Source organism: Mytilus edulis, chromosome 10 (assembly GCF_963676685.1).
Source record: "Mytilus edulis chromosome 10, xbMytEdul2.2, whole genome shotgun sequence".
In the NCBI taxonomy this organism is placed as follows: Eukaryota; Metazoa; Mollusca; class Bivalvia; order Mytilida; family Mytilidae; genus Mytilus; species Mytilus edulis.
In genome coordinates this window covers 70,327,537-70,471,715 of record NC_092353.1, presented here as the reverse complement: position 1 = coordinate 70,471,715, position 144,179 = coordinate 70,327,537, and the positions used below count along the sequence as shown (strand labels likewise).

General features: G+C 32.6%; 4 protein-coding genes and 1 long non-coding RNA gene across 8 annotated transcripts; 4 read left to right on the top strand and 1 right to left on the bottom strand.

Moving 5' to 3' along the window:
* Nucleotides 1-14,189: 14,189 nt before the first annotated feature.
* Nucleotides 14,190-26,217, top strand: LOC139491786 (uncharacterized). The gene is made up of 3 exons (XM_071279648.1): nt 14,190-14,803; nt 18,426-18,650; nt 20,903-26,217. The coding sequence occupies exons 1-3, from the start codon at nt 14,350-14,352 to the stop codon at nt 21,574-21,576; spliced, it is 1,353 nt and encodes a 450-aa protein (XP_071135749.1). The 5' UTR covers nt 14,190-14,349; the 3' UTR covers nt 21,577-26,217.
* A 4,306-nt stretch (nt 26,218-30,523) lies between these two features.
* On the top strand, nt 30,524-42,938 carry LOC139491784 (uncharacterized). Its single transcript, XM_071279644.1, has 5 exons — nt 30,524-33,336; nt 34,044-34,196; nt 38,557-38,683; nt 39,227-39,430; nt 42,587-42,938. Exons 1-5 carry the CDS (start codon nt 32,951-32,953, stop codon nt 42,767-42,769), a joined length of 1,053 nt encoding a protein of 350 aa, XP_071135745.1. The 5' UTR covers nt 30,524-32,950; the 3' UTR covers nt 42,770-42,938.
* Nucleotides 42,939-45,671: 2,733 nt separating this feature from the next.
* On the bottom strand, nt 45,672-53,332 carry LOC139491785 (proteasome assembly chaperone 1-like). 2 transcript variants are annotated; one of them, XM_071279645.1, is made up of 6 exons: nt 53,142-53,332; nt 49,719-49,828; nt 48,742-48,953; nt 47,003-47,201; nt 46,630-46,766; nt 45,672-45,749 (listed from the first exon to the last, which is right to left on the bottom strand). In XM_071279645.1, exons 1-6 carry the CDS (start codon nt 53,330-53,332, stop codon nt 45,675-45,677), a joined length of 924 nt encoding a protein of 307 aa, XP_071135746.1. In that variant the 3' UTR covers nt 45,672-45,674. The 2 variants fall into 2 exon arrangements, with proteins under 2 accessions (XP_071135746.1, XP_071135747.1); XM_071279646.1 differs by having other exon boundaries at nt 49,719-49,825.
* Nucleotides 53,333-53,380: 48 nt separating this feature from the next.
* On the top strand, nt 53,381-90,834 carry LOC139491783 (synapse-associated protein 1-like). 3 transcript variants are annotated; one of them, XM_071279643.1, is made up of 8 exons: nt 53,381-53,924; nt 56,504-56,586; nt 59,550-59,696; nt 61,126-61,265; nt 64,958-65,049; nt 82,319-82,384; nt 85,809-85,979; nt 87,236-90,834. In XM_071279643.1, the coding sequence occupies exons 1-8, from the start codon at nt 53,651-53,653 to the stop codon at nt 87,370-87,372; spliced, it is 1,110 nt and encodes a 369-aa protein (XP_071135744.1). In that variant the 5' UTR covers nt 53,381-53,650; the 3' UTR covers nt 87,373-90,834. The 3 variants fall into 3 exon arrangements, with proteins under 3 accessions (XP_071135744.1, XP_071135743.1, XP_071135742.1); XM_071279642.1 differs by lacking the exon at nt 82,319-82,384 and adding an exon at nt 69,668-69,733; XM_071279641.1 differs by lacking the exons at nt 82,319-82,384; nt 85,809-85,979; nt 87,236-90,834 and adding exons at nt 69,668-69,733; nt 70,650-70,820; nt 72,191-75,609.
* Nucleotides 90,835-131,326: 40,492 nt separating this feature from the next.
* On the top strand, nt 131,327-134,256 carry LOC139492538 (uncharacterized). The gene is made up of 4 exons (XR_011656885.1): nt 131,327-131,421; nt 132,623-132,690; nt 133,239-133,364; nt 134,168-134,256. It is a non-coding gene; the product is annotated as an uncharacterized lncRNA (long non-coding RNA).
* Nucleotides 134,257-144,179: the final 9,923 nt, after the last annotated feature.

The following is a 144,179-nucleotide window of genomic DNA, read 5'->3' as shown; positions in this document are numbered from 1 at the left end:
TTTAGACAGGCACATACAGAATATGGCTGGATTAAACATGTTAGCGGTCACCTAACCCACCCCTAACCGTAGATTGACTGTCGTTTGGTAAACATTTTCTAAAATGCTATCAAATTAGATATTCAGACGTGTGTATCTGTATGCTTAAGTCATATTTGCATCTGTCGAGTTAATGTATTTCTACCAATTCAACTTTCGTATACATAAGGATTTTTTTTTACATGTACAAAATACCTCCAAGACTGTTTCTACAATACAACGGATATTATGGGTTGCTGTCTGCATGTTATGGTGGTAAATTATTTATTTTTTAAACATGCATATTGGTTATAATCATATCAAAGCATTAATTCATACACGCAAAATTCATTGACAAACGCAATATTGTGTCAACGAAGCGTACAGTATAAAAGGGTGTAATGACAACGAAGCGTATACAACATGAAAATAAAGACACTTTTAAACGTGTATTTTGTTGTTTCTAGACACAACACAAACATACGACCTTTATAAGTTTGTTAATTTTAACTATGAAATTTTCAAAAATGTATGTCATAAAAACTATGAGGTACAAGAAACATTAAGTTTTGAATATTTAAAAATACCAAGCACGTTTTATCATTGATATTGTCGTGCGTTATTTGATGTTTGTATATAAAAATTCCACATATTTGAAAAACCTTTTAGTAACTAATGAGCATTATGGCAAAGAATATATTGGAGCAAAATATCCGAAGACTAGATATTGGATTTTCTTTAAAAGTATTACTTTCTTACTGTCTGAACTCAGTGTTACACGATGTGTTCGATTCGAACGCGTCAACGTCCGGTTTCATCTGTATCGGGGTTATACAGGGTGTACTTATATCTGAAGATTTAACCACGTGTGTATTTTCATCATAGACTAAGGAGAGAATCTTCTGGTTTGCATGTACGTGTACATATTAGATCGGGAAAAAAATATTATTATCAAAAGTATTCAATTTAATTTACTCAATAGAAATTAAAAGAAAATCTATAATTATACAAAATATATACTGTATTTATGTTTCTGTAGAAACTAAATATTAAATTGAAGTCAGAATATTTTTGAGTTTTGAGTTGATATTTAGAGTTGTAATTTAGAAATAACCATTTGTATGACAAGATTTTGCTTTGATATTTTCAAATATTCATTTGTAAATGAAACATGCATAATATCTAAATCTGAATAAACCATTGCATCATACAAAAAATTAATAAACAATAATAATTATATTTCTATGTTAATTATTTCCAACCGTTATAGTTAGGTATTAAAAGTAATTGTTTTTTTTTTGTATTGTAATATATCCATAAAATGGAAAGTTTTACATTGATTAAATATTCTAATTTTAAATAAATCGTGAATAAAAGTACTTTTGTGTTTTCAATTCACAGAGATTTTAAATTCTTGCAGCTCTTAAAAAACGTAATAATTAATAATTTACAATATTCATACCAAAATTGAATTAAGTACTATCATAATGCTTTTTTTTCTGGTACTGTTTTAGGGACTAATTAGTCTTTGCTTATATTTTGTGTATAGTAATCTATTCATATAACGGAATGGTAGAATTTGAAATAGATTATATGATAAATAATGTCCGTCCGTAAATACTTGACGTTTGTGTTTATTGATACTACATGCATATATATTCAAAATCACCAACAGATACGTATATGAATTATAAAATTTGAATTCTATTTTTGTTTGTTTGTTTGAATAGTTTGACCTCATGACATCTACGTATTTGTACTGGAGTACGATTTTGAAAAGTGTATTCACTGAGTTGCCCAACTATCCTACACGTCTTGATTCATTCACATTATAGATCACATTTCAAGTGCATAGAATCGGTTTGTATCTCAAAAATTCCAATAAAACTAATTTCAATCGTGAATGCTCATTTTCTTTTTCTTAACTTTGTAATTTATTTTGCCTTTTAACTTTTTTAGTTTGAGTGTCACTGATGCTTCCATGTAGGCTGGCGTCAGGCGAACATCATTTTAATTCTGGTATCTTTTTATATCTACATACATATATAAATTTGTTATTTTGGGGGTATATATACAGGCATTCATAAATTTCGGAATTAAGATATTCTTCGACAAAACCAAGTTTCCATGTTAAATATTTGTATTGATTTAAGTGAATTCAGGAAATCCTTAAAATGTTAGATGTTTTATAAGACCAAAAAGAGTCTCTTTATAAGATGCCCCAATCAGTTCCATGCCACAGGTATTATTGCAGATGGAGTATGGACTTTAGATTTATCTATACAATTAATATCTACCATGAGTACAGACAGCTTCAATACCGAGTTGCGAACATGAAGGTCCAAGCAGGAAACAAAATATAAAGATTTGATATAAGTTTGTGTTGCGATTGATTTGTGCAATTTGCATGTGTCATCCGGTTTGTAGAAAGGAGGATTAACAAGAGGGTTATCACCAGGAAAATTATGTACATTCCTAAGTACTAAATAAAATAGTCTATCTTTAAAATGTATATTCAAATAATAGATCTAAATATAAACTTTCAACTGACTTCTTCTTATCACATTGAATTATTTCAATTCAAATTCAAATATAAATTCAGCAACAATCTTTTAGTGACTCGGCAGTCAGCGATTTTAAGTTCACGTATTGCTTTTCTTTTTTTTTAAAGAAAGCAGCTTGTTTTTATTTGCGCGGCAACGTAATTTCAACGTCAAATGCTTTCTTTTGAATTACATTATGATATGTTTCTTAGACAAATAAAATATTATAATTTATTTTTCTTGTTTGCCATATAAAAAGGCACTTTCTGATCTACACTGAGTCGGAAATATAACAAGATTGATAGATCTATATTTGGTTATTTTGTAGTAGTAAATTGTATTCTAAAGAAAATCCCCAATTTATGATAGAATGGTTTAATTTTGCATGTAACGCGTCTTCTGATTGGCTGACGTTATTTTTGTTAACAGCCCATAGACATAATTTAGTGATGTGATCGTGACATCATCAACGTCTTTTCATGGTTTTCTATTTTTTAAAATTGAATTTAGAATTAAATTATAAGAATTGACTCTAATATTTTTTTCTGTCTATTCGAAATAACATTAAAAATGTGGAGCACACTGTTAAATGACCCGTTACGCGCGTTTTTCAGTTTGCATCAGATTTTTTATGTTATTTCTTCATAGACAGGAAAAATATTATAGTCATTCCTTAATTAAAAAACAGAAACCAATTACTTTTATTAAATATTTTGCTGTTTTACGAGATTTTAACGTCAGTAAATGGCTTTCTCCTAACCTTACCTTGACCTACAATGGTTTACTGAAATAGATTGTTACTTGAATGAAGAGTTGTCTCATTTGCACTCATACCACATCTTCCTATATCTATTGATTATAAATTTCAAACATAGTGAACTGCCATCAAATGCATTCAACCTTGTTTATGTTGATTAACTCAGTTGTTTTCCATATTATTGGAAATATTGACAAATGGTGTACCTTTTACATGTAGTGGGGCACGTGTCTTCAGTCTTCTAAACAACTCTTAGGGAGCTACCATTTGATTTTCATGGGGGTGGGGGCTAGGATGAAAAATTGTGTCCTGCCTTTTTTTCAGCTGTAATCTCTGTCCTGCCTTTTTATTTTTCACTCTGTTTGGTCCTGCTTTTTTTTTTAGTTTATCCTGACTTTTTTTTTACCTAAATTGTCGTCCTGACTTTCTTTTTAGCAATTGTCTCATCCTGCCGTTTTTTTTTACTCAAAACTCCTGTCCTGCCTATTTTTTCAAATTTCATCCTAGCCGCCAGCCCCCCCCCCCCCCCCCCCCCCCCCCCCCTCCCACCCGCCATAAAAATCAAATGGTAGCTCCATTACATAATTGGACTCTCATTGATATTGGGGATCTTTGGCTCGATTTATTATCCCTTTACACATCTAACGGTTAATATGTACAATTTGTAGTGTTATATGGGTTTAAAATTTTGAAATTTAAAGTAATATTACTCAATTAAGAACACGATTGTCTTTTTATGTTAAGTTCAACTTGCGAAAGGTTTGAGTGATTGTTGCTTGTGTATTAAACGCCCATTGGTTGTTGCTTCATGTACAACTCTATTCAAAATTTTCAGTTGATGGCTCTGTTATATCTACACCGAATCATCAAACACGTCAGAAGTGTAGCGTATATAACAATGATATCATCGTCAGTAAATAGTACATTTTTATAAAAACCAATAATAGTAACAAGTGTACATATTACTTTCAAATTGGTATTTTCCCATATGTAAACCTTTCTGCACTCAAGAAAAGAAAGTAATGCATGCGCGATTTGAATGAATTCGTATCAAATTGACATCTCCTTCTGGAAAAATAGATCAAAGGTTCTAAAGAGCACGTGTCGCTCACCTTGGTAAAGATGCATATAAAACATAAGAAAGTCTCAAACATTGTCATGATCATTTTTGACAAGAAAAAAAATTCATGATTAAATTCTCTGCTTTGTTGATCTTGTTTGATGATCATTTAGTCTGTTTAGTTTCTCTGGGTTTTTTTTAGTTTTTGCTCAAACCACAAAAGACGGTAATCACAATCCTCATTTAAAGCCAAACCTTCAATAAAGAGTCATGATAAATGCTACTTTGAAAATAATCACTCTGATTCAAACAAAGAATTCTCTGAAACTGACATTATCAAGATGCTTGATTTCTTAATTGACAACTTATTTGTTACGTTTGGAGGACGTGTTTTCAACAGACTGTCGGGATTCCAATGGGAACCAGTTGTGACCCTCTTCTTACCGACTTGTTTCTTTATTATTATGAGGCTGACTTCATACATGAACATATTAGGAAGAAAGATAAGTAGTTAGCAATATCATTTAACTTGACGTTTTGCTATATAGATGATGTTATCTCACTAAATAATACAAAATTTGGTGATTATGTTGAACGCATCTATTCCATCGATCTAGAGATAAAGGATATTACAAATACAGTAAGTCTGCCTCATATCTTGACTTACATCTAGAAATTGACTATGAGGGTCGGTTGAAATCACAACTTTACGACAAAAGAGATGAATTTTAATAACATTCCATTTCTATGTACCAACATTCCAGCAGCGCCTGCATACGGAGTATATTTCTCCCAATTGATACGATATTCTCGGGCTTGTTTTTCCTATCATGATTTCCTTGATACAGGATTGTTGATCACAAGGAATCTACTAAACCAAGAGTTTCAAATGGTGAAGTTGAAATCATCCACTCGTAAATTTGACGGACGCCTTCACGAGTTGGTTGACCGTTATGAAATAACTGTTTCACAGATGATATCGGATATGTCCCTAATGTCGTAACTACAATGCCCTTCTCTTTTCAAGAATATGACCTACCGAATTAGACTGTAGTTTTCTACGTTGTGTCTTCTGTACTATTATTTGTATGTTTATAAAAAAAGAAGATGTGGTATGATTGCCAATGAGACAACTCTTCACAAGAGACCAAAAGTACACCGTTATTAACAATTGTAGGTCACCGTACGGTCTTTAACAATGAGCAAAGCCTATACCGCACAGTCAGCTATAAATCGAAATGACAATGTATAACAATTCAAACGAGAAAACTAATGACCTTATTCATGTACAAAAATGAAGGAAAAACAACTATGTACCAAATAGACAAACAACAAACACTTAATTACAGGTTCCTGACTTGGGACAGGCGCATACATACAGAGAGTGGCGGGGTTAAACATGTTAGCGGAATACCAACCCTCCCCTAACCTATGACAGTGGTATAACAGTACTCCCTAAGAACGAACCATACAAATCAGTTGAAAAAAGCTTAACTCATCAGATGGAAAAAACACAAGTTGACGTGACCGGGTACATGTACATCCCAACAACAAAAAGACACTAGATACAGATCTGAGAATAGACTTGCTACATGTCCCTTCCTAATTATTTTTTTTTTTCAATTTTGCCCCTTTAATAATTTTACTGCTATAACTAGGAGATTACAATTATACTGACATCTGCAGGAGGAACCAAGGTCAATCAGTAGACTGGCACTTATCAGTAAACATATAAATTAGTAAGAGAGAAATAATAGAAAGGGAATTGTGGCAAGTCTAATCTGAGAGTACTCGCAGTTAACTGACATCTAGTTCAAAGCCACTAATAACTAATACAAAAAATCATGCATCTTAGACCAAATCATTAAGTACACATCCAACATCCAATGGATTTAGTGTAAAAACGTCACAAACAGTCAGAGAAATACATGACCTTGTTTGTCTTTTTATTTTTAGCCATGGCATTGTCATTTTATTTTAAATCTCTGCGTTTGACTGTCCCTCTTGTATCTTTCGCCCCTCATTTATGCAATTTGAATTGTCTATTCATCTATCATAATTTTCCTCATTGAAGGTAAAACGCAAACAAATAAAGGGCTTCACTCCAATTAAGAGTCGTTGACAATTTCCTCTACATTGTCATGTTTGTAGATAATGTCTTGCTGTACGCTTTTGCTAATTGCAGTTTCTTTCTATGTATTTTATTTTTTAAGATTAATGTGAAAATCGTCATCAAATTAAGGGCATGAACTCTTATTTGGAGTTAACTGACGATTTCGACCATCAGACTAATTTGTAGCACTCTTCTTGCTGATTATTTTTGATTTGATTGGTCTTCTTGCATCAGTTTGTGGTCTTTTTCTGTTTTGATGGTTCTATACAGTAGGCAGTCATCGGCGAACAGCCGTACTGATGACTTGACAGTGTCCGGGAGGTCATTTATGTGACATAAGAAGAGTAACGGTCCAAGTACTGTTCCCTGTGGAACTCCAGAGTCCACTTTTACATCAGATTTTCCCGTAAGAAACATATTTAGCCAGTTGTTAAGTGGTTCTCGGATTCCATATTCTTCCGTTTTTGATAATAACTTGTTATGTGGACAGTGTCAAAAGCTTTGGAAAAATCCAGGATTGCAATGTCAGTTTGTAGTCCGGTGTCAAATGCTTTCATGAAGTCTTGCAAGGTGACTAGCAGTTGTGTTTCGCATGAATAGCCAGATCTAAATCCATGTTTAAGTAATGTTAAGACTCTGTGTTTATCAAGGTGTTTTACGAATGTGCTTGCATATGATGTGTTCTAGTAGTTTGCAAGGTACAGATGTCAATGAGACTGGTCTATAGTTTTCTGCGGCGTGTTTGTCTCCCTTTTTGAAGACGCACGCTATGTTTGCGTTGAGCCAGTCTTTAAGTAGTAATCCAGTGTCTATTGATGTTTGTAAGATTGCAGTTAGTCCTGGTGCTATTTCTGATGCGCATTCTTTTAGTATTCTGTTTGTATACCATCTGGTCCAGATGCTTTTGGTGGGTTTACATCTTTAAGTAGTTTTTCGAGACCTTTAGTTGTTATAATAAGTTGTGGTATTGTCTCTTTGGTGTATTTTGTTGTTTTAGATATTGATGTTGATTTTTCAATTGTGAATACTGATCCAAATTGTTGAATTAGTATTTCAGCCTTCCCATTGCTGTCACTGACCAGCTTCCCTTTGTTTTTAACGGTGATACTCCGATGCTATCTGTTTTTTCTGGATTTGATAATTATTACTTCCAGAATGTCTTTGAGTTGTTTGTTTCTAGGCCTTTGATGATGGTATCGTTTATGTATGAGTATTCTGCTTTTCTGATTTGCCGTTTTGCTTCTTTTTGAAAATGTCTGTATTTTGTCCACTTGGTGGTATACATGGTATAGCCGTTGTTTCTTTTTGAACAGTTTCCTAATTTTGTGGTTTATCTAGGGAAAGTTATTTTTGGAGATGATTTCTTTGGATGGGATATGTTTGTCCATGCTTTTAAACAGCTCTTTCTTGAATGCGTCGCTCATCTCTTGTGCGTTTATTTCGCGGCCCTGCATCTGTCGGATTTGTGTTGATGTTATTGTTATTTCCTCTGTAATGCTGCTCCAGTTTGCCTTAGAGTAAATATAGCACTTCCTGGGTTTGCGACGCTGATAGTACGGTTTGCAATTGGTGACACAGTCTGTAACTATGATTTCGTGGTCTGATATACCAGGTGTTTTTTTTTATGTTTTGACAAGTGATGGGTTTGTAGTTTGTACTATCAAGGAGGTTGTCTTCTCTTCTTCATGGATTTGAGTAAGGTGGAAAGATGCTGTTATTTTCGTGAGTCTAGTTTGTATCTCCCTGTCACTCGAGTTGTTCGGGACTGACATTCATTCCCAGTTTATATCTGGACAGTTATAACCTCCAGTTAGCATGATGTTGGTGTTTGTATTTGACATCATTTGTAAAGATTTCTCTAGTTCGTCTAGGCATTTCATGTTTCTATGTGGCATGTATAATGACCCAATTTAGCAGTTCTTTTTTGGCTTTAACGTGTATTTTTACCCATTCTATCTCACAGTTGGTGACTAGACTGGACTGTTCAACTGATATGATGTCCTTGTGGACCAAGATGAAGACTCCCCCACCAAGTGTTCCCCTGTCGTTTCTGTATGCGTTGTAGTCATCTGGGAATACTTCGCTTGATTTGATCGCGTCTTTAGTGCTGGTTTTCCTTGGTTTTTCTCCTTTTAGCCAGGATTCTGTTCCACAGATGATGTCAGGTTTGATGTAATTTATGGCTGCTTTAAATTCTGAGGTCTTGTCTTTTATACTTCGACAATTGACAGTTAATACTCTCAAGTTCATTTTGCTGTTCAAGTTAAATACATTATTGCTTTGTGTTCTACTTTTGTTGCTATACTTTTTGGAATTATTTGTTGTTGAGGATTGTGTTTTTAGGGTTTAGTTCTATATCGCCTCCTAGTATAAACAATAATAGTGTGAGGTGTTGTTTCACATTTGATGTTGTTGTTAATGTGATTGGTTTCCTGCCTGCTGTTGAGATGTTTTTATTTAATTGTTGATTTTTCCATGTTTACTAGTTGTTAGCTTTGTTCCAATGTTGTATAATAAGCTAATTAGAAATATGATGTTTATTATATTCATGGTGTTGGTTTACTCTTCTGGTGTTGGTGATAGTAATGATGTTTGTGTTTTCCTTCTTGGTATAGCGCGGAAGAGCCCGTGCTGGCCAGAGATTTAGAACACTATCTATATATCAACAGTTTTGTCTATAGATGAAGAGTTCTAGTGTTAAGTGTTTTGGTTGGTCTTGCTTGTGGTGTTCAAGTTGCTTTGTGTTTTCCGTCTTGGTATAGCGCGGAAGAGCCCGTGCTGACCAGAGATTTAGAACACTATCTATATATCAACAGTTTTGTCTATAGATGAAGAGTTCTAGTATTAAATGTTTTGGTTGGTATTGCTTGTGGTGTTCAAGTTGCTTCGTGTATTCAGTCCAGGTATTGCACGGAAGAGCCCGTGCTGACCTGGATGGGAAAGACAACAGTCTGTCTGTGCTTGGATTGCTATTTTTTCAGCCAGGTTTGTGCTAAATTATAGATTTGTTAGGTGTATTCGGCATATAGTTGAAAGTTGTAGTAGCTTCTGTTTGTTTCTGTTCGATGTGCTCATTTTTTAGCTCACCTGGTCCGAAGGGCCAAGTGAGCTTTTCTCATCACTTGGCGTCCGTCGTAGTCAGTCGTTAACTTTTACAAAAATCTTCTCCTCTGAAACTACACGGCCAAATTTATCCAAACTTAAATAAAAAGTACTTTTAAAGTTGAAGTTGGTGCACCAAATAGCATTAAGGTTACAAGGTTATCTATAAAAAATACGGATTAATGAAAATGTCTTGCAAGTTTGTCATAATTTGACGTCGCCACAAGCGTAATATGCTAGGGACGGCATGAACTGCATTCGCATGTTCCGTTCTCCCCTTAATATAAATGTCCTGCTTTCAACAAAACAAATGGATACACACATTACAAAAATACATATCTATAAGACGACCAAAAAGTAAGAAAACGTCAGTATCATAATTACAAGCTATTGTATGTCACTGCTTGAATAGAATCATACTCGGGTTGATTATATAATGCAGCAATATTCCTCCAAAAACACATAATTACTAGCAGTTCAATTGAATATTCTATGTTAATTATAAAATCATATTGGATTGGATTCTCATGGCATTTACACTTGTTTGTTATACTTTGCATTTACCCAAAAAGGAAAGCAGGAAGAATAAGATAGTGCGCGTTTCCAATTTAACGTCATTTTTCTGTTACACTAAATGGTAGCAAAATCTGACGTTGCATAGGGGTAAAATGCAGTTTTTGGATTATAACCCAAAAACCAAATCATTTTCAGCAAATCTAACGGGGGTAAAATTGATTATCAGGTCAAGATCTTTCTGCCCTGAAATTTTCAGAAGAATCGGACAATCCGTTGTTAGGTTGCTGCCCCTGAATTGGTAATTTTAAGGAAATTTTGCTGTTTTTTTGTTATTATCTTGAATATTATTATAGATAGAGATAAACTGTAAACAGCAATTATGTTCAGCAAAGTAAGATTTACAAATAAGTTAACATGACCAAAATGGTCAGTTAACATCTATAGGAGTTATTGCTTTTATAGTCAATTTTTAACCATTTTTCGTAAATCTTAGTAATCTTTTACAAAAATCTTCTCCTCTGAAACTACATTGTACTGGGCCAATTTAAACCCAAACTTAACCGCAACATCATTGGGGTATCTAGTTTTAAAAATGTGTCCAGTGACCCGGCCAACCAACCAAGATGGCCGTCAAAGCATGGCTAAAAATAGAACATAGAGGTAAAATGCAGTTTTTGGCTTATAACTCAAAAACCAAAGCATTTAGAGCAAATCTGACAGGATGTCAAATTGTTGATCAGGTCAACATCGATTTATCCTGGAATTTTCAGTTGAATTGGGTAATCGGTTGTTAGGTTGCTGCCCCTGAATTGGTAATTTTAAGGAAATTTTGCCGTTTTTTGTTTGTTATTATCTTGAATATAATTATAGATAGAGAGAAACTGTAAACAGCAATAATGTACAGCAAATTAAGATCGAAAAATAAGTCAACATAACCAAAATGATCAATTGACCCCCTAAGGAGTAATTACCCTTCATAGTCAATTTTTAACAATTTTCATAAAATGTAAATTTTCACTAACATTCAAGGCCGTAGCTAGGCATCTTATTTTAGTGAGGTAAAATAATTTAGCCGAGCGAAGCGAGGCGAAAATTTGTTTTGGAGGGTTCAGTCAAATTGTTTCAGATTCATGATTTGGTCTGCTGATATCCTTATCGCGATGAACATGGAGCATGACAATTAAGACCGCACAATCTCTCGCCACTCATGCATGCTCTTTTCCAAGTTTTCAGTTTGTGTCAGGACAGTCTGTGTTTCTAAAGGTAGCACATCATCAACACAATGATCAATGTCTTCTTCCAATTCCTTCTCCGTCAGCAATTCGGTAGTAACAGTTTTGTTTGCAAAAGGGAATTAAGCTTTCCTGTAAGCACCATCATACAGTCGCAGTTACAAAATATTAAACTCGCTTTTATGCTGACAAAGAGTAGACAAACAAGGGATAGAATGAGATAAGATACATGTATATGATTCTATCAATAGAGTAAGTATATATGGGTACAGGGGAATTGGAATGGTGTTTTTGACGTTTGTACATGTAGTTCCGTAATTTCAAATTATTTCTGGAAATAGTTGGTGGTATTTTAGTTCCAGGATCTATAAATTTAGGGGTTAGGGTTTAGGGGTGTCCGATTCCGAAAACCCGAATATAAAGAAACGAAATTCCGTAATCCCGAATAAGTAAAGACAAAATCCTGTGTTAAAGGTTCTACCATTCCTCAATAATATCAAATTGGAATATGGGATATTCTTTCAATTTTTAAGGTTAAAGAAACATGGATAAAAACTAATCCATGCAGTCATGTTTAATATTATTTATATTTCATTAATCTGTAAAGAGAAAGTTTAAAGTTCGTGAAATGAATACGCAGACACGACTGCTCCCTTGCGATGGCATCATGCCCAGTACTTGATTTGTCAAAAGTTGGTGAAACGGAGAAATGAATACGCAGACAAGAATGCCCCCTTCCGAAGACTAGTACTGTATTTGTCAGTCTATGTATCGTTTTTTGATTGTTCTAATGAAGTTATATGCAATACTCAGATTCGGTTCACAAAAAAACTAGTTTACTAGAATTATTCCTTCTTTACCTACAGTGTCGCTTTTCCTTTTTGCTACAAGAGCCTGTTTTAACTAAAGATCCATGATGATTATCGTTACTAGATTAATGAAATCGAGAAACATCACCCGTTGAGATGCTGAGTTATATCCATAAAGAATGGTTAAAAGGCACTGGCTACGGTTACATGGAAATGTAACAATAATACAAATATTATTGTTACATTGGAGACTAATTGCCGGAATGCAAAGTTGGGTGAGGAACCGATTAATTACAAATGTAACAATAATTACTGAGGCTACGGTTACATTACGTTATTGTTACATGAAAAACAGCAATGTACGCTAGATTAATTAAACTTAAATCTTCTATAGTTGTTTTGCTTCATTCTTTCATATGTACTAAACAATACTTGTAGTTTAATACTGATAAATAATAAAATTATTATTATTCAACAAATCAGGGTGTACAACTTGAATAGTTTTACTACGAATTAATGGTTTTGATGTTTTTAAAGATACTACTCAAGATTAGGAGTGTGACTGTCAAAGGCGAAACATATAGTTCAATGGTTTCACTTTTTAAAGTATTTAACTGCACACCTACTCTTATTACTGTCATTATACTTTGGACCAATTTTGTTTAAGGTGAAAAAAAATAAAACTTGGGATGCGTTTTAAACGTAACTGAAACAATATCAAGACATACATTTCATACAGCTTTATAACTTGACGCAAATTGATAATCAAAAGCAAAGTTTGCTAACTGTAACTTAAATACTGAGAATTTCTGTATGTACACGTATCCATGGAGGACGTAATTTCGTTCATCAAAAATGTGTCGGACTTTAAAAACAACTTACTGGATTTGTAGAAATTGTAATTGTAAATAAAAAATTACAGTAAATAAATTGTATGTTATAAATGTATGTAATAAATGTCCTCAACTTTTATTATTTAGTACATATTACTAGTCCCATCGTACATTGCTGTTTTTCATGTAACAATAACGCAATGTAACCGTAGCCTCAATAATTAGTGTTACATTCGTAATTAAACAGGTCCTTACCCAACCATGCATTCCGGCATTTAGTCTCCAATGTAACAATAATATTTTTATTATTGTTACATTTCCATGTAACCGTAGCCAGTGCCTAGTTAAAAAGGAAGGATGACAAGTTAAAGAAATTAAGGTTGAGAAAGAACAACAAATGACTTTTATATTTATATATATGTATAAAAAAAAAATCAGTGTCGAAATTTTAGTGAGGCAATTGCCTCACTTGCCTCAAGGGTAGCTACGGCCTTGAGTCATTTTCCAGTGAAACTACTGGGTCCTATTATAGATAGAGATAATTGTAAGCAGCAAGAATGTTTAGTAAAGTAATATCTACAAACACATCACCTGATCACCAAAACACAATTTTGTCATGAATCCATCTGAAGTGTGTCCTTTGTTTAATATTCACATAGACCAAGGTGAGCGACACAGGCTCTTTAGAGCCTCTAGCAGTGGCGGATCCAGGGGGGGGGGGGGGGGGGTTCCGGGGGTGCGCACCCCCCCCCCCCTTTATTTTTGCCGATCAATGCATTTGTATCGGGACATATGTTTTGCACCCCCCCCCCCCCCCTTTGCCCTGGGTGCCCTGGGTTAGCACCCCCCTTTCGAAAATTCCTGCATCCGCCCCTGCCTAGTTGTATTTTGATCTTACTTTAGTCATTTGAGAACTTTGGAGTATGGCTGTTAAATGTACTATGTATTTCCTTGACTTTGTTGTTTAATAGGACAACTTGTTCTGCTAGTTCTTTGTCTTGTCTTGGATTTATGTATTTTGCTTAACATATTTTAGCTTTTTGTACATTATCTATATCTATCATATTTTCTGAAAATAAAAATGTGTAAAATCGTCTTTCAATAGTATAAATATACAGTTTATCTCTATTTACTACAGATTGTTAGAGGTGTTCCTTTGATATGAGGCTTATACATAAGAAAGAAAAAAGAAACCATATTAACATAGCTTTCCATCCCCTTACTTATATTGCCCTGATGCATAGTGTCTACTATCGCGAGACCCTACTATCGCCAAACATATTGTAATATTACAGTGTGAAAATACATTGACATCCATTTTCTTCGTATAATAAGTAAGATATTACCTCGCTAAATTGTTCTTAATATGGCTGCGCGGCAGCTTCTATACACTATTCAGAAAACAAAAGTATTTTTTTATGGCTTAAATGAAATTTCTATGCTCCGTTCGATGAAGCATCATGATCATGTTTCTACAAGATATTTTTCATCCAAACGTAGATCACAGACGGAAATTTTGAAGTCGGCTTTGGATAATTATGAGGATTTACAACTGGCACCTCTTAAGATCAAAAACTGTAACATTGGTGTAAGCTTTTCAGAGGCTTGCCTCGAACATGAAGTGTATAGCTGTACAGGAAATGATATTATTTTATGTGAGAGTTTTTCTAATGTATTCAAAGAAGGCTTCAATGCATTACATCAATCCATTGATAAAGTCGGTGTTGGATTCTTCGATACTCCCAATATAGACAATGGGACTGAAGACGACATGTATTACTATGCACTCTCAGCACTACGACAGTTTTTGACTGAGATTGGTAAGATCTGGAATATTTATTTGCCACCTATATATTTAGCTAACTCTTTACTGTATGATGGGTCTGTAGAAAAAAGAATCAGAATATTAAGATTTAAGAATTATAGTTTCACCAGCAGTACAAAAATAACTTTTAAATGTTTTATAATCGCATTAAAAAAATTGCTTTGTTGATGGGTTACACTTACATGTGTGTCCTCAGGGACGGATCCAGGATTTTGGACATGTTGGAAAGGGGGGGGCGAAGTTAGAAAAAAAATTTTAGGACCTTTTTTAGCATGTTTAGGCTTTAAAAAACATAAAATATGTTTAAAATGCCCACTTTAACGGTTCGTGACGTGGAACATGTATATTTTACAGTTGCTGTAATCATAAAATGATAGTATGGAGCAAAAGCTATGTACTGATATTTGATGTTGGAGTTGACAGTAAAACATAGACATGGCAAATTCTCGTGTGTTGTATGTTAAATTAGCAGTCAGGGGTGCTACTTAAACAAGTGATTTCATTATCACCTATTTCAGTGATTTGATAAACTCAGTAATCACCTATTTAAGTGATTTTGGTGTTTCCTTTGATCTTCAAATGCGAATTTCATTGATTTTCCATATTTTCACAAACTTTTCTATAATTTTCCTACATAGATCAATTATCCCTTTTTATGCCCCACCTACGATAGTAGAGGGGCATTATGTTTTCTGGTCTGTGCGTCCGTCCGTCTGTCCGTTCGTTCGTCCGTCCGTCTGTCCCGCTTCAGGTTAAAGTTTTTGGTCAAGGTAGTTTTTGATGAAGTTTAAGTCCAATCGACTTCAAACTTAGTACACATGTCCCCTATGATATGATCTTTCTAATTTTAATGCCAAATTAGAGTTTTTACCCCAATTTCACGGTCCACTGAACATGGAAAATGATAGTGCGAGTGGGGCATTCGTGTTCTGAGGACACATTCTTGTTCTATGGATATTAACTTCACCAGTGCGCTTGGGCAGTAAGTTAGTGGCTAAAGCTTTTAAAAGTACCCTTGGGAATTGTTCTGTAATCAAATATTCATTAACTACTCTGACTATCAGACAAAGGTCAACAATATTAGGTAACCTGATTGGTTTTCTACAGAGTTAGAATGATACTCTTCAAGGTTATGTCCTGATCTACAAATTATTTCAGAAAATGCATATTTTAAATAAATTGTAAAAACTGACAGGCTTATCAAGCAAAAGACAATTTCTTAATGTACATAGTTGTTTTTTCAATGGAATTCTTGTCTTTTTACCAATAAACATGATAAAATAATCAAGCTCACTAGTGAGAAAAATATCAAGAAAAAGGTTATAAACACTTATTGAAGTGATCTTCTCAAAATTACTTGTTTCAGTGATTATAAAAAGTCTGTGACTATTTATAGAATTTTTAAAAATATTTCACAGCCAAAATCACTTGAAAAAGTGATTCTGAAATCACTTGTTTAAGTAGTACCCCTGACTGATTAGGATAAACTAAAGATTTCTTTTTGTAAGCAAAATATACGCCAGGCTATTCAATGGAATTTACAAAACGACCGACACGAGTTAAATTACAAACAAGCAATGTTTAGCTAAATGTTTCGTTGAAAAATTTAACCTAAACAAGAGAAGTAAGGGGTTCCAAATCAACCAAAAGGTTACGAATGAGTCTGAAATGACAACGAATTTATGAATGCAGGTCATACATATGGACACATAAAGGCCACACCCTATATGCAGGTTGCAGTCTGGTTTGAAAAAAGTATTCAATATATCAGTTCGGCAAAACAGACATTCTGGTCAGACATGGAAACCCGGCCACAAAAAAAATATGCCCGTCTTTTTTCATCATGTTCATTTAATGCTAAATAATTCTGTTGGAAATTGTCGTTTCTAATAGTAAAAAAATGTGGACAAGATTATTGTTTTCAATCCAGATATGGCCAGAATTTTTGTTTAAGGCAAACATCAGAGTTAGATTTTTTTCTCAAATATCTGAGACTGCCTCCTCAAATCTAAGTACCTGAAGACTTTAAATCTATCTAGAGCTTTAAATACTGACTGAAGATCATTGTTCAGTTAAATTATTTTGAAATAGGCTGGACGTTTGGGGTTAAACAAGTTTTCGTATGTAAATATATTGTTGTGGAACTTTTTTTTTCATGAGAGTGTAATAGAGTTTTACTTTCTGTTTGGTGGAATTGTGAAATAAAAGTCAATACGGTCTTGCTTTAAAGGTATCATGATTGTCATCCTCAGCCTAAGCAATGTGTTACTGTAATTTGAATTTCAAAATGACCACCAAGTGATGTTTTTCGATGCACTGGTCAACTCTACCAAAGCGAATCACATGACTTTGCCATAGTCGGTAAATACCAGCGAAAAATATCTTTATAAGTAAAGAATTGTTGCATATAAATTAAATACACAGGAAATGGCAAAGTTCATGAAGTCTAGTCTGATTAATCATTTTACAAAAAAAAAAAAAAAAAAAAGTCCCAGCAAAGGGGGTGTACGCCCTCTACGCCCCCTCTGGATCCGCCACTGGTCCTGCCATTGTCCTGTTGATTTGTCCTGATTAATTTATTACATACAATAATTTGTCACTAAATAATTTTGGTCATATTTGTTACATTTATTTTGTCAAATTGCTTGATTGCTTGACTAAATCATGGAGGTCCTGATATTTGGAATGTAACATCACAAAATTAGAATTATATTATTTCAGAATATTATTTCAGAAACTGAAACTGAAAGAGTCTTAATCTCTCCACGCTAACATAAATATATAGTAATATAACAGTAGTGAAAGTTTATTGAAATCAAGATAGTCAATGACATTTTTGTACACCGCTAATTGTCCATATGGTTCCTTATCAATCAAAGAACAGGAAAAAATAGATAGTTTACAAAATGCTTTAGCTAATTTGAAAGTACCAAACACATGATAAAAATTTTTCATAGAATTTAATTTCACGATTTCCCCTTGCCTGCCAAAATATGTGAAAATAACCATGATAACCCACTGTATTTCTTCATCTATAAAAGAGGGATGAAACATACCAGAGGGACAGTGAAACTCATAGATCATAAAAAATAAACTGGCAATGTCATTTCTAAAAATGAAAAAGACAAACAGACAAACAATCATGACAATAGTACACATGACACAACATAGACAACTAAAGAATAAGCAACACGAACCCAACCAAAAACTAGGGGTGATCTCAGTTGCTCGATCTTGAAGGGTAAGCAGATCCTCCACATGTGGCACCCGTCATGTTGCTCATGTTATAACAAATCCAGTCAATAGTCTAATGCAGTAGGTCACATTCATGAAAGGGAAGGGGATTGTAGTTTTGTACATGGAGTTACGATTGAACACAAGGAGAGTTTATTGAGATTTTTAGAATTTAATAGGATTATTGCATTACTTATACTTTCTAGGTTAAAATAATACCTATACATCTGTCATGTTTGTATTACTTATTTGCATGATATGTTTAATGATGAAATATGTTTCTAAAAGAAGAAAAAAATAAGTTTGGAAGATTTCCATAATCATGATACATGTAATTTGTTAATTATCTTAAATTTAATACTGCTTTATATATTTTAATTCAGATTATCATGAAAAGTGTTTGAAGCAAAAGGAGCCATTTGGAGATGCATTTGACAAACAGAATGAAGCTTATGTGGCAACCCTCCTGACAAACCACTTGCTGTCTCGACTAGTGTATGGCAACAGATACCTTATAAGCAATTCTTACTTAGTACAACCTCTAAAATGTCCGTGTTTAAAGCCGTTGGAATGTTCTTCCCTGATAGACTGTGGACAAACAGGCTTAGGTATGACCATCAAACTTTTTGTGTCAGGCAATGGTCCTTGGCACTGAGTCAGTTTGGGATAATGACATGAAAATAACTTTTTTGAGTATCATGCATGTACATCATGTACATCATTTGTACATGTACTGCTATTTTCTTTCCAAAAATCATTTCTTTTAATTAAATATTATTATATTAGTTGCCCCCACTAATTTTCATAGGTTCATTTTTCATTTTACTACATTTGTCATGTTTGTAATCATGGGAATCATGGTAATAATGAATTATAATCTGATAATCATTGATTATCTACAGGTAAGCAAGATTGTTTAAACTTTTCGTAAAACTAAAAATTTTGGCTTATAAAAACTTTCTGAAATTTCAAGTGCAAATGATTAATAACTTGGTTTAAATACTATTTATTGTGAGGCCCAAATACTTTGTCTCCTCGTATGTTATTGATTTTGTAAGGAAATGATTCAGTAAAAGTGGTTGGTTACCCCAACCACCATCAAAGATGGCTGTCAACATTCATCTTATCGGGGCCTATTATAGCTGACTATGTGGTATGGGCTTTGCTCATTGTTGAAGGCCGTACAGTGACCTATAGTTGTTAATGTCTGTGTCATTTGGTCTTTTGTGGATAGTTGTCTCATTGGCAATCATACCACATCTTCTTTTTTATATGACATTACTTAAAATAGAAATTAAGTAATGCAAAAATTCTTAAAAATCTTTATAAACTCTCCTTATATGCGTATGTTTCAATCAATCTGAAAATATAGCAGATGAATTACATTGTTACTACATTGAACATGTTGAATTTTAGATTAAATGAGTATCAGTTGATTGAAGTAATGATATAAGTATGCACGATTATCTTACAGACAATTTAAGAAAGAGTTTAAGAAATAAATGACAAAGTTATAAATGAAGAAATACAATAGAGGGGGTTATTTTTGTGGGGTGTATTTTTCACTTGTATTGGTGGGTAAACATGGTAGAGCGAAATCGCGAAATTGAATTCCGTAAATATTTAGTTATGCGTTTTGTACATTCTAATAGCTTAAGCATTTTGTAAACTATCAATTTTTTCCTGTTTGTTGAATTAATAATAGTTTGTTAATTTAAACAACATAAATACAAAAGGCTTTTGTTTCCTGGCTATCAAGTCAAAATTCAGGTGTTAAAATTAGTTTATTGGTTACATAATAAAATAATTGATATTATTGTATAGCAATACAATATTTCCCACAGAAAGTAACCAAAAGTTAGTATGCAATAAATTCCAATATTGCACTAGTGCAATAAATCTTCAAAATTCATGACGTCATCAACGTCAAAATCTTTTTTTTATACTTTCAAGTATAATATTGCTATACAATAAAAGGGTTATTGCATGAATATTGGGGAATATTGTCCCTTGTAGAACATACATTGGGCTCGCAAGCTCATGCAATATAAAATTATACTCGGGACAATATTCCCCAATATTCGTGCAATAACCCTTTAATATAGGAATAACAGGTACTCTGTCAGGTATTTTATTCTTATTAATTAGTGTCAAATTATATAATATCTAATTTGCGGGTTGCGTTCAATATCTTAGTAGCTACATAGGGCTACCTAGATTTTTGAATACTGAACCTGTAGCTAGCCTAGCTGCTAAATAGATCTAGATATAGCAGCTAGGCTAGCTACACATTCAGTATTCAAAAATCTCGGTAGCCCTATGTAGCCTCAATGATACTGAATGCCAATCTGATATCATATTATCAGCTGTATCAAAATATAAGCTAAAGATAAGACATCATGCTGGTAAAACAATCATAAAATCATAATGGTCAATAGACTTTTGTCTATTTTTACAACTTTTTAACTTCAACCATATCAGTATCCACCAAAATGATTAATTGGTAAATAAAAACTACCAAAATTTTTCTTATACATGTACTTTGGTTGCCCCATAATCGCGAAATTTTATACTCATGAAAATAACCCACTTTACAGTACGTTGATACTATACTACATTGTAAATCACTTTTGTCATGAATTTATTTTGAAATCTCTTAATTTTTTCTACTGATTTATTAACACTGTTATGTCTGTTGTTTAGAAAGTTTACAATTCAAGTTGTGCTTTGTGAGAGCCATTTCAGAAAAGGTTGTATTTCAGGTTCCTAGGCATCAAATTCTTACTTGAGGTATGAAAAAGGGTTTATGAGCCAGTGTTTCTGATAGTTCCATTCTGTAATGCTGTCTATTATTTTTCAGGCTGTGAAGACATTTGGTATGGACATCCTGACATTGTTTTGGTACCACCAAATTTTTCAAATATACCGCTCTGTATTTTTGATGATGATATTGAAGCTAAGATGCAAGAAGATGATGATTTGTTAACGAAAGACCTTATGCATGTTATGCAGGAGAATAACGGATTAATAGATATTAGTGAATTAAAACTCAAGATGGTACTTGAAAAACGTGCCGAGCAAATATTAAGCCAAGCTATTACATTTTCATTTTGTGAATCAAACAGAGATTCATCAGGAGGGAGAGAACGCCATACTTTAATTCCCTCCATAGTGTTAACACCTCATCATTACCTGGTGGTTATGTATGATTATGAAAATGATATTTTATTAAGCAATGGCCATCAGATATCTCCATTATGGGACGAAACTGGTGTAAAATTTAACTTTTCAGCTGTTTTACAAATTTGGATGGTTCTGAATCATAGGTATTTGAAGCCAAAGCTCAGTACTGAGTTTCAAAAAGATTTTGCCTTTACATGTGAGATTCACAAAATTTTTAAGGAGTTACAAGTGTTTGATAAGACAAAGCAAATTACTTACAGGCCGTCGTTTCGACAAGAAAATAAACACCTAAAAGACAAAAAGCCTTTTATGCTTTACTCTGACTATAAAAAAACAAATGTCATGCTTTAAAGTAGTGTGGAGAAATTTGAAGTAATGCAGTTGTTTAATTTTCTTTCATATGTACATAAAATTACAGTTGTTGAAAAAAGTTTTAAAAAGGCTAAAAAATGTACATAACCATGATAACATATTTTTTTAAACACAGTAGTAAAAACAAATGATTTGTAAAAAATTGTGTCCTTCTTTAATAAGTCTTGTTCATTTTACATTATCAAATGTCAACCATATCTATATTTAATTTGAAAAAATGTTTAAAAGATTGTTTTGATATCTAATTAATGTTTTGACAAAATTTTATTTTTTCAGACAATTTCATTATTTTTTTAATGATAATGCAGATCTTTTAAAAAAAAAAATATTGCATTGACTGCGGTCTTTTGATTTGTCAAAATGTTTGTGGAATTTCACAAGACACAGGGTTCCAAGGGACTCCTTATGATTTTATATCATTGACAATATTTGTTAGCAAATTACCCCATGACACATGTACAGAAAACACATTTCTGATTGTTCTTTAATTTACAAATGTGAAATGAGTAGCAATAATGTTACAAATGTGAAATAAGTAGCAATAATCTAAAACTGGCTATTAAGATCAGGGATGGGGTAATCGTAATCTGTAATTGTAATTGTTTAAATTTTTTCCAGTAATGAAAGACATTTTCGATAACATGATAACATGTAATCGTAATTTGATGGATAATAGCCAAAAATTATGATGTAATCATTGATTACTTAAGACAATCACATTTCGATTACTTTAGTAAAATAGTATGATGAAATATATTAACCTATTTGTGTTGAGCAGTCTGTGAAAAATTTAAATTGATTGTCAATTTGTGTGACAGATAGTGAAATTAGTTAGGCCAATGATTGATTGTAATTGAAAAAGAAAAAAAAGGATAATTTTTTTACGACCGCAAAAAAGTTTGTGTCCGTATATTGGCAGCATGTCGTCTTTTTTTTTGAAAGAAGGGGGGGGGGGGACAATTTTTTCTCATTTTCTCATTTCAGATTTCAGATTTTTTTTTTCTTAGGTGGGGGGGGGTGTCAATTCACAACAGCATAGTGTATTGTACAATAGCAAAAAATTGAATATAAATTCAAATCTTATATAAACTAAATCTAAGTTCTTTGATAACAGTTATTCTAAGTCAGAAACCTATTATGTGTCATATATTTAATTACAATCCAAATTCAGACCTGTATCAAGCACCAATAATTTTTATATTGTCCATTTTTCCCCGAACTGTTCAGGGTTTGACCTGAGTCAGAGTGGTCGTATCAAGCTGTGCTTAGCGAAGCATTTTATTTGTCTTACAATTCAGTATAGCTTAGCACACATCTTAATGAGACTTATTATTCACTTGTTATAATAACATTTCAATTTAATTGTGTTAACTTTCTATTTTTACTATAAGCATAGCTTATAAATTGATTAATGGAAATTTATTTTTGTTTATAATCAATCATAGGCCCAACACAATGTGTCATTATAAATACACATATTGATTTCTCCAAATAAATTTTGCATGTTAGATGAATTTTAAAATCATGTTAATGTCAACACTCAGATGGTTGTATTGTGTCACCTGTGTTGTGTGTGGGTCATCATGTCACAATTTCTGTTTATCTACAATTTCTCTTCAACTTCTAGAAGGAAAATTAATGCTCAGATACATTATTATGATTAATATTAATTATACTAATGTTATAATGAACTGTTGATGTGTACCAACTTTTATTCCTGTGAAAGATTAACAAACAAAAAGAAGACATTTTTGTCGAGCCTGCAACTTTTGTTGCAGAAAGCTCGACATAGGGATAGTGATCCGGCGGCGGCAGCTATGGCAGCGGCGTTAGCTCACTTCTTAAAAGCTTTATATTTTAGAAGGTGGAAGACCTGGATGCTTCATACTTTGTATATAGATGCTTCATGTTACAAAGTTTCCGTCAGTCACATGTCCAATGTCCTTGACCTCATTTTCATGGTTCAGTGACCACTTGAAAAAAAAGTTAAAATTTTTTGTAATGTTGAATTCTCTCTTATTATAAGTAATAGGATAACTATATTTGATATGTTCATACCTTGCAAGGTCCTCGTGTCTGTCAGACAGTTTTCACTTGACCTCAACCTCATTTCATGGATCAGTGAACAAGGTTAAGTTTTGGTGGTCAAGTCCATATCTCAGATACTATAAGCAATAGGGCTAGTATATTCGGTGTATGGAAGGACTGTAAGGTGTACATGTCCAACTGGCAGGTGTCATCTGACCTTGACCTCATTTTCATGGTTCAGTGGTTAAAGTTAAATTTTTGTGTTTTGGTCTGTTTTTCTCATACCATATGCAATAGGTCTACTATATTTGTTGTATGGAATGATTGTTAAGTGTACATGTCTAGCGGGCAGATGACATGTGACCTTGACCTCATTTTCATGGTTCAGGGGTCAAAGTTAAGTTTTTGAGTTTTGGTCTTTTTATCTAATGCTATATGCCATAGGTCAACTATATTTGGTGTTTGGAAATATTTTATGATCTTTATGTCAGTCGAGCAGGTTTTATTTAACCGTGACCTCATTTTCACGGTTCATTGCACAGTGTTAAGTTTTTGTGTTTTGGTCTATTTTTCTTAAACTATAAGTAATGTGTCAACTATATATGTTGTATAGAAGCACTGTTAGCTGTACCTGTCTGCCTGGCATGGTTCATCTGACCTGGACCTCTTTTTAAAGGTTCATTGGTCTTTGTTTAGTTATCTTGGTTAATGTTAAGTTTATGTGACAGTTGTAATAAAGCTTAGCTTTATACTTTAAAAAGGACTATCAACATAATATCAATGATTAGTATAGAAGGCGAGACATTTCAGCGTGTGCACTCTTGTTGAGTTTTGGTCTTTTTATCTAATGCTATATGCCATAGGTCAACTATATTTGGTGTATGGAAATATTTTATGATCTTTATGTCAGTCGAGCAGGTTTTATTTAACCATGACCTCATTTTCACGGTTCATTGCACAGTGTTAAGTTTTTGTGTTTTGGTCTATTTTTCTTAAACTATAAGTAATGTGTCAACTATATATGTTGTATAGAAGCATTGTTAGCTGTACCTGTCTGCCTGGCATGGTTCATCTGACCTGGACCTCTTTTTTCAAGGTTCATTGGTCTTTGTTTAGTTATCATGGATAATGTTAAGTTTATGTGACAGTTGTAATAAAGCTTAGCTTTATACTTAGGACTATCAACATAATATCAATGATTAGTATAGAAGGCGAGACATTTCAGCGTGTGCACTCTTGTTACTTTATAATATTGAAATGAAAAGGGGGTGACACTATTTGTCTGCAACTCCTCTCAACCTATTCAAAGGAATCACAAACATTATTATGAGCTGTTGATATGCACCAGATATTTTAATTTTTTGCTGTGAAATGATTTTTTTCTTGCAAAAAAGAATGTTTCCACTTTGTGCTAGTGAATTTTATAGCAGGAAATATCGGGTGCTCTGGAAGTGTAAGCAGATCCTGCTGCATATGAGGTACCATTGTGATGCTCATGTTATTACAAACCCGTCAAATAGTATAAATTTTGGAAAGGGAACAGGATTTTAGTTCCGACTTTTATAGCAGGGAATATCGGGTGCTCCGGAAGGGTAAGCAGATCCTGCTGCATATGAGGTACCGTCGTGATGCTCATGTTATTACAAACCCGTCAAATAGTATAATTTTTGGAAAGGGAACAGGATTTTAGTTCCGACATAAGGAACATCATCTGTGAAACTGATATTCCGTAACAGTCAACCAACTTGTGATGGTGTCCGCCAATAATATAAAGGTATGATTCCAACTTTACCATTTGGAACTGTTAATTTAATAGTTTCCTTGTCAAGGAAATCATGATAAGAAATACAAGCCCAGGAATGTCGTTTCAATCAGGAGAAACACAGGCGCTGCAGTAATGTTGCTTCATAGAAATGGAAAGTTCACAATTGGGAAGCTGAAATCATCTGTTGTCGTAAAGTTTTGTTTTCAACCGACCTTTCCACTGGCGGATCTAGAAATTTTCATAAGTGGGGGCCCACTGACTGCGCTAAGAGGGGGCCCACTCCAGTCACGCTTCAGTGGTTCCCTATATAAGCAACCAATGTTTTTCCCAAAAAGGGGGGGGGGGGGGCCCAGGCCCTCTGGGCCCCCCTCTAAATCCGCCTCTGCTTTCATTGTAAATTTCGATATGGGGTAGACTTAACTGTATCTGTTGTATCCTTTATCTCTAGTTCGATGGGATAAATTTTGAATTATTTAGTGAGAGAACATTATCTATATAGCGGAAAGTAAAAGTTAAAGGATATTGCTTAATTTCTTTTCTTTCTTCCTAAGAAGATCTTGTATAAAGTCAGCCTCGTGGGAATAAAGGAATAAGTCGGCAAGAAAAAGGCACACTTGGTTACCATGGGAATGCCAATTGTTTATTGAAAAACACGTCCTCCAAACGTATCAAATATGTTGTCAATCAAGAATGTCAGTTTCAGAGTATTTTTTGTTTAAATCAGTGTGATTTTTTACAAAGTAGTGTGTATCCCTCCCTAAGACAAGATATTTTTATCCACGTTGGCCATTCTTTTTTATGAAATAAAGCAATACCAACTCTTTCAATTTGTCTTTTAGTTTTGGAATGGGGAATACTTCATCTGTAAAATGTAGAAAAGTCAAATCTTATAAAACTATTGCAAGATGAAAGAGTCTTAGATTAAATTAACTCTAAAAGATCTGTACATTTTTCAGCTCACCTGGCCCGAAGTGCCAAGTGAGCTTTTCTCATCACTTGGCGTCCGTCGTCCGTAGTCCGTCGTCGTCGTTAACTTTTTACATTTTGAACTTCTTCTAGAGAACCACTGAATGGAATGAAACGAAACATGGCATGAATGTTCCTTATGAGGTGCTGACCAAGTGTTGTTACTTTGTAGCCGATCCATCATCCAAGATGGCCGCCAGCGGGGGACTTAGTTTAACATAGGACCCTATGGGAAATGCATACAAATGACTTCTTTTAGAGAATCACTGAATGGTATGAAACCAAACATAGCATTCATGTTCCTTATAAAGGGCTGACCGAGTGTTGTTACTTTGTAGCCAATCCATCATCCAAGATAGCCGCCAATGGAGGACTTAGTTTAACATAGGACACGACGGGAAGGGTACAAGTTAAATCGGCACCTGGTCAAATCGGCACCTAAAGAAAAAGTCAAATCGGCACCTAATTATAGTCAAATCGGCACCCATTCAAAGTAAAATCGGCATCTGATAATAATATTGAAATAATATAAATAATTCGACGGGAAATGCATACAAATGACTTCTTCTGGAGAACCACTGAATAAAATGAAACCAAACATAGCATGAATGTTCCTTATGACGTGCTGACCAAGTGTTGTTACTTTGTAGCCGATACATCTTCCAAGATGGCCATCAGCTGGGGACAAAATAGTTTAACATATGACCCTTTTGGAAATGTATACAAATGACTTCTTTTAGAGAACCACTGAATGGAATGAAACCAAACATAGCATGAATGTTCCTTATGAGGTGCTGACCAAGTGTTGTTATTTGTAGCCGATCCGTCATCCAAGATGGCCACCAGCGGGGAACTTAGTTTAACATAGGACACGACGGGAAATGCATACAAATGACTTCTTCTGGAGAACCACTGAATAAAATGAAACCAAACATAGCATGACTGTTCCTTATGACGTGCTTACCAAGTGTTGTTACTTTGTAGCCGATACATCTTTCAAGATGGCCATTAGCTGGGGACAAAATAGTTTAACATATGACCCTTTGGGAAATGTATACAAATGACTTCTTTTAGAGAACCACTGAATGGAATGAAACCAAACATAGCATGAATGTTCCTTATGAGGTGCTGACCAAGTGTTGTTATTTTGTAGCCGATCCATCATCCAAGATGGCCGCCAGCGGGGGACTTAGTTTAACATAGGACCCTATGGGAAATGCACACAAATGACTTCTTTTAGAGAACCACTAAATAGAATGATTCCAAACATGGCATGAATGTTCCTTATGAGGTGCTGACCAAGTGTTGTTACTTTGTAGCCGATCCATTATCCAAGATGGCCGCCAGCGGGGGACTTAGTTTAACATAGGACCCTATGGGAAATGCATACAAATGACTTCTTTTATAGAACCACTAAATGGAATGAAACCAAACATGGCATGCATGTTCCTTATGAGGTGCTGACCAAGTGTTGTTACTTTGTAACCGATCCGTCATCCAAGATGGCTGCAACGGGGGACTTAATTTAACATAGGACCCTATGGGAAATGCATACAATCGACTTTTTTTTAGAGAACCACTAAATGGAATGAAACCAAACATGGCATGAATGTTCCTTATGAGGTGCTGACCAAGTGTTGTTACTTTGTAGCCGATCCATCGTCCAAGATGGCCACCAGCGGGGGACTTAGTTTAACAAAGGACCCTATGGGAAATGCATACAAATGACTTCTCTTAGAGAACCACTAAATGGAATGAAACCAAACATGGCATGAATGTTCCTTATGAGGTGCTGACCAGGTGTTGTTACTTTGTAACCGATCCGTCATCCAAGATGGCTGCAACGGGGGACTTAATTTAACATAGGACCCTATGGGAAATGCATACAATCGACTTTTTTTAGCGAACCACTGAATGGAATGAAACCAGACATGGCATGAATGTTCCTTATGAGGTGATGACCAAGTGTTGTTACTTTGTAGCCGATCCATCATCCAAGATGGCCACCAGCGGGGGACTTAGTTTAACATAGGACCCTATGGGAAATGCATACACATGACTTCTCTTAGAGAACCTCTGAATGGAATGAAACCAAATATGGGATGAATGTTCCTTATGAGGTGCTGACCAAGTGTCATTTGTAGCCGATCCATCATCCAAGATGGCCGCCAGCGGGGGACTTAGTTTAACATAGGACCCTATGGGAAATGCATACAAATGACTTCTTTTAGAGAACCACTTAATGAAATGAATCCAAACATGGCATGGATGTTCCTTATGAGGTCCTGACCAAGTGTTGTTAATTTGTAGCCGATCCATCATCCAAGATGGCCGCCAGCGGGGGACTTAGTTTAACATAGGACCCTGTGGGAAATATATACAAATGTCTTCTTTTAGAGAACCACTAAATGGAATGAAACCAAACATGGCATGAATGTTCCTTATGAAGTGCTGACCAAGTGTTGTTACTTTGTAGCCGATCCAACATCCAAGATGGCCGCCAGCAGGGGGACTTAGTTTAACATAGGACCCTACGGGAAATGCATACAAATGACTTCTTTTAGAGAACCACTGAATGGAATAAAACAAAACATAGCATGAATGTCTCTTATGAAGTGCTGACCAAGTGTTGTTACTTTGTAGCCGATCCATCATCCAAGATGGCCGCCAGCGGGGGACTTAGTTTAACATAGGACCCTATGGGAAATGCATACAAATGTCTTCTTTTAGAGAACCACTGAATGGAATGAAACCAAACATAGAATGAATGTTCCTAATGAGATACTGAGCAAGTGTTGTTACTTTGTCGCCATTCCAACGTCCAAGATGGCCGCCAGTGGGGGACTGAGTTTAACATAGGACCCTATAGGAAATACATACAAGTTTCTTCTTATAGAGAACTACTGAATGGAATGAAACCAAACATAGCATAAATGTTCCTTATGAGATGCTGACCAAGTGTTGTTACTTTGTAGCCGATCCATCATCCAAGATGGCCGCCAGTGGGGGACTTAGTTTAACATAGGCCCCTGTGGGAAATACATACAAATGTCGTCTTTTAGTGAACCACTGAATGGAATGAAACCAAACATAGCATGAATGTTCCTTATGAGATGCTGACCAAGTGTTGTTACTTTGTTGTCATTGCAACATCCAAGATGGCCGCCAGTGAGGGGACTTAGTTTAACATAGGACACTATGGGAAATGCATACAAAAGTCTTCTTCTAAAGAACCACTGAATTGAATGAAATCAAACATAGCATGAAGGTTCCTTTCCTTATGAGGTGCTGGCCAAGTGTTGTTACTTTTAGCCAAATTTTATATTTTTAATATGATTTCAAAAACCCAAGTAGAATCAGGTGAGCGATACAGGCTCTTGAGAGCCTCTAGTTAGGATTCTTATAGCTATCCAATTCAATTTTTAAACATTTACAAACTTTTCGGAGAGATTTTTTCAACCCAAAATAGGTTAACAGATGTAATGATATGCATTTGAATAAGGTCGATTTGCCTCGGTTCAAATCATATGCCAAATATGGGAAACTGAGCACAACTTCAAACATAAGGAAGCTGCATTTAAAGCTGGGGTCACACATTCACGATTTTTACTGCCGTGTTTGACAGGACATTCCCGATTAAAATTTGTCTAAAGTCTGATCAAGATCCTGTGAATCATGGATGGAAATTCAAACTTTAATTGAAATTTGTAAAACAAATAATTTAATCACGACAACAATCAGATATTGTTCAGGAAGCGTCGATATTCAACCGTTTTCCAAGCGAATTTATCCCGATAATCCAGTTCTCAGTCCGCTTCTAATCCAATTTGTATATTTCGCCTGCTAAAATTCGACCGAGTCTGACACGACTTCGTCCCGAATCTACCGAATGTAATCCGACAGATATCAGACAGTGACCAGACAGTTAACCGACGCTGACGGAAGTCATCCGTTCGAAAACTGTCGGCAAACTCGGGATGATCAGGTACTGTCGGAACGTAATCCTATGACGGTCCGCTCTATCGCATTGCAAACGGCTTTGTCTGGTCTAAGTCGTATTGTATTCTGTAATTGTCGGGACTCTGACGTGAGTATCATTGACGAATTTCGTATTAATAACGGGACTGTTCCGGAACGGTTTCGGCAAAAACGGTTCACATTCGACAAGATCTGGATGCAATCTGGACTCAATCGGCAGAAAAACAGCAATGAACAATTTCTCCAGATCATTCCCGTTCCACAGGACACCGTCAAGAATACACAGAACATTGTTAGGATTTTGTTCCGATACAGCAGAATCTGTCACGATATAGGTACGATTGTAATCCGACTAGATAAAATCGGATGAGTATCCCCGAATGTTACGGGACGCACCTAACTGTCGGGGTGCTTCGCCGAACTATTCGGACCCTTCCCGACCCGTAGGAATATGTTACGAACTTAAACGACTGCGTTCAGAAAATGATAGGACATTTTAGATAAATGAGGATAGTAATCCGACTTTTTCACTTTTCGTGTCGTATCGCTGTCTGCATGATCTCAAACGGGAGCAAAAATCGGCAATGTGTGAACCCCGCATTAGACGGGAAGGGATTGAGAAATAGCTTAAACTCCTAGACCCAACAAACGCAAACTGTCCAGATGAACTACTAAGAAGCACACTGCGAAATAACACCGTTCTTCACAAAAACATATAAACAGTCTTCTTCGTTTTGTACATAAATTATGCCGTTAGTTTCACCGTTTGATTCGTTCATTTTTGTACATAATTAGGCCGTTAATTTTCGTGTTTGAATTGTTTTACATTTGTCTTTTCATAGCCTTTCATAGCTTACTATGCGTTATGGGTTTTGCTCTTTACTGATGGCCGTACGGTGACCTATAGTTGTAAATTTCTGTGTCGATTGGTTTCTTGTATCGCATTGGCAATCGGACCACATTTTCTTTTTCATATTATGACAGTTGAGAAATTCCTGAAGATTTGCGACAAGCAAAATCACAGCCAACCTTATCGCAAGGTTGCAGCAAACTTCCTCTTTTACTTTTCATAAGTGTTTTTATATTAAAGACCAAAAACTACCTGAAAATAGTTAACACAGCAAACAGATTATAACTTGTAATTGATTTCAGGAGCCAGTTGAATATACTATAGAAAGCTGATAAACGGTAAAAATAATATTAGGTGTCAGTTGAATGCAAGTAACAGCAACATTATCAGAGACCAAAATATTTGCAGACGCGACAGCCTCTTCTATAGAACCATAAGCAACCAAATACAAATTGACCTACTGCAGAAAGACATAACGTCATTAGAGGACTGGGAAAATAATTGACAACTAATGGTCTTCAATGCGAAAAAAATGATACCAACTAATTACAAGCTACGAGGACACACACTAGACATCATTTAAGCCAGCAAATACCTAGGAGTAACAATAAGCGATAACCATGATAACCTAACCTGGGACAGACATTGGGTAAAGGCAACAAAACACTAGGATTCATAAGAAGGAACCTAAATGACTGTACTAAAACGGTAAAAGATGCAGCATATTCAACAATAGAAAGACCTTCAGTTGAGTATGCATGCACAGAAAACAAAACAGACTAAAATAAAGGTTATTGAACAAGTGCAGAAAAAAGCAGCCCGATTTGTTAACAAGAACTTTACAGACAGTACACCTGGCTCAGTCACGGTGTAAAAAACATGGTAAAATCATTAAAATGGGAAAGCCTTGCAGACCGCAGGAAGCAAAATATGTCAGTAACTATGCATGCCTTTAAAATACAACACGATCTATTAATAAATATAGATCGGCACTAACATCTGACGCCAAACGATAGTCGGATCAAGAAAGGTCACAACACGCGCCTTCGGCCAATCCTTTTGAACATTTAGTGTGACCCGCCATGAACATGATGAATAACCTTTAATAGTAGACTCTTCCGTAAAAACATCAAGCAATTGCTTGCAACAGCAAAAAATATCACATATTTACATATTTACATCAAGGCAATTTTTAAACAACAATCATAATTTTCTAACTAGTCAACTGGAACTTGATTTTAAATTGGGTGTGAACGTGCGAGGTGCAAACATGTAGGGTGCGAAAGTGTATTGGGCGCGAACGCACCTGATACCCTTACATCTTCGTTCCAAGGACCAATTGCCAACATCAGCAAGATCAGCAGACACAGTTGAGGGATTCAGAGCTGCCATAAAGGCACGCTCTTCTAAAATCAAGACAGTAACATCCTGTACATAGTTTTAACTGCATATATAGAGAATGTTTAAAATGTAAATAGTGGCAAGAGAAAACTGTCTGTGTTGTCCGACACTGTGCAAAGTTTTCGCGGGACCTTATAAATACATTCAGTTATTGTATCCGTTTCCTTACCTGGAAGAAGAAGAAGTAACTAAATTACAATTTTCTTGCATATACTTGACTAAGTGCCGATTTTACCAGGTGCCGATTTGACCCGATTTGTGCTCCGTATTTATGGAGGTGTTCCTTGATTGGGAGAAACTCGTATACTGATTTCATGTTTCATTCCCCTTTACTTAATTTCCCCTTTTGAATTTGCCACACACACATGTATACAAGAAAACGGCGTTACAATGAATCTGACGAAGACTCTTACTGTGAACTCAATTCGAGTGGATCAAGCAGTAAATCCCAGGAGATGACAACAATCCCTCGTGACACAAATGAATGGAAACCGTATATACTGGACAGGCTTCACCTAAGTTGGGATGGTGCGCCAAAAAATCATAAAGAGTTGCTGAACATTTGTGCAGATGTTCCACCTCTTAATGTAGCATCAAAACAAGCAGCTGATTATATATCTGAAAAAATAAACATTGACTTCCCTTTTGAACATTTAAAAGTAATGTCACATGCAGATCTTGATTCAATTGGACAGGAACTAGGTGATATTAAAAGTCATCTTCAAGAACTTGCAACAGCAGGGACTTATTCGTAAGTGTATTTCTAAGTGGCTAAGTATACAACAAACAATGACATGTGCACTGCAATGTATTGAAAATAAGAATGACAGTGTCCATGGTGTCATTGGTTTGTTTTCTTATTTTGTCTTGATGCTTGAAATAAATGTGAAATGAGTTTAAATTGTATACATATAAAAAAGAAGATGTGGTATGAATGCCAATGAGACAACTCTCCACAAGAGACCAAATGACACAGAAATTAACAACTATATGTTACTGTATGGCCTGAGAGTACTAACTAGTTACTGACAGCTAGTTCAAAGCCACTAACAACTACTAAAAAAACTAAGTCATGCATCTAAGACTACATTATCAATTAGTAAACATCCAACATCCAATGGATTTAGTTTAAAGACTAAATAAACAGTCAAAAGCATGATCTTGTGCAATGCCAAGGTACAGGTATCAGAAGATTGCATGTACAATGTAGATCAATGAATTAGTGTATATATGTATATATATATATATATATATGCATGTTGCAAAACATGAGCCAAATATCAAATACATTAATTATCTGTGGCAGATTACATGACATTTTTAAGTTAAGTGTATTTCTGGGATACAAAAATTGTGACTGATCATGTATTTTTTCTTTATATTCCAAATATGTTACCATGGTTACTAACATGAATCGATGATTAAGAAATATTGAAATAAAATTAATTTTATTTTCAGGCAGTTAAAAATGAATGTTCATATTCATGGACAAGGTTTTGTGGAAGCTGTAAAGAAACTAATCTATTTTGTAAGTGTGGAAGAAGCTTCATATGAATCACTGTTTGTTCCAGTGTTGAGAGAATTTTGCAAAGCTTGCAGTTTCTTAGGATGGTATGTTTTATGTTAAGTTCGATATATAATATATATATATATATACTCGTTTATATTTTTTCGTTTGGGCTTGTATCATATTTTCCCTCTGGTTTATATGATCCGTTCATCCTATATTGACTCTTAAAATTCAAGAGTCTATCTAAATATGAGGGTACATTTTATAGGGCCTTCCATAGACCGTTTCGATCCCTAACATCACTGAAGAGACATTTATTGTTGAAATCCGGATCTGGTGTACAAAAAAAATATTGACACCTTATGTTTGTGGCATAACATCGTGACCACAAGTTAATTATTTTCTGTTTAGTATTAAATTTATATTAAGATCCATTGTGTTACATCTTGTGATCTATTTTTTTTGGCAATCGCCAATAGCAGTCAGTAGGGTTAAAGAACATCAGTTGTTCGACCTGTTAGTCAAATGCGTTTTGTTTAAATATATGTTGTTTTTTATTTGGTCGGGTTGTTGTCTCTTTGACACATTCCCCATGTCCATTCTCAATTTTATTTTCCACTTTTTTGGTCTTTTGGAAAATGTTGTTTGTGCTGTATTTAGACCCTTCTACAACGAAATTTGTTTTACATGCACACGTATACAAATTACGTTTATCCAACTCAATCATAGGTTTGAACGTAGTTTTCAATACATACAATGTATATACATAAATACTAAAATAGCATCATTCAAAACATTCTTTAAAAAAATTGGTGTACTCTAAGGATTTGACATTTGCTAATTACATGTATCATAATCATTTAAACAGTCAGGGGACTTACTTAAATGAGTGATTTTCTAAATCACTGATTCAAGTAACATTATTTCCATAAAGGTTGAAAGTAAGAGTTGTCTTTCTTTAATAATCACCTGTTTAAGTAGTACAAAATAATCACTAGAAGAAGTAATTTAATTTTACTGTAGCTTTAAATATAGAATACTAATGATCCAGGGACTAATTATGTTTCTAAACTTATCAGAACCAACATCTGTGTTGTCTAGGATGACCAGGTCATTTCAGGTGATGACCTTGTACTAAATCTAGGATAATGACATAAAAATCACTTGTTTAAGTATCATACCTCAATTTCCTTCCCAAAAATCACTTCTTTAAGTATCATTATTTTAATAACCCCCACTAATTTCAACACCCCCGAACAGTGAAATTTTTATCACGAACAGTAGAATCTTATTACATAATCTGAAAGATGAAACCTTGAACTTTACAGGAAAATACTCCCACTGCTGGGAAAAATCTGTTAAGAAAGTATCAGTTCATTGTGTGAAGCCATTATTATAGCATTTTTTCAACTAAAATAGAATTTGCAGCTAAATGATAGCATCAAAGGCATAAACCTTGATACTTAAAAGAAGCAAAAAAATCATTTTTTTCAATTTTACTAATGAAAAAATATTTTATAAACCTATGTGCTTAAAATTTTGGTAAAACTACAAAATCACAATTTGTGACCAAACTTAGAATTTACTACTCAAATAAAATCACTTATTTCAGTATTAGTCCCCTGACTGTTAAAGATTATTAATAACTTTCACTGAAAATTTATTTCTTATCAATCAATTGAGAATTTTAGGTGTTCATTTTGATTATGATAAAGATAATTATGATGTACATTTTTTTTGTCAACTTAAACTGTATAGCATACATTGTACATTATATATATACATAGTAACAAACGTCACCATGGTCACCATAGTGACTTTTTGGGTAACAGATTTTCACATGACATTAATTAGCATGTTCAGTTATTTATCTCCATTTGATATTTTCAGTGATGTTTAAAAAAAAAAACCCAGCTTAATGGTAAAGTTTGTGTTATTAATTATGTTTGCTGATTTTTTTTTTGTCAGATTCAACAGGTTTTCCAGCTGTCATTCAGTACATTAAAAAAATTGATGGGGAAAGAATAATATAACTTTGGTTAAGGCAGGGGTGTCAAGTCTCATGCATGTTCATGCTTTTTTAGTGGCATTTTCCTTTTATCTATTTGTTTTCTTTTTCATCTTTTCAATTTTGGCCAAATCTCACACATTTGCTTCATGAAAAGTTGGCAGAACTCAGTTCAGCATTGAGATGGAATCATGAAATATCTGGTATGGGATGATGAAAGCAAATAAATACAATTTAACTTCAAAATCTTTTAAAATATCTTGTACATGGTAATAAAAATCAGAAAAAAAGATACTTGTACAGTAAGTTTTTTGTTGGTCAAAATGGTTCAACTAATACTTAATGGTACTGTGCACCAAGATTAACAGAAATTACAGTACTTTTAAAAAAACTCAAAAGGTGACACACAAGCTAAGTAATGGGAATCAACTAAGAACTTAAAGAAGAAATCTGCCTTTTGTAGTTTTGTGAAAACAGCAATTTACTGATTTTTATACGACCGCAAAATTTGAAAAATTTTTCGTCGTATATTGCTATCACGTTGTCGTCGTCGGCGTTGTCGTCGTCCGAATACTTTTAGTTTTCGCACTCTAACTTTAGTAAAAGTGAATAGAAATCTATGAAATTTTAACACAAGGTTTATGACCACAAAAGGAAGGTTGGGATTGATTTTTGGAGTTTTAGTCCCAACATTTTAGGAATTAGGGGCCAAAAAGGGCCCAAATAAGCATTTTTTTGGTTTTCGCACTATAACTTTAGTTTAAGTAAATAGAAATCAATGAAATTTAAACACTATGTTTATGACCACAAAAGGAAGGTTGGTATTGATTTTGGGAGTTGAGGTCCCAACAGTTTAGGAATTAGGGGCCAAAAAGGGACCCAAATAAGCATTTTTCTTGGTTTAGCACCATAACTTTAGTATAAGAAAATAGAAATCTATGAAATTTAAACACAAGGTTTATGACCATAAAAGGAAGGTTGGTATTGATTTTGGGAGTTTTGGTCCCAACAGTTTAGGAATAAAGGGCCCAAAGGGTCCAGATTTAAACTTTGTTTGATTTTATCAAAAATTGAATAATTGGGGGTTCTTTGATATGCAGAATCTAACTGTGTATGTAGATTCTTAATTTTTGGTCCCGTTTTCAAATTGGTCTACATTAAGGTCCAAAGGGTCCAAAATTAAACTTAGTTTGATTTTAACAAAAATTGAATCCTTGGGGTTCTTTGATATGCTGAATCTAAAAATGTACTTAGATTTTTTATTATTGGCCCAGTTTTCAAGTTGGTCCAAATCAGGGTCCAAAATTAAACATTGTTTGATTTCATCAAAAATTGAATAATTGGGGTTCTTTGATATGCCAAATCTAACTGTGTATGAAGATTCTTAATTTTTCTTAAAATGGTTTACATTAACGTCCAGAGGGTCCAAAATTAAACTAAGTTTGATTTTAACAAAAATTGAATTCTTGGGCCTCTTTGATATGCTGAATCTAAACATGTACTTAGATTTTTGATTATGGGCCCAGTTTTCAAGTTGGTCCAAATCGGGATCCAAAATTATTATATTAAGTATTGTGCAATAGCAATAAATTTTCAATTGCACAGTATTCAGCAATAGCAAGAAATCTTCAATTGCACAGTATTGTGCAATAGCAAGAAATCTTCAATTGCACAGTATTGTGCAATAGCAAATATTTTCAATTGCACAGTATTCCACAATAGCAAGAAATATCTAATTGCACAATATTGTGCAATAGCAAGAAATTCCAATTGAATTTCAATTGGAGTTATCTTTCTTTGTCCAGAATAGTAGTTGAATCAACTTAAATCATTGTTTTATACAATATACAATGTATATTCACTTTTACTACCAACTGATAGATTAAAACAATCTTTACCATTCAGTGATAACAAGCACTTTTTTTACATTTTAATATTTTATGATGTATTTAAATGAGTAGTTATTGTTGCAAACTTCATTAGAAATTTGAATTGAGATCAGTTTTGAAATAAGGGAAAGGATGTGAAAAAAAAATTGGAGGGTCAATTTTTTTCATTTCAGATTTCATAAATAAAAAGAAAATTTCTTCAAACATTTTTTTGAGAGGATTAATATTCAACAGCATAGTGAATTGCTCAAAGGCAAACATTTTTTTTTAAGTTCATTAGACCACATTCATTCTGTGTCAGAAACCTATGCTGTGTCAACTATTTAATCACAATCCAAATTTAGAGCTGAATCCAGCTTGAATGTTGTGTCCATACTTGCCCCAACCGTTCAGGGTTCAACCTCTGCGGTCGTATAAAGCTGCGCCCTGCGGAGCATCTGGTTCTAAGATACTGATCATAATATTGAACCATATTGACAGACAATTTTACTTTTTCAATATTTGTCCTTAAAATTTAATAAATTAGATTATCTATTGACCTCACATATTTTGTATAAATTTCAGTGATGGTATTAAAAAAGATCTAATAATAGAGGGATGTCCTGTTGCTGCATTTCCCGATTTAGAATTCCAAGCAATAAAAATACCATTTGGTTCTTTACAGGGCTATGCTACTGTTTCTACTGCAGAGGTAGGTTTCATATCTCATATTTTGAACATTGGTGTTCCTGTAAATACTTGAATTTCGGACTTTTATTATTGGGGTCACATTTAATTTTCTTTGCTTGATCACCATTCTATCTGTATATATGTCCATAATCTATCCCAGGGAGAGAGGGAGAAGTACTATGTAATATTTGGTAGGGATGAGTCGCTTTAATTGGTCACTATTTTCAACTACATGATATATGGTAATAGAAATCTTAAGCAAGGATATAGGGTATACATCCATGACACAAAATCAATACATGCACAGCAAAAAAAACAACATGAAAAGCAAAGAAACAGTGCTTTTATTTCTGTTCATCATCTCAGAGTCAATGTTAGGCCTTCAATACCGAGCAAAAAACTCTTGCCTCACTGCAAGTTTACAATTTCCCTAGCATTTGTAAAAAAAAAATATTGAAATTAACACAAGCTCTTTGATTTTTTGACAGAGAAAGTGAAAAATATAAAGAATGAAATCTAAATATAATATGATCATGATGATATATACTACATGTATTTTGGATAGTTGGAAGAATGTGATGATTCAAGGGATGATGTACACACAAGACCAAACACAAGACTTAGCCCAGAACAAGTAGAGTCTGTTGGTTCGAAGTTTCTTCCTTGGGATATAAAAGGAGCAGCTAAGCATGCAGGTCAGCTGTTGCTGGAAGTTAAAAGATCGGCTTTCAAGCCATGCAGTTTTGGAATGATATTAATTGGATCAAAGGTATGAACGCATGTATTGATCTTGTACACTTATACATGTACTTACTTGAAATTAATGGGTCATTTAACACATCAAGGAGTTGATTCTTAAAAAATCAGCTAAATGTTGTTATCACATACTATTAGTGTTCTTAATGATCAAAATAAATGTTTTTCAAACTGCTATGTATTTAAGGTGATACCAGACACCTTTACTAAACTAAATTTGACTCATTTAATTTCAATAAAATTTGGACAAAATATTTACAATGACCCTTTGACAAAATTATAAAAAATACAACCAGATGCTCCACAGGGCACAGCTTTATACGACCGCAGAGGTTGAACCCGGAACGGTTGGGGCAAGTATGGACACAACATTCAAGCTGGATTCAGCTCTAAATTTGGATTGTGATTAAATAGTTGACACAGCATAGGTTTCTGACACAGAATGAATGTGGTCTAATAAACTTAAAATTTGTTTTTTGCCTTTGAGCAATTCACTATGCTGTTGAATATTAATCCTCTCAAAAAAATGTTTGAGAAATTTTCTTTTTATTTATGAAATCTGAAATGAGAAAAATTGAACCCCCCCCCCCAATTTTTTTTTCACATCCCCCTTTCCCTTATTCCAAAACTGATCTCAATTCAAATTTCTAATGGAGTTTGCAACAATAACTACTCATTTAAATACATCATAAAATATTAAATGTAAAAAAAGTGCTTGTTATCACTGAATGGTAAAAATTGTTTTAATATATCAGTTGGCAGTAAAAGTGAATATACATTGTATATTGTATAAAACAATGATTTAAGTTGATTCAACTACTATTCAAAGAAAGATAACTCCAATTGAAAATTTCTTGCTATTGTGCAATTAGATATTTCTTGCTATTGCGCAATACTGTGCAATTGAAAATACTTGCTATTGCACAATACTGTGCAATTGAAGATTTCTTGCTATTGTGCAATACTGTGCAATTGAAAATTTCTTGCTATTGCACAATACTGTGCAATTGAAGATTTCTTGCTATTGCTGAATACTGTGCAATTGAAAATTTCTTGCTATTGCACAATACTTAATAAAGTATAATAATTTTGGATCCTGATTTGGACCAACTTGAAAACTGGGCCCATAATCAAAAATTTAAGTACATGTTTAGATTTAGCATATCAAAGAACCCTAAGGATTCAATTTTTGTTAAAATCAAATCTAGTTAATATTGGACCCTTTGGACTTTAATGAAGACCAATTTGAAAACGGGACCAAAAATTAAGAATCTACATACACAGTTAGATTTGGCATATCAAAGAACCCCAATTATTCCATTTTTGATGAAATCAAACAAAGTTTAATTTTGGACCCCGATTTGGACCAACTTGAAAACTAGGCCAATAATCAAAAATCTAAGTACATTTTAAGATTCAGCATATCAAAGAACCCTAAGGATTCAATTTTTGTTAAAATCAAATCTAGTTAATTTTGGACCCTTTGGACTTTAATGAAGACCAATTTGAAAACGGGACCAAAAATTAAGAATCTACATACACAGTTAGATTTGGCATATCAAAGAACCCCAATTATTCAATTTTTGATGAAATCAAACAAAGTTTAATTTTGGACCCCGATTTGGACCAACTTGAAAACTAGGCCAATAATCAAAAATCTAAGTACATTTTAAGATTCAGCATATCAAAGAACCCCAAGGATTCAATTTTTGTTAAAATAAAACTAAGTTTAATTTTGGACCCTTTGGACCTTAATGTAGACCAATTTGAAAACGGGACCAAAATTAAGAATCTACATACACAGTTAGAATCGGCATATAAAAGAACCCCAATTATTCAATTTTTGATGAAATCAAACAAAGTTTAATTTTGGACCCTTTGGGCCCCTTATTCCTAAACTGTTGGGACCAAAACTTCCAAAATCAATCCCAACCTTCCTTTTGTGGTCATAAACCTTGTGTTTAAATTTCATAGATTTCTATTTACTTAAACTAAAGTTATAGTGCGAAAACCAAAAGTCTTCGGACTACGACAATGACGATGCCAAAGTGATACCAATATACGACCAAAAAATTTTCAATTTTTGCGGTCGTATAAAGACTTGAACCACACACTCTAGTATTGGAAAAATTTCAACGGATATATAACAGATTGAAAAACACTGATTTTGTTCATTGAGAAGCTTAATATTTCCTTAACAATATTAGAACCATGAGAACATAATTTAATGTTCAGCTGATTTTTACAGAGACTAATGAGAGTTATCTCCCTGTAGTGTTGTGTGTCACCTTAAATGAATTATTCCTGTGAAAAGTGGCAAACACAATAGCCATAAAATTAAAAAGACAAAAATCAGTACACAAAACACAACATAGAAACACTAAACACTATGGAACATCAATACATCCAAAAACAAAGGGTGATATCGGGGTGATCTTGGGTATAAATTATACAATGCAGATTTAGGGATTGTTTTAAATTTTTATAAAACTAAGTAAATATTTAGCCACGGTTGACAATGTTTTCTCTGGGTAACAATCTGCTCTATCTCCCTCTTAGCTATGTGCTATTTATATATTGGTGTATGGAATGATCGTAAGGTGTAAATGTCTGTCCTGCAGGTTTTATCCAACCTTGACCTCATTTTCTCGGTTCTTTGGTCAATGTTAAGATTCTGTGTTTATAACAGGTTGTCTCTTTCAAATACTCAAAGCAGTAGGTATAATATATTTGGTGTATGGAATGATTGTAAGCCTTGTATGTCTGTGTGCAGTGTGTGGCAGGTATACTCTGACCTTAAACTCAATGTCATGGCTCAATGGTCAATGTTAAATTTTTGTGTTTTGGTTTGTTTTTCAATTACCGTAATTATAAGCAATATGTATACTTGGTGTATTGAACAATCATTAACTGACAGGACTTATTTGACCTTGATTTCATTGCTTGGCATTGATAATTAACAATGTTATGATTATGTGATACTTGTAGTAGAACTTTATCTTACATATATATGCTTGTGGATAATTAATTTCATGGTTTTGCTGAAATATGCATACAAGCCTATAGAAAATGTGCTATTCGTTGAACATTGAAATCCACGAAAATTTATATCCAACGAATAATAATGAATCCACAGTATCTTATAAAATGTTTTTATTCTGTTTTACAGATCATAATGACATGTCTTGAAGTCAGTCCATATTATTTAAATCATATAGGAGAGAGATTGAGAGAAGAGGACAAAGGAAAACTGTACTACTCAAACATGTTTGATATTTTTAAGGCTGATGATCGAAAGATTTTGGTCAACTCATTCCTCAGATTAGCACAAGCTCAGTCAGTAATGACTTAAATGATATTGATAATGAGTTTTATTGATATAAAGAAGGACATCTATTGTGTTGGCATTCTGAATAACAGAAATGGAGAATGTTGATCATAGAAATCTGTTTTTAGTTGAGAAAAAATATTATCCTTCCATGTGGTTATATGATATGAACACACATATAAGTTTTGACAAATGTTGAATTTATTTATTTGCAAAACACTCAAATAGCCTATATTGGAAACTGTTAAAACTAAATATATAACAATGAATTGGATACACTAAATATCATTGCAAAAAAAAAAAATCCAAGGGAAATTCAAAACAGAAAGTTCCTTAACGAATGGCAAATCAAAAGATCATACACATCATGCACATCATGAAAACAATATATCTTAGGGAGCTACCATTTGATTTTTATGAGGGGGCTAGGATGAAATTTGAAAAAAATAGGCAGGACAGGAGTTTTGAGTAAAAAAAAAAGCAGGATGTGACACTTGCACAAAAAAAATCAGGACGACAATTTAGGTAAAAAAAAGTCGGGATAAACTAAAAAAAAAATAGGCAGGACCGATAAGAGTGAAAAATAAAAAGGCAGGACAGCTGAGATTACAGCTAAAAAAAAAGGCAGGACAAAATTTTTCATCCTAGCCCCCCCATAAAAATCAAATGGTAGCTCCCTTACTGGTACATGCATTTCCTTATGTAGAAAATGATGGATTAAACCTGGTTTTATAGCTCTCTAAACCTCACACTTGTATGACAGTTGCATTAAATCCATTATATTGACTTCAATGTGTGAGCATTAATACAAATAAGAATAATGTTAAAATTGGGGTACAGCAGTCAATACAGTGCTGTAATCCTAATCACTTTGAAAACAAATAACTATCAACAAAGAAAATCAAAATTGATTGTCAAAAAACTATAGACAAAGCACGTACACAAACAAGAAATACAAGAATACAAATTTGACCATAGCACATTCTCATGCTTCTAAGCTTCATACAAAATGTACTTCTGTCAACACTTTTACACCCCAAATGAATTTACAAAAAAAATCTTAAAAAAAAAGAACACTATAACAAGTAATTAAGATGATAAACAAAGTCTGTACCTAGAATCTATACTTCAAATAGACAAAACAATTAGCTTGACATAATTGGCCCATTTGGGTAGGATTGCTACGGATGATTTCAACAACAAAAGTAGGCGTGTTATACACCATTGTGAAATAAATAAATTTAGGTTTACGACATAACAAGTTTAAGTGGGGTTGACAGCCAAGAAATCGCCATATAGTCCAGCCAAACTAAGTTTGAACCTCAAACTAATTGCAACAGAAAACGTTTTAGTTCTAATCTATAGCATTAAGCTCCAAATATACACAGAAAAAAGTCCCATAAAATCTAACTTGAAGAAAACTCAAATTTTGCATTTCCAATTTCTAATGGAAATAAACATTGGAAAGGGAGATAACACAGCAAAAATTTGTATTTTTTTTCTGTTTTAGGGTTGATATTCATAAAATTCATGTATAATTATTAATATGATAATTTGATGGGGTTTTAAGTTTGTATTTGACTATATTATATAATCTTCTGCTCATGAAATGTACAAAACCGAAATGTTGAGGGTATTTTTTTTTTTTTGCACATTTTTCAATAAGAAATTGCAAATTTATGGCTTTGTGACCATTTTGGAAAAACGTGAATATTGGGTAATGTTTATGTCTGTAAATTATATTTGTTTAGCATATACCTTGTTTAAAGAAACTTTAAACCACAAAAAGAAGAATATATGCCTAATTAGTTTTATTCAATTTGAGATTCTTTACCTTGACATGCTGAAAAATCTAATAAATGGTATGAAATCCAGGTTGTAGCTTGATAAAAAATATGAAAACACCTTTAGAGTTGTTTGTTATACTCTTAAGACTGCTAAAATATCAAGAATCAGTCAGGAATCTGCTGACCAGTAGTTGTCGTTTGTTGATGTGGTTCATTCTAGCTTTCTATATAGATAAGACCCATGGTTTTCCCATTTGAATGGTTTTATACTAGTCATTTTTGGGGCCCTTTATAGCTTGCTGTTTGGTGTGAGCAAAGGCTCCGTTTGAAGACCGTTCTTTGACCTATAGTGGTTTACATTTATAAATTGTGACTTGGATGGAGAGTTGTCTCATTGGCACTCATACCACATCTTCTTATATCTTTATACCAAGATTATCAGGTACTCAATCCGACTTATTAAGTAAAATCTGTCCATCTGCTACTGAGCACAAAATATGGTCTTTTCAGACTCTAAGCAGTTTGTAGGGAAATCTTCTTGTTGGTTCAATTTACAAATGAACACTTCTTTTTGTCTTTTCTAAGCCAATTGAGATTAAGGAATAGTAATGAAACTTCTATGTAATGTAATTGTGGGTAGAAAAATGGATACTTTATGGATTCGAGCGTCACTGATGAGTCTTTTGTAGACGAAACGCACGTCTGGCGTATATACTTAATTTAGTCCTGGTATCTATGATAAGTTTATTTATATTATGCCAAAAGATGCTTCTGTAGAAATTGGTAAAATATGAGCAATATGTTGCAAATCAGATAACAATAGACCCAAGTCATGGCAATAACTCAACTAGACCAATGATGTATCTTGTATAAACTATTAGTCTGATTAATAGAACACATAGAGAGGCAAAAGATATTAAATTAGACATTGAAACTCGTAAATCAAAAAACAAACTGACAACACCATGACAAAAAAAGGACAAACCTACCAAATGACAAACAACAGTATACATAAACAACAACTGAGCAACACAAACCCCACCAAAAACCAGGGGTAATATCAGGTGACCTGGAATGGTACGCAGACTCTGTTCCACATGTGGCACCTGTCAAATTCCTCATGTAAATACAAACACAACTGTTTATAAATATAATGTATTATGTTTGGTATGTAAATCTACAATTGTCCTCAACATTTCATCTGCCTTTGGATTCTTCTGGAAAAAAAAGAAAGTAAAACTTGTCTGTAATAATGTTTGTATGGTTTTATCAGTATAATACAAAACTATATAAAAAAAACTTTCAATGAAGCATAAAACAATTGGAAAGATTACATATTTTTAAATCCATAATGACTTTAAATCACTTTTTGGAGAGATCTCAACTTATCAAAGCCAATAAAGCATAAGAGAACTTTTTTAACAGAGACTCGTATTATCATATTATCGGAAATGAACCTTACAAAGTAATACTTAAATGCAAAACTTAATAAAATTCAAAAACATTTTGAAGGCTCTGAATTAATTATGATGTATTGGTCATGTGATTGACATTTTGTACATTATATTATCGGGTCAAGTGTTGTAGATTTCCATTTATAATAAGATCTATAGTCTCCCTCATCTCCAAAATTTGTATTTTCATTAAAAGATATTCTATACAATTAAGGAATGACTGTAATATTTTTTCTGTCTATGAAGAAATAACATAAAAAATTTGGTGCACACTGAATAACGCGCGTAGCAGGCTATTTAACAGTGTGCACCACATTTTTTATGTTATTTCAAATAGACAGAAAAAATATTACAGTCATTTCTTATAATTTAATTCTAAATTCCATTTTAAATCGTAGAAAACCATGAAAAAACGTTGATGACGTCACGGTCACATGTCTAAATTATGTCTATGGGCTCATAACAAAATAACGTCAGCCAATCAGAAGACGCGTTACATCCAAAATTAAATTATTGAATGATAGATAGTTAATTTAATTTTTGGTAAATAATCATGAACACTAGAAGTAGTATGTGAATCCAGACATAGAACAACTCATATTAATATTTATTCAATACTTATATTACATAATTATATAACTACCTCAACTATATCTTTGATTGGTGTGGACTGTATCAGTGGTAGAAAACATCTCATGGTAGCAGAATCTACCTGTATACTATCTGTGTAACATGCATATAGTACTGCTATTACTTTGTTTACTTGACAATAAGATAAACCTAAAAAAATAAATATTAAAGTATATAAAACATGTACAAGGTGGTCTTGTTTATGAGTTTTCATGCTAAAAGTAAAATTACCTTTTCAAAAGTGTCAATTGTGCAATAGATATTGTATATGGAAAGAGAGAACAAAAGTAAGTAAGAGAGAGAGAGATAGCTACTTTGTCCATTTTCCATATCTTCAACATTAAAATTGAAAAGGGGGACCTAACTCAAATTCAAAATAAACTTACACTGAGCAGGTAGTCCTGTTACTATATTTGGTTGATCAACATAAGGTGCTAATGGAGTTCCTAGATACTTTGTGGACCTGAGAGATCGTAAGAATGGTACCTCCATGTCAGATATTGGTATATCGGCTTTATATTCACTTGTATGAGCTGAACACAATATGGATACATAAGCATCTTCTAACTTGATGGAAGGAAATATCTACCAAAAAAAAACAGAAATAAAACATAATGGGTATTGAGCACAATCCAATACACCAATCTATAGCTTTTTAATGAATGAATTAAACTGGTTAACCTGTGGTCAATCGGTGTAAATGACCTCATTAAACAATCTGTTCTTACAGTGATTTTATAACATGAGCATTGTACGTGACATAAGAAATGTACAGGTCAGGAAAATACACAAATTAGAAAGTTTCCTATCTAAATTTTCATGTTTATCTTGCTTTTTGAATCAATATTTAACATTACAGGTAAATGTAGTTGCTTATGAACTTTTAACATTCTCATGTTGACCATACATTATTATTTCAACATTTAAGTGATGCACACAAACTTTATAAATCGAATATAATTATGTTATGAAAAACTGTCATTAATATTTTTACACGTAAAATGTTAATTATGGAGCCTGTAATTCAGTGAATGTGCTTTGTGACTGTTTATCATATTTATTTTACATTCATTGTTTTTGACATACATCAGGCTGTTAGTTTTCTTGTTTGAATTGTTTTACATTTGTCATTTCAGGGCCTTTCAAATCTGATTATGATGCATGGGTTTGTCTCAATTTTTAAAGGCTAAACAATAAATTTATTCTTTCTATAAATGAGAAGGTTTGTTCTGGTGTAACTGTTATGATATATTGACACACTAGTAGAATGATTTACATGTTCTGGTCTAACTGTTATGTTACATTGACACACTAGTGGAATGACTTACTTGTTCTGGTGTAACTGTTATGTTACATTGACACACTAGTGGAATGACTTACTTGTTCTGGTGTAACTGTTATGTTACATTGACACACTAGTAGAATGATTTACATGTTCTGGTCTAACTGTTATGTTACATTGACACACTAGTGGAATGACTTACTTCTTCTGGTGTAACTGTTATGTTACATTGACACACTAGTGGAATGACTTACTTGTTCTTATGTTACTGTTATGTTACATTGACACACTAGTGGAATGACTGACTTCTTCTGGTGTAACTGTTATGTTACATTGACACACTAATGGAATGACTTACTTGTTCTGGTGTAACTGTTATGTTATATTGACACACAAGTGGAATGACTTACTTGTTCTGGTGTAACTGTTATGTTACATTGACACACAAGGGGAATGACTTACTTGTTCTGGTGTAACTGTTATGTTACATTGACACACAAGGGGAATGACTTACTTGTTCTGGTGTAACTGTTATGTTACATTGACACATCAAAGAAATGACTTACTTTTTTTCTGGTGTAACTGTTATGTTACATTGACACACTAGTGGAGTGACTCAATAGTTCTGGTGTAACGCAGTCATGTTACATTGACACACTAGTGGAATGACTCACTTGTTCTGGTGTAACTGTTATGTTATATTGACACACTAGTGGAATGAATCACTTGTTCTGGTGTTACTGTTATGTTACATTGACACACTAGTCACTAGTGGAATGACTCATTTGTTCTGGTGTAACTAATATGTTACATTGACACAGGCACACTAGTGGAATGACTTACTTGTTCTGTAAATGAAAAGGCTTGTTCTGGTGTAACTGTTATGTTGCATTGACACACCAATATTTTTGGACAGTCTTTCTTTCTGTATAGGAAGCAGGATTTATCTGTAGGTGTTTTCTGACTGAGTGTATTAATATCATCTTCATGTAGTCCACTAAATAATCCAGCGATTATTTCATAGTTTTTATGAATAACATATGTCTGTATAAAACCTTTAAAATTAAGGGGGGGAAAATCAAATTAAGATCATATGACATGTGATACCTTATCCCTGGGTATGTTTTATCAACCGATTACACATTTTTCCTGTTGAAGGTTTTGGTTTTCTCTATGAACTGTGTCTGCAAGGTTTTTTTTCTGAGAATTGTGTATGAGTTTCATAAACTTTGGATGAGTATCATACTTAAGTTAAGAAGGAAGATGGTAGGAGTGGGAGGACAGCCTGTCAAAGGTAACACTTAATGCCCTGCTTGTCTACGACTGGGAAATAATAAACATGCACAGAGCACAGAGCAGCTACTACTTTTACTTAGAGTTGGCTAAAATCAAAAATAGTGTTGGTGTTAGATATTCTATCATGTGTAAATCATTCACAATTTGTTTTAATTCAGATCTAGACCTAGAGCTTAAGCATTTTTTTGGCAACTTGTAAACATGGTAAAGTTGTGCAAATTATTTAGGAAAAAAACTTTTCACATTTGTCATGTTTGTTAGACATGTTAGAGGAAACTTGAATGGTATATTAAAATACTACAGTGTTCAGTCAGAGCTCATTTTGTTTTTGCCTCTGACTTTGATTTTAGAAGTCAAAATATGTATAATGATTAAATATTTTTACAATTTTGTACTTGTATCAATTTTTTGTTTATAATCATGATAATTTATGTTTCATAAAACAGCTGGTACTTTATATTCCGCAAAATAAAATTTATTTTGCCGAAAACACAACCAAATAGGGATTTATATCTATAGCTGACCTGTAGCTGCTGGTCCCACTGCTATAATTAGTATTTCACATGGTAATTTCCCTTCTCCTGATTCTGACATACTATGCTTAGCTGCTCGGGTCCATAAGGCTGTTACTCTACTGAGAAATATAAGATAAACAATTAATTACTAAAAGATAAATATATATACTATATGTTGCTAGTAAGGTTTTCCTCCCCCTTAGTTTCACATATAATGTTGAATCGCAGAGCCACATTTTTTTTATGGTAGAGTTATCTTTCATGTACATTATTTACTTGTTGGTTTCTTTTTATAAAACAAGCAGTTACATTATATTATAGACAGAAGGAAAATATATTTGTTTTTAAGATTTGATTTGATTTCTGGTGTTTTAACAGCACTAATAGCTCCGCATTTAGGCTATTTCGTGGCGGCCAGTTTTTATTGGTGGAGGAAGCCAGAGTGACCAGAGAAAACCACTGACCTTTGATAGGAAAACTGACAATCCTAGTCAAATAAGATTGGGAGTCAAGTGCACCAGCACATTCGGGGTTCGAATTCACAACCACAGTGTTCACTGGCTAATGATTACAGTAGTAACTACTTAGACCACTCAGCCACGGAAGCCCCTTTGTTTTTAAGAACATATGTGTTAAGAAACAAATGGTAAAATACCTTTATATCATACATTTATTTTTACTTGGAATTTTTTTTTATATAGATCAGTTGATGACTGTTAAGAAAATATTGAAATTGATAAAAAAAAAAGTAAGTTATACCAAAAACATTAATCATGTTAATTATGATAGTTTATAAGAAATATTTTAAAGTGAAGAAGATTGTTGCTTTGACCAGCCTAATATTTAAATAAATGAATAACATGAATAATGTGTCCATGGGTCACATATAATTTTAAATAGGGATATAACACAATAACTGCTAAAGTGACCATAATTGGGACTTGATCAGGGTTTTGTGGTAATAAACATTGTATGTACCTTTCATACCATTTAGTTGAGGAAAACTTAAGTTAGAGAATGTTTATGAAAAATTTGGCAATATTTCCATTACTAAAGGGGCATAACTCTAGAATACTCAAAGTGATGCTACCAAACTTCAAATTTGATCTGTGTTTTGCAGTAATAAGCATTGTGTATAACATGTATAAGTTTCATAACATTTGGTTGAGGTACATTAAAGAAAGAGAACGGAAACAAAAAAATCAGCAATTTTTCTATTTGTAAAGGGGCATAACTCTAGAATGGTAAAAGTGACACCACTAAAATTCAAACTCGATCTGTATTTTGTGGTATCATGCATTGCATTGTGTAAGTGTCAAAACATTTGGTTGAGATAAACCAACTTTGGGACGTACCGTAAGTGTGGACGTACATCATGTACAAGGGTATAACTCAATGCCTCTCTGCTACGACAGGGCCATAAAACATGTTTCTATTCTAGTCATATCGTCGTGTAATGTGTTTTCGTACTAATAACAATTTTTACTGCTTACGGTTTTCACTGTGAGTTTTTATTCAGGTGTTTACTTAAATTTAAAAAGCATGTCCTGTAGATTGATTTTAGGTACTTAGTTTTTTTGTCAAGGCTTACTACGATTTTTTTAATGTTTCCAATAACTTTGAAATTTTTGTATGTCAAAAAAACGGCGTCATATGTTTTCGTATGAAATAAAAATTGGATAAGTACACGGACAGGAAATGACTATAAAATCCGAAAATTAATATTTTCTAAAGTCGTGGTTCTGGTGATCGCTTGAATCATAAAAAAAGTTATTTAATACTTTTCAGTACTAAAAATTACTAGTAAATAGTTTTAGGTTGGTGTTTCATGTGCTGAAATTATTAGATTTTTATTAATTTCAGATTGGCACATAGTTTGTACAAAATACATTATTTTTTCTAAAATAAAATGCAGTTTTCAAAATCTAGGATTAAATATAAACTGATAAAAAGTTAAGACTGTATTCATTTTCATGTATCAAGGATGTATAAAAAGAATCGTCAATAAAATATTGAATAATTAGGTTTTGAACAACCATTTTATCTAAGAACCCTGTTAATTTTAACTCGCTGATTTGTAATTAAAACGACAAAAAAAAAAAACACATGACCAGTCAGGGGACTTACTGAAATAGGTGATTTTTAAATCACTTATTTGAGTAGCAAAATCGTGGTTTTGTCACAAATTGGAATTTTGTATTTTTTTCCAAATTTTAAACTCATAGGTTTAAATAATATCTTTTAATTAGTAAAATTAAAAAAAAAAAAAACTTTTTGCTTCTTTTAAGTAGAAAGGTTTCTGCCTTTGATGCTATCATTTAGCTGAAAATTCTATTTTAGTTGAAAAAATGCTATAATAATGGCTTTACATAATGAACTGATACTTTCTTAAAAGATTTTTCCCAGCAGTGAGAGTATTTTTCCTGTGAAGTTCAAGGTTTCATCTTTCAGATTATGTAATAAAATTCTACTGTTCGCGATAAAAATCTCACTGTTCGGGGGTGTTGAAATTAGTAGGGATTATTAAAAGAATGATACTTAAAGAAGTGATTTTTGGGAAGGAAATTGAGGTCTGATACTTAAACAAGTGATTTTTATGTCATTATCCTAGATTCAGTACAAGGTCATCACCTGAAATGACCTGGTCATCCTAGACAACACAGATGTTGGTTCTGATAAGTTTAGAAACATAATTAGTCCCTGGATCATTAGTATTCTATATTTAAAGCTACAGTAAAATTAAATCACTTCTTCTAGTTATTAATTTGTACTACTTAATTAGGTGATTATTAAAGAAAGACAACTCTAACTTCCAACCTTTATGGAAATAATGTTACTTAAATCAGTGATTTAGAAAATCACTTATTTAAGTAAGTCCCCTGACTGATGACAGTCACATGTCTTGAAGATCAGATGTCTGAAAGGCAAAAAACCTATCTGGCCTTTATTCTAATCTTTCAGATATTTTTTCCACAACTATTCTAGTGATGCATATTTTTGACATTAAATAAAAATGGCTAAATAGGTCAGTTTTATTAAATTTGTTCTAACGTCTTTAAAAAGCGACGTTGAATGTTTTAAAATTGTCAAGTTGTAGTGGTGTTAGTGTTCTAAATAAAGAAACAGAAAAACACGCCACAATGTACGTGTATGCAGTCGAAACCAACGAAATGTGGTTGATACGAAAACATATGACACGACGATAATCATGATCCCCTGATCATTTGTTAATTGTTAATCATCATTTCTATGATATATAAAGAATTAATTATGCTTTTGTCATGTAATTGTTTAGAAAATACAAAAAAAAAATGAGTTGGAAATGTTTGAGAAAAAGTGGGGCGATTTTGTGAGGGCGGTTTTCAACGGGGCGAGTTGGTCCGCTTCCGATAGTTAGTAACAGACAAGAATTTCCAACTATCTGAATAAAACCTTTCAAAACATTCGGATTCGCTGTCGTTGTCATCGTCTTCCTCGACTGCTCTAGAAACTACTGGGAGCACTTCTCCAAAAAATGTTGCCATGCTTTGTAATGTTTTTATATGGTGATTTGTTTTCTTGTCAATATACACAGAAACTTGCTTCTGAAAAACAAATGAATGATTCAGACTTGTTATTTTCATTGAAGTGTCAAGGTCGTTGAAAGCTAAGTTAAATACTTTGATCTGACCTTCTTGCTACTATCTCCATAACTTTTATGTTGAAGTCAAAACTTTACTTCGGTCAATATATTAAGTTGTTATAACAAACACATTTATCATTATCACATCTTCATCTAGATCACGAAATTTAGGAGAGAAATGCGTTGTAAATGACATCGATTTGGACTCGAAAATTAACAGTACTTATTTTTTTGTATACGGATGACATCATTTCCGCCTTGTTGTAAACATTGAAAATCGATAATTCCGTCAGCTGTGAATGAAATAACAAAAACAAAAATGTTTAGTTCTATGACAAATTGGTTGGGAATGAGCCAAGAGAGGGAAGCTGAATCTGACGAAGAAAACAAAGAAAACAAAGGCAAAAATGAAAACAATGAAAAGAACCCTGATTCTGAGAGTGAGAAAGAAAAGTTGACATCAGACCCAGATAAAAAAGAACCAGAAAACAAAGAAGAAGGAGATGGCGATATCGACATTTCTTTGGATGCAGCTAAACATAAACTAGAGGATGTATCTTCTAAAGCATTGAATGCTGCTAAAGAATGGGGAAGTATGACAATTTATTATACTTGTTTTATTATGATTTGAAACCTTAGGACTTACTTGCCTTAGCCTAGGGAAAATTATATAACAAGAATACAAAAATAATCTCTACATAAACACCAATTTTAAGCTTTTTTAGTATGAGGCAGGCATTCTCTGTGAAAGGGGACGAAGTCTATATATTTTTTTTATTTTTATTCAAACATACATGTATTTTTACTTAAACAAAGAATCTGAAATACCTTAACGATTCCGATTTAGGTTCTTTTGTTAGGGATTTTAGTTGTGAGTCTTGTGACATTATTTGGTATCCGGTCGTTCCGGCCCCAAACCGATCCGGCCCCAAGTCAATCCGGCCCAAAGTCGATCCGGCCCAAGTCGATCCGGCCCACGTCGATCCGGCCCCAAGTCGATCCGGCCCCATAATAAAATAAGAAATAACTATATATATATATTCTTGGAGGAATTTGTGACACAGTATAAATGGAATTTGCAAAAAGTGTCCGATAATGGATGACAACAGGCAAGTGAAGTATTGGAGTACCAGTTAAAGAACTATTTTAAATCGATACGAAAATGATTGTTATTGTGTCGTTGGTTGTATAGCAGCTTCAACATATTTTAAAATATGAAGTTATTTTCCATGATAACTTTAACTTTTAACTCATGGCGATTTCATTTTCTTTTTGTTCATACACAGAATATCTAAATAAATATTTACAGTCCACTGGAACCTATTAAATTTAACTCATCATAATGACTTGATTAATCAAATCATTAGTCTATAATTGGTTTGTTTATTCAACAATTGTCTGATGATTGTGAACTAAGGTAATGCCACTTGTAATCACTTAATTAAATCAAATCCTGATTAATTGATCTTCTGGTTTAGGTTGGTGTATATAATAATTATAAATTGTATTTTTTTCAGGTAGCATCACAGGATTCTATAAACTGTTATTTGGATGGAGAGTTTTCTCATTGGCAATCACACCACATCTTCCTATATCGATCTATTTTTCATAAATTTATGTCTTCTCTTTTATAGATAGGATTCGGCAAATCAAACAACATTTCTCAATTTAAGAAATTTTAAGAACTTAAAAGAAAAACAAAGTTTGTATGTATCAGCTTGGGGATCGGCTTGTACCGTTGTGTATGTAACTATTTGTTATTACACAAGATGAAAGACTTGTTAGGATCACAGTCAATTGAAAGAAAACGCTAATTACTGCTGATTAATGTTGATGTCTGAATTGTTGTAATATAATTATACCCAATAATCTTGAAAACTTGTAATAAAAACATAATCAACCTAGTTGTTTTATACTCATCTGAAGAAAATATTTTTTAATTTTTTTTTACCGTACACCTTTAACATTATAATAAAAATCATAAACATTTATGAATTACTTTAATATATATCTTTATTTTTATTCCTTATAAATATATTTTTTTATTGGGGCCGGATCGACTTTACATTTGGGCCGGATCGACGTGGGGCCGGATCGACGTGGGACGGATCGACTTGGGCCGGATCGACGTGGGGCCGGATCGACGCGAAAGCCATTATTTAAGTAATGACGTCATATTCAATGTAAACAAAGAAACGCTGACATCAGGTTACTTTTTTTTCATATCAACATCATGAACATGATCAAAGAATAATTAAAAATGAAATTGTTATTGTGTTCCTTCCTATATTTTACTGGACTGACTCTAAATATATACAATTTATTTCACTCCAAGTCTCGTGACAAACAAGACCGGAAGAAGGAAGTAGATTTCTGCGCAAATGCAGGAATTAAAAAAAAGTTAACGATTTGGAGTTCATTAATACAATGAAAAATTTCAAGTAATTTTCCAATTTAAAAAAAAAAAAAAAAATTTTCTACTGTTATAGGGGACTTCGTCCCCTTATGAATAGTATTATCACTATTTTGGACACTTGACCTGATAATGAGCGACATTTAAACTATTGACTCCTGCAATAATCACTTTTTCTTTGTGGCCATCCACATTTTCTACTCACATTGTTGCTATTTATTCCAAAACAGATATGTTCTGAAATTTCACAACTTTTTAAGACATTGAACCTTTGGTAAAACTTTTCAAAGTGGCATTTTTAACCATTGTCATGATTGTAACCATGTAACAATAATACTTCAAGTCTTCAAATACATGTATATCATATGATTTCAATTTGTGTTTAAAAAAAGTTTATCATAAAATTAAAATATAAAAAATTAGTATGATTCCATGACAAATCGCCCCACAGGCACACAAGTGAAGCGATTTGCCTGTGGGGCAATTTGTCCTACTTCCAGGAGTGTGTCAAAGATACAACAACCTGACCAAAGAGCAGAAAACAATCTATCTGCCAGATATTTTTATTGTCTGTTACTTTTACACTGTACTTACATTTGTATTTATAATAGATGTGTATACATTTTAACTGTGCATGTCTCCTTTATATCCATGACTACACCACATTACACTACATTGCAATTGGTAATTCTTCAAAATTTTAGTGACACATGCACAATGTACATGTATCCAAATTTTTATCTTGATGTTTTGTTGTAGGTTACCTGTACAGTTTCAGTAAAGAAGCAGGCAAAACTGTGGCAGATAAAGCCAAACTTATTGGCAAGTCAGTGGAAGATAAGGTATATATCATACAAAATTGTGACAGATAAAGCCAAGCTTATTAGCAAGTCAGTGGAAGATAAGGTTTGTATCATACAAAACTGTGGCAGATAAGGCCAAACTTATTGGCAAGTCAGTGAAAGATAAGGTTTGTATCATACAAAACTGTGGCAGATAAAGCCAAACTTATTGGCAAGTCAGTGGAAGATAAGGTTTGTATCATACACAACTGTGGCAGATAAAGCCAAACTTATTGGCAAGTCAGTGGAAGATAAGGTTTGTATCATACAAAACTGTGGCAGATAAAGCCAAACTTATTGGCAAGTCAGTGGAAGATAAGGTTTGTATCATACACAACTGTGGCAGATAAAGCACAAACTTATTGGCAAAGTCAGTGGAAGATAAGGTTTGTATCATACAAAACTGTGGCAGATAAAGCCAAACTTATTGGCAAGTCAGTGGAAGATAAGGTTTGTATCATACAAAACTGTGGCAGATAAAGCCAAACTTACTGGCAAGTCAGTGGAAGATAACCCTTTCCTAGATCTTCCATCAATTTCTTCATTTTCCATCAACAATTGATGGAAATTGGATGGTACTTGATGGAATTCCATCCCAAACCAAAAAAATCCATCAAAGGATGATGGAAATTAGGAATATTTTTTCCATCAGCATTCTTTACCCTCTGATGGAAAATATGATGGCACTTATTCCATCTGATGGTAAATAGGATGGAAATGAAAGAATTTTGATGGAAATTGGACTTAAACATTTTTTTGATGGAAATAGGGATGGAATTTAGACTGTCATTTTTCTTGATGGAAAAAAACTTAGAAAATTTTTCCATCACAGGTGTCAGGTGCCAATCTGTTTTCCTTTAACCTTTGTGTACAGGATGTGACATCATAAGGCAGCAACCATTTGATTTTCTGGGGGGGGGCTATGGTTTTTTTTGGAAAAAAAAGTTTGTTTCCAGTTTTTGGAGAAAAAAATAATTTGCTTTTGATTCATAGAAAAAAAAATGTTTGTTTCACCCTCAGCTGCCACTATATGTAATGCTAAAATTGAAAGAAAAAAATTGTTTTCGACTTGTCGCGAAAAAAATAGATTGTTTTTCGCCACAGGCGAAAAAAAAAGTTTGCACAGAAAAAAAAAACCATAGCCCCCCCCCAGAAAATCAAATGGTTGCTGCCTAAATGAACACAGAGTTTGAGGCCCAATGAGGAGAGCACATGTTTTTATGTATTCTTCTGCAATATCTCTAACTTATGACATAAAAATAAACTACAAACAAACAATAAATATTTTTTATATAATTTATAGCAATTATTCAAGATTTAGATAATTAAAAGTATTTATTAGGGGCACATTTCAAAGGAATCAAATTGTCACAAGACCCTACACAACCTCAACAAATCAACAAATTCAAATTTGAACTTTCATGAACATGCAGACAAGAAGCAAAGATGTCTTCTGACATTAACAAATTATGAATTTTACAATGGATTTAGATCAAAAAGTTCTTATTAATTCTATTGACTTGGATTGAACAGTGCAGATGTATTCTTCTGATGACATAATTGAAGATAAGGTTTGTATCATACAAAACTGGCAGATAAAGCCAAACTTATTGGCAAGTCAGTGGAAGATAAGGTTTGTATCATACAATTCAGGAGCCTGTAAATCAGTGCTCTTGGCTGTTGTTGACTGCTGTTTATTAAGATGGCCACTTTAGCTACACCATAAAATGAGCATGATGAGGGGTAAGGATGGAATAAATCACCATTTCAAGCTATATGGTATTTGATAAGTTTTATAAATCGAGGTGAAATATACTGTAAAAACAGAAATTTTGCGAGGAGGATTTAATTTGTTTATTTCATGGAAAGAATATATCCATGAAATTAAAAACCCCACGAAAATTAATGTTTCTACAGTGTGACATTCAGATATTGCTCAATTTGCTGATTTGAAATTATAAAATGTAAAAGTTTTTGCAGATACATTTATATTTAAAACCACAGTCCTTTTATTTCAATGCATTTAAAATGCATCAGATATTTTACTTGTCAAAGTTATTTATCCCTTTTCTCTATGAAATAGTATTAATTTGACAGCTTACATACCTGAATACTGTGTGTCGGTGTTGCAAACCTTACTTTGACCTACATATATAATTGTTTCCTTTTACAAATTGTGACTTGGATGCAGAGTTGTCTCATTGGCACTCATACCACATCTCCTTATATCTATTGGCAGACAAGAAGCAAATTAAATACATGAATAATGTACCACTTTGAAATCTTAGGTGTGAATAATGTGAAATGTCATCATGTATAAATGAACAGATGTCAGTTTTACAACCATTAGACCTCAAAAGATGTGAATTTGATTTTTGTATACGCATGTTAAAATTTTGACGGGACGTATTATTGCATACAAATGTCTGGCATCCATCCTTCTGTCTGTCTGTCCGTCTGTCCGGCGTAAACATGTCGCACCGTAACTTTAAAACCGCTTATCCAAATTTCATTAAACTTAACAAAGTTGTTTCTTATGATGGTCAAACGATCTGTATACTTTTTGGTGTAAATAGGATTTAAATTTTTGAGTTAGGGGACTTTATATCTAAAACAGGGGGGTGTATTTTTCACATGTCGCGCTGTACCTCAAAAACGATTACTGATTATTGCTTTAAACTTCACACACTTCTTAATTATATTAATCCAAAGATCTGTATACTTTTTGGTGATGATTCACAATTTTATTTTAGAGTTATTGAGTTTTTTGTAAAAAAAAAGGGGGGGGTTCACATGTCGCGCCATATCTCATAAACGATTAACGACTTTTGCTTTATTCATGTACATCTAGTAGACCCAAAACTAACTTTTAAAGAAAAATGTTATTTTTACAAACATGACAGAAGACTGCACTAAATAAAACATATAATTCCTTTAATATACATGTAGATAACTTTTTTCAGACTATAATGGGAGATTTTGCAAAGGAGCAAAACAAATTTGTAACAGAAAAGAAAGAGAAAGCCAAGAGATCAGAAGCAGCAGTACCACCATGGGTTGGTTATAATGAAGAAGAGACAATGAAATCACAGATCATGGCCTTGTCAACAGTATGTTTTCTCCTTTTTGTACATACTTCTTTCCTTTTTTGGCATATGTCTTAGTTTCTATAGTCTGGCGACATAGGGACTCAATTAGCTAAAAGAGGGTTTGGTATGAATTTTAACAGCAGAATTTTAAATTCACACCATGAGACAGAGTGCACCTCTGGACCTGTTTAGTTGCATACATGTACAAAAAATGTAGATGTCATCTAAAAGAGATATATATATCTGAAGTACATTGTCATTCCAGCATTTTAATAGTACTGTAAATTCTGAAACTAATGCATGCATTTGTTATTGCAAATCACTGAGTACTGGTAAAAATACAAGACATAATGTGATTGGAAAAGTTTTGTGAAAGAAATTTGTTTTTATTATTGCAAACCTCATTCTGTTACATTTTCGCTTTTACTAGACTATGGCAATAATATCTGAATTTACTGACAATAAATATGTATATTGACCTTTATGAATAAAGTGTAGAAGATACCAAGGGAGAAATCAGCAGAAAAACGTCAAGGAAAATCAGACGAAATCACCATGCATATGGCCAAAAGAAGAAAAACGTCAAGGAAAATCAGATGAAATCACCATGCATATGGCCAAAAGAAGAAAAACGTCAAGGAAAATCAGATGAAATCACCATGCATATGGCCAAAAGAAGAAAAACGTCAAGGAAAATCAGATGAAATCACCATGCATATGGCCAAAAGAAGAAAAACGTCAAGGAAAATCATGAAATCACCATGCATATGGCCAAAAGAAGAAAAACGTCAAGGAAAATCAGATGAAATCACCATGCATATGGCCAAAAGAAGAAAAACGTCATGGAAAATCAGATGAAATCACCATGCATATGGCCAAAAGAAGAAAAACGTCAAGGAAAATCAGATGATATCACCATGCATATGGCCAAAAGAAGAAAAACGTCAAGGAAAATCAGATGAAATCACCATGCATATGGCCAAAGAAGAAAAACGTCAAGGAAAATCAGATGAAATCACCATGCATATGACCAAAAGAAGAAAAACATCAAGGAAAATCAGATGAAATCACCATGCATATGGCCAAAAGAAGAAAAACGTCAAGGAAAATCAGATGAAATCACCATACATATGGCCAAAAGAAGAAAAAAAATCAGTCCATGCCGGCCATAAAACACTAAAAAAAAGCATTGATTAAGAAATACAAATTGAACCCTAACAAAAAAGAGGGCAATAGTGTCAACTTGTTACTGTTAAAATTGGTTAATGAATCTTTTCAAATATGAAGACACACGAAATAGCAAATTTGCAAATATCTCTTCAGTCTTTATTCATGTTATTAAGGATAAGACTTCTGTCCAAACTATTGGTACACATTAATTCCACTTACTCTATAAAAGTCCTGACAAATAATGTTTACAGAGAACAGAGGATTTCTTTTAATTTTTCAGGACAAGAGAAATTTTGTCAGAAATCCTCCTGCTGGTGTTCAGTTCCAGTTTGAATTTGAAGCATCATACCCTGTTGCCATGGCAACCCTTCAAGAAGATTCTAATTTACAGAAAATGAGATTTGATCTTGTACCAAAACAGTAAGTTCTGTAATTTTATTACTTTCAAATATATAAAAAAGAAGATGTGGTATGACTGCCAATTAGACAACTCTCCACAAGAAGCCAAAATGACACAGAAATTAACAACAATAGGTCACTGAACGGCCATCAACAATGAGCAAAGCCCATACTGCATAGTCAGCTATAAAAGGCCCCTAAATGACAATGTAAAACAATTCAAACGAGAAAACTAACGGCCTTATTTATTTTAGGAAAATGAACGAAAAAACAAATATATTAAAAAAACATTTTCTGGAACTTTGTTCTTTTGAAGCCTGATTTGCATCCTTCCTTAGCTTTTAAACAACCTTCTCAGGGTTAAAACTCCATAGAAAAGTTGAGAATGCTGAACCTTTTTGTTTTCATCTTGTATTGAGATTGATTACATGTATCTAAAAGTAATCAACCTGACCTTGGCTGTTTTTATGCTTCAGTGATTAATGTAAGGTTTTCTTCCTACTTTATTTTAGATCTTTATTTCTAAGACTTTTAACTCTTTTTAGCTCACCTGTCCGGAAGGGACAAGGGAGCTTATGCCATCACTTGGCGTCCGTCGTCGTCCGTCGTCTGTCGTCGTAAACTATTTCAAGAATCTTCTCCTCTGAAACTACTGGGCCAAATACTTTCAAACTTTAACTGAATGTTCCTTAGGGTATCTAATTTATAAATTGTATCCGAAGTTTTGATCTATCAACAAACATGGTCGCCATTGCTAAAAATAGAACATAGGGGTCAAATGCAGTTTTTGGCTTATAACTCAAAAACCAAAGCATTTAGAGCAAATCTGACAGGGGTAATATTGTTTATCAGGTCAAGATCTATCTGCCCTGAAATTTAGATGAATCAGACAACCCGTTGTTGGGTTGCTGCCCCTGAATTGGTAATTTTAAGGAAATTTTGCTGTTTTTGGTTATTATCTTGAATATTATTATAGATAGAGATAAACTGTAAACAGGAATAATGTTCAGCAAAGTAAGATTTACAAATAAGTCAACATGACGGAAATGGTCAGTTGACCCCTTTAGGAGTTATTGCCCTTTATAGTCAATTTTTAACCATTTTTCGTAAATCTTAGTAATCTTTTAAAAAAATCTTCTCCTCTGAAACTACTGGGCCAAATACTTCCAAACTTTAACTGAATGTTCCTTATGGTAACTAGTTTATAAATTGTATCCAAAGTTATGATCTATCAACAAACATGGTCGCCATTGCTAAAAATAGAACATAGGGGTCAAATGCAGTTTTTGGCTTATAACTAAAAAACCAAAGCATTTAGAGCAAATCTGACATGGGGGAAATATTGTTTATCAGGTCAAGATCTATCTGCCCTGAAATTTTCAGATGAATCAGACAACCTGTTGTTGGGTTGCTGCCCCTGCATTGGTAATTTTAAGGAAATTTTGCTGTTTTTGGTTATTATCTTGAATATTATTATAGATAGAGATAAACTGTAAACAGGAATAATGTTCAGCAAAGTAAGATTTACAAATAAGTCAACATGACGGAAATGGTCAGTTGACCCCTTTAGGAGTTATTGCCCTTTATAGTCAATTTTTAACCATTTTTCGTAAATCTTAGTAATCTTTTAAAAAAATCTTCTCCTCTGAAACTACTGGGCCAAATACTTCCAAACTTTAACTGAATGTTCCTTATGGTAACTAGTTTATAAATTGTATCCAAAGTTATGATCTATCAACAAACATGGTCGCCATTGCTAAAAATAGAACATAGGGGTCAAATGCAGTTTTTGGCTTATAACTCAAAAACCAAAGCATTTAGAGCAAATCTGACATTGGGTAATATTGTTTATCAGGTCAAGATCTATCTGCCCTGAAATTTTCAGATGAATCAGACAACCTGTTGTTGGGTTGCTGCCCCTGCATTGGTAATTTTAAGGAAATTTTGCTGTTTTTGGTTATTATCTTGAATATTATTATAGATAGAGATAAACTGTAAACAGGAATAATGTTCAGCAAAGTAAGATTTACAAATAAGTCAACATGACGGAAATGGTCAGGTGATCCCTTTAGGAGTTATTGCCCTTTATAGTCAATTTTTAACCATTTTTCGTAAATCTTAGTAATCTTTTACAAAAATCTTCTCCTCTGAAACTACTGGGCCAAATACTTCCAAACTTTAACTGAATGTTCCTTAGGGTATCTAGTTTGAAAATTGTATCCGAAGTTGTGATCTATCAACAAACATGGTCGCCATTGTTAAAAAGGGTCAAATGCAGTTTTTGGCTTATAACTCAAAAACCAAAGCATTTAGAGCAAATCTGACATGGGATAATATTGTTTATCAGGTCAAGATCTATCTGCCCTGAAATTTTCAGGTGAATCAGACAACCTGTTGTTGGGTTACTGCCCCTGAATTGGTAATTTTAAAGAAATTTTGCTGTTTTTGGTTATTATCTTGAATATTATTATAGATAGAGATAAACTGTAAACAGCAATAATGTTCAGCAAAGTAAGATTTACAAATAAGTCAACATGATGGAAATGGTCAGTTGACCCCTTTAGGAGTTATTGCCCTTTATAGTCAATTTTTAACCATTTTTCGTAAATCTTAGTAATCTTTTACAAAAATCTTCTCCTCTGAAACTACTGGGCCAATACTTCCAAACTTTAACTGAATGTTCCTTAGGGTATTTAGTTTGTAAATTGTATCTGAAGTTATGATCTATCAACAAACATGGTCGCCATTGCTAAAAATAGAACATAGGGGTCAAATGCAGTTTTTGGCTTATAACTCAAAAACCAAAGCATCTAGAGCAAATCTGACGTTGGGTAATATTGTTTATCAGGTCAAGATCTATCTGCCCTGAAATTTTCAGATGAATGAGACAACCTGTTGTTGGGTTGCTGCCCCTGAATTGATAATTTTAAGGAAATTTTGCTGTTTTTGTTTATAATCTTGAATATAATTATAGATAGAAATAAACTGTAAACAGCAATAATGTTCAGCAAAGTAAGATCTTCAATTAAGTCAATTTGACCAAAATTGTCAATTGACCCCTTAAGGAGTTATTGCCCTTTAAAGACTTTTTTCACAATTTGTTCATCATGTTGACTTACTTTAAAAAATCTTCTCCTTTGAAACTGCTGTATCAATTTCAGCCAAACTTAGGCTAAATGAGTTTCAGAGTATCTAGTATAAATTTTATATTTTATTTCCTTGTATGTCAAGAAACATAGCTCCTATGGCTAAAATAGAACATAGGAGAAAATGATTATTTTTTTTTGGCTTTTGAAGAAAATAGGACGATCCAAAAAACATTTAAATAAATTGAAAAGCCAAAATAATCATTGATGAGAGATTTAACCAAAAGAATTAAGGTGAGCGATTCAGGCTCTTGAGAGCCTCTTGTTTTCAGTTGTATTCAATTAAGAACACATTTATTTCACCTTGTTCACTTTCTAAAGACAATTTGTCACTCCAATATTTGGACAAGTGATGGCGCCGACTTTAATATTCCTAGATTTTCTTTTGTTAATTTTCAAACATAATTGTGGGTGACAGGTAATTAATGTATTGACCTTGTAGATAAGGCAAATTTTACAACTAACATGACTATCTGTAATCAATTGCTTCAAAGTATGTTTAAAGGATTGATTGATTGTTGGTTGCTTTACGCCGTTAGCACAAAGGTAAATTTTACTTTATTTCAGAGTGAAAGAAGACATTTTCTGGAGGAATTACTTTTACAGAGTTTCACTTATCAAACAATCTACACAACTGACATCACTTGCACAAGAAACAGGTATTTATTGAAAGAAGATGCTGACTGTACTAGAGGGATTTATTTTCAATAAGGATTAAGTTGTGGAAAATATCACCATCTATTAAAAGTATAAATTTCATATTATTAATATTAGCCCTTATTATAGATATTAACTGACAGTGCTTTGTGAGCCTTTGAAGGCTGACTGATTGACTTTATACATTTTATATCAGGTTGCACTATAAATAGTCCGGCCGATCGGTGAAAAAATTGCTCAAATAATGAGGAAAGCAACAATTTTTGCATGATGGTACATTTTTGTGTACTGAGCAATATTAGCTATGGACCCACCCTCAAAATTCAATATGGCGGCTTATTTCAAGATGGCTGCCGTACGTTCTAAAATATTTTCCAGTATTGCACAAACCACAGTGGATTTGAAGCTGGGTGCACAAAAATCAACAAATTGAATGACTTGGTGTACTTAGCAAGATTTTGTTTTGATCTAATTTTGAAATACAAAATGGCTGCTATTTTCAAAATGGCCGCCTTGAAAAATAAGCAAATATTTATTATTGAGAATTGACCTGAATATAAGCATTTTATTGATGTATAGTGTCATTTGGTATCTGTCCCAGTTCTGTCCTTTCTGATTTTGCCTTGCTTGTCATTTCATACACAAAGTAGTAGCTTTCATGAAAAGCTTCAGTAGTAGCTTTCATTAAAAGCTGCACTATTTGTTGTCTTGGGTCACACATAAAAGCTGTGATTTGGGAGTTATCTGCCTTAAGATATTATTCAGTGCCTATCTTATCTCTTGGATCGCAATATTTTGCAATTTGAGACATTAAACTGTGAATTGAGAATCAGTTAAACACATATCAGTGAAATGGCAGGAATTGAGGACAACAAGGACAAGAACATTGAAATGGCAGAAACTGGACACTTGGGGATATGAAGAAACCCACAACCGAAGACGCTTTAACAGAGGACAGCTCAGAAATGACTATTAAACAATTGTACCAAGATATTTAGCAGATAGAAAATCAAATGCTCAAAGACCAGCTGAGATTTACCGCAATATAAAACAGAGCGAAGCGCGAATATATAAAATATGTGTTGGTCTCATTACGTTTCAAGTTGAACAGAAAGAGGCTATGAATATTAATAACAAACAGATGAAAGCAATATATCAGCAACTTCAGCAGTCTGAAGACAGGATAGACCACAAGGCTAGTAAAAATTGCTTGGCGGAATTGATGGTCAGACCAATAAGATATTCAATGTTGTGGTGAGACGAATGGACTAGCTGACAACAACTGAGGAAGGAGACACAGTTCTATTTAAAAGTGCACTAGGGTACCTTCCAACAACTGGCATCTGTTGTAAATGAATCAGTGGACAATCGAAATAAAGAAGTTAATATTTCTGCAATGGACACATCATCTAAGCCAAAATTTGACCTTAGCCAGTACAACGCAAGTTTACCAAAAGTACACATCAAAATCCATGCTGTGGGTCTTTCCTCAATTGTAGTTTGCATGTACCATAAACCGCACCAACTCTGTTGAAGGTGTCTTCACCTTAAGTCAAAATTCCTATGTCAGGGCCCTTGGCCCTGCATGAGACAGTTCAAATTATTTAACAACAATCTCCATTTAAGAACATACTATAAACCTCTAGTACTAATCAAGGATACTAGTAAAAGGCTTATGTGTCTTCTTCAGCACAACAACCATCTACTATGAGTCAATAATATTTGGTTCAGATCAGCACACAATTACAGAAACAATTGGCTGCAGGTGGATTCTATCAAGTTTCTCCAATGCTGAATGCAGTGCCTACGTACTTACGGTATCACCCCTGTCGATTCAATGGCAAATCCCGCATTTATCACTCCAATTATGACAACCTCGTCCTCTTCTGGAGCTCTAATATGATTCCCATAACAGCAAGTTGACTTCATTGACCGATCCAGGAAAGGGCAGAGGAAACAAAAAGAGAGAGGAGTATATACCCGATGGCAAGAAAATCTTTATGCAAGGGACCGGAGCCGAAGCCCACAGCTGCCAAAAATGCAAAAACTCAATTGAAGAGGATCCATCACTTGGGAGGGGTTCATTTACCAATTTGAACGAACTGCTGGTAGATGACAATGGGAAATCAGGAAAAATGTGTGTAGGCCCCAGATTGCCAGGCCGATGTTGGCTTTGAGTACGCTCGCATTGTAAACACAGATGATGATTCCAAGGCCTTAAAAAAGTATTCATTTGGAGCAGCGCTTCAGCAAGAAAGACGATCAAACCAAATTGGAACCAACACATTCCGTCGAGGATGTAAAGACAAAGATTCGTCAAGGCATTTTATAGAGAGGAACCCAAAAACATTCAACAAGGCGTTAAAACAATTGAAAACCTCAAAAGCAAACCAGATGGCGATATATGGATAAAAAAGTGCCAATTATGACCATCCACAAGTCTACTTTGCTGATGGCGCAGTATCACCGACCGATAAAGAAAATATGAGCAGTCCTTTGGATTAGGAATTGCATAACCTCACACAAATTGTCACAAAACTAGCTGATGTTATGCTTTCAACTAATCAGCATAACTTTGGATTGGCCGATCAATATAATCTCGGTTCTTCTGATAAAAAAATCATGGAAGATCACCAGTTCAATGGAAGATCACCTGTTCAATATAAACGTGGAAGATCTCTTGAGCAATACAATCGCGGTAAATCGGCAGATAGAAGTACACCCAAGATTAATGCCTATCAATCAGCAACACCCCCATTAAGCTAGAGATCATATAGTCCCTAAAGACAACGGTTAGCATCTCCACGGACAAACTCCAGAAATCCCGAATATTTCAGACAACGGTCACCTTCAACAGGATACGGAGCAAATCAAAGTGTAACCCCAACAATGGAGCAAAGGGTCGGGCCAGTAGGACAATTCAGATTCCAAAGTCTATGAGGCCATGAAACATCACCTTATCAAAAAATCGAACAGAGGCCCACTGCCTCGTCCAATATTGTCATCAGACGAACCATTTGAAAGAGCTTAGTAGTACGAGGTACTATACATGACCAGAATGTGATCATGATTGTGAACACTGCTACAATGATAACATTAGTAAATGAGAAATTAATTCCGGCAGAAAATGGAAGTTTGGAGAACGTAACGCTACGTGGTTTGGTTTAACAGCTTGTTATTGGGAAGATTATAAGGATCGACTCTCGACATTAATAGAGTAAACATACAATGGAATGTGTGCAAAGAGCCATTAACAGACGATGTTATACTTAGGCTAGTTATTTTGGACACACTGATCGCAGTGATAAACCTGAGTACTCCCACAATTACCATCAACAACAAAAAATAAAGTGATAAATGCGCCATTTGTTAATGGTGGAAACGAGATTTTAACTCAGCTAGTTTGCATAAAACGAACCATCACAGTTCCGCCAAATTCAAACATGACTGTTACCATTAAAACTAATAAAAGTGCTGACCAGGAGTGCATTTTAGGACCATGCTCGCTAATATGTTGCAAATTGGATACGCACGTAGTTGGAAAAGGAACTGGTTGCCCCTTAACCATTTTAAATGATGGCAATCGTCTAATCCGCCTGAAGAAAGGTACACCTATTGATTACATAGAATAATTTGACGATGTAGTGGGTACATACTATTCCACCACATTTAACCGACCTATATTAACGTCAATCGACTGTTTCAACTTATTTCATTCCAACCATTAAAACTGAAAGCGTTTAAAGAACAATTACAATAACATGCAAGATATTGATTAACATTTTGAATTTCACTATTTGTTTTTGTATATGCAGCCATATTTGCAACTTATGTGTTATAGAAATACCTAAATTATTTGTTTTATACTTAAGAATTAATTGATAACATATTCAAGAACATGAAGTTCATTTTTAAAGAATCATTACTTTAATTTCCGAAATTATATAGAATACCTTAAGGACAATCTTGACTTTTATACCGTTTTTCCGCCATCTTGAAAATGGCAGCCATATTGGATTTTTCAGAGTGGGTCCATAGCTGAAATCAAAGGGTATATAACCAAGAACTACTATGCAAAGTTTCATGCTTTCCTCATCAAGTGAGCAATTCTGCTCTATATCTGCACCAATCGGCCGGACTAAAACATGATAAATAAAATTATATATATTATCCTGGGTTAGATGATGATGTTCACAAAGGTGTAGAATTGGCCCTAAGATTTTGATGTTTTTTTTTAATCTGACTATACCTTTTACATAGATAAACTTGTGAATACTATTTAGACAAAACATACATTTGTTTGGCACCTTCTCTTCATCTTCAAATTTATAGAGCTATGACCCAAAAAATAAACATTATTTGTATTTAACGTCAATTTTAGTAAGTATTTTCATAATTTTGATTGTTTTTTGGCATAATATCTATTCCATCCATGATCCAAAAAGTTTTTATAAATGTCAGATGAATTCTATATAAAAATTGGAATCTGTTGGTTACAAACATTTTGGATTGTAGGTGGCGGGTCAAGGCTTTCTAAAACTTTTAGGTTTGTAAATTGCTGAAGATGCAACTATTCAGGGGTAGTAAAACAAAAACAAGAATATCATGTTTATTTTACAGGTTCTATGGGAAGTAGGTCTAACAGTACAGGGTCATTTAAGTCTTCAGACGAAAACCAAGAAAAAGGTATGACTAACTGTACTCCAACAATTTATATCATTTGATTGTAATTTATATCACAGTTTCCTTTGCTTTAAAATCCATGATCCCATGTTTTAGTTTGCTTTTTATTCCAGTTTAGCTACATGTACTGACAGAAGCAATAGATATATATTTACACGTGTATTACATTACATTAATTCATACAAGTTTCTGTAATTACATAACAATTTAAAAAAATTGACATCACAATTAAAAAGTGATTGTGTTTGACGTCAAAAGGTTATTAGGAGTAGATCTTCGATTAATCAGAGACAAAATTCAGGTAAATATCAAACATGTAAACACGTTTTGATATTGGACTGAAATATTATCATCAAAATTGTACTTGCAACTTATAGATGTTACATAGTGATGACATATATGTCAAGTTTGTGTGGCATTCCAGAGGATCTTCTTTTACAAGTTAAAAGCCATTACAATTTGAAAGTTTGTATAATAGGTGTACAGTGAACTTCACTTTTTGCTTTGCTGTAACACTAGATCATGAATATAGAAAACCAACTCATTTTCATGTATATTTTATTTAGCACTAAATTTTTGGTAGTCATTTTCATTGCAATTTATATTCATGATCTTTTTAATTTCTTAATATGTATGGAAAGATACAAATTTCAAGTATTTATACGATTTAAAATCATGTTATGTTGTCTTCTTGCAAAATTAGTAGGTTTACAGTATATTGATTTTTTTTGTATATGTTGTTTTGTAGTAGTGAGTCAATGATTGCTAATGTATTGATAAAGGAAAATATGACTCATGGTCATCTTCTTTGATGTTGACATAAGTGCCAATTAACATTGTATTGTATGGTCTGGTTGTTGTCTCTTTGACACATTCCCCATTTCAATTCTTAATTTTATCTCTTCTTTTTTTGTAACAGAATCAACACCTCCACAGGCAATCCAACAGAAATCTAAAGTAGAAGATGACATTCCTTGTAGTCCCGCAGAGAATGAGTTTGTTAGTGATACATTCCAAGCTGATGCTCTCAATGATGAAGATTTGAAAAAAGAAATGCAACAACTCCATGTAGAAGATGACAAAAAGGGAGGTAATACACATCTGCCTTAAAATTAAGAAAATGAGGTTTATTTACCAGTCTGCACCATTTGCCATTTGTCCGATGCCCTAGACTTGTTAAATTATATTCCAACGATTTGCAAAACTATGTTTAGACTTAAGAAAAATGTTTGAATATTGGTCCTCGAACTAGTAGTAAGAAAAGATTTACACTTGACAAAAAAAAACAATTTAAAATTTTATGACCTGGTCTGTGAAACATGCAAAAAGAGACTGCATTCCTTATATCTATGAAAATAAGAAGATGTAGTATAATTGTCAATGAGACAACTCTCTCCAGAGACCAAATGACTTAGAAGTTTACTTTCATTTTATTTAGACTATTCTCTTTCAAAGTGTAGGCATTTGGTCCAAAATTAAAAAGTTCATATAATCATTACATTTAATCAAATATTTTTTGGAAAAAGATGACATACTAAAAATAGATTACCAGATTATGGCTAGGAGTCTAATGTTAACATGGTTAAAGTAATTTTGTCTGATTCAAATGTTGTGAAGAGAAATTTAAGACGAGAAGAAAGTATATCTTTCTTACCTCTATAAGTAAAACAATCAGAATGACAAAGGTAGACAACTCTACATAAAGAAATTGTTTACCTGAACCAGTAAATAAAAGTAACTTATATTAGTATTTACCTCTGACTGTATCATATGTATTATCTAATATGTGTAAACATATTAAGATTGAGTACCAATAGTTACTGTGAAAGCCACTTCAAAATTAATTAGTTTGCCTTCTTTGTAAAAGTTTAATTGAAAATGTGCCCATGATTTACAATTATTCACCAGAGGTTAATGAAGTTAATGTCAGCAATTATAGGACATTGTATGGTCTTCAACAATGAGAAAGTGCAATAATGTATGGTCAGCTATTAAGAGTCCAAACATGAAAAAATGAAACAATTGAAAAAAAAATGATGGCTTTATTCATAAGAAAACAAATTTTGAAAACAAATATTAAAGATTTGAACCAACATCTACCCACTGAGCTACAATCCCCTGACATTATTACTTGTAAAACTGATAAAGAGTATATGACTGCAAAAAAATTGTGAAATCAATAATGAAATTTTGAAGGTAATTTTTTATTAACAACCTGATGCTGTTGCAATTTTAGAACTTTTTTGTCCTAAATGCTATTTATTGTTATCAACATCGTACTTTATTTGGTCTTTTTGAATTTTAATTCAAGTGTCACTGACGAGTCTTTTGTAGACAAAATGCGCGTCTGGCGTAAATATAAAATTTCAATCCTGGTATCTATGATAAGTTTATTTCACTTAAATGCAATAACTTCTGTGTTTACAGTAATACATTGTGTGATAAATTTATTTTGTTTAGATGACAATGAATGGGAAAATGAACTACAGGCTGAATTGAAAGAATATGAAATGGTGGGCCAAGAAGGAGAAATATTAGATGATGAACTAGAAAATGAAATCCTGCAAGAAATTGAAAATGAAACCAATAACATGTAAAACATAGACTAAATCTTGATATCATATCGGGGAGCTTATTTTCATCACATGGAAATTTGTATCTTCATAATGGGGCAATTCATGCTGAACTTCATGCTCATTCATATGTTGTGATAAAGGAACTTGTGATATGTTTAAAACAAAGACCTGAAAATGAATAGGCAAATTGCACTGAAAAATTATTTTCCCCTAAATCCAACATCTAATTCCAACTGATTGGTCATATAGGTTTGGGCAAGAAATTTATTAGATTATATATTTTCTGATTTCCAACATTTGGTTAGTTCCAATCTTAAGAAATACCAAAAAAAATAATTTGTGAATGGTCATCAGGTTAATTTAGTGTCTTATAATTTTGTATATCGCTGTAATATTGAAAATGTATACTTAATTTCATATGATTTCATCTCATGGTGGAGAAATTTAACTACTATATATGTATGTTAATGTATATGCTGTATATGTAAATCAGTAATGCTAGTAATTCATTTGGCTAAAGGAAATGATCTTTAACATATCATATATTAATGTTTATGATTTGACAAAAAAAAACCATTATAAGACAGTGGGGTTTTTGTAAAGATTCATGCATTTTAATCTATCAACTTAAAAGTGATGAGATTTGTACAAAAGTTCATATTTTCAACTTATCTGTTAGCGATATGGGATATGTAAACCGTGGTATAGAATTTTGTTTCTTGTTTTTTCTATGTTTTTGTATTTTGTATAAACGAGTTAAACAATTGGGCTGGATATTTGTTGTAAAATGAAAACAACTAATAACTGAAACCTATAGGAGCTGTTGCATTGAAAGACATCTTTATGCCAATTTATTCTTTTTATTTTTAAAAGAAAATTTAATTAAAAAAACAGAATAAATCTTATTAATGTATGGTAGGTGCTATCTGATGAGTTAGTCAGTCAGTCTCAATGTGACATTGACATTTTCACATGCACAGTAAGGGCTATTCCATTTAAATGTATATGTGGGAGGGTAGGTAGGGAAGTTTAATTTTTAATTGTGGGTCATGGGTCTTTTTTTCAGTATGCATCTATTACCATTATGCCAAATTATTAAAAAATGGTTCTTAGTTGTAGGGATATTTAGAAGTCCTTTCCTAACCTCTCACACACTTGTTAACGGTACAGCCCTAATGTCATGAATGTGATCTATGTCTCCTATCCTCTCACACCCTTGTTAACGGTACAGCCCTAATGTCATGAATGTGATCTATGTCTCCTATCCTCTCACACACTTGTTAACGGTACAGCCCTAATGTCATGAATGTGATCTATGTCTCCTATCCTCTCACACACTTGTTAATGGTACAGCCCTAATGTCATGAATGTGATCTATGTCAATCCAATTTCTATGTTTCTTTATATTATTGAGATTTTAATGTATAATTTTTTTTTCCTTTACAACTTGAAACCTTATAAAGTTAAAAAATTATCTGCTAAACATATGTAGATGCATTTGATAAGTAAGAAGTAAGTAAAGCATTTTGCATTGGATTGCCTAGTACACTCATCTATTTTTCTGTTTCGGTATTTAGTAGGTTCCTATAAATTCATCTAATTAACGATTTCAAAATTTGTTAAGGCTGTGGGTAATTTGATTCTTAGAACAGGAAAATGAAAATAACTTTCATATATATTGGTTGGACATCTACTATTTAGGACAATGTAAACCAATTACAATGGTTCAGTCTATGCATTTGAAAAAATTACCCAGAATGCATTACATTTTGATTTGATGTTGTCTTCCTATTAATCTGATTTTATTTGTGTTTTTACTGATTTTTGCTGTTCATAGTTGTCTCTGGGGCTTTTTACAGAATGACTTTCTGTAAGGTCCTTGCTCAACATTGATATAGTTGTTTCTTTTCTTGCTTGTTTGACTGTGTGGGGAATATTCTCATTATTGGCAGTCAAACCACTACTTCTTATTTTATATTCTGTAATTTATGGATAACTGCTAACAAGCATTTATTCTTATTTTATTTAGTTGTCATTGATGTCCAAAAATGTAACTGACTCCAAGTCTAGTAATTTTGTTTGTCTATAAAGTCAACTTGTTATAAAACGTCAAGAAATTACTGACACAACAGGTTTAATTTTTTTAACCATTACCTGTGTGATATTTTTTTATTTTAGTGATCATAGAAAAATCATTATATTGTACTGCCATTATTTACTCTTCTGTTTTAGATAGTGCTGTTCTGTTTGGTATTTTGGTAGATGTGATACGAAACATGTACTAGTTATGTATAAAATTATGTTATGCAATTGTTTGTTGAATTTGATGTAGATTTAGTTATTGCTATTATATCTTGTTAAATTTTGTATAATTCGGTTTGATTTATTATTATTTTTATACACCTAATGTGCATATTGATGTGTGTGTATTTATAGATATATTGTTGTCTTAATATTTTTTGGGAGGGGAAACTCAAGAAAGACCCTTTTAGCCAAACAATTTTGTGTTTGTAGTGCATTTTTCCTGATTTTTGATTGCTGATCCCTCTTTATATTTTCAGAGTGACTCGAGTCCCATCTCCTTTTTGAAAGTCTTGGGTCCGCAAATGCTATTTGCCTCTTGATTCATTGTAAGCATGTTGTGTCTTAACTTAAAAAGGCACGTTGTAATACCTGATAACTTTTTATTATGTTGTAGCATGTTTCTACTGAAACAAAACAGCTTATTCTTTTGTATAAAGAAGAACAGTTCCACTTCTTATGCAATTGCTATGACAGTTGTCTGTTTATTTAAAAAATGTGATGAAATGTAAATTTCTACTCAAAATTAGATGCATTTCTTTAGTATTGGTTAGAAATTGTACCTTCATTAAGTAATCAACTCTTTCTTTTTGAGGGGCTTACAGGTTAGCTTAAGGGATAATGAAAGATATTGTGTATGTACTGTTTTGTCAATTTCACTATTAACTGTTTGTGGTATTGTTAATGAAATTTTTCAGAAAGTTTTGTACTAACAATAAACAGAAACATGTTAAATGGGACTTTAACTCACTCCGAATCATATATATTGATCCCTATAATGGCTGAATATAGCTTATTAATAGTGGTTACATATATGATGTCTCATTATGAAATAATTTCCAGGCTTATATATAAGAGTAGGTTAATACTATATACAATATGTATATTGATATTATTTAAATATGAAATGTTAAAACTCTGTAGTATTCACAAATCACCTTATGATGTAGTGAAATGAATTTAATTATGTGTAAATATATAAATAAAGAATACAACAAAGTATATGACTTGAGTTTTACATCCCCTGCTATTAGAAAGAATTGGAGAATCCTGCATCAACATCATTGAAAAAATGGCTAAAATGGCCGTATTTTCACCTCAAAATTTACTATGAGTACAGGCAAACCTGTGCATCTGAAAACGTTTTAAGGCATAGCATGCCCTAGATAAATAAAATTCAAATGCATTGTATGATTTAGAAAATTCATAACTTAACTGGATTTTGCCGTACACTTTTTTTTCGTCCCTGCAGAAGATGATAAAATTAACAAACAGTTGAGTTTACCTTGATATGGTCCACTCAGGTACACAGTTTAAATAACCAATTATTGGCATGTATCTATTGTCCATCTAATGTCAATGTCAATCAATACTGCTCACTTCAATTATTACCTGTGGCGAAGTTCTCAAACCTGTTTCCCAACTTAGTTTATTTTGGCACCTTCTGGAGGAATGAAAAAAGTGCACGGCAAAATCCTGGTAAGTTTTTATTTTTCTAAAACATAAAACATATTTGAAATTATTTTATCTAGGGCATGCTATGCCTGAAATTTTTTACAGATGCGCAGGTTTGTCTGTACTCAGAGTAAATTTTGAGGTGAAAATACGGCCATTTTAGCCATAGGGTCCACATGAACCTTAAATTTGATATTGATTAAAGTTGACATTCTAATAACTTGCCAAAGGTTTGATTGATTTAATGTTTGTATAGATTAAATTGTTGCCAAGTTTTATTTATTGCCAAAATGTTTAAGGTAACTCCCAACAAAGAAGAAAAAACGAAACTGTTAAAAGCATAAGTATCAGCCCGATTTAAAGAAAATAACATTCAACTATTTTTTATTTAATTTTAGTCTTAATATTTGTCGTGCTGTTGAAACAGTTAATTTCCCGAAAGGGCTTTAAACATATCACAAAAATAAGCTTTTTCTAAGGATTAGCAATTCGTTAATATTGCAATATACAATGTAATCGTAAGTTATCTAAAGTAATCATGATTACATTAAAGAAAAGTAATCTAATGTAATCGATTACATTTGAAATAAGGTGTTATTGTAATGTAATCGATTACATTTTATTAGCAAAGTAATTGTAATTTAATCGATTACATTTGAAATAAGGTGTAATTGCAATGTAATCGATTACATTTTATTAGCAAAGTAATTGTAATTTAATCGATTACATTTGAAATAAGGTGTAATTGTAATGTAATCGATTAAATTTTCTTAGCAAAGTAATTGTAATTTGATCGATTACATTTTAAATTAATCGACCCCATCCCTGTGTCGGGCTTTATTTGTGTCTTTTGGAAAGTGTTTTCTTTGTTTCGCCAGCAAACCTGCAGAAGATGACTGGATAATATCGTGTCAAAGTTGTTGAGGCTGGGTCAACGTAGTTGACGTCATAACTCCGTGATATGCATTTTTTATTTAGAGCTGAGCAGAGTGATATAGACAATGGGACGACCGTTAATGCTTTATGTTATACCACTGTGTTTTAATCATTGTATATTGTATTCGTGGTAATGAACATCACGTCTGTGTTTGTCTTGCCTGTGACGAACGTCGCAGAATGCTAGACGTATAAAGGCTTATCCGGCATCGGCGACTGTGTAAACTTGTAATACCTATATGAAGATTTATATTTCAGAAGAAGAAGGACCTGAATACTATATACATGGCTTCAATTATATTTTGAAGTTTCTCTCTGTTATGTGTCAATTATTGTTATATGGCCTCATTGTCATGGTTCGGCGATTTCTTAAAAGCTGTATAGATTATTTTTTACACAAATTTCCTCTGTACTATGAGTAATGTAAATCTCATTTGGTATTTGGAATTCTTGAAAGGTCGACATCATTCAGGTATCATCTTTCCTCAACCTCACTTAATGGATGAGTGACTTATGTTAAATGGTTGAAGTTTCATGGTCAAGTCTGTTTCCCATATATTTGTAGCAAGATGTTTACTATATATGATGTATGCAATGATTGAAAAGAGTACATGTTGGACTGCATGGCAGGTTTCATTTTCATGGCTCGTTAGTAAACCTAATGTTTTTTTGAGGGATTGGTCGGTTTCTCTGATTCTATCAAACCATTTAAGCAAATAATACATTATTTTTGGTTTATGGAATGCTGTCCGTCTGACAGATTTCATTTTATCTTGATGTCATGTTCATAGTTTATTGATCAACATTTAGTTTTAACTTTATTCGATACTATACGCAACCGCTAATTATAATTGATGTATATCATTATAATCAGTCTTACAGCATTCATCTAAACTTGACCTCATGTGCAAGGATTATTGATAGTGTAAATACATGCCAAAATAATAGAATAACCTTTATCTTAAAGACATTCAACCATTGAAGTAAACAGGGAGACATATTCATGCGTACACTCTAATATAGTTTGAAACTATACTTTAAAATGTTTATGTTATTTTTCTGCATTGACATCTTGTACAAATAATCCCCCCTTTTCCCCATCTAGACCCATCTGTTTTGATATTCATATCATTACAGTTCCATTAGTGTACACAGTGATGTCTGCGGTTCGAACATTATTATCAATTTAGATAGACGATCGAGTTATCAATGATTAATATATTTTGACAATTTTATCATGTTTATAGCATTTATAGTTTTGTGTTTTGCAATTTTGTATCAAAACACGATCAACTTAAACAGATATTCCTGAATTACGTTCAGTGTTATCGATATATTTATATTACACTGTTGATAAATGTTTGAATATATGAAATAGACTATGATATTCAAACTGTTTAGGATGTAGCCATTTTTTGTCTCGTCTTGAAGGAGTCACAAAGTGAGGCATATGTGAAATAGTTATTTGCACGTCAATTTTTTTGTGTGTAAAATTGTACTATTTGTTAAGCCAATAATGCTTTTATGACTGATTAGATTTTTCTATGATAAGATTCACAGAATGAATTCACGTGTAAACAAATGATTAGGGGTCATTTGTGTTGTTTTAATTAGTTACCATGTAGTATATTAAGAAATAAAAGACCTGCAGACGATAATTCAAGAATTCTAACGGAAGCATATTTGTGAAATAATTACATTTTTATTTTTTGCATTTGTATATTTAGAGAAAGTTTTTAATGCAAACGTAGATTTTTGTAATTGGTTAAATTAAAAAATGAATTTTTATATTAAATTATATTAATCATTTTAATTATTTTTCCGGGTTTTAAACATGTGGGTTAAGTGAAATTTTGGAGTTGAAACTTTGCGGCAAACGCACACAGGTATAAACACGTATATTTTGTCAGCAGAAAAGATTCACATGTAAAAGTAGAGCGAATTATATTACATAACAGAAGTGGTTGCATTTTTGAACCTGAACAATTGTACCATATTACGCTAAGGGACTTACTCGCTATTACGATTTGAATAAAACCATGTCAACGTAAATAGTTATTATCTGCCACGAAAGATCCCACATTTGGCGTCGTCGACAGGATGGCAGAAGACTCTCAGCAGAAACATCAACATGTATGGTACAAGAAGATCGAAGAGGTAGTGTAGTGAAGTGTAAGCATACCAAGAATAAGACTTTAAAACGTATATGAACATTGACAATAAGTTTTAATAACATGAGAAATGATGAGCATTTAATATTTTTTTTAAATTTGTTTGAATTGGTTAAGAGAAAGCTGTTGTTGTTTGATTGGTAATGTTATAAAACAATATTTAAATACGGTTGAAAGGTTCAAAAAGGAAAAATATTTTTATTTTCTTAAAACTTTTAATTAAGATTTTTTAAAGTAAAGTAGAATAATAATTTAATTTCAGTATAAATGAGGATAATGCTGTACCCCAATTGCGCGAAGAAGTTGAGAGATTAGCTGTCTTGTGAAAGAACACAAAGTAAAGACTAAGAAGCAAGATAATGCTTGGAAAAGTCGAATCAACAAATAAAGACCCGGAATAAATTATTAAGATATTACTGAAAGTGCTCCAACAAAGATTTTACGCATACAAACAACAGGAGGAAGACCTAATATTGGCTCGTTGAATATGGTCGAGTTGTACGATATAATTATTTAACACGACGCTACGTTTGCGGCTTGTAGAGACGCTGCTCTGAAGGGTAGATTTGCAGAGTCAGTGAAGGACGATGGTTTAAGTAGAGAACTCCGCCGTTTAAATTGAGTCTCCCGCGCTTAAATTCTTTAAATTGAGAGACAGAGAATACATTGGCTAGGATGATTAGTAGCAGACTAGAAATCCACTATAAACCTGGAAGTCCAGTCGGCAAGTCTTGAAGCAGGTGCAGTTTATTAGATACACGAGCACAGGTGTCAACCATGACAAAATCCTTCTATAGGAACCACATGGCAGATTTTGGAGACTTGGTTGATATAACTGATATGTTACGAATATCAGCAGCAAATTGTGGAGACATACCCTACCTAGGTTATATTGAATGCAATCTGCAGGCCTTGGGATATACTTTTGAAAATATAGGATTCCTTGAAAGATCCAAGCGAAGATTCACTAAAACAAAAAAGAAGAGTTTCTGGCGTAATAGGCTCCAATATTTTCAAAAGTATGGAAGAAAAATTAGGACATATCTTGACCTTATATGAACAGATGAATGTCTCTAATATTTCATACAAATACAACATCAGAATCCCGAATGATCAAACAATTATACTACCAGCAGGTACTGTTAAGAAGATAGAAGATAGTAGCTGAAATGGGTCCCTGTTGGAGTTTTCTGTTGCTCAATAGGTACACGTGTTTTTGAAAACAATTCAATCTTCTCAGCATTTATCCAATTAGGGTGTGTCATGAAGTCATATTTTTTTATCATAACATACATTGAATTAAAAGGAAAGTGAATGTCCGGTAAAAATATTTAATAGAAGCATGTTTTCTGCTTCTTTTGAAAAGCTGAGGCAAAGTTATGATGATAACAAGAAGCAGCCAGTGTTTTTAGGAAGCGTCCATCGAACGCACAGGGTGTGTGCTTACCTTAACGAGAACATAGCTAGTAACTCGGGGTTTCGTCAAACATGTCAAAAACGAAATCAGTTGGGAAAAAGCCAAAGGCCAAATCAATTATGACATGAAATGCATGATAAAGCATCAGAAACCAAAAGTTCTTATAAAAGACAACTATCCCTAGATTTATGTAAATTGAATAAAACAAAAACATTTAAGTATAATTAGAGTTATTATATAAAGGTATAAGACAAGTGCCTGTGAATACACATATCCGTTTTTGTGAGACAATACAAAACTGGCAGAAGGTTTGAAACGGACACAAATTAAACCTACAAATGCTCCTGAGTGAATTAACCGAATAAAACAGCTAGCAAATAACCCTTAGCCTAACCCTAAACCAAATAAAACAGCTAAACATTGCAAAGAAAGAAACATATTTAAGATGGAAAAAAATCTGGGGTTGATATTGCCTTAATATTCAATATTGTGTTGATGAAAAAACCCAATACATTAAGGAGCTTGGTGATAAAAAACCCAATTTGATATTAACATGAGGGGTGAATTGGAATTGATAATGCAATTAAAAAACTTTATCACCCAATTATATAAGAAAATGGTGGGTAAAAACCCCAATTTGTGAATTCTTATCTGGAGCTCTGGCCTACATGTACTATGATTTATAGAATAGTCATGGTAGTAATGTTCTGAAGTTGTAAATTCAATTGCAGACCAAGTATTCAACAACAAGTAAAATAGATTGGAAATTTCAAATTTAATATGAATTAAATAAATCTTAAATTAATGGGCTGACACATTTAGTGTCAATGATCAGCTCAATAGGAAAGCCACTCATGAATACAAATACTTTCAAGGAATGACACACTTCTGGCCAAGTTCGGATGGAACTCGAGTACTGACTCTAGTTCCATATGAACGGTAAATAATTTTGAAATTTAAGGACTCTAGATTACCGGAAATACAAGGCCCCTACTCTGAATATGTTTACATTCAAATTTGATTGGATCGACGTCGTAACATCTGGGATATCGAGTTGTTCTCTAGTAACCCTGCCACAACCCAGGGCTCATTGAGTTCTAATGGCGGGAAAGCTATATCCAATCATAACAGGTGTTATATATGACCATGTCAATCCTATCTACTCTAGATATCCATCCGAACTTGGCCAGTGTGACAGAATCTGACCCTCAGTGGTGATGTGGTATATAAGTGTCCATGAGTGCCAATGAAACAACTCTCCTTTCAAGTCACAATTTGTAAAAGTTAACCATTATAGGTAAAGGTACGGTCTTCAACATGGAGCCTTGGCTCACACCAAAACGCAAGCTATAAAGGGCACCAAAAATAACATATAATTTACATGTTATATGTCCTTGTAAATAAACCATTTACTGAAGTCAAATCTCTTTCTGTCTAGTCTGCAACATTTGTGAGAAAGACATCTAACCCCTATCTGATCTTCATTAATATGTCGATATGTAACTTAGTTTCAATCCAATTGACATACTTTAATGGTATAGAAATTTTCGAAATGAATTTGAGGATTATTGATTGTTGATTGCTTAATACCAAGTGACAAGTGTTAAATGCATGTTCATGATGATAGTTGCATGAATAATAAGAATGAGTCTTTGTTTTTATTTATAAGAAAGAACATCCCACTGTTCAGGGGTATTAAAACAAGAACAACACTATCCTGTTTATTTTACAGGTTCAATGGGAAGTAGGTCTAACAGTACAGGGTCATTTAAGTCTTCAGATGAAAACCAAGAAAAAGGTATGACTAACTGTACTCCAACAATTTATATCATTTTTTTGAAATTTGCATCACAGTTTCCTTTGGCTTTTATTCCATGATCTCATGTTTTATAAAAAAGAAGATGTGGTATGATTGCCAATGAGACAACTATCCACAAAAAACCAAAATGACACAGACATTAACAACTATAGGTCACCGTACGGCCTTCAACAATGAGCAAAGCCCATACCGCATAGTCAGCTAATGAAGGCCCCGATAAGACAATGTAAAACAATTCAAGCGAGAAAACTAACGGCCTAATTTATGTAGAAAAATGAACGAAAAACAAATATGTAACACATAAACAAACGACAACCACTGATTTACAGACTCCTGACTTGGGACAGGCACATACATAAATAATGTGGCGGGTTGAACATATTAACAGGATCCCAACCCTCCCCCTAACCTAGGACAGTGGTATAACAGTACAACATAAGAACGAACTATAAAACTCAGTTGAAAAAGGCTAAACTCATCAGATGGACAAAAATACAAGTGGATGTGGCTGGGTATTTATACATCCCGACACAAAAAGACACAATGAACAGATCTGAGACTACTCACAGTTATCTGACAGCTAGTTTAAAGCCACTAACAACTACTAAAAAAATCATGCATCTAAGACTAAACTATCAATCCGTACACATCCAACATCCAATTGATTTAGTGTACAGACATCATAAACAGCCAGAGAAAAACATGACCTTGTGCAATGCCAAGTTACAGGTATCGACAGATTGTAGATCCATGAATATGTATATAACATACTAGTAATATTTAGTTAGCTTTTAATTTACTGATAACAAAATCAATATTTATACCAATAAAAACAATGTTCAGTGATCTTATTACAGTGTTGAATAGGTAACCTTTTAGAATAAGTTTATTTTAAAGAGCGACAAGTTTACATGGATCATTTCTAAATTCCGGGCATGGTTAACAACATTTCCGTAAAAATGAGGATGTGCTATATAATCCTGGTACCTTTGATAACTATCCCGTTTGAAATTAGTTTTCTACAGGTACAACCAAACTTCAAAACCAAATCTTTATATCTATGGAAAAATTTAGTAAAGGTTTTAAGTAATTTATGGTAACGATATCCCTGGTTTAATAATTTACCAGTAATACATAGGTTGCGTTCGTTAAAATCAAAAACGTAACAATAGACACGGGTAGTTTGCATTTTATTCCAGTTGAGCTACTGTACATGTACTTCTGACAGAATCAATAGAAGATTTACACTTGTATGCAAATTCTTCCGACGTTACATAAAAACATACAAGTTCCTGTAAATTTTAACATCAAAATTTAGAAAATTTGACATCACAATTTAGAAAATTTGACATCACAATTTAGAAAATTTGACATCACAATTTAGAAAATTTGACACCACAATTTAGACAATTTGACATCGCAATTTTAAATTGATTGTTGCATGATGTCAGAAGGTTATTCAGGGCAGATCTTCATTCATTCAGAGACAAAATTCAGCTAAATATCAAAAGTGTAAATTAGTTTTAATGTTGGACTGAAATATTGTCATGAAAGGAGTGCAACTTATATAGTGATGGCAAATATGTCAAGTTTGTGTGGCATTCCAGTGGATCTTCTTTTACAAGTTGAAAGCAATTACAATTTGTAAGTTTGTACAATAGGTGTACAGTGGACTTTACTTTTTGTTTTGCTGTAACACTACATCATGAATATAGAAAACCAACTCATTTTCATGTATATTTTATTTAGCACTAAATTTTTGGTAGTCATTTTCATTGCAATTTATTTTCATGATCTTTTTAATTTCTTGATATGTATGGAAAGATACAAGTTTCATGTATATATGTTACAGTGAATTTGTATAATCTGGGATTATGTAGAATCCCTGATTTTTCAGGGAATATGTAGAATCACTAACATCATTAGTAATTATATATAATCCCTGAAAATGACCAGTGATTTTACATAATCACTGGACATTTTAATAATTATTCTACAAATTCCCTTACATGATTTCAGGGATTATGAATAATTTAATTATCTTTGATGAAAAAAAAATGATACAGACAAATTATATTTTTTTCTTTCATATTCCTTGCCAGATGAAATAATTTAGTTTTTTAAACACAGAGGATGATCTAAAAGATATAATCAACACAGGGTTTCTAGATAAAGTTGAAGACTTAAAAACTAAATAATATCAACATTTCCTTTATAGCATTAGATTTACATGTAATGTTTGTTTATTAAAAGCCAGCGTCAAATGGATATTCATGTTCTATTTGTAAATATACAAAGCATGCTATTTGTGGTACATGTAAAACAAATGATGAAGAAGATTGTGGACCATCTGTTTTGTGTTTTTTTTTTGTGTGTGTTAAAATGAACATGAAATTCAAACTGTGAGAACTTAGGCATCTAAATGTATAGAAAAACAGGCAGAACTTAGGATTGACAAATAGAATTGTTTTTTAGAGGAAGCTTGCATTAGGTGTAATATTCTCATAGCAATTCCACAGGGTAAAAAAGGAACGAGAAAGCCAAAAAAACATAATGGCAATTGTTAAAAAAAAGTCTAAAAAAGGATATGAACTGGCCACAAAACATGGTATCTTTCTTACTCGAACCAGTTCAAGGTTGCAAATTCCCATTTTTTGGGGGCAGGGGGGAGGTACCAGATGTTTTTACCGAACACTTTATTTCTCTTAGGTGCGTCATTAAAATCTGATTCGATATGTGCAGGAAAAGGTTTTTCAAAATGTGATTATTGTGGTAAAAACAGATATGAAGCATATTATTTTAATATATCATGTATATTGTGCCTTACATTTAAAAAAAATTAGGGTTAGCATTTTGATATATTGTGCTTAACATTTTACAATTTATGTTACTTTATAATGATTTTTCTATTTGATTTTATAGAATAAATATAAAACTATTTCTTCATTTCAGTTATTATGTAGAATCCCTGACGTTTTTTTCTAGTGATTATACATAATCCCTGAAAATTTTAGTGATTATATATAATCCCTAAACTAGCCAGTGATTCTACATAATCCCTGAAAATTTCAGGGATTCTACATAATCCCTGAAAATTTCAGGGATTCTACATAATCACTGATTATACAAATTTACTGTAACATATATACGATTTAAAATCATGTTATGTTGTCTTCTTGCAAAATTAGTAGGTTTACAGTATATCGATTTTTTTGTATATGTTGTTTTGTAGTAGTGAGTCAATGATTGCTAATGTATTGATAAAGGAAAATATGACTCATGGTCATCTTCTTTGATGTTGACATAAGTGCCAATTAACATTGTATTGTATGGTCTGGTTGTTGTCTCTTTGACACATTCCCCATTTCAATTCTTAATTTTATCTCTTCTTTTTTTGTAACAGAATCAACACCTCCACAGGCAATCCAACAGAAATCTAAAGTAGAAGATGACATTCCTTGTAGTCCAGCAGAGAATGAGTTTGTTAGTGATACATTCCAAGCTGATGCTCTCAATGATGAAGATTTGAAAAAAGAAATGCAACAACTCCATGTAGAAGATGACAAAAAGGGAGGTAATACACATCTACCTTAAAATTAAGAAAACGAGGTTAATTTACACTTAATAAAAAAAAACATTGATTTTTTTTACCGGGTCTGTGAAACATATAAAAAGAGGCTGAATTCTTTATATCTACAAAAAAAAAAGATGTAGGATAATTGCCAATGAGACAACTTCTTCTCCAGAGACCAAATGACATAGAAGTTTACTTTCATTTTATTAATTAGACTATTCTTTATCAAAGTGAAGGCATGCATTTGGTCTAAAATTAAAAAAATCATATAATCATTACATTTAATCAAATAGTTTTTAGAAAAGATTACATACTAAAATAGATGACCAGATTATGGCTAGGAGTCTAATGTATAAGTTATTTCTCTGATTCAAATGTTAAAATTGTCCAGAGAAATTTAAGAAAAGAAGAACATATATCTTCCTTATGTCTATAACTAAAACAATCTGAATGACAAAGGTAGACAACTCTACATAAAGCAATTGTTTACCTGAACGAGTAAATAAAGGTAACTTTTATTAGTATATACCTCTTACTGTATCATATGTACTATCTAATATACGTGGAAATATTCAAATTAAGTACCAACAGTTACTATAAAAAGCCACTTCAAAATTGATAAGTTTGCCTTCTTTGTAACAGTTAACCTTGAAAATTAGGAAATGTGCCCATGATTTCCAATAAGACAACTTTTCACCAGAGGTTAATGAGGTCGATGTCAGCAATTATAGGACACTGTTAGGTCTTCAACAATTAGAAAGAAGCAATAATGTTTTGTCACTTATAAAAGGTCCAGACATGGAAAAAGATTAAACATTTAAAAAAAAGAACTAACAGCCTTATTTATAAGAAAACAATTAATGAAAACAAATATGAGAGATTTGAACGAACATCTACCCACTGAGCTACAATCTCCTAACATTATTACTTTTAAAACTGATATAGAAAATGTGACTGCAAAAAAATTGTGAAATCACTATTGAAATTATGAATGTAAATATTTATTAACAACCTGATGCTGTTGCAATTTTAGAACTTTTTTGTCTAAATGCTCTTTATTGTTATCAACATCGTACTTTATTTGGTCTTTTTGAATTTTAATTCAAGTGTCACTGATGAGTCTTTTGTAGACAAAATGTGCGTCTGGCGTAAATATAAAATTTCAATCCTGGTATCTATGATAAGTTTATTTCACTTAAATGCAATAACTTCTGAGTTTACAGTAATACATTGTGTGATAAATTTATTTTGTTTAGATGACAATGAATGGGAAAATGAACTACAGGCTGAATTGAAAGAATATGAAATGGTGGGCCAAGAAGGAGAAATCTTAGATGATGAACTAGAAAATGAAATCCTACAAGAAATTGAAAATGAAACCAATAACATGTAAACCATAGACTAAATCTTGATATCATATCGGGGACCTTATTTTCATCACATGGAAATTTGTATCTTCATAATGGGGCAATTCATGCTGAACTTCATGCTGAACTTCATGCTCATTCATATGTTGTGGTAAAGAAATTTGTGATATGATTAAAACAAAGACCTGAAAATGAATAGGCAAATTGCACTGAAAAATTATTTTCCCCTAAATCCAACATCTAAATCCAACTGATTGGTCATAGGTTTGGGCAAGGAATTTATTAGATTATATATTTTCTGATTTCCAACATTTGGTTAGTTCCAATCTTAAGAAATACCAAAAAAAAAAAATTGTGAATGGTCATCAAGTTAATTTAGTGTCTTATAATTTTGTATATCGCTCTATCATTGAAAATGTATACTTAATTTCATATGATTTCATCTCATGGTGGAGAAATTTAACTACTATATATGTATGTTAATGTATATGCTGTATATGTAAATCAGTAATGCTAGTAATTCGTTTGGCTAAAGGAAATGATCTTTTGACATATCATATATTAATGTTTATGATTTGACAAAAAAAACCCATTATAAGACAGTGGGGTTTTTGTAAAGATTCATGCATTTTAATCTATAAACTTAAAAGTGATGAGATTTGTACAAAAGTTCATATTTTCAACTTATCTGTTAGACATATGGGATATGTAAACCGTGGTATAGAATTTTGTTGCTTGTTTTTTCTATGTTTTTGTATTTTGTATAAACGAGTTAAACAATTGGGCTGGATATTTGTTGTAAAATGAAAACTACTAATAACTGAAACCTAAAGGAGCTGTTGCATTGAAAGACATCTTTATGCCAATTTATTCTTTTTATTTTTAAAAGAAAATTTAATTAAAAAAACCGAATAAATCTTATTAATGTATGGTAGGTGCTATATGATGAGTTAGTCAGTCAGTCTCAATGTGACATTGACATTTTCACATGCACAGTAAGGGCTATTCCATTTAAATGTATATGTGGGAGGGTAGGTAGGGAAGTTTAATTTTTGATTGTGGGTCATGGGTCTTTTTTTCAGTATGCATCTATTACCATTATGCCAAATTATCTAAAAAATGGTTATTAGTTGTAGGGATATTTAGAAGTCCTTTCCTAACCTCCTAACCTCTCACACACTTGTTAACGGTACAGCCCTAATGTCATGAATGTGATCTATGTCTCCTATCCTCTCACACACTTGTTAATGGTACAGCCCTAATGTCATGAATGTGATCTATGTCAATCCAATTTCTATGTTTCTTTATATTATTGAGATTTTAATGTATAATTTTTTTTCCTTTACAACTTGAAACCTTATAAAGTTAAAAAATTATCTGCTAAATATATGTAGATGCATTTGATAAGTAAGAAGTAAGTCAAGCATTTTGCATTGGATTGCCTAATACACTCATCTATTTTACTGTTTCGGTATTTAGTAGGTTCCTATAAATTCATCTAATTAACTATTTCAAAATTTGTTAAGGCTGTGGGTAATTTGATTCTTAGAACAGGAAAATGAAAATAACTCATATATATTGGTTGGACATCTACTATTTAGGACAATGTAAACCAATTACAATGGTTCAGTCTATGCATTTGAAAATATTACCCAGAATGCATTACATTTTGATTTGATGTTGTCTTCCTATTAATCTGATTTTATTTGTGTTTTTACTGATTTTTGCTGTTCAAAGTTGTCTCTGGGGCTTTTTACAGAATGACTTTCTGTAAGGTCCTTGCTCAACATTGATATAGTTGTTCCTTTTCTTGCTTGTTTGACTGTGTGGGGAATATTCTCATTATTGGCAGTCAAACCACTGTTTCTTATTTTATATTCTGTAATTTATGGATAACTGCTAACAAGCATTTATTCTTATTTTATTTAGTTGTCATTGATGTCCAAAAATTTAACTGACTCCAAGTCTAGTAATTTTGTTTGTCTATAAAGTCAACTTGTTATAAAACGTCAAGAAATTACTGACACAACAGGTTTAATTTTTTTAACCATTACCTGTGTGATATTTTTTTATTTTAGTGATCATAGAAAAATCATTATATTGTACTGCCATTATTTACTCTTCCGTTTTAGATAGTGCTGTTCTGTTTGGTATTTTGGTAGATGTGATACGAAACATGTAATAGTTATGTATAAAATTATGTTATGCAATTGTTTGTTGAATTTATTGAGATTTAGTTATTGCTATTATATCTTGTTAAATTTTGTATAATTCGGTTTGATGTATTATTATTTTTATACACCTAATGTGCATATTGATGTGTGTGTATTTATAGATATATTGTTGTCTTAATATTTTTTGGGAGGGGAAACTCAAGAAAAACCCTTTTAGCCAAACAATTTTGTGTTTGTAGTGCATTTTTCCTGATTTTTGATTGCTGATCCCTCTTTATTTTTTCAGAGTGACTCGAGTCCCATCTCCTTTTTGAAAGTCTTGGGTCAGAAAATGCTATTTGCCTCTTGATTCAATGTTAGCATGTTGTGTCTTAACTTAAAAAGGCACGTTGTAATACCTGATAACTTTTTATTATGTTGTAGCATGTTTCTACTGAAATAAAACAGCTTATTCCTTTGTATAAAGAAGAATTGTTGCACTTCTTATGCAATTGCTATGACAGTTGTTTGCATATTTACAAAATGTGATGAAATGTAAATTTCTACTCAAAATTAGATGCATTTCTTTAGTATTGGCTAGAAATTGTACTTTCATTAAGTAATCAACTCTTTCTTTTTGAGGGGGTTACAGGTTAGCTTAAGGGATAATGAAAGATATTGTGTATGTATTGTTTTGTCAATTACACTTTCTGTTTGTGGTGTTGTTTATGAAAATTTTCAGAACATTTTGTACTAACAATAAACAGAAACATGTTAAATGTGACTTTAACTCCCTCCGAGTCATATATATTGATCCCTATAATGGCTGAATATAGCTTATTATGATACATAAGACTGCCTGAAATATGCCAGTGTACATGAAGGGGACTCTACACATTAACATGCTTACCAATCATACCACATCTAATTAGTTTATTGTTTTTAAAAATCAGTGGTTTGTGCTTCTTTGGTACTATGATTATTAAGCCAATTCTAACTTTTCTTTTTGTTTTTTTTTATTAAAAATCATTTATATATTTTTGAACACAGATAGCTTCTTCGGCTCTAAAACTTACTTGGCTAACAAACAACAAAAATATAGAATTATAAAAAATATAAAAAAGCACTAAAATTTAATATTGGATACATACAATGTCTCATTATGAAATAATTTCCAGTATAATATATAAGAGTAGGTTAATACTATATACAATATGTATATTGATATTATTTAAATTCGAAAGGTTAAAACTCTGTAGTATTCACAAATCACCTTATGATGTAGTGAAATGAATTTAATTATGTGTAAATATGTAAATAAATAATACAACAAAGTATATGATTTGAGTTTTACATTCCTTGCTTTTAGAAAGAATTGGAGAATCCTGCATCAACATCATTTAAAAAAAAAGTATATTTACTATCTACAGCAAAAACCTTGTTACATATTTAAGCTGAAATCTGAGCAGATGCCAGAAAAAAACCAATAATAAAAATTGAGGAAAAATCGACAACACCACAGACAAGAAAAAAACAACCCAAAAAACGTTTACAAAATAACAGATTTTATTTTTGTCCCCTACTGACGAAATTGATGGGCACTCCATATGTCCATCCGTCAATGCGGCAATCATTTTTCCACACTTTTTTCTAATTGCTTGATGATATTGATTTTGACATTTGGTGTATTGTTTTATCACAAGTTACAACTCAAGTTCGAATTTTGTTATGGTCCTTGAACTTAAGAAAAAAATCTTTAAAATATTCAGTTTTCCACCTTTATTTGTCATGCTTGAATATGTTGACTTGATAATTGGAATATAGTTTTATCATAACCAGTAACAGATCAAGTTCAAATTTGTTCCAGTCTGATGATTTTGTGCAGAGCAATGGTCCTTGGACTCAGAAAATTCACTTAAATCATCAGTTTTCCACACTTTCTTTTCGTCATGCTTGAAGACTTTGATTTGATATTTGTAATCTAGTTTACACCGTGACAAGTTATATATCAAGTTACCATTTTGTTCCAGGAGGGGATTATTTATTGCCAGGCAATGTCCAAAGAATACTTGTTTAAATTTAGCAACATTAATTCCTCTTCAAAGAAGGGTTGTACTCTTTTGTCCACCAGTGGCCCCTTCCATTAAATTTGATATTGATTAATGTTTGTTGACATTCTAGTAAAAAAAAAAAAAAATTCTTGTAGCTTGCCAAAGGTTTGATTGATTTAATGTTTGTATAGATTAAATTGTTGCCAAGTTTTATTTATTGCCAAAATGTTTAAGGTAACTCCCAACAAAGAAGAAAAAACGAGACAGTTAAAAGCATAAGTATCAGCCCGATTTAAAGAAAATAACATTCAACTAGTTTTTATTTAATTTCAGTCTAACTAACTGTCGTGCTGTTGAAACAGTTAATTTCCCGAAATCAGCTGTAATCGATTACATTTTGCAGTGTTACCCTATGTAATTAGTAATGGTGTAATTTCTGATTACAAGTAATCGAAATGTAATTAATTACATTTAAAAAACAGGTGTTATCATGATTACTTTTAGATTACTTTAAGATTACATTCATATGATTACTTGCTGATTACAAATCTTGCATATATAGAAAATAGTTTTTGATAGACAATATGAAAATAAGAAAATGTAAAGCATGAATGAAAAATCATGAAACTAGTATTCACTATGATGAATCTTTGTTTAATGTGATAAATTGTATCATCTTTATAACAAGTTTTGTATAACCAAGTGTTTTATTTTGTTAGCAATTTACTAAAGGAATTTGCCTTTCCAATTTTTTGTTTTGAGATTGAGCTCTTATGATACAAGAATATGCATGAAAGCATTTTTTATTCCTTGATTGAACACTTCTGATATCAACTCCAATTTCATATCTGTTTGCCCAATTTTTTTTTTATAAAACTACATTGATATTCAAAAGCAGAAACATTTAGTTCCAATTTGACTTTGATGTTCGATAAATGTATGAGCCCATTTTATTGTCGAGCCTGCAACTTTTGTTGCAGAAAGCTCGACATAGGGATTGTGATCCGGCGGCGGCGGCTACGGCGGCGGCGGCGGCTACGGCGGCTACGGCGGCGGCGTTAGCTCACTTCTTAAAAGCTTTATATTTTAGAAGGTGGAAGACCTGGATGCTTCATACTTTGTATATAGATGCTTCATGTTACGAAGTTTCCGTCAGTCACGTCCAATGTCCTTGACCTCATTTTTATGGTTCAGTGACCACTTGAACAAAAAGTTCAATTTTTTTGTAATGTTGAATTCTCTCTATTATAAGTAATAGGATAACTATATTTGATATGTGCGTACTTTGCAAGGTCCTCGTGTCTGTCAGACAGTTTTGACTTGACCTCGACCTCATTTCATGGATCAGTGAACAAGGTTAAGTTTTGGTGGTCAAGTCGATATCTCAGATACCATAAGCAATAGGGCTAGTATATTCGGTGTATGGAAGGACTGTAAGGTGTACATGTCCAACTGGCAGGTGTCATCTGACCTTGACCTCATTTTCATGGTTCAGTGGTTATAGTTAAATTTTTGTGTTTTGGTCTGTTTTTCTCATGCAATAGGTCTACTATATTTGTTGCATGGAATGATTGTTAAGTGTACATGTCTAGCGGGCAGATGTCATGTGACCTTGACCTCATTTTCATGGTTCAGTGGTCAAAGTTAAGTTTTTGAGTTTTGGTCTTTTTATCTAATGCTATATGCCATAGGTCAACTATATTTGGTGTATGGAAATATTTTATGATCTTTATGTCAGTCGAGCAGGTTTTATTTAACCGTGACCTCATTTTCACGGTTCATTGCACAGTGTTAAGTTTTTGTGTTTTGGTCTATTTTTCTTAAACTATAAGTAATGTGTCAACTATATATGTTGTATAGAAGCATTGTTAGCTGTACCTGTCTGCCTGGCATGGTTCATCTGACCTTGACCTCTTTTTCAAGGTTCATTGGTCTTTGTTTAGTTATCTTGGTTAATGTTAAGTTTATGTGACAGTCGTAATAAAGCTTAGCTTTATACTTAGGACTATCAACATAATATCAATGATTAGTATAGAAGGCGAGACATTTCAGCGTGTGCACTCTTGTTCAAAAAGAATTTAAAACCAGATTTCATTTTTTGACAAACTGAATAAATTTTGTTTTCCATAAATATTATGATATGTGCTTTCTAATTACATCAAGTATTAAAAATTTTCAAACAAATAATGACGATTACCCAAGCTCACCTATTTTTTATACGACCGCAAAAATTTTAATTTTTCGTCGTATATTGCTATCACGTTGGCGTCGTCGTCTGCGTTGTCGTCGTCGTCGTCTTGCGTCGTCGTCGTCCGAATACTTTTAGTTTTCGCACTCTAACTTTAGTAAAAGTGAATAGAAATCTATGAAATTTTAACACAAGGTTTATGACCATAAAAGGAAGGTTGGGTTTGATTTTGGGAGGTTTGGTCCCAACAATTTAGGAATAAGGGGCCCAAAGGGTCCAAAATTGAACTTTGTTTGATTTCATCAAAAATTGAATAATTGGGGTTCTTTGATATAGTGAATCTAACTGTGTATGTAGATTCTTAATTTTTGGTCCTGTTTTCAAATTGGTCTACATTAAGGTTCAAAAGGTCCAAAATTAAACTTAGTTTGATTTTAACAAAAATTGAATCCTTGGGGTTCTTTGATATGCTGAATCTAAAAATGTACTTAATTTTTTTATTATTGGCCCAGTTTTCAAGTTGGTCCAAATCGGGGTCCAAAATTAAACTTTGTTTGATTTCATCAAAAATTGAATAATTGGGGTTCTTTGATATGCCAACTCTAACTGGGTATGTAGATTCTTAATTTTTGGTCCCGTTTTCAATTTGGTCTACATTAAAGTCCAAAGGGTCCAAAATTAAACTAAGTTTGATTTTAACAAAAATTGAATTCTTGGGCTTTTTTGATCTGCTGAATCTAAACACATACTTAGATTTTTTATTATGGGCCCAGTTTTCAAGTTGGTTCAAATCAGGATCCAAAATTATTATATTAAGTATTGTGCAATAGCAAGAAATTTTCAATTGCACAGTATTCAGCAATAGCAAGAAATCTTCAATTGCACAGTATTGTGCAATAGCAAGCAATTTTCAATTGCACAGTATTGCGCAATAGCAAGACATCTTCAATTGCACAGTATTGTGCAATAGCAAATATTTTCAATTGCACAGTATTGCGCAATAGCAAGAAATATCTAATTGCACAATATTATGCAATAGCAAGACATTTTCAATTGGAGTTATCTTTCTTTGTCCAGAATAGTAGTTGAATCAACTTAAATCATTGTTTTATACAATATACAATGTATATTCACTTTTACTACCAACTGATAAATTAAAACAATCTTTACCATTCACTGATAAAAAGCACTTTATTTTACATTTTAATATTTTATGATGTATTTAAATGAGTAGTTATTGTTGCAAACTCAATTAGAAATTTGAATTGAGATCAGTTTTGGAAAAAGGGAAAGGGGGATGTGAAAAAAAGGGGGGGTAAATTTTTCTCATTTCAGATTTCATAAATAAAAAGAAAATTTCTTCAAACATTTTTTTGAGAGGATTCATATTCAACAGCATAGTGAATTGCTCAAAGGCAAAAAAATATTTTAAGTTCATTAGACCACATTCATTCTGTGTCAGAAACCTATGCTGTGTCAACTATTTAATCACAATCCAAATTTAGAGCTGAATCCAGCTAAAATGTTGTCTCCATACTTGCCCCAACTGTTCAGGGTTCAACCTCTGCGGTCGTATATAGCTGCGCCCTGCGGAGCATCTGGTTGATAAACAAAATAGAGGTAGTGATGAACACATGTAAACACATTTATGGATGTGTCAATTAAATCCCCACATATCTAGGCAATAAAACTATCCTCAATTAATTTTTCTTTATTTGTTCAGTTTTTTGGTTAATTGGGCAATTCGTTAAAATTTAAAAAAAAAAAAACCCATATCATTTACATAGAGAAAGGACACTTGTCTACAGCTATATGTTATCAAATTACACATGTTACGCGGTACTTGTCTAAATTCTTTTAAATAAGATGATTACATTTATTTAGGGCTTTAAAACTATCACAAAAATAAGCTTTTTTCTAAGGATAAGCAATTCGTTAATATTGCAATTTACAATGTAATCATAAGTAATCTAAAGTAATCATGATTACCATAAAGAAAAGTAATATAATGTAATCGGTTACATTTGAAATAAGGTGTAATTGTAATGTAATCGATTACATTTTATCAGCAAAGTAATTGTAATTTAATCGATTACATTTGAAATAAGGTGTAATAGCAATGTAATCGATAACATTTTATTAGCAAAGTAATTGTAATTTAATCGATTACATTTGAAATAAGGTGTAATTGTAATGTAATCGATTAAATTTTCTTAGCAAAGTAATTGTAATTTGATCGATTACATTTTAAAGTGATCGACCCCATCCCTGTGTCGGGCTTTATTTGTGTCTTTTGGAAGTGTTTTCTTTGTTTCGCCAGAAAACCTGCAGAAGATGACTGGATAAGTTTGGGTCAAACTTATCAACGTCGGTTCAAACATAATGACGTGGGTTAAAGTTGTTAAGGCTGGGTCAACGTAGTTGAGGTCATAAAGCCGTGATATGCAATTTTTATTTAGAGCTGAGCAGATGGGACGACCGTTAATGCTTTATGTTATACCACTGTGTTTTAATCATTGTCTATTGTATTCGTGGTAATGAACATCACGTCTGTGTTTGTCTTGCCTGTGACGAACGTCGCAGAATGCTAGACGTATAAAGGCTTATCCGGCATCGGCGACTGTGTAAACTTGTAATACCTATATGAAGATTTATATTTCAGAAGAAGAAGGACCTGAATACTATATACATGGCTTCAATTATATTTTGAAGTTTCTCTCTGTTATGTGTCAATTATTGTTATATGGCCTCATTGTCATGGTTCGGCGATTTCTTAAAAGCTGTATAGATTATTTTTTACACAAATTTCCTCTGTACTATGAGTAATGTAAATCTCATTTGGTATTTGGAATTCTTGAAAGGTCGACATCATTCAGGTATCATCTTTCCTCAACCTAACTTAATGGATGAGTGACTTATGTTAAATGGTTGAAGTTTCACGGTCAAGTCTGTTTCCCATATATTTGTAGCAAGATGTTTACTATATATGATGTATGCAATGATTGAAAAGAGTACATGTTGGACTGCATGGCAGGTTTCATTTTCATGGCTCGTTAGTAAACCTAATGGTTATTTGAGGGATTGGTCGGTTTCTCTGATCTATCAAACCATTTAAGCAAATAATAAATTATTTTTGGTTTATGGAATGCTGTCCGTCTGACAGATTTCATTTTATCTTGATGTCATGTTCATAATTTATTGATCAACATTTAGTTTTAACTTTATTCGATACTATACGCAACCGCTAATTATAATTGATGTATATCATTATAATCAGTCTTACAGCATTCATCTGAACTTGACCTCATGTACAAGGATTATTGATAGTGTAAATACATGCCAAAATAATAGAATAACCTTTATCTTAAAGACATTCAACCATTTGAAGTAAAACAGGGAGACATATTCACGAGTACACTCTAATATAGTTTGAGACTCTACTTTAAAATGTATATGTTATTTTTCTGCATTGACATCTTGTACAAATAATCCCCCCTTTTCCCCATCTAGACCCATCTGTTTTGATATTCATATCATTACAGTTCCATTAGTGTACACAGTCATATCTGCGGTTCGAACATTATTATCAATTTAGATAGACGATTGAGTTATCAATGATTAATATATTTTGACAATTTTATCATGTTTATAGCATACATAGTTTTGTGTTTTGCAATTTTGTATCAAAATACGATCAACTTAAACAGATATTCCTGAATTACTTTCAGTGTTATGGATATATTTATATCACACTGTTGATAAATGTTTGAATATATGAAATAGACTCTATGATATTCAAACTGTTTAGGATGTAGCCATTTCTTGTCTCGTCTTGAAGGAATCACAAAGTGAGGCATATGTGAAATAGTTATTTGCACGTCAATTTTTGTGTGTGTAAAATTGTACTATTTGTTAAGCCAATAATGCTTTTATGACTGATATATTAGATTTTTCTATAATAGATTCACAGAATGAATTCACGTGTAAACAAATTATTAGGGGTCATGTGTGTTGTTTTAATTAGTTACCATGTAGTATATTAAGAAATAAAAGACCTGCAGACGATAATTCAAGAATTCTAACGGAAGCATATTTGTGAAATAATTACATTTTTATTTTTTGCATTTGTATATTTACAGAAAGTTTTTAATGCAAACGTAGATTTTTGTTTTGTAATTGGTTAAATTAAAAAATGAATTTTCATATTAGTTTATATTAATCATTTTAATTATTTTTCCGGGTTTTAAACACGTGGGTTAAGTGAAATTTTGGAGTTGAAACTTTGCGGCAAACGCACACAGGTATAAACACGTATATTTTGTCAGCAGAAAAGATACACATGTAAAAGTAGAGCGATTTATATTACATAACAGAAGTGGTTGCATTTTTGAACCTGAACAATTGTACCATATTACGCTAAGGGACTTACTCGCTATTACGATTTGAATAAAACCATGTCAACGTAAACAGTTATTTTCTGCCATGAAAGATCCCACATTTGGCGTCGTCGACAGGATGGCAGAAGTCCCTCAACAGAAACATCAATATGTATGGTACAGTTCGAGGATAGATACCACACCAAGAAGATCGAAGAGGTAGTGTAGTGTAGTATAAGCATACCAAGAATAAGACTTTAAAACGTATATGAACATTGACAATAAGTTTTAATAACATGAGAAATGATGATCATTTAATATTTTTTTACATTTGTTTGAATTGGTTAAGAGCAAACTGTTGTTGTTTGATTGGTAATGTTATAAAACAATATTTAAATACGGTTGAAAGGTCCAAAAAGGAAAAATATTTTTATTTTCTTAAAACTTTTAATTAAGTTTTTTTAAAGTAAAGTAGAATAATAATTTAAATTCAGTATTAGTGAGGATAATGCTGTGCCCCAATTGCGCGAAGAAGTTGAGAGATTAGCTGTCTTGTGAAAGAACACAAAGTAAAGATGAAAAAGCAAGATAATGCTTGGAAAAGTCGAATCAACAAATAAAGACCCGGAATAAATTATTAAGATATTACTGAAAGTGCTCTAGCAAAGATTTTACGCATACCATCAACAGGAGGAAGACCTACTATTAGCTCCTTAAATATGGTCGAGTTGTACGACGCTACATTTTCGGCTTGTAGAGACACTGCTCTGAAGGGTAGATTTGCAGAATAAGTGAAGGACGAGGGTTTACGTAGAGAACTCCGCCGTTTAAATTGAGTCTCCCGCGCTTAAATTCTTTAAATTGAGAGACAGAAAATACATTGGCTAGGAAGATTAGTAGCAGACTAGAAATCCACTATAAACCTGGAAGTCCAGTCGGCAAGTCTTGAAGCAGGTGCAGTTTATTAGATACATGAGCACAGGTGTTAACCATGACAGAATCCTTCTATAGGAACCACATGGCAGATTTTGGAGACTTGGTTGATATAACTTATATGTTACGAATATCAGCAGCAAATTGTGGAGACATACCCTACCTAGGTTATATTGAATGCAATCTGCAGGCCTTGGGATATACTTTTGAAAATATAGGAAGAAAAATTAGGACATATCTTGACCTTATATGAACAGATGAATGTCTCTAATATTTCATACAAATACAACATCAGAATCCCGAATGATCAAACAATTATACTACCAGCAGGTACTGTTAAAAAGATAGAAGCTCAAGCAAGGCCAGCACCATAGGGGTACATTATATGTAGGTAGTATAATTGTTTGACTGAGGAAAATGTAGAGAATACCGCGTTCCGAGTAGGAACAGGAGGATGTATGAATATCTTCGGATGCCATTTGGACTTACCGGAGGCCCAGGAACGTTTATACGACTGATGGACAAGATTTTTAGAGATCGAAACTTCCAAAGCAGACTTATTTGGATGATATTTTGGTATTTGACAGAACATTTGAGGAGACAATGGAACGTATAGAGATGGTTTTATTAAGACTACGAGAGAATAACATTGAAGGTAAAGTATGAAAGATGTGAGGTATTTAAGTAAAAGCTTCAATACATTGGTCATTTCATTTCTGCCGATGGTATGTCACCAGACAATGAGAAGATATGTGAAAGCTGATACGAACTGGCCCAAACCCACTATAGATACAGAATTGAAAGGATTTTTATGATTGGCAGGATATTATCGTCGGTTCATCGCAAATTTCACCAAAATCAGCGGTCCAAATCATGCGTTGTTAAAAGGGAAAGGCAAGTCGAAGAAAGGAAAGCTTAGAACGAAACATAATCCGTTAGGTATTGGAGCCTGGGATGCTACATTTAATTAAGCCTCTGAGGAACTAAAAGATAAATTAACCGCTGCACCTGTCCTTGGACATCCAGATACTGATTTCATCAAACCATATATATCAGAGATTGACGCAAGTTTTAACGGATTGGGAGCAATCCTATCACAAAGACCAAGAGGATGGTAGAGTAGAACCGTAAATTGGATTATTTTGGTTGTAGTTTTATTTTGTTTTATTTGGTGCCTCATATGAAAGTGCCTAAGTTAAACACACGAAAATAAAGCAAACACTAACTATTGAGACGCCAAAATCGAGGACCGGTACTACGATATATATAGCAATGTTAATTTTGGGGGAAATATCTTTTGTTATCATGTCTTTCGTATACTATCTATAATTCTTTGCATAGCCAAATCTGAAAATAAATATCGAGTATAATTGGCAACGATACTATAATAATTTTTATATAATTGTCAATTTTCTAAAATTGTTAAGAAAACACAAATGAATTTGTATTCACATATGTCATAAATATGCCCGGCAATTGCTGATTAGACACCGTTATTGGTAATTAGAATATAAAAAAATCCCTCGATTCCTTTATCTTCTATTAATTAAAATGTACTGCCAAAGCATACAGATTAAGGATTTACACCTCTGAGGAGCCAAAAATATCTAGAATTAAACTTTTTTTCTTAACCTGATTTTTGAGTTTATAACACTGTAACAAAATAATTGGTGAAGAAAAAATCATATGGTGGTGCACTTTTGTTTTGCTACGGCTCTCTGAAAATGCTCAATTTTTTTATTTTACCATTTTTTATCGATTTTTACCTATTTTTGGGCTATTATCGTGAGAAATTTAAAAATAACAGTTCTACAATTAAACTTTTTTTCACACTTTCTATAAAGATGACGTGGACCAATCTGAATAAATTTTACTTACAAAAACTATAGGTAGGTGTTAAGAAAGGTATAAGAAAGTTTTATCATATTTTGAAGCTTTTTTGTGTAAATTTACCATGCTGTCAATTTTGTATTTTTTGTGATTTTTCTCAGTTTTTAGGACAAAATGCATATTATTTCAACTTTTTTATTATAAATGATTGAAAAAATACATATCTAAGAAATTCGAAAAGACCAAAATGATATGTGATGTACATGATTCTTGTAAAATCATTTTTTGTATTCTCACCCATTTTCTCAAAATTTGGGCCAAAAATACTGACTTGATTGGTCGTAAAATTTGAAAACTTGATTACTCAAAAACTATTCATTGTAAATACACAATTTTTTCACAGACTTATGTTTGATTATAATATTTTTAAAGTTCATTGATATTTTCCACTTGTATCACATGTTGTGGAAATAATTCAAGAACGAGATTTCAATGAGACTGAACGAGACTGGAAAGTCAGAAGAATACATCCTTAATATTTAAATCCTAGATCGTTAATCATTAACATGAAGTTACAACAGAGATAATGATTAAAATCTATTTCCTATGATTTTTGTAAAAAATAAATAATCTAGTTAAAATAATTTTTCCTTAGCCCAAAGATACGGAATTATTTGCAATTGCATTCGTATCCGATTCCTCCATTTCGTTAATTTTGTCGTGTTTCCAGTTTGTGTAGGACATTGATATTTTGTCAATATACATAATCGGGTAAATAAGGGCAAATACGAATGAGCTCGCACACTTCATTGTTCCACAATTAAACACATCAATTGGGTGAAGCACCAAAATTACACACACCAAAATAAAACATATTTGAGTGTAAACCGCCAAAATATCCCGACGACAAAATTTCCCAATTTACGGTACTATGTTATGCAAGCAGATCGTTACGGGAAAATGAACAAAATATGAACAATTACAGCAGTATGAAGTTATAATTGTTGGCCCTGGAATGGTCCATAACCGAAAAAATTGCGCAACATTTTAATTGGTTCTGAATGTATCGTCTTCACCGACAACAATCCATTAAGCTATATAAATTCCACTGCTAAGTAAGGTGTTACAGAAACACGATGGGTAGCCGAGCTAGCACAATTCAAATTCACAATGAAATATCGTTCTGGTCGCATCTGCGGATGCTCTTAGTCGTAAAACTAACCACACCATGGAGACAGTTAGACTCGAACTAATAAACATTAACTTCTTTGAAAGTCCTAGCCCATAAATTCCAGTTGAGCTACACACTGCTGTCATAAACTAGCACCAATTTTATAAGGAGCAGTCTGACATATCATTATTACGATGTTCACCGATAATCGCTCCATCGTTGCCAGCTTATGATTCAGTTGAAATGGCAGAATTACATAATTCCGATCCAACTTTAAAATGACTCATGCCTTCTCTTAATAATGACAACACAGCAACAAAAAGACAACTCGGTAGAGAAACTAAGGAAGTTCGAAAATTGGTTAATAATTTGAAATTTTTGAAAAAGGAGAATTGTTAACTGAACATTTTAAAATCCTAAAACAAGCATTTGAAATGATAGCTGACAGAACTGAGAAGCAGGCATTATCAAGGCAGAATCACTATAGTAACCCGAATTTAACTTGATCGGACAAAAACGCATTAACGCTGTTTAAATGAGATTAATCGTCATTTGATAAAGATTGACAAAAATTAAAAATCATTTTTAATTTATTTCAATGCATATCAAATCATTTTAATGCCAGTCAAATAGATTCGCTTGCAGTCGTTCAATTTAATTCAAGTTGGCGGTAAGTTACGTCAAACAAATAGGCCACGCCCCCGTTAAACTATTTCAAACTGTTATTAATTCGTTTTAAACCGTGTTGAGACCCGAGCTTTTAACAGGTAAATCACTCAAGCAAAACAACATTGATGTATCTTTCGTTTATTTGTTTCAAACTTTATCGACTTAAATATATAAATGCGTGTATTCTTATTAAAGTCATATACTTATCACAATTTAAACAAATGAATGATCAATACACGTAACATATAAGGAATTTAAATAAAAACAATAAAATATTGATGCACGGTTTAAAAAATTCAAAACTTGTGAATCTGTTAAAAATAAAATAGTTAGATGTTTAACAAATTTTTAATTTGCCCAAACGCAGTAGATCTTTATCTCACATATTCGTTTCAAAACTTGCTGAGTGCTATGAAAACTTGTGACATGTAAGTAATGTATGGTCCATTGCAATGACTTACGTAACTTTAGGTATTCCTGTATATTTCCGTTTCTCTTTTTCTGTCTTACTATAGTGTACTCGTAAATTAAATATAGACACGGAAATTAAAGTTACTTACAAAAATTATTTATTTTTCACATAGTTTAAATCGATGTATCTTATATTTTCGGTCAACAACAAATATTCCCTAGCTGTATATTGATATATGAAATAGCTTGTAATAAAAGCAATGTTGTGTAAAATAATAAAATCAATGAAGATAATGTTGACATTTGTTGAATTTAATAAACAGTTAAGTCTTGCACAACTTTGTAAATGAAGGAATAGCTCAATAAACTTTTAAAACTGTGTTTCAAATTGTAATATCGGTCACTGACTCGAAACATGCGTTCATTGTGGAAAAGCAGCACAATACGAAAATTGTGAATTGTGGTTCCGATTCTGTAAAGGGATTATTGTGCTGTCATGTACTGTGACGTACAAAAAGTCTTGCTATAAATGAACATATATTCTGTTTATATGAGATAAATTTTAGTCTGCGATAACGATGGGTTGGTTGATTTAAGTTTTACGACCTTGACTTGCTCTAAGTCGACATTATCTTACGTCTAATGCATTTAAAAAAAACGTTTATTTACGTTTAGGGCATTTGATATAAGTCTACCTACCAAATTAAAATCGACATAAACATTATTAAAATAAACAAGAATGGAAAAGAAATAATTATGCATTGTTGCTCTGATATAATTTTTATTAACTGTATTTGAGCTATAATGTCTTAATAAAAACTGATTGTCGTATACATAAAATATTTCATCTAGGTGCTTTCGTTGAAGTTCGCGTTACATATCAAAATGAATTTCATTGGTTGAAACGTTTGCAAACTTTCAATCCAGGTGTTCTCATCGAGGTCCGCGTTCATGTTTCAATTCAATACACAATATTTCATCTAGGTGCTTTCGTTGAAGTTCGCGTTACATAGTAAAATGAATTTCATTGTACGGAATATTTGCAAACTTTCAATCCAGGTGTTCTAATCGAGGTCCGCGTTCGTGTTTCAATTCAATACACAATATGAAGTCCAATATGGTAAAAAAAAAGAATTTTAAACTCTACGATGTCCGAGTAAATAAATAGAATTTAGAAAATAAAACACTTTTACAATTCTTCCAACACAATAAACTTCCAACACAACAAATATACTATCCTTTTCGCCGATGAATAATTATTACTATAATATAAGAACTAGGATTTGTATACTATTCAATCTGGGAACAGTATATCTAACAATGTATATGTTCCTGATTTGATTTATTCCTCGAGAAAATAAATTTCATTTATTCACTTAAATCAATAATTGATCAACTTGAACTTTGAAAAAGTTACATTAATATATCTTTTCGCATCCTTTAATTTAAGGTAATTAAATCCGAAAACAATTAATGGTATTATTTAATTTAGATTCTTTATTTCTTATAAAACCAAGTGAACGGTAAAAAGAAAGATATTTTTACATATAATATTAACATACAGATTTTGCGTATGATCAGTTTGCACAAAGCGAGCAACAAGAATGAGAGATTGGTGATCAGCCTGGAGAACATACTTTTATGTATATATAATTCAAATTAATTTACACAAATTTTTCAAAACACAATATTTTTTGAAATAAATAAAGTGCCCAATTTCGAAACATTTACTCGGCTTACATAGTTAGGTTTAAGAAAAGGTCTTCTACTTTCTGTTAGAGTTGTGCAGTTTAGTATATAGTGAAATACACCAACCTATCTCTTGAGAGTTACAAAGTACACAGTACCTTTCCTGTCTCATAATTCTACGTCATCTAACGGTTGCTATAGGTAACCGATGATTTCCAGTTCTAAACATATACAACGTTATCTTATCTTTGTAACGTAATAAGTCTAAATATTCTGCAAATTCAAAGATTTCTTTAAACAGTTTTTAACATAATACTTTTGGAGAATATTCCATTTCTGATTTCCAAGTCTGCTGAAATTTGTAAAACAAATCTCAGTTTAATGCTCAACTTTAACCCTTTTGGATTAAAACTATAGTTACTCTGATTTAACCAAATATTTTAAAATACATATTTATTCAAGATATTTTTTATACAAATCAACCAATCGAAAGTAAATCCACCATCTACGTTGAGTTTATAAACATATCTATATAATTTACTATCGGAACTGTTTACAATGTTAGACCAAAAAGATACCATACGGTGTTCCACATATACTGACATAGGATAAGCGCCTAGCTCTCCATAAACCATAAAGCTTGGGATTGATTTTTTTCAAGTTTAGGAAAAGTTTACAAAACTTGAAATGCACTTTCTATTGCATCAATAAAACTAAATCTCCAAATTTCACAGCCATATTGCAATATAGGCCTTACAATCTTATCAAAAAGATCGTACTGACATTTAATTACTAGTAGATTAACTAAAATAATTGATTCGATATTTTTATTAATCAATCGATAAATTGAAGAACTGAATGGAATAAAAACATAAATAAAGAAAATATTTGTTTAACGCCATTATCTTTGACTATCCTACAGGTATACTAGCCAGGAGACTGTACAGTGGCGGATGCGGGTTTTGTTCCGTAGATAAGACCTCCCGTTTGTTTGACAAAATTATTTTTCAATTGGGACATATGGTTTGAAACCCCTCTTTTCTGTGACCAGTGGTTGTCGTTGTTGTTTATATTTTTCTATAAGTGTTGTACATCAATCAAGCCGATAGTTTTCTTGTTTGAATTGTTATAATTCATATTTGTAATTTTGGGAAATTTATAAATGTTTAAGCGGTTAGGTTTTCGCTCGTTGTTGAAGGATGTACGGTGATCTAATTCATTGGCAAGTACACCACATCTTCTTACATTTATTCGTTAAATCATGTAGATCTTCATCAAGTCTAAATAAATAAATGATTTTGAAAATGTACTTATTGATAACTATACAACTTTTAATTCCAAATGATTATGTTTATCTAACATAGAATTATTATCAGCGGAGACATATACACACTAAGTCTAAACTGGTTTAAAAAATTATTGTCACATGTATATGTAATAGTGTGTTTTTATGTAAAAAAAAATCTGTGAATATCTACCACTACTGTTACCGGCTTAAGAGATCAGCGTTTCTCGCGAGCTTTGAATAAACAAATCCAAACCAAAACAGGTACATAAAATGCATATTTTTAATCACAATATAGAAACACTTAAATTGTAATACATATTTTTATGAATAATTCAATTTTATGAAATCTTTGTCAATCAGGCATGTACAGCAGCATCAAGGGATTGTAAATATACAATTCCTTATTTACAATTCCTTGGCAGCATGTATTCTTCTATATTGTGACCTTATTTGAACTAAAAGAAAAAGAAGAAGAAGAAGTCTGGAATTATCGTTATCTGTTCGACGGTCTAAAGATTACAGTGTGTTATCGATCTAGGTGTTCTCGCTGAGGTCCGCGTTCTAAATCTTAAGCATTTCATTGGTCAGTAGATTTGCAATCTTTCAATCCAAGGTGTTCTCAACGGAGTCCGCGTTCATGTTTCAATAGGATAAACTATATTGTTAGTTTTCTATCCAAGTTAACAAAGTAGATTTTTTTTATCCGAAAAGACGGATTTTTCTACATGTTCTACAATAAATTTGTACAACCCGATATTGTGAAATAGCACGTGAAATCGCAACTGAGCGTGAATTCTTTGGAAAAGCGACGGTTCTATGAATACCTATTGTCAATTTCAAGTTCTGTTTCGACATCATTGTAATATATGTCACTGGACGTTAAAACTCAATCCTTAATTTCGTCTTCGTCAAATAGTGCTGTTGGTTTCTTTTTATTATTATTACATACTAGTATACATGAATACACCACAAGTTATTCCTATGTAATGTCATTTACTAGATATTTAGTGCAAAGTAAATTTTGAAGATGAAAGTCGTATTAGTTCGATAATGCTTCAAACTAAATATAAACTGAGAATACATGTATAACTGCCATATTCCGAATCCCCGACATTCATTTGTGTAAATGAAGGAAAGGAAACAATGATCGGTATCTGTGTGAATCTTCGTCTCAATCAAGCTTCATACAGATGTTACAGAATATTCAAGATTTACAACTTTTCTTGAATATGATTGCCAATGGAATAAACCATGCAGGAGATTTCAAACTAGCCCAATTAATTTGTGTGTGAACTATAACAACTGAAATCGTAATTCTGTTGTAGTGTATATTGGTCGTTTCTGTAACATGACGGCGTATGGCGATCATACTACCATACTTAGTTCAAAAGTACACCACAACCCTTTTCTTTGTGCATAATACGCTCAGGAACATACATCTTACTATTTTGCATGGATTGGTAGTAAATGTAACTTTTTAACTGTAGTCCATTTGACATCAAAGTATCATACGGAGGCTAGGATTTATAATTCGGCTAGTCTGGATGACTTCGTACAATACCCCCGCTCCGCATTCATTATAGTTTAAACATACATAATTTAAAGTTTAGATCCTTTAGTTTGCATATATATGGATATGACATTTAAATTTCGTATTGCTTAGTTCAACCTGCAACACATTTTATTTGATGTCACCAATGGTAAACATGTAAAATGAAACAATAACTTACTATGATACCAATATAAACTTTTGTTGTATGATTATACAAACCGAAATCACTACTAGACTAGGTGTTGACACGCTCAAATTAACAAAATTGTGTTTCAAAGAACCAATGCACCAAATTGATTTCATAGGATTTAGTTTAAAATTTAAACCAGTTCAAGGAATGCATTACTTGACAAGAACAATTAAAATGTAGGACAAATTCGGCTTACAACACGAACTTTGTTCAAAGAATAGTACCAAACATGTGACAAAAAGACGGGTATGTAACAGAGGTATCGCAATCACTGATGGATTGGTGGATAGTTACTGTTTGTTCAACGTTCAGTGACAAGTATCTCATGTGCATATTGCAATACCAAATTAAACTAACTTTGAGCAGACGACAAAAGCGAAATTGTGACAAATTTTATTTCCTAGTGTTATTTAGGAAGTCAAACATGTATATGGAAAGTAAATTTTACTATTATTTATTGAATAAGATAAGAGGATCAGTCACTATTGTTTATTGAACAAAACAAGACTGAGTTCAAAACCGCTAAAAGAAGTTAAACCCGGTGAATGACACTCCTTATTGCTGAATTTGGGTTTGGCTGACCTTAATTTCTATTACGTTTTAAAACAGTTATTCAAATTAAATATATTAATATTTTGAATAAAAGGCCAATAATAATAAAGAATTTCCGGTTGGAAGTAGAGTTTTCCTCAGAAATCGTCCGAATGGAAGGGCCAAAATTCAAGATGCTTGGAACGACAAAACTTATCGCATCATAGATAAGAAGGACAACATGTATAAAGTAACCGCTTATTGGACATAGAGAGTCCAAGTATGTTCATCGACGAGAGATTTAAGATGCCAGATATCTAGTGAGAGACAGGAACCCCAACTTTGACCGTCCCCAACTGTGTGGTCATGAAACGGTCAGAAATCGCTGAAAGACAGGAGAGCAATGATGATGGTTTTGTAATACTTTTACTGCACCCTCCTATTACGAATAATGATGAGAATGGAACTAGAGAAATATTTGCTAGGACAATTGAAGTAGAACATGTACCAGAGATTATAGGCGACCGTATGGATGAAAAAGTTTGGGAGCCTCTTAATAAAGAATCACCGTTACTGGAATCTATTGAAGAAAAGGATGAGGAAGTTTCTGAAGCATCGAATTCTCAGCAAAATGATGATTATTTTATTTCGGATACAGATGATTGCAGAAGTAAAAATCAGATTGAACAGAACATATCATTACCAGTTCATACAATAGTGGATGATGATGATGATGATGATGATGATGATGATAATGATGATGCTACTATCGCTTTAATCAACAAAGAAGAATTTTCCACATTTGGTTTTCGACCGGATAGAAGGCAAATCAATTATCCAGGATGATATCTTCCAATTTCATCTCCAAAACCTGCGAACTGATATTTGTCATCCATAAATAACACCGGAGAAATACCAAACTTAAACACCGCTATATATTCTCATATTTTTTTTTTATCTCCATTGAAACATTATCAGTGAACCCAATGTTGCCTGCCAAGCAACTCTTTTATTATGCCGACACATCTAGCAATTATGTTTTCGCCTCATCTACAATGGATCACAACGGGCAGATTATTACTTCTGGTCAACTCCAATTGCACTTGTAGAACCTTTATTTGTTCCTTCATATCCGTAAACCCCGACTAACATCTAGTCCACATTCTCCTATTGCCATACATTTACCTGGTATTCTTTTCTTCAACTCTTTCAGATGTTGACCATTCTGTTCCAAGCTATTTTAGGGTAAATCCCAATGATATGTAATATCTTTCTGTCCTTGCTCAGTAACTTTTCATTGTTTTGAAAGCTTTCCAACGACATGTTAGATATTAAATAACGAATTTGTAATTTCTCATTTCTTTGTTCTTTTAAAATATATGATTGTAAGCCAGAGATTGCTTACAGGAAGAATTTATCCGAATGCACGTGTGTTTCAATTATTGTATGAATTGGATATGATATGATTTTGCATAGAGAAATGTTACAGTTGTGTCAAGATCCCTAATGCGCCTTGAAATAAGGAACTCAAAAGTCACGTGTAAACAAAAAATCTCTGTGTAGTGATATTGGACATGTTTCTATTTTTTACAAATGACTGAGCTTAACTATTTGTGGTGATTATGAAAGTAAAGGAATAAGAATAAATGTGTAAAAACTAAGGAGCTATTAAATGTGTTCAAAGTATTAAATTTTCAAAGAACTTATTGTGTTAAAATAAACTCATCATAGATACCAGGACTAAATTTTGTATAAAAAAGGAAGTTTTTACCACAAGGAGACGCATCACGTAAGGATGTTCGGGGTACGTCCATTTACGGGAAAAGTAATCTCACTTCGTACATCGAAAATTTAACCACATATGAGAAAACGCCAAAGCTTTGAAACGAGCTATCATACATACCCAAGTTTATGATATGGACTGAGCTATAGGAAAAAACGTTACCATCACCGCCTATGTAAAAACAATTAAAGATATTGACCCAGTTGTATGCTAGTGAATTTTCAGAATCCTCTTGCGATTGTATCAGTAATGCTTATATCTTCCTATTCAATAGAGAATACATAAAATTCGGCGAATAAAACTATGTGAGCTGATGTTGAGTGACCATAACAGCACCTGAGTTATTCATCTTTAACACTGTATGGGGTCACTGTACTGTATCGATGCTTTTAGGATCTATTGAGATTCCATCCTTGTTAACAATCTTGCCCAAAATCTTCCTGTTTGAACAGATGACATTTTGATGGCTTCAACAGAAGATTCGTTCTAATAGTAATACATGTCTCAGCTTCTGAAGATGAACTTGGAAACTATAACCAGAAATGATAACATCATCCAGATATGTCAAACACTCCTCCCAAATTAGACCCTGTAACTGAACCATTCGACTAAAAGTAACTGGAGAGTTACAGACATCAAATGGTATTCTGACATGCTCGAACAAATCATAATTTGTCACAATAACCGTCTTATAGCGAGATCTCTTGTCTATTTCCAATTGCCAATAACCTACAGGTATATTAAGAGTACCTATATATTGGCTTCCACGCAAAGTATCTAAACATGTTTCTATTTTTACTACTAGTATATGATATGCATATTTTGTTGTAGACCTATTCAGCCCCCTATAGTCTAAACTGTACCTGATAGAACAATTCTTTTTTCCGTATGAGTATAGGAAATGCTGCCCATTCAGATATTGATGGTTGAATGACCCCATTATCCTGTAAATGCTTTTGTTCCTCACCTTTAATCTTTAATGGAAACCTTCTCAGACGATGATTGACTGAAGTGGCGTCTATGGTGTGGATATGGTGTTTAATTTCTCCTTTCAAAAGGCCCTATAAATCCGTATCCCCTTTGCAAACATGTCTTGCAATTGAATCAATAACTCACTGTGTTTTTACTTTCTGATGGAGTCATACCTTTAATAGTCCTTCAATAATGGTCTTGTAGATATTTCGGGATAAATTCAGTTATATCTTTATGTCAGACGTAATGGATAAGATGGAATATTCTGGTAAAATCCTACTTGTGTATTCTTCCGTTTCTGGAATGGCTGTCAGGCTATCAGAAATTCTGTCAGTCTCAGCAGGTTGATGTACATAATATTTATCAAAGGTACCAGGCTTATAATTTAATACACCAGACGCTCGTTTTGTCTACACTCATCAGTGACGCTCAGATGAAAATGGTTAGCAAGCCAAACAAGTATTGAGGACCCATAACTCCAAATGCAGTGTCAAATACGGCTTAGGTTAGCTATGGCTAGGTTAAGAAAATCCTTAGTATTTCGGATAATTCATACTTTTGCAAACAGTAAATTGATAAAAAAATGACCATATAATTGATATTCATGACAACACAGAAGTGCTGACTACAGGGCTGGGGATACCCTTTGGGACGAAACAGCTTGTGTAAATAGTAAAATATTTTTTTGGTTAGCCGCCGCTCTACATACAAACTGGACTGCTTGATCTAAGGATTCAGGATTTCTTTCCCATGACAATGACAACCAAAACAGCTCTTTTATCCAGACAACCTCTCAATAAGGCATCAATAGCCAGTATATCAGGCAACTTCTTTGACATATTAGGGACAACATCAAAAGATCGATGTAGGATAAAAAACTTAAATCGAATAGTTTGGGGGTGGGGGGGGAGGGGGGGGGGGGTCAACATTGCTGCAAGTTTTGTTAATCTAAAATCGATTTTACATATATCAATATAGGTAAATCAATTTTGCCCAAATTAAGTTAAGAAGAGGGGTAGGGGGGTTAGCGAAAAAACTATGTGAATTAAGTTTTTTTTATCCTACATTGAACTTTTGATGTCGTCCCTTAGGGTAGCCATCAACTGCAAACTCTTGGACTCTCTCTTCATTATCCTTCATATTCTCATCAGTTTCTTGTCTCGAATCCTTTAATAATCTTTGTAAAATATGGGGTACTTCTTTTTTTACCAAATTTCTCATTAAATTTGAGTCACAAAGGCTTATAATTTGATCTAATGATTTTACCCTGTTACTGTAGTATTTCAAAGCTCTGTCTCTTTAGAGTTTGACTAATTTTTACAATCCTTGTTCATCGGCTCATTTATAACTATCAGCTACATATGGTAGAAAACTGTAAAAAGAAGGGACGCCAATCCACTTTGCTATCAAAAGTAGGTAGCTTTTTGACTGATGGACCATAGTTGTCGGACGTTGACGTGTTTGTAACTTACATCTACTCCTCTCTTAGATTCCCTGTCAGTTATTACATTTTTTATTATACATGTTATAGCAAGAGGCTCTTGTTGTTCTATTTGCAATTGTATTTTCTCTGGTTTTGTTTTCATGATAATGGCCCAATTCTGTAGTTCCCATATCTTAAAAATGATCATGATGATATAGTTCTTGATTTTCCTTTTGTAAGTATACTTCCCGCTCTTGCCCATACAGCAACCTTTGTTTTTACAATATAACCAGGCTCTTTTCTCTCATCTGGTCAACCTGTTACTAAAAACTAACGTCTATGTTAAAACAATCATTTTCAACACTGGATATATAATCTTAGGAATGTTATATTTAATGCAAGATCTTCCCGCGATGCCTGAACTTCTTTAAAAGTTATCTGATTGTCTTTTAAAAAAGATGATCAAAGAGTACTAGATATATCTGTAATTAATATCTGTTGTCTTCTGTTAGTGTATCCTTTTCTTCTCTTGCTCTTAGTATAGCATTCACTTTGACCTCCCCAATGCCTTTACACGAATTTAGTTGTGCAAATATAGCTTTGTTAATAGTCAAAGATTCTGTCAAGATTGCATTAATTTATTTCTTATGAAATGAAATAAATGTAAGATACAATATTTTATATATAATTAATCAGTAACACTAACTATAATATTCAGTTTTAATAACACTGAAACTTGTCCATATATTTTGTCATTGACAAGACAAAGATTTTTTTTAATTTAATCAGTTCCTAACATTATTAAATAATTTCAAATAAATTATCAGTGAAACTGACAAAGGATTGTTTACAATTGACACCTTTAAAATAATAAAGGAGACTGTAATTCAGTGGTTGTCGTTTGTTTATGTGTTACATATTTGTTTTTCGTTCATTTTTTGTACATAAATACAGCTTTCTCGTTTGAATTGTTTTACATTGTCATTTTGGGGCCTTTTATAGCTGACTATGCGGTATGGGCTTTGCTTATTGTTGCAGGCCGTACGGTGAACTAGAGTTGTTAAATTTTGTGTCATTTTGGTCTCTTGTGGAGAGTTGTCTCATTGGCAATCATACCACATTTTCTTTTTTATAATAAAAATTATAACACATAATGTAGAAAACATAGTGGATAAGCAGAAGAGAGATAATTTGGATGCACGCATTACGTACTCTTGAATCTGATGAACTCATTGAGAGAAATGAAAAACAGTTTTTAATATCATAAACCAAACTAAAGAATAAATCTTGACCTTCATACAATTTAAACATTACACGATTAGATATGCTCGTACGACATGTACACTAAGCTACAAAAATGTCTTATCAACATCCGATTTCACCTTGAAGGCTACACACATCTTATGAAACAGATTGTCTACGGAAATAAATATTGAAGCTTTAATATATAACATTAAGTGTTATGATATTCATTTATATGTCAAACGTACATTCTTGGACATTTATATAATTTGATTTTGTAACCGCATCAGTTTATTTTCAAACTGATCCACGCCTATATAGATTGAATGTGGATTGTTGCTATATTTAGATCCTAGATATATGTATGATGGGATGCTATGTTCTAATGAGTATCTCTGTCTGTACATATTAGATGTGTGGTAAATTTTCTGTTAGTTCGTCTCTTGAGAGATGACCTACAAATTAAGTCTTTGTGTGCAGAAGAATTTGAGGGCGATTTTGTTTTACATCGTTTTGTTAATTGATATGAATTGTGATTTGATCATCGTTGTATCTTTACTACATTTATAACACGTCAAAAGATAACATATGTAATAGATTTTAAATCTTTGTCTACATTATCGTCTGCAGCTGGCTGAAATTATGGTAAATGAAGCTCCTGATTCAAATCAAATACAGTGTATGTTTATAAAAAATGCACATTTAAAGCATTCTTTATGTGTACTGGATTTGCTGTAGTGTAGCATCTTTCTCTTTACATGCTTATTGTTTGTTCGTCGAAAGATGTAAAAAAAAGTTTTGTTAGCTCTTGTATCAAGAGATGATTTCACAATCGAATCAGTGTTAACACATGCAGTTGCGGTTGGTAGTGTGACATTGTTTAGTTTGTCTAGTAGGTCCATTGGTGGATCCAGCCAACCAAGAGTAAAGGGAGGGTTCCAACTATACGCTCCCATTCAAATGCATTGTTCGTTCAAAAAAGGGGGGTTTCAACCCCCGGAAACCTCCCCCCGGGATCCGCCACCGAAGTCTATATATATATAATTGAGTTAAAATATATTGCACATTATTCTGAATGTGTTTAGACAGATATAATGTCAAGCACTCTATAAATAATGATGAGTACACTAGACAAACAGCAACAAAAACTTTTTTTTAAATGTGTTCCAGAACGTTTATCTAAAGAAGGTTGATCATAAATTTTAAAACATTGATGCTATCAGAGCGAATTGAGTATTTCTTATACTTTAAACTTTCTATTCTATTTCAATAACTTTAATTTGATATAAAGTTTGAAAATGTATGAATTGTATTGAAATTTTTCACATTTTCAATATATGTATCTACCCTTGTTTGGTTTCAAGCTTGAATTTTAAATTAGATTTAAAATTTCCTGATCGTATTTTGTCATTGCTGTGTCTAGATTTGACGAGTAATCTTGTGATAATGTTGTCCTTAAATTGATGTCTAATTTTTCCATGTCTTGAATATCTTCAGAAATAGCGGATCAATATCACCACTGATGCAAGTTTTTAACTGTTGGTTAACTGACGTGATAAATAAGTTCAGTTACCGAATGGAGCTTTTAATTTGTTGGAGATGATTGGCATTCTTTCTTACTGGCATTTAAAACTAAATGTTACATTTGTTGATATTATCATACATGACAAATTTTCTCTTCATTTTTCATCTTGTGTATCCTCCCTGAAGTAAATCGAATATATCGTGTAAGTTCTTCAATTAAACTGTACATATGCAACTACAGACTCTAAAATGAGATGAATATCTATAAAACAACAAATAAATGTTCTGTTTTTATCCCCAATAGTAACAGAATTAATCTGTTTTATTTAACATATAAAAATAGATTAAGAACTATATCATTTGATATAAAGTTTAAACCATACTTTTATTCTTTTGAAATATTTCACACTCTCGAAATGAATATCTCCCCATGTTTGGCTTCAATATCTTGAATTATATTCAAAATGTCCTGATCGTATTCTTTCTTTGGTGTGTTCAGTTTGGACGAGTGATCTTGTAGCATTTATATCTTTAAATGGGTTTGCTCATTTTACCAAATGTCTTGAATATCTTCAGAAAAAGCGGATCAATATCATCACTGATGTAAGTTTTCAACTGTTTGTCTGTAATAAAAAATATACATACATAATCATGATTTCTTTTTCGAATAGCCAAACAAAACTCACAATTAAATATGCGTTTGGAAAAGATAAATATTGCATTCTGTACAACAAAAAACAATAATGAGACCTTTACCATTTAATTGGTCTTATTATTGCTACGAATCATGATGAATAGTTTGATGTTAAAATTACTATTTACGAGAAAAACTGAAATAAGGGGTAACTACAACATATCAATAACCGGTCACTAGAAAAATTACATATCTTAATACGATTTCTTATTTCGAATAGCCAAACAAAACTCGCAATTAAATTGGATTTTGAAAAAGCTAAGAACGTCATTTTGTACAACTAAACGATAATTACATCCTTACCATTTGATTGGTTTTATTATTGCTACGAGTTATGATGAATAGTTTGATGTTTCTACAATAATATTAACGATACAAACTGAAATTAAGTGTAACTGCAATACATCATTAACCGAACTAGAAACATTACATATCGCAATATAAGTTCTTATTTCAAACAGCTCAACAAAACTCTTAATTCAAATTTCTTTTTAGTTGTCGATTTTTATCATTTATTAATTACAACAACGCACGGTACAATTAACAATTATAGAAAACACATTTTCAAATACGTATGTGTAGTCAATGAGAGGCTTGAAAAATTAAAACAATGAATGTCTATGACTACAAATTGAAATGTCAATTGACAATACAAGCAGGGCAACTGCTAAGGGTGCAATTTCAGTAATTCAATATGCATTGTCATTGACTGAATGTACAATAAGTCATCCAAATTCTTTTAATATTGATTTATAATTTCACAAGTTATAATAATTAACTATGATGACAATTTATATTGCCTTAGTGAAATTATGATAATACGTAGTGAAATGTAAAGAAATGTTCTGAAACGCATTGGAAAGAATATATGCTGACTTATAACAAACAACCTTAATAGGTTTCTCTAAAGAAATGTTCTTAAGGTGGTACCCAACACCTCCACGAAAATTAATTTGGCTCGTTTAATTTTCTTAAAATTTTGGCAAAGTATTGACTTTGACCCTTTGGCAAAAATATAAAAATTTCAAAATATTTGAACCAACCAATTTCTCAGAAAAATTACACTGGTTATATAGCAGTTTGACAAACACTAATTTTGATCATTGAGAAACTTAATATTCCCTTAACAACACAACGCAATTAAAACGTTTAACTGATTTTACAGAGTTATATCCCTGTAGTGTAAGGTACAACCTTAAACGCATTGGAAAGAATGTATGCTGACTTATAACAAACGACCTTAATAGGTAACTTGGCATTGCACAAGGTCATGTTTTTCTCTGGCTGTTTATGACGTCTTTACAATAAATCCATTGGATGTTGGATGTGTACGGATTGATCGTTTAGTCTTAGATGCATGGTTTTTTTTATTAGTTGTTAGGGGCTTTGGAATAGCTGTCAGATAACTGCGAGTACTCTCAGATTTGTTCATTGTGTCTTTTTGTGTCGGGATGTATAAGTACCCGGCCACGTCCACTTGTATTTTTGTCCATCTGATGAGTTAAGCCTTTTTCAACTGAGTTTTATAGTTCGTTGTTATGTTGTACTGTTATACCAGGTAAGGGGAGAGTTGGGATCCCGCTAACATGTTTAACCCCGCCACATTGTTTATGTATGTGCCTGTCCCAAATCAGGAGCCTGTAATTCAGTGGTTGTCATTTGTTTATGTGTTACATATTTTTTTTTGCGTTCATTTTATTTTTATATAATTAAGGCCGTTAGTTTTCTCGTCACAAATATACATCAATCAATCGGTTACCTGAGTTTTAACATATAATGTTAAATAAAAAAGAGGTATAAATATTATGATTAGGAATAACTCTTGTGGATTTCGAACTTTTAATATTTTAAACACAAACACGTACATTATTTTATTTTCTCATGTTTTAGCGTGTCAGGATTTCCTAAAATTGTATCCATATTTACCAATCACATTAAAATGGGAGATTCTGATCTGATACGATAAGACATAACCACGCCCAACAGGCTATATTATAAGGTGAAGTAAAATATGTTAACATCGCACCATTGTATTCGTCAAACCTTTATTTTACATATCTACGCAACTCATAGTAAACCCGGATATATGTGAAGGCAGTGAAAGAACCATTTTTTATTATTACTTTTTCATATACAAGACAATCGATCATATTGTACGAAAAAAAATCGATAGCTGAAGAACGATGCACAGAAACAAATTGATGAATGACACTCATAATGTTTACTCAACACCAAAAGAAGTTGGTATACCAATGATTGTTATTACATTTTGTAGTATAGTTATTTCCTCTATAGTCTTAATTGTCCTATTGAAGACAAAAAAAGGAAATTTATTTAAATGGAAAGTCATCGATAGATTTAGTCTATATACCGTTATCTGTGACATCCTGTTTTATTGTTCTCAAACAGCATATGGAACTCATGATTGGTTAGAAAGATTCCTAGACATTGATATCAGCCAGTTGGAATGCACAATTTACGGGGTATTCATCATGGAGTTTCAACTTTCACAAGTGATTTTAAATGTAACAACAGCCATGTATGCATTTACTCTTGTGATGCGTAGTCGAAATATGCCGTTAGGGAAGTGGGATGCTTATCTCTTGTGTCCTGCTTTCGGAATCCCTTTGGTTTCACTTACCATAGCAGCATTCTTTAATCAATTTGAAAGAAACCCAGTCTCGTAAGTACAGTTATTCTCTGATATTTGATCCATGTTATAAAAAATATATGTCACTCCTATATAAGATGCTGAATGAATATATTCAAGATTTAAATGGACAGCATATTAACTTGTCTTTGAAAATATATATGTTGAATGTTGGTTTTTTTTTTTTGGAACGATTGATTTTTGACAATTTTTTGTTGTAATATAGAGACGTATGAAGTAAAAAATAATTTTAAAAGTCTATGTCATAAATAGATTTTAAATTTGGTAATGAAATAAGCTAGGCAAAAAAGATAAGTAGATGTAAAATGTGTTTTACAAATTTAATGTGTTAATATAATCAATCTATTTAATAAAATCCTTCAGATGTGCAAACGATATTAGTCAGTCAGACATCAGTATTTAGATTTTTGAATTCTGTCTAAAATATTAGTATTAAGGCTTTAAATTTCTTATATTCAGTGGCAAACAGCAACACTGTCAAAATAGACTCATTTTGGAATCATGTCATCCATATTAAGATATGAGCAACAATTTTGCCACAAGATGTATTTAACAAAGGTGGACATGTTTTTAACATATCTGTTTGGGTAAAATGCTTGCGCATATATAATAACACCAAAACATATGCGTGAAAAGGCCATTTTCATTTAATATACCAGGCTTATAATTGATACGCCGGACGCCAATATTTCGACATGCGTATGACGTCATAGTGACATCAGTCGTCAACTTCATGCACTGAAGTATCCAGTTAAAGTAAGTTGTTCATCTGTCAATAAAATTGAAATAAATTTGAAAGGTTTGGATAAGTTTACTACTTTTGCTATTTCAGGGGCCAAAAAAAGGCTCGTATTTTACATCGTCCTTTCTGCTGAATTGTTAAATGTTGACACAATGATCTATTTGATTAATAGAAGTTTAAAATTCATGAAGGGACTATTTTGCCTAGTTGACTGTGTATAGGTTAGAACATTCGTTTTACTGATTTGTTTTAAATTTTAAATTTTTTAGTTGTTTGTTGAAAGAAGAGCGTGGATTTTTGACCTCCCATTTTCTACAAATTGGACTGTTATTCCTTATTTCACTAGTCTTGATTACGGCTTTGTACATAACTATGTGGATTTATATAAGAAGACAAACAACTGCGATGAATGCATCTTTCGGGCAACAATCAGCTGTCAACGCTAGACGTCTTGCTCTAAAGCTGTCCCTTTATGTGTTGATCCACGTAATACAATTTGGTGCGGGGGTCGTCGAAGCAGTATGGATTGCGATTGAGGAACCACCAATTGGTGTTCGATATGCAACAGTATTTATTGGTGCAACCGGTGGTATGATGAATGGAGCTGTGTATCTTACAGTGTATAAAAACTAAATTGAAATAACAATTTGATTTCAGACAATGACTCAAAGTCAAATATGTGTTGGTGCGGCTGTTGTCTACAAACATGATTACTGCATATTAAACACGTGTCAGAAGAATACATTGAAGTTGCGTTTGTGACTGAACAATCCATTGGTCCGTTTATTCGTGAATCCAATGTACATTGATGTTGGACACAAGACTGTAGTGTATATCCATGTTAATGTGAAGGTAGTGTGCACTAATGTTGGTCACGTGACTGTTGTGTATATCCATGTTATTAATGTGAAGGTAGTGTGCACTGATGTTGGTCACGTGACTGTTGTGTATATCCATGTTGTTAATGTGGATGTAGTGCACTGATGTTGAATTGCAAACGATTATGTAAATTATTATAGGGCAATGGGCGAAAAATGTGGCATTTTGGGTCTATCTCTCATAATGTTTTGCCTAACAACGGATTAATGGCGCTGATAAACTCAAGAAATACGCAAAAATTAATATTAATATTTCATATCCAACTTGTTTAATAGGAAATTCATACATTTATTTGCTGTAAAAATATTAGTTAAATGCACATTTTGGAAAACAAAATCATTGCTATTGCTACCTAGCAACCACATTTTGTCCAATGGCAATGCATTTCTATATTTTACAAGATATAATTTTAATATTTTGCATTAAACAAATAAATTTAAGATGCATATCGTAAACTATACCAAACATGCCAAAGTCAAAGGAAATGTCAAATGTAAAAACCATATATCAATATTACAGCAAGCAAAACTACACGTTAACAACTGTAACATTCAAGAAAATTTAGTAACGTAATGGGTTTCGTTAGTCCTCCTTTGCTCTTATAGAACTATGTTAAGTCCTTGTCTTCTCCCGTTCGGCAGTGAAACCTTGCTAAAGTCGGGTATCAGGTTGTTTAAAAACGCAGCCACATAAAATATTAACATATTATATTAATATTTCAATACTGTTGAATATTTTGTCAGTTTTTGTGTATTCTAGTAAGTTAAATACGTTGTATAAAAGTAAAAAAATAAATTGTGTAAATATTTGGTATGTATTGCCCTCTAAAATTCTTTTTTGCTTTGTTAGTTGTCCCAATTTTCAGTTAGATTTTTTTGATGGGCACCATTTGTGTCATAAATTTTGGTAAATATTTTTGACATTTTATTCGATATCGTATTATTGAACACATTTTTGTTCGTTATCGTACGTAAGATTGTTGTATGTTGTCCTTTGTAGTTTTTACCTTTTGACATCCAATAAACATAATAAAGATGGGATCGAAGAACAGTGTGCTTTTTTCAATGCATGTCGGGTTCTCAAGGTTTAACTAACTCTCATCCCCGATATAGGACATACGAGTCCAACTTTTGGAAATATATTGTTTTCTTTCTATTCGTACAAAAAAGATTTGTTAATCTCTTTTGTCAATTCATTTCAGATACTTTCGGCAGTGATTAAAATTCTTTATTACAGTATAAAAACAAAGAAACAAATTCCGTCATACCATTGTTGGTCAGATTTAACTAGACAACATTCATAAATTAATGCCATTTCTTTTTTTTTTAAATAGCCAAATAAAACTCACAATTAAATTTGATTTTGGAAAAAGATAAATATTGTATTTTGTTCAAATAAAAAATAACTAGATTTTTACCATTTGATAGGTGTTGTTTTTACGAATTATGATGAATAGTTTCATATTTCAACATTAATATTTACGATAGAGACCGAAATTATGTGTAACTGCAGTTTATCACCGGTCACTAGATATATAACATATCCTTATACGATTGCTTATTTCGAATAGCCAAAACTCGCAATTTAAATGCCTTTTTATAGTGCCTAACAAGATTTTGTGAGGTAGACAAAATTGACTTTAAAACGATCGTATTGACTTTTGATGTCCAGACATTGGCAGATCGGACAAATTTCGACTTTATTGACTGACTACTTTAGTTTGGGATTAATGGTAGTTATCACATTCAAATAAGACTGAAAAATGTTTGCTTTTTATAAGATAAACAAAATCTATCTAGTGTAACAGTGCGTAAAATGTATTTCTGCATTTCTCTCCGAAAACATGTCTTGTTTAATGGAATAAAATCTTTCTACCTTGAATCTTATTAGTTATCTTGAACTGGATTCTTGTTTGCTAATGACACACATTTTGCAGTGTTAAATCAAAGCAAGTTCCAGTTCACAAATTCAAAAGTTTGAGGGGAAAAGAATGAAAAGTTATGTTGGAACAAAATGCTGCAAGCTAGGGTCACACAACTACAATGTAGAAATGTAAGAACATATGGCTTATGAAGACTGAAGGTAATTCTTAAACATTCAAAATGAATTTTTTATCTGCCTGTTAAACTTATTTTGTAATCAATTATTTAACAAAAGTGTATAATTTCACTCATTAATTAGGTCTTTCCACTTTTCCGTGGAAAGACCTATTGGTTTTCTTCTTCTGATTATTATTTTTTTTCTTCCGCCTAATTTTCTTTCCTTCGCTGCTATTTTGTTTCACAAGATGTCGCTTAGATATATTGTATATGATATCGAACAGTAAATACGCTTTAGAAACTGACACCGCGTAACAAAAATCTTTTCCAAATAAGAGTTATCTCCCCGAACACTGTTTTTCTTGTTATTACTTATATGTCGCAACCGTATAAGAAACCGACAATTTTTTTCACCAAATTGCTTGTTATATCCTCAAGATGATTGGATCAATTTTAACCGAAGCTATCCGAAGACTTCATATGAGAGTTAAATCCCCTTTTTTGTTTGGTATAAGTGAAATGTATTTCTAACTGGAAAACCATAAGTGATAGAGGCCTAGGGTCTTTTGATTTGAGGTCCTTGGTTAAAAAAAATGAAAATGAGGTCAAGATCAAAGGTCAAGGTCATGTTCAAAAATTTGATTTTGGCTTATCACTTATTTGCAGAAACCATATAAGATATCGACAAAATATTTTCACACAATTGTGAGTTGCGACATGTCATAACACGTAAGTTTTAGTTGAAAGGGTAAGTAAACATTTGATGCGAGTTTTCCCTTCTTTTATATCTTATATTAGTTGTATGGTAATATAACTCATTAACAATATAAAGTAGAGGCCTACGGTCTTTTAATTTGTGGTCCTTGGTTGTTGACCTTGAAATTGAGCTCAAGGTCATAGGCAAAATTAATGTTCTAGATTTTGACCTTTGCTTTTATTTCATATGTATACATGATAAAGACATGGGACTTTTTGCAATAGGTTGAAAGCAATGTGACCTTGTAAAAGCCAACCGGAAGTGACCTTTTCTTTACCGGAAGTAGCTTTTTTTGTTCTAAATAAATGTTAAAGTATACAAATGGAAAAAAAATATTGCAACACCAAACTGAAATTCAAATTAAAAAAACACTTTTTATTTTTTGTTAAATAATTTGTTGAAATAGAACTAATTAAACATTATTTAAATATTACCCGAGCACATGCAGCTACTGTACTAGTAAACACTAAAACAGATGTTTTTATCCTCATTGTTTTCAACACTTAAAATAACCAAGTTTATAAATTTATGTTATTAACACCTTGCAATTGGTCATCCACAACTTATAACTGCAGCAAGATGGCAGATATCCAGCATGAGTGAAGCAGGTATGTCGCTGTGATAATTGCACATATTGTTGGTCATCACCATTCCACTATAAGTCGTTTTGAGAATAAAAATCAGGCAAGAAACGATGTTAAAGACCTTCCGAGGTCAAGAAGACCCCCTATAACATCTGCTAGGGAAAATAAAGCATAAGGAAGGAAACCGATTGCAAACAATACAATCCTAAAAAGAGAATCATGACCATACAGGAGCCTTTAAACAAGAACTGTTCGAGATCGGCTCATCGCTACTGGCTATCGTGCGATAATACCATTTCAGGGACCTTTGCCTACGAACAGACACACAGATGCCCGTATCCAATATAGTGCAGAGCTCGACAAAATTGAAAATTAGCGTCGTGGAGAAAGATCTATTGTTCCAATGGAATTTGGTTTATCTTTCTTGGCCCAATCGTAGCCCAAATTTTAACCATATCGAGCATATATGGGACACTATTTGGCGTACAAAGCATGAAAGGACACCCCAGTTCAAACAAGTCATGAAATAAACAATACCTTTCGTCAAGAATGGTTGCTGCTAGCTTATCAACAAATTGTCGACTTTTGGCAGGAATCAGAAGACGTTAAGATGCGGTTATCCGTTTGAATGGAGGCTGTGCACAAAGTACTAATTCTTTGGCGTATAACGATCAACCATGATGTGAACAATCATCTAAAGAATAATTTTGAAATGTCTGACATTGTAAAAGTTGTAAAATGCATTTTTTTGTACAAAAAACACATCATTTTGTTATAAAATTTTTAGTAAGATAAAACTTTTTTTGTTCATACATTTTTTGTTCGTTTTAAAGCGAATGTTATCATTAACTACGTTTCAATATTATTTTACAAATATTTCATCATATTCCATCCAAAATAAAGTTTTAAAAAATCAAGGTGTTGCAATACTTTTTTCCATGTGTATATATAGAACCATATATTTTTGGAATCAGTGTCAATTAAACTATCAACCTATACCGGAAATAGCATCGTTTGAACCGGAAGTAAACAATTATCTCTCTTATCTATATTTTTTTCATAGAAACCATACATTAATGGAATCAGCGTTTAATAAGCTGTCATTTGACGCTACAATTGACATTTAAAACCAAATTTTAATATTTTCATATAAAAAAAGATCCTTACTTGTGGAAAAACCATCAACGGTTCTCTGAACAATTGGGTTTTAATTCACTCATAATTTCATTTAGGCATTTTTGGGGTAATCTTCATGTTTATGTATAACACAATTTCTAGCTTGCATATATTGCACTTTCCTTATACATTTCAAAAGTCCATTTTCTTAAAAATGAATGTATTCTATGAATTTCCTTTGTTCTTTGGTGTTAAGATTCAAACTTAATCATTGATTCAGTTGTGTATTTGTGAATATACACTTACATTTTGTATATTTAAGATTCCTACCAGAATGGTTTTTTTCTTGGTGGAATTTTGAACAATTCCTACCAGGTTTTCTAGCAGGAATTTTATTTTTCTACCAAATTATTCCTGCTAATTTGCATAATCCTGGTAGGAATATTGGTATGCCTACTAAGAAATTCCTGCTAATTTAAATCTTTCGGCTATTTTCCGTGTGGAATCCTACTACTGTCCGAAAAGAATATCACTCTTTTCTGGTAGGAATTCAGAGCAATATTTCTACTATATTCCGTGTACATTCCATATGGAACTTTTCGCACAGGAAGTGACCATTCTTACCTACAGTTGGGTGCAAACCAAGCATAACATAAAAAAAGACGCATGTTCACGCCATATGCACATATTTCATTCGTCAACCTCAATTTTCGCTTTTTCCTTTATTGCGTTGACGCGGTCAAAATGGAAATTTCAAATTCCTACTCGAGTAAATGCGCGTTTAATCTTTGTCCGTTTAGTCGGTAGTAAAAGGGCGTTTACTACAGATTGAACATCTTTACCTGTGTACGTGCACTTAGAAAACATGCGTTTACTATTCCCGTTAACATTTGTGGAAATTATAAATATACTTTTTTCTGGCTTATTGTTCAATTGCATATAATAAATATATAAAGTAGCGCTTAACAAATATTTATACTGCACAAAATAGATTTCTTTTATAAGTTAACAACACATAATATTCATTACGGTAGATTAAGCTGGGCAATGTTTCAAGACTTGAAATTAAACAGACGACATTAAATGATCTAAAATATATTGTGTTTAGACAATACACTAATTTCAAAATATTTGCTGTAGTTCATGGTTTACTGAATATAAAAATCGACATTTATATATACGATGTAAAATTTTAGTTTTAGTAAATCTTTGCATCCCTGCAGACATAAGGAATTATTTTCTTTTTGAAAATAAATCTTCAAATAATTCCCTCCCTTAAATGTCAAACAATCCATCCTAAGGTATAAAATGAGATGAAACACTTGTTTTTATTTGTTTTTTTTTTCTTAAGAAATATCAATTTAGAACCTTTTAAATCATAGTTACATAGCAGATTTATTGAACTAGTTATTACTAAATACTTTCCATATGTTTGCTAATCAAACCATAGAACGAATTTCTGCTATTGACAACACCTGGTATTCGTCTATTAATTTTGAAAACTTTTCTGAAAATAAAACGCCATTTCGAGGGATCACAAGGTTGAGTATATATACAGCACACACAAATTAGAACTTCACCTTTTCATTGTTCCCATTTGGTTACAAAGTTTTTAATTTTCTTATCCAAATAAATCCAGAATGAGACTATCATCCCTAGACCAAGCAGTGTTGTGGTCTTTGATGGAATGGTCAGTTGATTGAAAAATGTCTTAGTGTGGTAAGGGGATATCAAATGTCAACTAAGAGGAAGGTTGGCTTGTACAGTCGTTACAATGTACGTTCATAGTTTGTGAAATGACGGTTCTGTTTACCACATTTACACTGTAGAAGAAAAAAAATTAATAATACTGTTAGATATTTGGATGATATATTGGCTCGCAATAATGACGACTTCAGTATGTGTTTTAAAGAAATGTGTCCTGTTGAAATTACTTTAAAAAAAAGCTAATACTAACAACGACCACAGCCTTTTCCTTTATCTTGATATCATTTACGGAAAGCTTAATACAAAAAATTATGATAAAGGAGATGATTTTTTATTTCCTATCGTTAATTATCCCTGTTTACATCAGGGTTTTAGATATCACAAACCAGTTAAAACATTTCTAAATTTTATCAACGGTACAAGGACATCATTATTAAATATAACTCAACATGCAGACATCTTATACGTTCAGGTATTTCACATCCAATTTTTTATGGGAATATTCTTAACAGAGCACAAAAATGTCAGTATTCACCTCAAAAGCTAACAAAACCTTTAAACACACTGATCAAGAAGGGATATAGTTACGATACTGTTGTCAGGTTATTAAAGATTGCATATTTTGGCTTTAATATTGATTCACTTATTGGGTCTTTGCATCGAAATTACACATATTTATTCTAAAATAAGTTGTTGGCATGACATGGGTTATGTTCTTCTCATATATTTCATGATGGTATAATACTAAACCCCCTAATAGGAGGGATTTTGCCTGATACTCTTATGATGAAGTCATAATCTTTCAATCAGTTTAATTGAGGTCTTGAGCTGGCGTGTCAGTAACTGCTAGTAGTCTATTGCTTTTTATGTATTTATGTTTTATTGTCATTTTGTTTATTTTCTTTTGTTACATCTTCTGACATCGGACTCGAACTTCTCTTGAACTGAATTTTACTGTACGTATTGTTCATGTTGTTATGCGTTTACTTTTCTACATTGATTAGAGGTATAGGGGGAGGGTTGAGATATCAAAAAGCATGTTTAACCCGCCGCATTTTTGCGCCTGTCCTAAGTTAGGAGCATCTGGCCTTTGTTAGCTTGTAGGATTTTAAATTTTAGTTTCTTGTGTATTATTCGGAGTTTAGTGTGACGTCCATTATCACTGAACTAGTATAAGGGGCCAGCTGAAGGACGCCTCCGGTTGCGAGAGTTTTTTTCTCTGCATTGAAGATCTATTGGTGATCTTCAGCTGTTGTCTGTTCTATGGTCGGGTTGTTGTCTCTATGACCCATTCCCCTATTCCATTCTCAATTATACATCATTCATAGTCTTGCATTCAACATTGCAGTGTCTTCCGTACCAGTGAAGTGGCCGTTAAAAGTCTCCAGCCAGAAATCGTTTGTTTTTGCACCCCATGCAATAGCCAGCAGACAACGAGGCGGGTTTTAATGATAAATCTCTCCAGCAAGTGTTTGACGCTAAACAAATCTAGTACATGTGGACAGGTACAGATCTTGGATAGTTTTTGATATTGTTCGATTTGCTTCCAGTTTTCGAGGAGCAGGTGTGATAACTTATCAAGTCAGCACCATCATCGGGATTCTTTTGTTGACCTTCTTGTCTTTGTTTTGTACACGTTCATCTCGGCTAAAGTTGTCCGCACGAGAGAAACCGTTATCAATAACATTGAGAATGGAAATGGGGAATGTTCAAAGAGACAACAACCCGACCAAAGAAAAAAACAAGCCGATGGCCATCATAGAGTCTTCAAAGCAGCGAGAAAATCCAACATCCGGACTCGAGCTTCAGCTGGCCTCTAAACAAATAAATGTATTAGTTCACTGATAATGAACGTAATACTAAACTCTAAATATATTGATAACCTTCAATTAGAAATCATTGCTAGAAGGCTAACAAAGTATAGAGGCTCCTGAATTGGGATAGGCGCAACAAGGGAACGTCTTTTTTTTATACTTTCTTGTAGGCGCCTTTTTGAAGTACCATTGGTGGTGCAAATCCGTTTTATTTTATAAAAATATTTGCAAGCATAGTCCGATAGATACATGGAAAATTCCACTGACGATATAATTAGAAATATATTGATACGAAGTAAGAAAGATGTTACACGTACAATACCAAGAAATACATAACTAGCATAATCAATTATATTAACAAAGAAAATGTTGCATAATTAGCTTTTATATTTGAATCTAATAAAGTATTATATCAATATCATAATGAAATATTATACTTATACAGATATGAAATTCCATAGTTTCTGTTAACCATACTCTACATATACATTGTACCTCAAACGAAACATATTTATATTTATGATAAAATATCATATTGAAATTATGTGAAAGAAATGTCCTATCAATGCCAGAAAAATGTATTGTATTAAACGTAAGGACCACAGCTTGAGAGGTACATGTATGTGGTCGTCTGTACCATATATCAACTTAACCAATACCTTCATCATGAACCCGTTCGCTCAAACATACTTACTTACTTTGAAGATTGAATATTTATCGTATGTTAAACCTATACCAAACCAATTACAAACACGTTTTTCAAGATCTCAATATTAACAAATTTGAGGTGTAAAATACCAGATTGCACCTCTGCTTTTTCTTTATTCACATATAATTCAAGTGGCCACGTTCCTAATAGTGACCTTAACATTGTCAATAAAACTTTTCGGCGAAATGTGTTATATGAAGGCCGAAACCCATCAATTTGAAACACCAAAAAATACTTTTATAATAAGAATATTAATGTTATGCTATTAGCTAAAATAAAAATAAAAAGGACACATGGTCAGAATAATTTAAATCTGTGAGGTCGTTGGTGTAAATCAGAATTTAATCTATCTATAAAAACACATCCTAGCCGATCTTTAATTATTTCAAATATTGCTGCGGTGTCTGTATGACAAATAATTTGTTGATCTCGCAGACAAAGCTCTACACAACATCTCGTTTGTGTATGTTAATGTCATTACATATACTGCTTGATAACGAAACATGTTTTTGTATGTTCCTTTGGAATTTCAACAAAGACGACGATCTAGATGTTGATTTGTTGTTAATTTAATTACTAACTGTACAAACAACATTATATCGCTTGGTTTTCCAATTTTATCATTTATTTTATTCTGATTCGAGTCCCACTGATGAGTCGTGTGTAGAGAAAAAGCACGACTAGCAAACTGTTATCTTGATGATTGCTAAATCAAGAAATACTATTCCTTATTCTGAAAACGTTACTTTCAGATTTGTAAATAATTGACCTATAGGAAGCAGATAATTTGATATGCCATTTACATGTATATATACGTCTATAAAAGGAACCAACTGGAAAACTGAAAATGTACTGGAACGTCTAGCAAAATAATGAAAAATTAGTATATAATAATATATATATATGCATATTATTGATATTTTCAGGGTTTTTTGAAAAACACATGTGAAATTTTGCTGATGAAATCATAATTAATATATTGATGACGAAGTAAGAAAGATGTTACACGAACAACATCAAGATATTCATAATGTGCAAAATCAATTATATTAACAAAAGCAAACAGTGTTGCATAATTAGCTAATATCACCAAGTATTTAAATTGCTTTTATATTTGAATCTATCAAAGTATTATATCAAGATTGGGATTAAATACTTTATTAATAATAAAAAAAAATGAAATTCAAAAGTTTATGTAAACCACTTGTTTGAAGAAAAATATGTATCTATTTTATCATATACATATACCAAATCAATCATAAGTAATATGTTCAATTATAAACACATTTTCAGGATCTCAATATTTCCGAGTTCCAGTGTAAACATTCTGATTGCAACTATAAAAAAAAGATGTGGTATGAATTTCAATGAGACAACTCCTCACAAGACACCAAATGACACACAAATTAACAACTATAAGTCACTGTATGGCCTTCAACAATGAGCAAAGCCCATACCGCATTGCAGCTATCAAAAGCTCCGAAATGACAACGTAAAACAATTCAAACGAGAAAACTAACGGCCTAATTTATGTACAAAAAATTAACGAAATACAAATATGTAAGACATAACCAAACGACAACCACTTAATTATAGGCTCCTGACTAGGGACAGGCACATACATATATAATGTGGTGGGGTTAAACATGTTAGCGGGTTCCCAGCCCTCCCCTAGTTATCAATTGTATGTTTAGTTTATTCAATTTGACATCTCGTTGGAGTTGAGAGCCCTGGGTGTGTCGTTTTGAGAGGAAAGACGAGTCTAATGTGTATTGTCTTTATATATTTTTGTCCTTTTTTGTTACATATTTGTTTGTTTTTGTGGTGATTATTATTGTAACACAATGTTTACTGCTGTATCCCTATTTTTCAGTTTTGCCTGTTTTGTCTGTTTGTTTTGTTCACACATTGTGGTCAACGTGATTAAATTGGATGCGTCTGTTATACAAGCAAAGGTTTAGCTAGCTATAAAACCAGGCTTAATCCATTATTTCTTTTAATACAAAATGACTCTACCAAGTGTCACGAATATAACATAAGTTATCCGGTTATTTGATGTGTTTGAGCTTTTGAATTTGTCATTTGATTAGAGCCTTTCCGTTGAATTTCCTCTGAGTTCTTATTTTTGTTTGATTTTACTATTTGCTGATTAAATTACAATATCCATAAATAATTGAAAATAGTTTAGTGACAGTTAAAGCTAGTAACACGTTTAACAATATTTGCTTATTCAGTCAATATTAAGACAGAAAACCAACATATGTCACTAATCGATGTTTAAAATCACACAGAACATTCACCAATCCTTTTATCTAACTTAGTATTTAAGTAGCCACTGTATTTCAAAAATCATCTTTCTATCTACGACTCTGCTATTTCACATTACGGTAAGTTTTCAATTATTCTCCTACAAACGATATTCTAGTTATTTGAATTTGTTCAATACAATTTAAAAAAAAAAGGTAATACAATGAAAACTGGTTAAACCGAAAACCTGTATAAATCGAAAACCTGTATAAACCAAACATGCTGTTAACACCGTCATACAAACTGTTAACGTTGTGAATCTGATTAAACCGAACATCGGCTAAAACAGAACAAAATCTTAAATTACGAAGAGATTCGGTTTAAACAGGTTTCAATATAACAGAGTATTCCATCAGATAAATTTCAACTCAGCAAAACGTCAAATGTGTAAGACTAAAAATACAAACTTTACTAACGATGAAAAATAATAATTAAGTCATATTTAAGAGTAAATCAACTACGTTAGCCTACAACATATGGCTTTGTTGTTTACAGCCTAGTAAAAAATATATATTCTGAATTAGCTAGTCCATTGTCAAGCACTTTTCGGGTTCTGTTATATTTCCGTTACAGAACAACTTCTCTGAAGTACTATATGTTGATATTGCGCATAATATACTTTTCTTTATATTAGATTATATAAAAAAGGACTTAAGTTTTATTTAACAATAAGGCGTACCAAATTTGTAAATTTGCGGATGTTTTCTTAACCTTAAACTTGACTGAATATAAAATATTGAATTTCAAACACGTTTTTGACACATAATATTGTAGTCCTTACAATAATGGCATTCAAAATAGAAAATCAAAAAGAACAAAAATTAAAAACCAACAAATCAATACAATTCCTAACACAAATAATTCAAGTTTTTTTTTTAATTTTTGATAGTCCGATTACCCACTTCCGATTTTAACACATAAAAATGGAGTTACCGTGGTTTTGATAAGTAATGCTCGTTATTAACATATTTTGAAAGCAAAATCATAACAAATGAAATGCGTACAACACACATCATCCAAACCCTTTTATTGGTAAGTTGAGACTTTAATTTAAAAACTGTTACATGTTTTTGGAACTTGAAATTAGCGATCAAAATATAGCATTTAATGCATACAGGCTCACTGCGCTTACTTCTGGTTTACGGGTCTTTCTAAATGATTCCACATTTGTAGACGAAACTCGCGTCTGGCGCAAATATAAAATTTCAATCCTGTATGGATAATGAGTTTATTTCTAAATAACGTGGAATCTTAATTAATATAGACGAGTTTTCATTTCAGAGTTATGATGAAGTGTTGTTGTTTGATTGTTTTCATCTTTTGCACAATTGATGTGTCAAATGGCGGCAGTAAGTATCCTTTATGTTTAAAACGCTGTAGTGAAGATTAAAGATTAAGCTGCTAGACTCTCTCATAATATAAAAGGTACGATCCTTTCACTCTGATCAAACGTTCTGCATTCGAAAGCCAAACGAACAGACAAAGTAAGAACCTTTTTATATAATTTACAGATATATATCAACGATAATATCAGTACTTTTTGTTGATCTACGGATCTGTACGAAATTGTTCAACACTACTTTCCTAGGTTGACATAAGAACAATAAAAAATCTGTATTTAGGAAGAACTAATTTTAAACTTTCTACGCAGAGTTACGAGCATCTCCAGCAAATTCAGTTAATTTTATTCATGAGAAATCATAGCGCAACAATAATATATACACTTTTTCTTGAAAAAAAAATACAAAATTCTTATGTGTGTCCTATATTCAACATGGTTAAGCAAATCATTTTGAGAAGTAAACAAATACGTTGTATCTATATTCCTATTGTATTATGTTAACGTATATATCAAAGTAAATCATGCTATATTGTATCGGAGTACTGTACTATTCAGTTCTTTCTGGGATATGCCACTCTTCCAACGGTACCTGTGGAAAAAAAGGTGTTCCATGTAATGAGACTTTCGGGTCTGAATGGACGTATAACGGAAAATGCTGCAATGAACGACCATGTTGCAAATGTAAGTAGACAAATAAATCAGGCGATAGATTTTGTCACTGTATATCAAATCGAATGAAATGTTAAAGAAACTCACAGACATAGATTTTTGGGGAAAAAAGAAGCCTGGAACAGTTTTTCATTCCCATTTCTGAATTAGTTTGTACGCTCAACATCGACAATGATGGCGTTTTGTACAACCAACAAAGACTTTTTTTAATTTTCCAAGCAATTAATGAATGTTGTTTCAGATGTGTCCTTAAATATTTCTTTATGTTAACATTTTTAGATTATTTGTTTTGTTTTCCTTTTGATTTGACTTTACTTCTGCATGTGTTTATTTCGCATTTATTTTTATATTGATGAATGTCGACTTACTTTCAACTAAAACGACGATTGCTATATATTTATCAAAGGTACCATGATTATAATTTAGTACGCCAGACGCTCATATCAAAATAGTTATTAAGCCAAACAAGTACAAGTTGAAGAGCGTTATCGTAAATACCGCACAAAAATTATAAAAAAAAAAATTGTGCAAAATGCAACTAAAGTTATCTATTTCTGGGTTATGAAAATCCTTAGTTTTTCGTAGAGTTTAAAGTTTTGTAACAGGAAATTTATAAAAATGACCTTATAATTGATATTCATGTGAACACAGAAGTTCTGACTACTGGGCTGGTGGAACCCTCGGACGCAAAACGTCCACTAGCAGTGGCATCGACTAAACATGGGGCTCCTTTTATAACGTTATTGTAATTACGCCATCGCTTTATCTTTTTTATGATTTAACTTCGATTGTATTAAAATTGTATTCTTTTTAAGTTTTAAAAGCGCCATGTGTTCCAGAAACTTGCCCAAAAGAGTTCAAGCTAATATCAAACCAACCAAGTAGTGCTAATTGTTATTACAATAGTGATGCTAATCGAGTTACCTGGAATACAGCTGCGGTGAGTTTGTTAGTGAATCCCCATTTGCAAGACTGTGTCTGTTTCTTTGAAAACAAACAAGAATCAAAAAACATAAACAATAAACAATACATTACTTAATCTGTAAGCAGACGATAGTATTAATATAAGATTACAATACAGGTAACTATATGTTTAACATGTTGATCAAGTGACATTTCAGAATTCTTAATTCCTGACTTAAAAAGTTTTTCTACAGTGTTCATAATTATGTCATTGTATCTGTTTTTGATTTATAGAGTACGTTGTTGAAAGTCCGGTTAATTTTTCATATTTAAATACCATGTGACGTTTTAAAAGAGGGACGAAAAATACCAGAGGGACAGTCAAACTCATAAATCGAGAAAAAAACTGACAACGCCATAACTAAAAATGAAAAAGACAAACAGACAAACAAAAATACACATGATATAACATAAAACTTAAGATTAAACAACACGAACCCCACCAAAAACTGTGGTTGATCTCATGTGCTCCGGAAAGGTAAGCAGATCCAGCTTTAAGTGGTGTTGAACGATGCCGCATTATTTGGACAGAATTCTATCTGAATCAACAATGATATGTTGATAATAGATTGTAATAGTACTAGTACAACCAACTAACTGAAGGGTCTTTGGTGTAATTCTGACTCCCCACAGACCTTTTTCATATTACCGACTTTTGACCTCGGAAATTAATATTTTCGACAGGTTACCTTCTCTGTGGTAGAATATCCTGTAAACCGGTCAAGCAAGAGCTAAGAAAATAAGCAAATTCAAAATTTAAGCGAAAATTTACTGTTTTATACACGACTCTATCCGCAAAAAAACAGTTAACCCCCGCTCCCCCAACATTGCACCGATTATATATTTGATTTAGCTTCTTATGGTTGCTCCTTTCTTGCCTGAATATCAGAATATCCTACCACAGTGGAAACTTGTCAAAACAATTATAAGAGCCCGGAGTCAAAATTCGGTTTTCGTGAATTAGAGAAAAATAAAGCATACATACATCTGGCCAATATACTAGCTTTGTTAAGTGTTTGAAATTAATATAATGTCACTTCTTCGTACTTTGAACATCGATATTATTTTCTTTCTCCTCTTATACTGTATACACATCACACCTCTGGCACTTATACATAAAGAACACGAAGTGTTATCGAGCACCAATTTTATAGTTTTATTGTTGATATATATTCACCCCACGTGTACCAATTTTCAGGATAGTTTTATGGAGAAACAAAAAAAAATATTGGTGTTCCTAAACGGAAGGTAATACAGACAAAAGAAGTAACAACAAAATTATTTTCATTTAGCTGTGTATAAAATTATTGCAAATGGCTGATTGTTTTCAGGTTTGAAGTTTTTCTGAAATTATTCATCCCTTATTATAATTCTTTTGTAATTTTATTGTAGCATAGATAAAATTAATTTGTTCTGTGTGTGTTCATTTGTGTTACTACATCTTTTGATTGAGTAAAGCCATTTCAATAGATATTTTATAGTGTGTCTTTCTATGTTGTAATACTCACCTATTGGTTCAGATAAAGGTAATGGTGCGGTACCATTTAAACGTTTAAATCCGCTGCAATTGTTTGTACCTGTCCTAAATCAGGAACCAGATGTTCAGTAGTTGTCGTTTGATGATTCGGTTCTTAAGTGTTTCTCGCTTCTCTATATTTATATATATATATTTGACCGTTTGAATGGTTTAACACTAGAAATTGCTTGGGGCCGATTATAAATTGCTGTTAGGTGTGAGCCAAGGCACTGAGTTGACGACCGTACTTTGACCTATAATGATTTACTTTTATAAATTGTGACTTGGATGGAGAGTTATCTCATTGGCACTCATACCTCATTTTATATCTATATACAGGTTTATAGAAAATTTGTCATTCGTTGAAGATTTATTTTCGTGGTTCATCTATGCCCACGAAATCTGCGAAAATGAACGAAATGTAAATATGATAGGAATGTCATCTACGTATTTGGCACAACTTTTTGGATTTTGTATCCCCAATGCTCTTCAACTTTGTACTTGTTTGGCTTTATAATATTTTGATATGAGCGTCACTGATGAGTATTATGTAGACGAAACGCGCGTCTGGTGTACTAAATTATAATTCTTGTACCTTTGATAACTATTTACACCACTGGGTCGATGCCACTGCTGGTGGACGTTTCGTCCCCGCGGGTATCACCAGCCCAGTAGTCAACACTTCGGTGTTGACATGAATATCAATAATGTGGTCATTTTTATAAATTTGCTGTTAACAAAACTTTTAATTTTTCGAAAAACTAATGATTTTCTTATCCTAGGCATAGATAACCTTAACCGTATTTGGCACAACTTTTTGGATTTTTGATCCCCAATGCTCTTCAACTTTGTACTTGTTTGGCTTTATGATATTTTGATATGAGCGTCAATGATGAGTCTTATGTAGACGGAACGCGCGTCTGGCGTACTAAATTATAATCCTGGTACCTTTGATAACTATTTACTTAATTTAAGGATAATTGTGCCTCGACAGATGGTGCCTACCTGTGGAGACCGAACACTGCACAAGAAGCCAATGCTGTTCAAATTGAATTTAATATTCGTAAGTTGAGAATGTATTATTAATTATTTTTAAATGAAGTTTTTCCGTAATCATGAATTACATAATAAAAAAAAAAAAACAACTGTGATAACAAAATAATTAAATTCGTTTCGAAAAATGTGACAACGAATTTGATTAGTTATAAAGTTTTACAAATATTAAAGATGTTGTAACTAGCTCCAAAAGTTTATGATGACTATTTTATTCTGTGAAAACAATTTTGTATTTCATGATAACGATTTAAATCGTGATTTCGACTTTGATTAATATTTTTGTTAGGTCCTAAAAAGGCTTTCGTTTAACGATACAATATTTTTTTTTCCTAAAGACTTACCAAAACGTAAGATAAAACAACTTATATATCTAGTTTCCATTGGTCACATCTTGAAAAACTAAAGAAGGTTTACAAAAACTGGTTACAACTTGAAAATACTATAAATTATGATTATAATCTTGTCCTAGCTATAAAATCAGGTTTAATCCATTTTTTCATACAAATAATTTACCTAGCTAGATGCGGCAAAGATTATAACAGTTCACATAGATGTTACTCTTATTTTTGTTAATTACAACCTCAACATAATTGATTTATCTTGTTTCTTTGAAAATTCTAGTCAGGAATATGACAAACTAGGGATTTAGTTTATCAAGTTTTAAGGACTTAATATTTTCATCAAAGTCGGTATTAATGTTCATACCTTTCTATCTTGAATACGATAACGTTTGATCCAATATTGAAAATTTCATGTACAGATCTGTAGGGGCATTCAGACCTGGTTTTGGCACAAGAAAATAAATGTTTGATAACTATTTAAAATTGGCACATAATGTTTAGAAATGCATAAAGTCAAGAAATATATAAAAAAACAATAAAGTTTTTTATCTGATGACGTCAAAATTACTTCATAATATTTACTGTTATTCACAAAAACGATAAAAAATACAGAATGTACATGTAAGCAGTTTCGATCTTTATTTTCGCTGTGGAAACCTCGTGCGCTGCCAAGAAACAATAAAATAATTTAACAAAAGCTTTATTGTAACTTTTGACATAATCTCACCAAGTATAAAGCTGTTTCATAGGTGCGCACATACTTTTTCAATCTAAAATATACTTAAAGTTTGATAAAAACGACGAAAATTATAAAATTTTAGAAAATATGCAATCAAGTCATGTATTGTTGCCATGGTAACTTGTTTAATGCCAAATTTGTTTTGTTTATCTAAATACCTTGAACCTTAGTCAAGTTTTTAGATAATTTAAGAATATGTATGAAAACTGTTAAATTTGCAGTAATTTTTTGACCAAATAAGGGGCTTTTGATGAATATTTAGCATTCAAATTGCATTATTGTCTTTTTTCAAGAAAATTTGTACAAAATATATTATGACGTTATCAAAACAAACGTCATTTAAAAAACAGAGAGGTCCATGAACTCGTTTTCAAGTTAAATCAGTTTGAATGATAAAAAAATCAGTCGAAAAATGCATCTTTTACCGAAATATGTCACAGTTTGACGTCGCATATTTATTTCTATACTTTTCTTCCTTTATCTACTGATTTTCGATGAACATGATGAAGCTCATTTACATTTAATTCTTTACAGCCGATCATGTTTCTATATGGACTGGTGCAAATGATATTGACAACGATGGAACCTTTACATTTGCCATAGAAAATGGTCCCTTTTCATTTTATGAGCTTCCATTTGGATCAGGTAAATTTTATGATAATTTAGCAAAAGTATATACACCAAAAGTCGATGAGACAGCAAAATAAAATCAACACAAAAAACTGCGTCATCTACAGGACAGTACATTGTATTCAACAATATATGTGTATAAAAAGGTTGGGAAAAATTAATAGATTAATAGTGTTCAGCACTTTCTCATTTGGTCGATAACAAGATAAAAGAATAAAAACGAGTAGTTATTTTTCGAATGTGATCTACCTAATTGCACTGAACTACGGATTTGTACTTACATTTACAACCAACATGTGCCACTAGTTGGGTGGAATCTCCTTACCCTTCCAGAGCACCTGACATCACCGCTTGTTTTTATATGTTGTAATTCGTTTACATTTGTTTTCTCTTAGTATAATTACGTTTTTTTTCATTGCATTGTGAATAGATAAAAGAAGATGGATATAAATGTCAATGAAAAAGCTCTCCAGCCAAGTCACAATTTGTAAAAGAAAACTATCATTTGTCAAATTACTATCTTCAACACGGAGCCTTTGCCCACTCCAAACAACAATTACTAAAGTTTGTTTTTAGACTAATGGGTTTGACGATCGTTTTGTATATTTGTTTTTTTTTAACTTTTTCTAATACAATCACAATCCGATTTAACTCTTAAAATGGTATCAAACAATTGAAATTATCCCTTTTGCGTTATTTAATACGAAATTCAAAATTAATGTTCGGTAAATTATTTCAGCCTTTGGCATTAGTACAGATGTCTGTGTGGCCATTAGGAACTTCTTCGGTTCATGGACTTGGGATCGATTTCCCTGTACCTATACTTATCGCTACATATGCGAGTATAAACTAGTAAGTATACTCCTTCGTTTAGCCTTTAATTGGAAATATTATATTGCCTTAACAATATTAATATATAGCAACGACATCACCATGCATCATGGAAACTTCAGTACAAGTCACAAATAGGTTACAATCGCCTGACATTTGATACACATATATAAGGTTTTATCGTCCTTCCCTACGCCTATATCACCCTGTTCTGTCACTCCGTAGTAATCGTAGAAAGGCTTCAAAACGAGACCAGGCATTATCAGTGACGTCACAATGTGAGAGAAGACGTTATCAAGCTTGTTTTAATCATGCTTAAAACTGTCTTAGGAAGAGGGAAAAGACCAGTAATAAAACGAAAAACAGATAATCGGGATTTTGTCGTATAGCTATCGTAAAATATCAGCCACACGACGTTATCATGATAATGTGAAACTTTTAAGCTCGTTCGCTGCGCTCACTCGTAAAACATGTTTACATTGTGGCTCGCGGCTGATATTTTACTATATCAATGTGTAGAAAACCCGATAATCTATACTTATTTAGAAATAAGATATTTATGCTCTCTTTGTATAAGGGTTTTTTGCTACACAACCCTGGTTAAGAAAATTTATAAAGGCATTCGGTAAGGAAAACATGGTTTACCTCGATACCATTGTTTTTGTCAAATGCCACTTGTAAGCATGAAATAGCTATTTCAATTCTAACAAATGTTCTTTGAATCCATTTTGATCTCGGAATGTTAATTGAAGACTCATTGGAGGACTTCTGCTGTTGTATGTTCTTTGGTCGGGTTGTTGTCTCTTTGACACATTCCCCATATCCATTCTCAATTTTATTATTGTAAGCAGGTATCCTACATGTCATATGAAAAGTCTAGCTGAGGTCTTTTGAAGTTACTTTATTTTGAGACATTTGTACTTCCAATCTGCCATGGTATTTGCTAGCCAATACCCTGGCACATGGAAGTCCATCGTTACAAATACACCAACAGAGAACAGAAAATCTCAAAATAGAGAAAATAGATGAAAAATACCATATCTCTCATCTAATCGAAATACGACATTTCATCGCACTTTTCTGTGAATCTACACTACGAGAATATCTGATATTAGTGCGTAGGGTATATACATATATATATATAAAGCAAATTGTACAGATCTAACATTGTTGGGTTGATGTTTAGACGAGTTGTATATATATATATAAATATATATAAGTAAACTTTACCACTTGATGCATTTTCAGATTCATTACTCCACTACTTCCTGTTTACAGAAAACTTGTATCATTTGATACATGATAGCGAAGTTTAAAGTTTTCATCAAACTTTTCGTAGGAACTACAATTCAAGGATATCTAAAATTTGTTTTAGGGTTAATATTAATCAGTTTTATCATGTGAGGCGTTTTCAGATTCATCACCGAACAACTTTCTGTTTACTGAACACTTGTATCATTTTACACATGATAGCCAAGTTGAAAATTTTAATCACACTGTTCTCATGAACTATTATATAGTATTTTTGAATTAGGGTTAAGTCGTTATATAAGTTAGTTGAACTGTGTGATGCGTTTTCGGATAACTCACTTTAAACCTTCCTGTTATATTTGTAGCCGAATACTTTAAGCGGGCGATTGTATCATTAGTGAGCAGTAGCTCACAGATTCACTTGTTGACAATATTTTCTAACCTATACAAATATATATCATGAGATCTCAATTTTTAATTCAGATATTAGTTATATTTATGTGTCTGTTGATTTATAGTATTGTGTTTTTCAGAAAGTGTGTCCGTAGAGAGGATATAGGCCATTGCAGTACTTGATGTAATAAAATTGTAAAAGTTGATTCTTCTTTATCTTTGGAAAACAACATAGAACGGACATATCAATGTTGCACCAAACCACAAAACAAAGATTGACAACCTACCCCCCCCCCATCCCCCCACCCCACCAAATGAAAGCCCAAGCAAAAAGAATCAACTATGAAAGTGATCAGTTTCATTTCCACTATGGCATTGGTTATTGTGGTCATGTCATGCAGATATAAGGGTTTCGCTTGATACCAAACACCTTGACTTGACTTAATTTGGCTCGTTTAATTTCATAACATTTTGAAAAAATATTTGCTTTACAGAGTTGAGGATCATCGAGGACCTAAAATTCCCAAACGTTATGCCAAATAAGGCAAAGGTAATCTATGCCTGGGATAAGAAAATCCTTAGTTGGAAAAATTCATAATTTTGTTAACAAGAAATTTATAAAATGTCAATATAATTGATATTCATGTCGACATTGAAGTGATTACTACTGGGCTGGTGATATCATCGGGGACGAAACGTCCACCAGCCAACCACACACGTTATCGAAAAAAATCCTTATCAATAGAACGTATTTAAAACGTTCAGCTGATGTTTACAGAGTTGTCGCCCTGTGGTGTACCACCTTAATCGAGGAAAAATTCAAAGAATTGTGGTCAGACGATAGCATACATTCGTAAGCAATGTTGACACGTATTTTCTAAAAGGAGAAACTAAGCCATGATTGCAATTGTAATGCTGTCAATTGCAATCATCAAACGTAAATTAAATCGAAACCCTTGGTGCATAAAGCTTCTTCATAGGCAACACACTAAGGGAAAGCGAAAATAGAATATATGAAAACTTAAAGACAAATAATCCATACACGAGACCTGCTGGAATAATTTTAGACAAAAAAATGGACAGCTAGAATTATACCTTTTTTCTATTTTTTTCTATCAGTGTATGTTCACATGTGTTAATATGTCTTTTGATTGAGTAAGGGCATTACAGTTGTCATTTTCGAGTGTGTCTTTCTATGTTATGATGATACACTATTGTTTAAGATAAGGGTGAAGGTTGGTACCTATTGCATCTGTTTGCACCTGTTCTAAGTCAAGAATCTGAATTTCAGTGGTTGTCGTTTGTTGGTGTGGATTATAAGTGTTTCTCGTTCTCGTTTATATATGGATTAAACCGTTGGTTTTCTGATTTAAATATAGTTTTACACTTCTCTTTTTGGGGCCCTTTATACATTGTTATATCTTGCTGTTTTGTTTAATGCACGGCTCTGTGTTAAAGATCGAACTTTGACCTTTAATTATGGTTTATTTTAAAAATGGTGACTTGGATGGATAGTTGATACTTTGGAAAATAAAAACATGTGATGGATTTTTACTCTCGGCATATGACGATGATACGAGATAACATTCAAAACTATGGACGTCAAGTTGGTTACTTATTCCCTATTCCCTATTCGTTACCTATTCCCTATTCCCTATTCGTTACATATTCGTTACCTATTCCCTTTTCCCTATTCGTTACCTATTCGTTACCCATTCCCTATTCCCTATTCGTTACTTATTCCCTATTCCCTATCGTTACCTATTAGTTACTTATTCCATATTCCTTATTCGTTACTTATTCTATTTTTAATATCCTTCCCCCTTTTTAATTGTTTATACTCTTATATCTGGTAATCGTTCTAAATTTGTTGAGGTAAAATGATCTTTTGATGACCTATTTATATGTGTTTGTGCTCAACCGATCCTTTTACTTTATGTTCGATACTCATTTGTTCCTTATTTGATTTTTATACGTTCTACCTTTTAACTGCTTTATGTCCGTATGTTTGAAGATGGATCTTGGTTCGAAGGGATTAAATCACCGTGTTAGCGCTTTCATAAAAAAAATAGATGTGGTATGATTGCCAATGAGACAACACCCCACAATAGACCAAAATGACACAGAAACTATCAACTATAGGTCAATGTATGGCCTTCAACAATGAGCATAGCCCACACCGTGTAGTCACCAATAAAAGGCCCAAACATGACAATTTCAAACAATTCAAACAACAAAACTAACGGCCGTATTTGATAATATACAAAAAAATAAACGGAAAACAAATATGTAACACAAAAACAAACGATAACTACTTAATTTCAGGCTCTTGTCTAGGGACAGGCACAAACTAACATAATGTGTTTGGGTTAAACATGTTAGCAGGGTGTACATCGTTTCGGAGCATGCTATTACCTTGTTTAATTCGTTCCATCACTCGCTTATAATTCGCATATAATACGTGTATCATACGTTGTACCTTTTAAAACATGATTTTCAATTGTTTTGTTGTCCCTGGTGGTAGATTTAGGTTCTTAGAGGTGATATAACTCTATAAGCGCATATGTACCCGTTCCAGCGCTCGGATAATACCCTGTTAAGTATTTGTTTCTTATTCGCTTTTAATACGTTTGTTGTACGTTGCACCTTTTAGAAAAGGATTTTCAATTGTGTTCATATCTCTGGTGGAAATAATGTGTTCTTATAGATGAAATACCTCTATTAGCGCGTAGGTACCCGTTCCAGCGCTCGGATAATACCCTGTTACTTATTCGTTCGTTATTCGCTTTTAATGCACAAGGTATTCGTTGCACCTTGATATAAATCGTTTTTTAATTGTGTTCATGTCTCTGGTGGTAACAATGTGTTCTTACAGATGAAATGACCCTATTACTGCGCATTTACCCGTTCCAGCGCTCAGTTAATACCCTTCTACCTATTTGTTACCTATTCACTTATAATACGTTTGTTGTACGTTGCACCTTTTAGAAAGGATTTTCAATTGTGTCCATGACTCTGGTGGTAACAATGTGTTCTTAGAAATGAAATGACCCTATTAGCGCGCATGTTCCTGTTCCAGCGCTCGGTTAATACCCTGTTACCTATTC

Bases quoted from the DNA above. Each gene is read 5' to 3' on its own strand.
- LOC139491786 (XM_071279648.1), top strand. From the start codon at position 14,350: ATGGCTGCGCGGCAGCTTCTATACACTATTCAGAAAACAAAAGTATTT. The intron at 14,804-18,425 runs GTAAGATCTGGA...ATTTTAATTCAG, and splicing joins ACAGTTTTTGACTGAGATTG to ATTATCATGAAAAGTGTTTG. The intron at 18,651-20,902 runs GTATGACCATCA...ATTATTTTTCAG, and splicing joins CTGTGGACAAACAGGCTTAG to GCTGTGAAGACATTTGGTAT.
- LOC139491784 (XM_071279644.1), top strand. From the start codon at position 32,951: ATGTATACAAGAAAACGGCGTTACAATGAATCTGACGAAGACTCTTAC. The intron at 34,197-38,556 runs GTATGTTTTATG...TATAAATTTCAG, and splicing joins GCTTGCAGTTTCTTAGGATG to TGATGGTATTAAAAAAGATC. The intron at 38,684-39,226 runs GTAGGTTTCATA...TATTTTGGATAG, and splicing joins CTACTGTTTCTACTGCAGAG to TTGGAAGAATGTGATGATTC.
- LOC139491785 (XM_071279645.1), bottom strand. From the start codon at position 53,332: ATGAAAATAACAAGTCTGAATCATTCATTTGTTTTTCAGAAGCAAGTT. The intron at 47,202-48,741 runs GTAAGTCATTCC...TTTTTTTGGTAG, and splicing joins CCTTTTCATTTACAGAACAA to ATATTTCCTTCCATCAAGTT. The intron at 46,767-47,002 runs GTAAGTTTATTT...TTATTTTTTTAG, and splicing joins AACAGGACTACCTGCTCAGT to GTTTATCTTATTGTCAAGTA.
- LOC139491783 (XM_071279643.1), top strand. From the start codon at position 53,651: ATGTTTAGTTCTATGACAAATTGGTTGGGAATGAGCCAAGAGAGGGAA. The intron at 56,587-59,549 runs GTATATATCATA...AACTTTTTTCAG, and splicing joins GCAAGTCAGTGGAAGATAAG to ACTATAATGGGAGATTTTGC. The intron at 65,050-82,318 runs GTATTTATTGAA...TTTATTTTACAG, and splicing joins ATCACTTGCACAAGAAACAG to GTTCAATGGGAAGTAGGTCT.